This window comes from Paroedura picta, chromosome 7 (assembly GCF_049243985.1).
Source record: "Paroedura picta isolate Pp20150507F chromosome 7, Ppicta_v3.0, whole genome shotgun sequence".
Lineage (NCBI taxonomy): Eukaryota > Metazoa > Chordata > Lepidosauria > Squamata > Gekkonidae > Paroedura > Paroedura picta.
This window is the reverse complement of record NC_135375.1, coordinates 43,467,199-43,611,377: the sequence shown is the minus strand read 5'-3', so window position 1 is coordinate 43,611,377 and position 144,179 is coordinate 43,467,199. Positions and strand designations below refer to the sequence as shown.

General features: G+C 42.9%; 3 protein-coding genes across 11 annotated transcripts in view; 2 read left to right on the top strand and 1 right to left on the bottom strand.

The window, feature by feature from the left end:
• The first annotated feature begins 42,376 nt into the window (after nucleotides 1-42,376).
• Nucleotides 42,377-79,488, top strand: ELL2 (elongation factor for RNA polymerase II 2). Of its 2 annotated transcripts, none has more exons than XM_077347664.1 (12): nucleotides 42,377-42,650; nucleotides 49,908-49,955; nucleotides 54,656-54,777; nucleotides 56,848-57,011; nucleotides 58,513-58,772; nucleotides 64,271-64,395; nucleotides 64,522-64,609; nucleotides 65,525-66,101; nucleotides 71,926-71,992; nucleotides 74,431-74,602; nucleotides 74,996-75,040; nucleotides 78,101-79,488. In XM_077347664.1, exons 1-12 carry the CDS (start codon nucleotides 42,519-42,521, stop codon nucleotides 78,113-78,115), a joined length of 1,815 nt encoding a protein of 604 aa, XP_077203779.1. In that variant the 5' UTR covers nucleotides 42,377-42,518; the 3' UTR covers nucleotides 78,116-79,488. The 2 variants fall into 2 exon arrangements, with proteins under 2 accessions (XP_077203779.1, XP_077203778.1); XM_077347663.1 differs by having other exon boundaries at nucleotides 42,380-42,650; nucleotides 78,096-79,488.
• A 44,926-nt stretch (nucleotides 79,489-124,414) lies between these two features.
• GLRX (glutaredoxin) lies at nucleotides 124,415-131,255 on the top strand. The gene is made up of 3 exons (XM_077347662.1): nucleotides 124,415-124,717; nucleotides 127,079-127,199; nucleotides 130,490-131,255. Exons 1-2 carry the CDS (start codon nucleotides 124,517-124,519, stop codon nucleotides 127,187-127,189), a joined length of 312 nt encoding a protein of 103 aa, XP_077203777.1. The 5' UTR covers nucleotides 124,415-124,516; the 3' UTR covers nucleotides 127,190-127,199; nucleotides 130,490-131,255.
• A 2,502-nt stretch (nucleotides 131,256-133,757) lies between these two features.
• RHOBTB3 (Rho related BTB domain containing 3) overlaps nucleotides 133,758-144,179 on the bottom strand; it is a 50,109-nt gene continuing 39,687 nt past the window's right edge. For all 8 annotated transcript variants that reach the window (XM_077347656.1, XM_077347661.1, XM_077347653.1 and 5 more), the window contains 2 exons: nucleotides 141,325-141,421; nucleotides 133,758-137,808 (listed from right to left, as the gene is read on the bottom strand). In XM_077347656.1, coding sequence (XP_077203771.1) covers nucleotides 137,693-137,808; nucleotides 141,325-141,421 — 213 coding nt within the window. In that variant the 3' untranslated portion in view covers nucleotides 133,758-137,692. The remainder of the gene's footprint in view (nucleotides 137,809-141,324; nucleotides 141,422-144,179) is intronic.

The window sequence follows — 144,179 nt, the reverse complement described above, 5'->3', positions numbered from 1 at the left end:
TTATACTTTTATATTTAGGAAAAACAACCATTGATGAAAATGTCACTTTGAAAACGGTTTAAATTTGGAGGCCGTTTTGGTTGTTTTATGACGATTAAAAGAAGAGATAAGACATTTCTATTTGTATTTATTGTTAAATTGTTTAAATGTTAATTATAGCCTAGGGTAGATTCTTTCTTCTGTTATCATATTCATTTACAACGGTCCTCTTTTCGTGGTGTACCACCTACAGGTTGGCAACCCTCGGTGAATTATGTGGCTCTGATCCAGTTGGGGTGGCAGGGGTGTGGAGCCAAATGCAGACCAGTTGAAAACCATGGGGTAAGGGCCTGTCATTTAAAGTTATTTTATAATACTATAACTGAAAGGAAATAAATTATCACTTTTTAAAATTGTGTCATATGCCAGCTTGGTCCCAGGGTTAGGGTATCAAACTAGGATCTGGGAGAGCAAGTTGCACATCCCCACACTGCATGACCTTGAGCCAGTTACGTACTTATAGCCTAGCCTACTTCACAGGGTTGTCATGAGTACAAAATGGAAAAGGGGAGAATGTTGTAAGCCACTTTGGGCATAAAAATAAGTCCTTACCAGTCATTCCAGTGTCTTTCTACTGACCAGAACACTGGAAGGTAGGACCAGGTTTTCTTCATGTTGGGCAAATGGGTGTATTGAAACATGCCCTTTTCATTTTTACCTTAGATGTAGAAGAAGGCTTATTTCTAAGAGGGGGAGGGGATAATCCTTGAAAATTTAGGGGGAAAGAGTAGAATATACTTGAGGACAAAAATCCACAGCTTTTTAGACCTTTGTCATTTTTTAAATGTAGAAACAGAACTATTTGCTAACCTGAGCCCAGGACGTTAGACTGCACATAGAAGAGCTTGGTTTGAGTTCCTCCTTCAGCCATTACATTCTTCAGGTGGCTTTCTCAGTTCAGCCTACTTTGCAGCATTTTTGTGGTGATAAACAGTGATATAAATTCACATTCACCCTATCAAGCTTTTTTAGGGTTGGGAAATTCCTGGAGATTTGGGGGTGAGTCTGAGGAGGGTGGAGTTAGGGAGTGGAGATATCTCAGCATGATACAATGCCATCCAGACCACCCTTCAAAGCAGCCATTTTTCCCAATTAATATCTGCAACTTGGACATCAGTTGTAATTTCAGGAAATTTCCAGGCCCTACCTGGCAACTCTAATCTCCCTGGAGAATTGTCAAACAGAAGGTGGAATAAATAAACCTGGGGAGAGAATTAAAGAACAATCTTCATGGTATTTAATCTCAGCCACAAAACTGAATTTTTAAAGTACATTTTACAAAATGTATACCTGCCTTTCTAGCCAGTCACCTTTATAATGGTTAACAATAAAAAATGGAGAAAAAAACATATAACCTGTTAAAATCTAAATTATTGTAGGATTCTACTATGATGATAAGTATGCAGTTAATAAAATGTTTTCTATCTGTGGAATTTGTGTTTCTACATACTCACACAATTGCCATGCACAAGATACGTTTTTTTTAAAACTCAGGAATCAATTGTCACATTTAGAATAATGACACATAATGAGAGTTATAAAGGGAATCCGATTGCATAAACTAGATTTTTTTAAAAATGCAAAGACAACATCTGAGGGAGGCTTGGATGGTTAGGGAAGGAAACAACTAGGAAACCGGCAAGATCATTCTTCTGTCACTACACCAGTGACTACTGAGTAGATAATGGCAAAAATCATTGGTAACACTTGTTCATCAGACACAGAACTTTATTTGAAACATTTTAATGCTGCTTTTCCACTCAGTTTTGGGTCCCCAAGGTGGCATACAACTTTTGTTGGTATATAATGGAATGCCTCCTGGCAGAAGCATCGACTAAAGATAAAAAGCAATAAACACATATATGGTGTCCTCAGTCTCCAGTTCATGCAGGTAGTTTTCAAAACCCGTTTTAATGTTGATAACACTATTCTGTGGGGATATGGCACTTTCCCCCACAATTAATACATGTTGGATATTTAAAACAACTGCATTGCTGAGTGTTTCTCAGTGTACTACCTCATTTGGTGAAAGTCTGACGTATACATCCAAATATAACTGAGGATAAATCTTGGCACTTGCTTTGCCGGCAACTACTATGGCTGAAGGCCAGTGTCCCAAAGGTGGGTAGCAGCAGAAGCTTCGGACAGCTATATATAGCAAGTACGATAGCCTACAGCCTTTCATGACAAATTCTCCCAGTGACATAGAAGTGAGACGGAAACAGAAGAGGCCATCCCTGAATTGACAAGATAATTTAAACAGCTGTTGTGTGTAGTCAGCTTTCACTGTTTAGCTGACTCATATCTGTGCCAAGAAATAGAGCTTGAAAGCTCTCGATTACATTGGCTGTTAAGTCAGAAATAATTCAAGCAGAATCAGCTAAATGACTTGAATGAAAAAGAATCAGTGTAGAAGAATGTACCTGCACAAGACAACCCATATGCCTGGCTGCAAATCTGGACACAGTATGAACATAAGAACATAGTTGGGGAAATTGCCAGGTTATGTATCCCTAACTCAACAAATCATATTTACCTGTCGCTTTCATCTAAATATTGTCCTGCAGTACTGGAATTTTTAAAGTATTTTGTTCTAGCTGGGGAGTTATATTCAGACTGAAATAATTCAAGTTATCTTGAGGAATTGCTGAGGGATTCCACTGTGTAATTTCTGTCTTCAGGATGCAGGGTGGCCATGAGTGTTTTCTACCTTCTATCTAGAGAAGGTCACATTTTTTTTACACAAATACAACAATCATCATTCAAAACATCAGTGCATCACTACTGTCACATACTTCATATGGAGATCCACTGAAAAATTGTACGGGCTCTGAAACTGGCATAGAATACGATCACTCACTATGGACACATTTTACAGTAATGCCAGAAACACTTTCTATTTGTGATATGTCATGCTTGATTTTTGCTATCCCAAGCACAGCACTGGTTTTGCCATAAAGAACCCAAAATTAATAGAGGTCTACATACCATAGCTTGTATGTTCTCTTAATCTTTACAGTCTGTCAGAATTGTCATGCTGATAGCTCTGATAACGTCTTCCATACCACATCAGAATATTGATTTACGTAGGTCAAGACTGCAAAATGTGGCTTTCCAATGTTTTGGACAAAGAAAGATCTTTCCTAACATTAGCTACCTGAAAAGATTTAAGGTGGCAGGAATTACTGGATATTTGGCATACATCTACCATTAAAGTTTGGTCCCACAGCATTGTATGTGCTAAGAATTGTATACAAATGTAAATAAATCTAGAACTTTGCAAGCAAAACCTTAAAACAATTGTTCACTACCTACATTTTTTAAAAGCTGGGGAACCATATGACATTGAAAAGACTCCCTGCTTGCCATAGAGCCAACTGATTTATAGAGAAGCAAGAAAATCTGGAAGCTTTTGCCACCTTCTCCTTGGCTTCTTGGATATAATTATATCACACAATGAGGAACAGGCTAGTTTTAGTTATTGCTATGAACACCTGAATTTTCATTGGGAAAATTAATTCCTTTGCCTCTGCCTTTGAAAGCTAATGTCTGGCCTCTGCCTAGCTCAAGTTAGTATTGCTTTTGTTATGATTTTCTGCAGAACTATTGTCCACTAAGCTTGCTTCACAGCAGCAGTGCACAACACAGCTTTCCTATAGCCACCATAATCATTGCATCTTATTTGCATTTTAATTATTAACTTTACTAACTGCAAGAACTCAGGTTGTGCAGATGTACTTTGCAAGATTTGAAATTTGAGCTATTTAGAGACTGTGGGTTAAAAGAACTTTTACTTAGCACTTTCCGTAGCATCTTTGACAGTGTACAAAGCCTGAGATGCTTAGCTCAAAATATGCGAGATATAGAATGGTTTAATCTACTGTTCATCTTTAATTCATGGAAACTTAAAACATCCTTTGGATATTATTGTTATTAGCATACATTTAGGAACATAGTCATATGCAGATATTAAAATACCTCTAATTCTCCAAAACGTAATGTTATTGGGTTGGAGCTAGCAGAAGATATCAGTTGATGGGGAAATTATTCTTGTCAATCCTCTCTCCCACTGCAGATCTCTGACCCCCCTGTTCTCAGAAGCAACAGTGGGGAGCATGTGGGGCTGCAATGAGAGGTGGAGGGGAGAAAGACCCACAGCTTACAGAAATGCATTTCATTAATACTGATGATTTTCTACAGGATCCAAGCTAACACGAGTAAAATTGCATATAAGGATTGAAAGAAAGACTTAGAAAATACTCTAAACTCTAAAGACTTCCTTTTGGATTGTCAAATTGGAATCCTATAATATTTATAGTAGTAGTAAAATGACTGCAGTAATAGGATGTCTCCATACTAAGGATTTAGACTGACACCATTCATTTAATCTGTTTTAATGAAGAAACCAGATGGTGTCATTAGAAATCCATTCCAATCCAGTGATTTCCCTGTTGCCCTTCTTTTATTTTTCATTATTTTAACTTAAAACAAAGTTGTAGCACTCAGTTGCCAGTTATGGTGGGCAATCAAAGTACTATGGAGGTTTCTCAAATACTGCATAGTTCACTGCTGCTTCCAGTTTAAATAAGTACTTAATTTTATCTGAGGGAGGCATTAACATTTGCTATATCAATAATGAATTACAAGATTGTGTTCAAAGGGTAAAATGTCTTTACTCATAACCATCTTTTTGTTTTATTTTACTGTAATTTTGTAATTGAGATCATGATCTTTACAAATAGCAAATAATGAGAAATCACTTTGATAGCAAAGAGAAAAGCAGGGCAATTTCTGCACATCAGTAAAAGTAGTGTTACGCCAGCTGAATGGCATAGTGCTAAATCATATCACGCCTCCCAGCCCCTCCTCACCTTTTTGCTGTCTAACCTTTGTTTGCCTTCTTTTCACGCATCTTACCCTCCACATCTGCTGCTGGAAATGGTGGAAGAGAACAATGAGCCTTATACGCAACTTATGAGCTCCTGGAACACATCTGGTATCTGACAGAACTCACACAGAACTTTTCCGCCAGGCTTTTGCTTGGAACTTGTGAAATAATAACATTGACTGGGCCCTCCTTACTTGGAAGAAAACCCCTGATTATACTCCACATGACATCGCCTACTACCAGAGGTTGCCCAGCAGCTGGCTCGTGATTTCACCATTTTTAACTTACGATGCGGTAAATCCAGAAAACTGTGAGCCAGTGGTGAGCAATCAGCGAGCAACCAGGATGAAGACTGTATGGAAGGGGAAAGGTACAATGATCTCAGCAGCTTTGTCCTGCCCTTGCTCCCACCCTTCACCCTCCATTTCCTGCCCAGCGAGGGAGGCAGATTCCCACCACCATGTCAGTTCAACCTCCATTAAGTCTCTCTGTAGTGGTTTTTTAGTAAGTGCCTCCTTCCCTTCCTCCTCTCAGGTGTCAGACCCCTGTCCCTTCTTCTCCTTCCTTCCCCCACCCCCACTGGCCCACCTGCCTGCTGCTCAGCCATTCCTTTCTACAGTCGCCTAGGACTCCTGCCCTTCCTCTCCCTCCCCGAGCACTTCTTAAGTGGGGTGCTGTCTCCATACCACCCGTGCCACCTCCACACCCCCTGTGCTGCCTCCGCACTGCCAGAGCTGCTGCCTTGGGTGGCTGCAGCAGCGCAGAAGCAGCGGTTTGTGTGGCATGGAGGCGGCACGGGCAGTGTGGAGGTGACACTGGTGGCATGGAGGTGGCCTGTGTGGAATGGGGGCATTTAAGAAGTGCTCAGGGAGGGAGGGAGGGAGGGCAGAATTTGACCCTCTGTGAGGAAATGACCTTTGTGTTCACTTGAGGCTGAATCGCATGAGAAACATCTTGAGTCTCCATTAAGAGAATAATGGGCAACTAGATAATCAATTGCTGACAGCAGTTAGCTGAGATCTTGCCCTTCCTGCTCTGGCTACCAGAGTCCTGACATGTAGGCAGGCCGTGGCAAACCACCTCCAAATGTCTCCTGCCTTGAAAACTTTACAGGGCTTGCCAGAAGTCAGTTGTAACATAAGGCACTTTCCACTGCCCTCCCCCCCCCCCCCCACACACACACACATTAGAAGAAAGGGAACAGAGAGAGGGTACTTGAGTATTTGAGTAAAATTAAACAGCATTGTATTCACATCTGACATACCTAATTGTGTCCCAGTACAAGCAACTGCTGTGATTTACCCATAAAACAGTAGATTCTATGCAACTGTTGTCACCTTTATGTGCTGTGAGGGATTTCTTTTCTTTCTTTCTGTTTTTTTTTAAGAGTTCACCAGTCAGGGCACCATTCCTAGCTCAGAGGCAGAAAGTTCTAGAACTGCTTGTCCCATACAAAGCTGTACAAAGCAGGATGGCATCCCATAACAGTAGAAATGCACGGCACATGCTCTAAAAGGGTGATTTAACTGCTGCTAAAGTGTTTTATTGCAGCACTGTTTCTGTCTTTTTGCCTAATGCAATGAAAATTGTCACTTTTTTTCTCACTTTTTTTAGTAGCCACATGACAGGCAGAAATCCAGTGCATTTAGCCACGCTCCCCAGTATATGTACATGCAAGAAAAGACTGTATCCTGTTAAAGCAACAATGCAAATACTTTGCTATAAAAATAATGCTGCCTGTTAGAAATGAGCACAACACAGGTCTGAAAGCACAACACTAAATGTTTACATTACACATATGGAGTTCAGCCCTACAACACAGTATATGGTTCTCTGTACTTTGCAACTGTTGTTTACACTCTAGGGCTCATTTACAGCAGAGATAGTCAACCTGTGGTCCCCCAGGTGTTCATGGACTACAATTCCCATGAGCCCCTGCCAGCAAACGCTGGCATGGGCTCATGGGAATTGTAGTCGATGAACACCTGGGGACCACAGGTTGACTACCCCTGATTTACAGCATTATGATCATAGCTATCTTTTTGCAGAGTTCAGGGGTGTTCACAGCGGCAGAACTGATTCTTACCCAATTCCATATCTACATCTCAGAAGAGAGTGTGCCTCTAAAGCAACAAAACTGATAAAGAAAACTTGGGACACAGCCCAGTTTACCACAGCTTCACATATCTGAGTATCTGAAAGGCCTCCAGGAAGCTTCTCAAACTGGCGGCAGCTTTACCGTAGATAAGGAGAGTCAGCTGTGGCCCTGAATAAGTAGAGAAAGTACTAAAGGTAAAGGCAGAATTTCTACTGAGTCAATTGTGACAAGTCTCCTTTGCAACCAGGGATGTTTATTAAAAAAAATTTCACTATTAGTTGTTAAGAAAATGTTTAAGATTCTTGCAATTATTTAGTGAGCCTAAAGTTGATCAGCTGTGTTTTACTGTGTTTCTGTCCTTCCTCTCACCCTTATCCAAATATCGGTTCTTTGACCTGTTGATCACTAAGCAACTTTATCTCAGTAAAGGATCTATTCCATCCTTATCTTCTATGAAAAATGCGTAGAGGGCTTATGTTTCTTTTCTCCCTAGAAGGAATGCAGGGTGTACCCTGAAAGGGGGGAGGGGATAGAATTGGTAAATTTTCTTTTGGAATTCTAGATCCTGAGCTTTTGCCTGTCTTATCCAATAAAGGAAAAAAACTGAATCTTGTTCAGTATGCTAGCATGATCTGATCTTACTTGCATCAGAATTATCACCTTAATAAAACTGTCTGATTTGTTAGCAAAAGCTTTGAGCGAATCTTTTTCTCTCTCAGATAGTCTTGGGGGGGGGGGTGCTGTACTAGAACAAGAAAAGCTCCCCTCACACATTAGTTTCCTTCTAATATGTCATTTTCCCCAGTGCAGCAAACAGGTTCCCTGCAGCTGCTTCAGGTGAGAAAACTAGCAGAGGGCAGGAGGTCTAAGTGCCTTCTCCTTGTGCACCACAGTCATGATTTGGATTGAAAAGTATGGAGCTCCCAGAACACATCTGTGACCTAACCCAGGGACACCCCTAAATAAACCATCGCAAGTTTATGTTTAACAGTCTTTAACTATTAACCCCAACAGTTAGATTTTTCCATCAATGACTGAACATAATCTTCATCAATGAATCCAAAGCATTAATAAATTGTATCAGAAAATTATAGTTTGTACCCCCAATATTATTAGTAATATGATTATTATAGTTATTATACCATTTAATCTATTATTTAAACAGAAAGAAGGGAAAGATACGCAAAGGGTAAATGATTCCCCCCCCCCAAAAAAAAAACATATCATATGGTACTTGGACTAGCTTGAGGCGTTTAGATTGGATTAAGCAATGTACAAATGGAGAGTAGGGGAGGAATGTAGTTTCTCTTTCAAAAGGGATAGGGCAAAATCTGGCTTAATATTTTCTGCTCCCATATGGGCTTACTCATAAGCACAACATTTTGCAGCCGCGAGTAAGTGCGGCCGCCATTGATGCAGCAGTAGGCGCCCAGAGAGCCACGATGCCACAGGTGTGCGCACACTGCCGCAGCCGGGCAGCGTGACGCAGGGTGGGGCACCAGCCTATTTAAAGGCCGGGCACATGCTTGCCGCCCTCTTCGCATTGTTTGCCACCCAAACAGCCACCCTCCCACCTACCCATTACTGTTGTGTTCGTGTCAAGTTGTGTTGAATTATGTCACAGCTGCGGATTGTGTCCGGTAGGGAGCCTTTTGGCAGGGAGTCCTGTCTGCGTAGGACTCCCTGAGGACAGGGATCTCCATAATAAGGCCGACTGCTAAGCAGGTATGGCCTACCTGGCTGGGAGGCCAGGGGACCATGGTCAGGTGGCTGTGGATACCAATGGAGGCGGATGCCTGTTGGCCCCCATCAAGTCACCTCCCAAAATGATGCTGTAGCAGATGGTGAACTGCCCTCCCGGCTGGGAGCGAGGCAGGGACCCGGAGCACCATGGTTCTGTCATCGGGGTCAGGCTCCCATATCGTCATTGGGCCAACTTTTCGTTGGGGTTGTGTTAATAAATGACTGGGGCCATTTTGTTTGCCAAAACTGGAGTTACGTCCTCAATGGGTTAGTCGCCACTTGCTAGTCAATAAAAGGTAAAGGTAAAGGTATCCCCTGTGCAAGCACCGAGTCATGTCTGACCCTTGGGGTGACGCCCTCTAGCGTTTTCATGGCAGACTCAATACGGGGTGGTTTGCCAGTGCCTTCCCCAGTCATCACCGTGCTAGTCAATACGTACATATAAAATTTAGCACAGTGATTTCCTCCCTTTCTCATTTTGTCCCTTGGAGAGCCATATTAAGAATGAAGACGCTGCTGGGTTCACTTCTTGACACCCTGGGACTGGTTGCACAATATGTTGTGCAAGCAGAAATGCAAGTTTCTGGGATACATTAAGTCTAACATATCACAGGCATTTCCTGCCCTTGTTTCTTGTGTTTCCATGTGTGCAAAAGCTCTGGCACAAAGAAATTGTGTGCCAGTCCAACTTTTGCATTAAAAGATTTTGCCTACCAGACAGCGACAAGATAATATGACTGTGTATCGAAGTGAGCGAATAATTTTGCTAGGTGTATCATTTAAAAGGATCAGGTGTGTGTGGGGGGGGAACAAGATTATTTTCACCTTTAGTGGGCAAACTTTAATAACTGCCAAACGCAGTATTAATTCACTTCCAAGTTTTATATAATTATAGAATGATGTTATAGAGTTGGAAGATGCCATACAGGTCATCTAGTCAAAGCAGGATCCAAGGTAAATAATCTGTTCAACCACTACTTGAAGATTGTCAGTGAGGGAGAGTTCACCAGCTCCTTGGCCAGCCAATTCCACTGCTGAAATTCTCTGTGACAAAAATTTATATTTAGTTGATGCCATTCTACCTATTAAGTGCCTCTTGTGGTGCAGAGTGGTAAGGCAGCAGTCATGCAGTCTGAAAGCTCTGCCCATGAGGCTGGGAGTTCGATCCCAGCAGCCGGCTCAAGGTTGACTCAGCCTTCCATCCTTCCGAGGTTGGTAAAATGAGTACCCAGCTTGCTGGGGGGTAAAATGGTAATGACTGGGGAAGGCACTGGCAAACCACCCCGTATTGAGTCTGCCATGAAAACGCTAGAGGGCATCACCCCAAGGGTCAGACATGACCCGGTGCTTGCACAGGGGATACCTTTACCTTTACCTATTCTACCCATTACTGCAGATCCTAACCTCTACTGCCAACAGGAACCACTCCCTGCCCTCCTCTAAGTAACAACATTTCAGATACTCAATGAGAGCAATGCTTTAGGATGCTTTAGGATGTTTAGGGCTGATCCTGCGTAGAGCAGGGTGTTGGTCTAGATGGCCTGTATGGCCCCTTCCAACTCTATGATTCTATGATTCTATGATTCAATCTTGTCCCTTCTCAACCTCTTCTTCTCCAGGTTGAACATTCCCCAAGTCCCTCAGCCTTTCCCCATAGGCCCCAGTTCATCCTCGTTGCTCTCCTCTGCACCTTCTCCATTTTGTCCACGCCCTTTGTGGTGAGATCTCCAGAACTGCACACAGTACTCCAGGTATGGCCTGACCAATGCAATATACAGCAGGACTATGACATGTTATGATTTTGATGTGATGCCTCTGTTGATACCCAATGCCCAAGATTGTATTCATTCACCCCATGTTATCTTGGAGGGTAGGAAAACCTGAGCAACCTGTGTCAGTGATAAAAGCAGCATCAGCAGAAGCAGGAGCAGGAGCAGGAGCAGGAGCAGGAGCAGTAGTAGTACTTCCTGCTGAATGACACAATTGTTTGATTAAAACTTTGCAACCCTATAATCCATTATTTCCTTCTATCCTTCAGTAGCATTGCAAAAGTTGTCTTCCTCTGTGACAGTCCTCACTGCCTCCCTTTCTCCATCACAAAGCTGACAGAAAAAGAACTTTCTGAATTATTGCTACTTTCCATGACATTGTCTCCCCAGGCACAGTAAAGGGGGAAACTGCCACAGAATCTTAAGCTTTCCAGCTTTACAGACAAAAGACTTAAAGTATAATTCACAAATTGGGGGCAATACAGCACCATTAAAAAGCAGGAGCCACATGGCCCATGAGTCACACAAAAAGAATTATTTGCCCTTTGACCACTGGGTCATCCCACTATGAGGGAGCAGGAGAATTGTGATTGAAATTTATATGCAGAAGTACCCAACAAACTGAGAATCCAAAACATTTGTTTTAAAAAATGTGAATAAATTTGGGAGTGGTTTTACAGAACATCCTTAAACTTTTCCTTTCCTGTTGAATTTAAACAGGTATTTGCTGTTGCTGACATTTAACAGAAGCAGAAGCCAGATAATAGTATTTGAATACAGGGATGATTAAACTGGAAAATCAAGATTGCTGTGTCATTCTTTCCCAGTGCTCAGAACTGTCATTTCAGTTTGACTTGTCAGAGTGTCAGGCAAACACATGCTCCTTTGAACCTATTTAAAATTGAAATGGCTGAACTTCCCGTTCGTCTAGCTCTGCTAATCCCCAGGGAGAAATGACACAAAGCCCAAAGCAAGCAGCAATCACAGAAAGCACTGACATCACTTCCCTACTGGAGGCAACTGGGCCTCTTGCAACCAAAGCTGATCAACTGCAATTAGTCACCCAAGGTAAATAATTAGATGGAATCCTGGGGGGGGGGGGGGGAGACTCAAAGTGGCTTTAAAGAGACTGCACCAGAATGCCTGAATGTTGAGTGGCAGGGGTTTAAAGGGACTTGAAGTCCCTGGTTTCTGCTCCGGCCCACAAACCATCAGAAACCCCATGTAACTGTCACACACTTCAGTTCATGAACTACACCACATTTAGCTGCTTTGAACCAATTTGAATCTATCCTCATGAACAGGGGGGAAAATTGTCATTAATTTTGTTTCATGGTTTGGTTCATGTCCATCCTTACTTAGGTTTGCACTGGGATTCAACTCCATTTTAGCACAGGTTGTTGGAATGTGTAAAGGCTGGGCACATTTTAAAAGTGAATTGACATTCCTTCATCTTAAGTTCTCCAGGATTCAGACAGTTTTATTGTTTTATATTAACTTTTCCTCCTCTCTCAACCCCCACCCCCTGCAACGTGGAACAACATCGTTCCTCCTAACACATATTTTAATTGTTTGATCACACAGCTGAATGCCATTCTGATTAGGGGTGTGTGAATATTCCTGTTTTCATTTCTTTTGTTTTTTATCAGATGTCATTGGGAGCTTTTTCACTCCACCAGTTTTTTTACTGGTGATCCCAAGACATTTGTTTCTTTGGTGCCATATTGTGCCTTTTCTATACAATTGATGCAAAGATCATTTTTCAGAAAACTTTGGATTTAATGAACAGAAAAAATATGCAGAGAGACAGAAAATGGTGCACATGCAAGAGTCACTGTTTTTATTCATATGGGAAGGGATACAAACAAAAGGAGATCTTTAAGTCTAACCTATCACCTATTTGCCTCTTTCATCCTTTGGTTTTGAGATTGTATTTGTAACCTGATAGCGGTAAGTAAGTGACCTAGATAAAAACGGAGGCCCTCAAAGATTTGAGAATGAAGGAAGACTTTGACCTTTGAAATTATTCTTTATCCTTTTTCTGTTATACACAGGTTTTCCTCACTTCAGGTTCACTGTGCTTTCCATCCCCTATTTCCCTGCAATTTCTGAGAGCACTTTTCTGGTGAACCCCCCCCCCCCCGTCCAAGTTGAAGCAATTTCAAAAGCATAATGATTTCTTCAGTTGTTTTTCCCCAGTCCCTTTCCTGGCCCTGAGATCTATTCTTCCACCCTCTGAATTTATCCTGCTCACCCAGCTACTATCCACTGGGTCACCCCTTCATCATTATAAAGGACCCTTTCTCTGTTGCTTTTTTAAAATAAGCAGTATGAAATTAGCGACAAAATGACATTTTCTACTAGAGGTGCAGGATTCCCTGCCCCCAACTGCTGCTTCCCACTGCCACTCCTGTTCCCCGTAAGACAAAATAATGTAAAAAAAAGAAAACTTGCCATCAGTTTTCCATTGTTTCCACTCATTCCTAGAGATGTGTGACATCACTTCTGGGTTTTTCCTGGAACTGACATAATGCTGGTGCTGCCATTGTGCCCCCATATGTCCCCATCTCCCCAGATTCTTGCTGATTACCATGTTGTTCCTAGTAACTCTCAGTTAAGCCATTTTCACACATTTCAAAGTGAATAAAATATTTTTGATTTTGTGTGTATTTTTATTCCACCCTTCCCTTAAGGTCTTGTGGTTAGGAGCAGCAGCTTCTAATCTGGTGAGCCAGGTTTGATTCTCTGCTCCTCCACATGCAGCCAGTTGGGTGACCTTGGGCTTGTCACAGCCCTGATAATGCTGTTCTGATCAAGCAATCCTGTCAGAGCTCACCAACCACACAGGGCAGAAGAATTTAAGCCACCTTGAGAATCCTTCTGGGGAAAAAAGTGGAGCATTTTAAAAAATCCCTTCTTCTTAAAGAGTTCAAGGCAGTGTCCATTGTTTTCCCTTCATTTTTTATTGTCACAACATTCATGTGCACTATAGAACAGTGGACTTCATCATTTCCAGACCCAGAACTCACTGAGTATGGGCCCCACTGAGCTACAAGCTCATGACAGGAAGTCATGTGACATCATAGTCATATGACAGAAAAGGAGAGAACCAAAATTATTGGCAACCAGTGTCAAATCAAGTAATTTACTATACAATTCAAGACCATCAGAAAATACCATCCAAAAATGCAAAATATAATACAGTATGTCATATAAAAGGCACTTACCTAAAACCTCATACATACTTGCAGATACACTTGGCTGCCCAGAATCTATACATCTACATTTTAACCATTCCTTCCAGTGTTTTATTATCAGGATAACATATTTAGCCACTTTAAATATGTCTTTATTTTTATTTTCTAATACTCTGCAAAGATAAATGTCTATCTTTTCTGGGGTTTTCTGCACATAAGGGTTCTATGAGAGTATCTCAAATGTGCTTACACAGTATGCACTCAAATATAAAGTGTTCTAAGGACTCAATCTTCCCACACACACATGAACAGTCTTGATATGGAATCCTCTTAAATTTATAATCCAGTACAGCAGTAGGTAAAGCATCCTGTCAAGAGAGTAAAAACTCTCTGAAGGTCCAAATGGTCCAAGTTTTTTAAATAGGTCATTGTAGTAACCCTAGTAAGATTATTCCAGCCAAATAACTGCCTAATCAACCTGATTTAGATTGTGCTGCTTTTTGATATCCAAGAAAGTGAATAGTGCCCTTGTTCTCTGCATATGTGGAGCAGACCACCCAAAAAGCAAGTTTAAAAAGAAGAACTCTATAGGAGACTCATGACCCAATTGCTGGGTCTTATGATCCACCCAGTGATTCTGATACTGATTGAAAACCACTAAAGTGGGTAGTCATGTTGGTCTGAAGCAGCACAACAAAATTTGAGTCCAAAAGCACCTTTAAGACCAACACCTTGAATATATCTTTGTTGGTCTTAAAGGTGCTATTGGACTCAAGTTTTGTTGAAGACCACTGTTAGAGTGAAAATAAGTGGCCAGAGTTCCCCTAATCAGTCTCATGGCTGAGCGAGGAGCTGAATCCAGACCTTCCTTGTTCTATGCCAATGATAAATCTTGCCAATAAATATGGACAATTTTATTACATCCTTGTTATTAGGTTCATTGCGTCTCCTTTCATTTTCCTCTCTGTAAAAACTGTCATGATTGTTATTGGATTAATTGTTTTATGTTACTAGTAGGGTTAACTTAGTAGGGAGGCAGGGAAGCTGGCCAGAATGGCAGATGGCTGTGGCAGAGAGTAGCCAAAATGGAGGTGAGGAGTGGGGGGAGGGCCAAGCAGAGGCCCCTGGTGTTTCCAGACAGCATGCAAGCTCCTCTGAATGGTCCTTGGGAGGGAGGGCCCTACCCTGAGAGCCAGTCAGAGGGCCTGCATGTCATTGGAAGAACCCATCACATGTTATTATATATGATTACTCAGAAGGCATGTGCTGTTTCCTTACTATACTTATAGTTGTTGATTTTTGTTATTGTGTGACTTTTTGTGTTTTGATCTACTATTTTAAAATTAAGATTAAATTGATTTTTGACTGCACTTCTGTGTTTTCTCAATACATAGACAGTTTATGGTTTAACTGCTCCAATGGGTACTTTCCCTAGGAATTCTGATATATGGCTGATCAGGATAGAACTGAATTCTAGATTAATTGAAAAGACCCAGCACCCAAACAAGTCAAAGGCGAGAGATAAGGTTGCCAGGTCTCCTAGCCCAGACAGGGTCTCCCACTTTCTGAATGTAACTCCCCCCCCCAAAAAAAAAAAAGAAACGGAAGAATGCTGTTACATACTGACATCACCCAGAAGTGGCACATCAGAATATCAGGGAAGTTATACTCTGGTTTGGGGGCGAAACCCTATGGCTGGAAACTAATTCTGCCATAGAGATTTGTCCAAAAGCCAGAGTGGCACCCCCTGATGTCCCCAACATACCAACATCACTTCTGGGAGATATCAGCACATCGCAGCACTCCTTCCCACTTCCAAAAATTGTCCTCCATTCCCCACCAGCAGACTTGGCAACCCTAGTCAGAGAGCTACCCTATTGAGCTACTGCCCTCTTCCAACATCACCCCCATGTCAGCACCCTCAGCCTAGGGAGATCAATTCATAGCAATTTATTTCTGAGACAAGGCCCAAAGGAGTTCTTTTTTTAGTCAAAACCTGTCTTAGAAGAGCTTGTGTAAAAGTGGATGCCTGGATTCCCTCGGGTAAATGATGTGAAAAGCATAGCATAATCTGGAGCAAGCTTTCTAGAGAGATTTAAAATAAGTTATGTTTCCCCTTTGGGGACTGACTTCACTACAAAATTACCTCAGCATAAAACTGCAATGAATCATGTTGATGAAGACAAAGCTGACCACAATCGTGGAGTCATCTCCAAGCAGTTTTATCTGATAAAAACACTACTGAACAAGACTGATCTTGTCCCTAAATATGCCATAATTCATCTTATGAAGCTTTATCTGTCTTGCTTGTAAATTGTAGATGGGTAAATAAACCTTTTCCCAAACTGGCTTGGAACATCAGAGCTTCAAAGGTTGTTATTATTAAAATGCTAATACTATGGTACAGTAAGCAATGACATAGTAGGCAACACTAGGGTGGAAAATGAGATACTAGAGCTATTATATTTATGGTTCTTGACTGGATCTATTACTCGTACATTAAGCTTCATGACCAACATAAGAGTAACGCCTGCATTTATTAAAACCTACTGTGAATAGACAAATATTAATTAATTTTATTCCTGTGAATTCCAGAAGGACAACTTTGTTATTCTGTTGCAGTAAAAATAAAAAGGAATCCCCTGGCACTGTAAAAACTAACCTGATTTTTATGGTAGCTACAAGAATCCTATTTATTTTTCCTGTAAACATTTCTACTCCTAGGATCTTTCAAATTGAGGCTGCTGGTTAGTAAAAGTTGTACAGTGGAATCAGGAGCAGTATAGTTTCCCAAGGTTATCCTAATATAACAAAAAAAGACAACTCCAGAACCTCAGTGTACTAGCCAGGTATAAATTTCAGCACCTGTTCTATATAGATGTGTGCTCAATGCCCTCAAGGTAACAAACACACCTCTGAACAGTCAACAATTCAATATATTTATTATTTGCTTTATTTATACCCTATTTTTCTTGCTGAGACTCAAGACAGTTTACAAAGCGTAAGCCAATGCAGGGGTCCAATAAATAATGCACTAGGACTAGGATAAACAAAAATAAGGTAAGCAAGAAGTATCAGACATGATATGTCATAAACAGTGGAGGGATTACAAAAAGGAGAAAATATGCAGTGGAATAAATCACAATTCTTTTCCATTCATTAAAGTGCCCTCAATTCCATTCTACAACAGCCTTATTCCCTTTCTAGAAAGGCTCTTCTGATAAGTTGTTTTACAGATGCATGGGGGCTTTCCTGACCTCCTCAGGGTACCACAACTGGGCTTTAATTAAATAGTGAATTTAGTGTCCTGTGGATGCTAACTCTTAAGGTTCCTGTAGCATTCGCTTGGTTTCGAAATCCACAAGCATAAATAGAGACAAAGAACAAGTTTGAGTCTACTCTACTGGCACCTTTAAGACCAACAAAGTTTTATTCTGGATATAAGTTTTTATGTGTATGCACACAGAGAAGAGAACATGCACATGAAAGCCTGTACTCAGAATAAAACTTTGTTGGTCTTAAAGGTGCTACTGGATTCAGACTTTGTTCTGCTGCTTCAGACCAATACAGCTACCCACCTGGAGACAAAGAGGCAATTCTACATGGTAACAGCCCCACTACTCCACATCAGATACTACCTGTGCTCAGGTAGTTACTGTTACCTTCAGTAGATTCATCTCCATGGAATCCTAAAAAGAGTTACACCCTTCAAGATTGCCATGGATTTTAAAAGGGTGTGACTCTGTGTGGAGTTGCAACATCTGTCCCTTCAGCCTCCTGCTTCTCACATTAAATCTACCATTCCCTCTTCTCTGAGCCCAGCCCTGCAAGCAAATTGCCCATTCAGGGGCCATCTAAACTAAAGCACTTAAGAACCATCAAGATACTTCTGTCAACTCCCAGACTCTTATCAGGGATCACTTGAAGGCAAAATCATTGTGATAATACTATTCACCATAAATTCACAACACTTGTTAAAATGTGCCCTCATCCTATTGTGGCACAAAGTCACTAATACAAACATTTTTGCCTTGGTGAGCTCATCTACTCTCACAAAAGCTGAATCACAATAAACCCAATACTAATAACTGGGAAGAGAGGAGCAATTGACACATCAGCTAGCCAATATTCTGTCTGCACCTGAGAATAACTCTGAAAAGAAGTGAAAGGAAAGACACAGAAACAAGCAGAAAACAACTGGCTGTGTTGGATTATACATTTTCACAGTAAGGTTATTATCTTGGACGTTTCCGGTTTTCCCATCCAATAAACAAAGCGGAAAGCAAATCAGTAAGCTATGGTTGCTTGAAAAGAGACTGTTTAACCTACAATGACCCTTTGAATTAACTCATTATAAAACTGCGGAATAATTTCTGGTTATTAAAAAAAAATTATTTGCATAGCAGACGGGTGGGTTTGGGCCGAAGGAGCACTCAGACGCAGTCACTGGAGTAAAACAAGGCCACAGCTTTGTTTATTTACAGGAGCAGGGTGCAGTATGGGTGAAGCTGTCATCTTGCAATCAGCTTGGGCTGGATGCTCACAGAGGCCTTTCTTGCAGCCAAGGCACATACTCAGTAAGCAAGCAGAGCCATCTGGGAGCCACTCTGGTGGGGGGGGGGGAGCAGCAGCTGTTGGGGCCAATGGGCATGAGCCTCAGAGCAGCAACCCTTTCTCATTGGGCACTAAGCCGGCCAGCCGGCCCCACTAGGGCAGGCCATGTTTGGTGTGTATCCCCCCTCCCCGTTCTAGACAGACAGTGGATTGTCAGCACTCTGCTCCCAGAGGCCTTTCCTGCTGCTGAGGTACACACTCAGTCAGCAGTTAATGCCCAATGCTTTGGCCATCTGTGAACCCCCTGGGAGGCAGCAATTGTTAGTTGCCAGTGGATGCGAGCCTATAGGTGGCAACTCTCTGCTACCCGGCCCCATGTGCTGTCAGGTGACCCCTGCCAGGGCAGATCTTGCTCAGCATGTGACCAGTCGCTTAAGGAGAGTCCCACTCCAGGCAGTCTGGTGTGCCCATACCCAAACCGCCAGCTGTGACAAACGCACAAACCCGTAGCATGTAAGAAATTAATATGGGGAGGGTGAGTGGGAAGCATCACTACTGGCCTGCAGGACGAAGGGGCCTGGCTCATGGGCATTCCCTTAAATAGAGGGGGGCTTGCCTGACCCACTCTTCCCTGCACCCATACTGGCACAAGGGCAGGTCAAGCACACCTGGCACCTTCAGCCACCCGCTCCTCACTGGGCTTCCAGCAGCCAAGCTCATGCTCACTCTCTTTCTGCCCCGTCCACCGCATCCGCAGTGGCACAGCCTCAGGTGAGTCGGGGCCATCCTTGTTCATCTTTGTCTTTCATTTCTTTTCATTTTTCATAAAAGCCCATTTCTGAAATTCTTTGATAACACTACCCTTCAGCTACATTTTCTGGGACCTGTATAGAGGAAGCATAAATTAGCCACTGTTCTCATCATCCTAGGAAGACTGAGGTGAAGAATAATGCCTGCTTTCTCACTTATAACCATATTGCAATTGCCATCAGTAGGAGTCATCCTTCTTCCTTCAACCAACTCAGTTTCTGGGAGATCACTATAGGGGTAATGGCTATCTATGTGCAGAGTCTCATCTCAATCTGCAGAGTGTTTTGATTTACATGCTACAGAAAATCATTTTCTAGTATTAACATACCATAGTTATATCTAACAGCATGTTCTCTTTAATATATAAAAAATCAGTATGACTTGGATGAGCTTCAGAGACTAAATTCTGCAACAACTGGGTTCTGTGTTTCGGGAATATTATTTCTTCATTCAGCCCAAGTGTACCAGGAGTTTGGAAATCAAAGGAAATAAATAAGTAGCGCATTAACACATCATTTGGAAGTCTCTACCAACACAGGAAACATCTGTTCCTATAAGTCTATGGCAGCCAAGCACTTATGAAAATATAGTTTTAAATTAAATCCAGCTATATAATATGCAAGAAGCAATTAATACACTTGATGGCAAATGTTTAATCATCTGAACCTGGGCTACAAAAATATAAAAATAGACATTCAGTGCAGAGCCAGCCAGAACCTAAGACGCATTAGTACTCATTTATTGGAAAATGTATTGATCCGTTTCCTACAGAAATGCCTGGCAGAAAGTAAAGCAATATCACCACAAAACCAGCATAGTAGAAACATACTATACATCTAAAAAGATCTAAAACAAAAAAGGCCTAAACTAAGGTGACCACAATTTGAGGGAGGTAAAGCGGGATGGGGGTGGTGGTGGTGGCCCCCCTCCCTCTCGGTGGCAGTGGTGGCGAGTCCTCCCTCGGAAGCAGAAAATGGGTTTGAGAATGTTATTTCTGTCTCCCCCCACCCCACCATAAGCAGGGAAGAGCACTCCCCTCCTCAAGGACCCTTCAATGGGGGGAGGCACCCTGTGGTCAAGTGCCCCTCCCCCCAGTGGCACATGGGTGGGCTCCCACCGTGCTCATGTGGGCCGAGGCTCAGCAACATCTCAGCAATGCCTCCAGGTCTATCCTCTCCCCTCCCGCCACAGGGTTGCTACTGCATTGCTAACACCACATGCATGCGCACCGCTAAAGAGGGGAGGGGGTGGCCACAACTCCTCGATCACAAAGCTCAGTGGGGTTCCCTCTCTCTCGCTCTCTTCCTTTCGTGCTCGCCCGGCAACCTCTCCCCTCGGGCTCGGCCTCTCTGACTGTTACAGCAGCGGCAGCGAATTTCAGCTCCTGACCCTGACATGGCAAGCAAGCTCTCGCTCCAGTGGTCGAGCTGGCCAGCAGGGGCTGCACAAGCAAGCCCGTCTCCAGCGCAGCCTCAGAGGGGGTGGAGAAAGCACCGGGGGTGGAGGACCGCCTAGCCAGCAACAATGGCACTCGGATCACCAGGAGCGGGACTTCTAAAACATCTGCCGGGACACGAGACATTTGGCTTAGAGGCATGATCATCCCGCCAGATTCAGGATGTCTGGTCACCTTACCTAAACAGCCATGGCGGTTATGACTGCCACCTAAGACTCTATTGCCTTGACCTTGATGCTAAACCCAGAAGGTAAACTGGGCGAGCCCTGGTCAGTACTTGGATGGGAAACCACCAAGAAATTCTAGATTTGCTAAGCAGAGGTAGGAAGTGTCCAAGTGTACTTCCTTGGGGCCAGGGACTGCTGGCTGGTATTAACAGAGCGGAGAACTCTTCAGGGGGTATAGACATAGATGTGGTAAGTGATACTGAACTGCATATTCAGAATAAACACACATAGCTCAGGCTGATAGGGACCAACTACTGGGTTATACTTTGTTTCTTTTGACATTGGAATAATGCTTTAATTTCAGTGTTGGATCAATATCACATTACTACTAACGTGCAAGATTGATATGAGAGATATGAGTGAACCAGAACCAGTCTCAAAACTACTCTTACAGTTAATTTATAGTTACGTTTTCCCTGTTAAAATCTCCCAAGACTTTGAATCTCTTAATCTGGACTTGAGATAATGTATAGTGAAGCAATATTGTCTTTTGATCTAGCATTAGCAGGGATGTAGAATATGTAAACTTCTCCCATTCATGAGAGTTAACTTTGAAGCCTCCTCAGCCCATATTTACATAACAACAATATAATTTACTTAGAGATGCCAGGCACACCTGTTAAATAAATCCTATTAGTACATTTATTTAAAGGGAAATACAGAGTTCCCACATTTTCCTTTGGGTTTTGTTGCAACCTGAATTTTCTTACTGCTGAATTGTCTTGCCAAATTGTCTTATTACTCAATTAACTTTGCATTTCAAATTGGTAAATTGAACTTCCATGTGTTTAACTTATTGAATATTCTACAAATTGTTAACGACTGGGGGGGTGTGAGGGGTGGAGATTTATTTGGTTTGTTTTCCAGATGGATTGTCATTATATCAGATCATCCAGAGGTACACAGCTGGAATTTTTCCAGCCAAACAGGAACAAGCTAGCAGCAGTGCTACTGTTGTTACAAAACAGGATAAAAGTAGTGTTTATCAAGTCATCTTTAAGAAATAGTATGGATGAAAAATGCTTTCTCAAGTTGTCTGATTAGCCTCCATACCTAATTATTCTGAAACATTTATTAATTTATTTGATTTTCATATCGCCCTCCCACACAGCTCAGGGTGATTTACAGAAAACATTGCAGAAAACATAGAACAGCCTAAACGCATAACACGTCATAAATAACGTATAAACAATAAACTAACAGTGGCTTCAATAGAATGACAAGTCAAATAGAATGACAACCCCCAGGGAGGGGGTGTCTGAGGGGGGACCAGCAGATGTTGTTGGGTCAGTCAGACTCAAGTAAATGCCTGGTGGAGGAGTTTCCTTTTGCAGGCCCTGTGAAATCGTGGGAGTTCAGGCAGGGCCCTGATCTCTTCAGGGAGCTCATTCCACCAGGTGGGGGCCAGGACAGAGAAAGCTCTGGCCCTTGTTGAAGACTGATGTACTTCTTTGGGGCTAGGAATCACTAGCTGGTTGGTGTTGGTAGAGCATACTGCTCTTTTGGGGATGTTGGCAGAGAGAGTCTCTCAGGTACACTGGGCCCAGACCGCATGTGGCCTTGAATGTGAGAACCAAAACTTTAAGCCTGATCTGGAATTCAATTGGGAGCCAGCTGAGTTGTTGGAGTACAGGCCAGATATGAGATCTCCATAATGTATTAGTAATGATCCTGGCTGCAACATTCTGCACCAGTTGTAGTCCCTGGATCAAGGATAAGGGTAGGCCTGTGTACAGCGAGCTGCAGAAGTCCAGTCTAGAGGAGACCTCTGCATGGATCACTGTGGCTAGGTGTTCTGATGCCAAGTATGGCACTAGTAGCTTGGCTTAGCATAGGTGGTAGAAAGCCTGCTGCGCTACTCTCGTGACCTGTGCCTCCGTGAAGAGGGAGGTGTCGGGATCACCCAGATTTCTGGTGGACTGCGATACTGCTTGGCGCACTCCGTCCAGATTGGGCAAGTGCACTTCCTCACTTGGTCCCTTCCTACCCAGCCACAAGACCTCCGTCTTTGAAGGGTTGAGCTTCAGAAGACTCTGCTTGAGCCACCTCGTCACTGCTTCCAGGCATCTGGCTAAGGGTTCGGGGGGGGGGAGGGAATCAGGGTGGTCATTCGTCAGGAGAAAGAGCTGGGTGTCATCTGCGTATTGGTGGCAACCCAGCTCAAGCCTCCATACCAGATGAACGAGAGGGCGCATGAAGAAGTTAAATAAAATAGGAGAGAGGAATACTCCTTGTGAGACTCCACCTGTGAGTTGATGGGGATTGGATATTCTCTCTCCTAGTACTACCCTCTGTCCATGACCCCGAAGGAAGGAAATCAGCCATTTGAGGGCTGTCCCCTATATTCCAGCATCAGTGAGGCGGTGAGCTAGGAACTTGTGATCTATTGTGTCAAATGCTGTGGACAGTACTGACCCACCTCAGTCTTCCTGGTGGCAGGGCGACTAGCACTGTTTCCACCCCATGGCCAGGCCAGAAACCTGAATGAAATGGGTCAAAGGCTGAAGTTTCCACCAGAAATGTTGATATCTGGTCTGCAGCAGCCCTTTCCCAGAAACTCTAGATGCAAGACGGGGCAGTAGATGTCAGGCTCCAGCAGGTCCAGGGAGTTAGGCTCCCAAAATTATACTACTCATATTTTTATTTATTCAAGGATAACATTGAAACTCTGCAGCTGCTGCTCTGCTAAAAATTCTGTAAGATGTCTGCAGAAAGCAGTTATTTATCAAAGAAATGAAAAATTGCAGATGAGCACCGTGTCTTTAATGACTAGTGGACTACTGAGTACTGAAGGTCAGCTTGGTGTAGGGGTTAGGATTACGGACTTCTAATCTGACGAGCCTGGTTCGATTGTGCACTCCAACACATGGAGCCAGCTGGGTGACCTTGGGCTCACCACAGCACTGATAAAGGTGTTCTGACCGAGCAGTAATATCAGGGCTCTCTCAGCCTCACCTACCTCACAGGGTATCTGTTGTGGAGAGAGGACTGGGAAGGTGACTGTAAGCTGCTTTGAGACTCCTTTGTGTAGAGAAAAGTATCATATAAGAATCAACTCTCCTTCTTTGTTTTAAATAAGAATAGAGCAGTTTTCCTGATATGTCTTGAAACTGTCAATTAAAGGAGTACAATATTAAAAGCCACTTTGGATCTTGTCAAAAGAGCTACTCAATATATCAAGGAGAGGTGCAAGTGAACAATATACTCTCTTTAAAAAATCAATGTTTTTGCAGAAAATAGTTTTACAAAGCATGTTGAAGAGAACCTGTCTACTGTGAGGGCCAGCTATCATGTTGCTAAATGTATTGCGGAAAGTGGTAGACCATTTTTGATAGTGAATTTGTTAAAAAGTGCATGGTTAAAGTAACAGAGGAAATGAGCTCTGAGAAGGTATCTTGTGTTAGTTGTATCAGTTTATCTGCATCTACAATCACCAGGTGTGCTGAAGAACTAGAAGAACTGCATATGTCATTGGTTGTCAACGCAAAAAGTTTTGATTTTTTTTCTTTGGCATTAGATGAGAAGAATGATATTATAGACACTGCTCAGCTTCTAATTTTTATCAGGGGGATAGATTCCAACGTCAGAATTACAGAAGAGTTGTGTGCACTGAAAAGTTTGAAAGCTACCACAACTGCAGAAAACATTCTTGAAGGTGTATAAATCAGTAGAAAATCTTGGTCTGAGTTGGGATAAATTGAAAAGCATCACAACTGATGGTGCAAGAAATATGGTAGGAAGTAAAACTGGTGTCGTTGCAATTAAGAGATCTTGAAATTAAACAGTACACTTCCCATGCAATTTCACTGCATCATCCATCAGCAAGCCTTGTGTAGTAAGATTCTTCAGTGGGAAAGTGTGATGCGTATTGTTGTATCCAGCATTGATTACATCAGGTTCCCTGGCCATGTTCAGCATCAGTTTCAAAATTTTCTCTCACAGATAGATGCAGAATATGGGGATGTATTGTACGATGCAGAAGTCAGGTAGCTTAGCAGAGACAAAGTCTTCAAACCATTTTTAGTCTTCATCATGAGACTGATGTCTTTCTTAAGGAGAAAGGAAAAGGTCAAGAAGCACATTCTGACCATGAATGGATTTTTGATTTGGCTTTCTTAACAGACATCACAGAGCATCTGAACACATTGAATCTAAGGTTGCAGGGGAAAGGAACGCTTGTATGTGGCATATATACTGAATTGAAAGCTTTTGAAACAAAGCTAAACATTTTTGTGAAGCAAGTTAGTGAAGGTATTTATAAATAAATATGGTAATTTTTCAAAGTTCTAATGCTGCAATGGACAAAAATTTGAGAAGGATGGGAATTTACAGTTCTATGTTAAAAGATACATCAAAGCACTGAACCTATTGGAGGTGGAATTTCAGAACAGATTCACTGATTGCCATAAGCTTGAAAAGGAAATAAGAATGTTTCAGAATCCATTTGAAGTAGCACCAGAAGATGCAATCATTTTTTTCAGATGGAACTAATTGATTTGCAAGCCAGTGATCATATCAGAAACATTTACAAATAAAATACTCTTAGATTTCTGTTCTGGTCTACCTGACATATTTATCAACCTAAAGAAATTCACTGTAGGCATGTTCACAGTCTTTGGTTTCACATACATCTGTGAACAAACCTTTTCCAAGATGAAAATTGTAAAATCATGAAATCAAAGTGTAGGTCAAGGCTCACAGATGAGCATTTACATGACATTTTAAGAAGGTCTCTCACAAACCTTGACTTGTACATCAATGCCTTGGCTAACAGAAAACAGCCACAACAATCACACTGACTGAGCAGTGGGGGTCATTTTGTAAAGGTAAGCATGTGTCGCTAAATAAAAGGATTCCACACTGAGATATCATTCTAAAATGGATTTCATTAAAGTTAGCATTCCTTCATTAACCTTTGAATGTTTACTTGTGATCTAAATAAATAGGTTAATAATTTTTTTACATTTTGGTTTAAGATGTAGCCCCCATGTGCTAAAAGGTTGGGGACCCCTGCCTTGACCTATATTTTTAAGGAAAAGGGGGAACAAAAGAAAGAACATCAGCACAGGAATGCATTATCATCCAGACAACTAGGGGTCCTCAACTTTTTTGAGCCTATGGACACTTTTCGAAATCTGACATTGTATCATGGGTGCACACACAAAATGGCTGTCATAAAATAATTGCTACAGGAGGTGGAACAAGCTACAAAATGGCCACCACAGCATACCTTCAGTCATCCAGGGAAGATCCTTATGCTATGGGTGCAGTTGCTGCCAAAGCAATATTTTTAAAAATCTGTGCAGCCAATCAAATCTCCAATGTTAAACACCCAACCTGGCCCCATCCACTTCCTAAGAACACTTCACAGTTACTAGGAAAGAAGTTAGTGGGCACCATGGTGCCACTAAGGACACCATCCTGGGGACCCTGCTTAGGCCACGACCATGTCTAAGGCTCTAATATTCGGTAGCAATTATGATGCTCTAACAGCACGGGGAGTGGACTGAGATTTTATTTGCGCTCAGCACCTTTAATCATTGGCCCAGACCACTTGAGCACAGACACTTGAGCACAAAGCAGTAGCGTGAGCCCAGGCAGGCCACCCCCTCCTCTTTCCCCCCTCTCCCAGTACATTTGGGTCAGGCATGGATGCTGGCAGGAGCTTCGCTCACTTTCGCCTTGATCTAGTAGAAGCAACAAAAATGTCCGTCTATGTTTATTTTATTTGTTTGTTTGTTTGTTTGTTTGTTTATTGCATGCATGGAGGTGCAGGCTGGTGTTATTTGTAAATCAGCAAAAACTCTGATCCTCTGGCACAAGACCACTCTCACTTATGGCTGCCAGAACAGCAATAGTTATGAGTTAGCACAAAACAATACCAAAGATTTAGTTGTAAAGTCCAGGAATTCAGAGTATGTCCAGGATGAGAATCTGAAGGTTTCCTGACTTTGGTTGACTTTGGAAGGGAGGCTTCCCAGAAAGGTAACAAAAGGTAATTGCAGCTAAGCTAAGTGGACAAAGGGACTGGCAGGGAGGAGGCTTTACCCATGCCTGAATCAGGTTGGGGGAGGCATTCAGACAAAGTGAGTAAAAGTAATCAAGCCCACCTGGTTGCTTGATAGTAATTAGATTAGGAAAATGTGTGCTTGCTGATGAAATTACTTCATAGGTCAAGGTGGGGGCCTGGTTTTGCAAGTCACAATGGCCATGGGTAAGCATGCAGATGTCCTATCAGTGAATCAGTGCCCCACCCAAGCTTTTGGCCACTTATTAGCGTAGCCTGAGGAAAGCCTTGGCCTTGGCCCTTCCAAAGCATAGCACTGCTAGCTCCTGAAATGGGTTCCAAAGTAAATTTAGCCAAGATAGAGTCAGAGCATACAGCACACATCTGGGAAGGAGCTCCTGGTAATTATGCCCAGTGGCACGTCAAAGATATTTATCTCAGCAAAAGCTAAATATGATTGAATAATCAAAAGAAATCAGGAGGGACTCCCATTTGAAAGTAATACCTTGGGTTATCCAGGCCTGGAGAGAAGCTGTTCCCTTTCCCCCAGAGGCTGTTGTGGCCCTGGCAAGGCAACAACTATCACAGTAACTCAGGCAAGTAGAAAACTTTGCACATCACTCTTCTCCCAGCACCTCCAAAACTCATCTTTGCCAAAATGCCAAGAGAAAATTGATGTCATCTGCACAGTGAGATCTACTAGACTCAAGGAGTGTCCTATCTGAGGAAGAGAAGTTTGGATGCCAGACTCTAGGTGAGACCTGGAGATCCCCCAGTATTATAGCTCCTCTGCAGACTACAGAGATCAGTGTCCCTGGAGAAAATGCTTGCTTTGGAGGATGGACTCTGTGGCATTCTACCCACTGAGGTGCCTGTCTTCCCCAGACTCCATCCTCAAATCTCTAGGAGTTTCCCAACCTGAATCTGGCCACCCTACCCCTCCCATTGGCCAGTGGAGACTGGGCAACGCCAAAGAAAGCTGAAGACAGCAAGGTCTTAATTGACATTCCCTTTGATGCTTAGAGAACATCTTATTGCAAGGTATTGCATAAATATTGTGAATAAATAGAGACAAAGTCAGACTCTGATTGTGAATAGACAAATCAAATGGTAGGATAAGTATTGCCAGGCACCATTTCTGAGATTTGTGTTTTTTCCTCTTCACAGGTGTTTCAAAGGGAGAGCCAGTTTGGTGTAGGGGTTAGGAGTGCGGACTTCTTGGGCCATTCTGCACGAGTTCAAAGTAGCAGAAGGCTTACAAATGGTAAACGCTACTAATTTGCCATTCCGCATGACGTCGCACACAATCTGCAACAGTCCTGCAACACTAGCACTAAAATCGTTTCGTTGTAGCGATTTCCAGTGAATCCAGAAAAGTGGATTCACCCTCAGAAAATCGCTACACTCCTGCCAACAACCTGCAACACTTGCAAAAAAGACCTGTGCATTCTCAATGTAACGGCTGCAACAAAGTCCCTCCCCCTGTCTCTCTCCTCCGAACTTCCGGTGAAACGATCGCCATTTTTTTTTCCCTCGGAGTGAGCAGGGAAAGCAACAAACCAGCGAGGCTTCATTCACCCAGGGAGGCTTCTCTGGCTACAGTCCCTCCACAGAAGTGCTTTAAAGCTCCTCTAAGTGCCCAAGCACAACACAGCCTCCTGTTTGCAAGTTCCCTTTATTTTCGGCTGAAAATCGTACCCGTGCTGGGGGGGAGTTCACTCGGGGGAGCGTGATAACGATGACTCACCAGCTCACATGCCAGCTAGATGGGTCTCTACGTTAGGAAGAATCAAGGCATATTCGTTGCAACGTATCTGTGTTTTTTTAACTTGTGCTTAAAGGGAAGGGGGCTTTTCGGGAGCATGATAACAAACGCCCATTGGCTGTTTGTTTGATTGACGGCCAGGAGTGGGAACAAGCACAGAAAAAATTGCTTCCTTTCTAGCAATTCCTGTGAGACCAGAAACCTGTGGGGAACGAATGAAACGCCACTGGATTCCACTACAAATGCAAGTATGCCGAACGCCGAGATTCCACTATTGAAAATACCATTTCCGCATTGTGAAACCAATTGGCAACATTGGTCTTTGTGCGGTAAGGCCCCTAATATGGCGAGCCGGGTTTGATTCTGCACTCCCCCATATGCAACCAGCTTGGGGACCTTGGGCTCACCACAGCACTGACAAAACTGTTCTGACTGAGCAGTGATATCAGTGCTCTCTCAGCCTCACCCACCCCACAGGGTGTCTGTTGTGGGGAGAGAAAAGGGAAGGCGACTGTAAGCCACTTTGAGCCTCCTTCGGGTAGAGAAAAGCGGCATATAAGAACCAACTCTTTTTCTTCTTCTAACTCAAAAACAGACATTCGCTGGAGAATAAATATTCGGGGTAAAAATAACCTTCTGCTCGTCACTCTCCCTTAAGTATGACATTGTTTTCTAAAGTATCTTGTGGAACAGAATGCAGCGCTCTGTTTTGTTTGAAGACCAGGTGTCCTTGAGCAGACAAGTCTTTTTATCTTGCAAGTAAACTCCCAGGTCAGGGCAGATCTAACAGTCCATGAAAAGCTAATTAGGATTATTCTTCAGCTAATAAAATCCTGAGCAAAATTACTGCTATAAAGTTTGCATTCAGTCACTTTAGCAAACAGTAAGATGAGTTTCAATTTTAACTTTCCAAAGGAGACTTCATTCCATAAATACCCTGCACTTATAATACATGCAATTGTGGCATAAGTGATTGGCTGCAACTATAGTGTTTCCATGAAAGTAAAGCCCATTCCAAAGCATATCACTTAGAGATATGATAAAGTCTAAGGGGCATCATATGCACAGAAGGCTCCACACACCAGTAGTGGCTACCAGTTCAGATTATGGCTGCAGAAAGGGGAAAACAGCCACTGCAGTGACCTTAACATCCCTCTAGTAAGAAACACTAAAGCTATCAGCATGGTGAATAGATGGTGACCTCTCTCTATCTTTGCTGGGAGCATGAAGCAATGGAAGGATCAGAAAGAAGCTTCAATAGTGCCTGTCAAAACCAGCAGCCGTATCCAGAAGCTACTATTCATGTAAACCCTCATTAAAATATAAAACATGCACAATCCTTCACCATATCCCTCTGTGAACTTGCCTTATATAGTTTTTTTTCTCTCATGTAACCTAGATGTTCCCATAATACAAATGTCTGAATTTCAAATTCAACAGTCATGTAATATACCCAGACCATACTGCTTCTCACTGGTGTTTGTGTGTGTAGATGGCATGATCTGAATTGTATCATCATCATCATCATCATCATTATTATTATTAGATTTATTTCCTGCCTCTCCCTATAGGCTCGAGGCGGGTCACAACAGTCTCAACCCCATCTAAGATGTGTGACTGATTCGTGGCTTTTTTATTACTACACTTGCATATTTTAGAAGTGTGGACCTTCCTATAAGTGGCCTAGTCAGAAATCTCTTGTTATCCATCTTCTTGGCCATTATGTCAAATCTCTTTCTTCATTATCCAAGTCTTTCTTATGCTGACTTGGGACTACTGCATTTACTTCATTCCCCCCCCTCGTGAAAATTTAATTGCATTTATTTTAGCAGAAGCTGCTCTTGGCTACCACAAACCATCTGATTTTTAAGACACTATGCAATCAATTTATTGGAGAATTCACAGAAACACAAAACTACATTTCCAGGTAGAAGAAACATATATTTGGCAAGACAAAATTAATTAGAGTGTGACAAGTGTGTTGCCTGGAAGCACCAAAATATTTTTATTTGATTTATAGAATCTACAAGACAGCTTACAGAAAATGATAAAATACAATTAAATGGGGTATTTCCGATTTTTCCAAAATAGCAACACTCAGGGGTGGCATCACATATGAATCCTAATTCTTTTAAGAAAAGTGTCCCCAGCCCCTTTCATCTAGTCACCCTCTTTGGTCTGCTGGGAATCTAGCTTGTTGTCAGGCTACAGGCTACATCTGCTGGCTTGTTGTCAGGCTACATGTTGACAGGGTACAGGCTACATCTGCTGGCTTGTTGTCAGGCTACATGTGCCTTACTCCCTTTCTACCCAGGACTGCAAGTCTTTTCATTGTCCCAAGGTAGAGAGGGAAGAGTCAGATAAAGGAGCTCTGCCTCAACTGAGCTGATGGCAGCTGATGACCCTACTCTGTTCCCCAGAGACAGTTGGTCTCTACACTGGAACAAGGTAGAGAAAGTGGAGCCACAAATCACTATTTTGCAAGCAGAATGTCCCAGGTTCAATTCCCAGTATCTCCAGTTAAAGGATCAGGTATTTGGTTATATGGTAGAGCTCAGTCTGAGTCCAAGCTGTCAATCAGAATAGACAGCAGAGTGGTAAGGCAGCAGACATGCAGTCTGAAAGCTCTGCCCATGAGGCTGGGAGTTCAATCCCAGCAGCCGGTTCAAGGTTGACTCAGCCTTCCATCCTTCCGAGGTCAGTAAAATGAGTACCCAGCTTGCTGGGGGGTAAACGGTAATGACTGGGGAAGGCACTGGCAAACCACCCCGTATTGAGTCTGCCATGAAAACGCTGGAGGGCGTCACCCCAAGGGTCAGACATGACCCAGTGCTTGCACAGGGGATACCTTTACACCTTGAAAGAACAGTGGTTTGACTCATTATAACATACCTTCATGTGTTCCTTTGAACCAGCTGGAGCAGCTTTGCCTCAACTAAGCTGATGAGTAATGACAGTTAATGATCAGTTGCCTGGCTGTGTGCTCTTTCCTCCCTTCTTCCTGGGATGGTTGGCCATTTTACAGTTGCAGGGTAAATGAAGAAACCAGGTAGAGCAGTTTTGTATGTTAATATTTGGAGGGCACTCAGTTTAGCTCCCAAACGGATTTTAATCCTGCTAGACATAACTCCATTTGTCTGTTGAACATAGGAAGATTTGTTTTATAATAAATGAAATAGTCATTAATCATAGAAGGGCAATGAGTAAGCCACTTCCATGGGGTTGTCCCATCCTTCTGCTATAGGAAGCAGGTGGCTGAAAGCCCTCCTCTTAGTGGTTAGACAGGTCCAGCAAGGCCCGAAGCTGAGTCATGGTGAGAGAACAGAGACGCTACCCTGAAATCAAGGAGCTGGTGCTAAGTAGCTAAGGATATAAAAATGGAACAAGGGCTGCTGAAAGGAAGAACATTACAGATATGAAATCCAGGCAGCTACTGAAGAGCTTTATAGCACATTGCGCAGCTTCAGTTCTTCTTGCACATTTGCTCAAAATTATATTGATGTTACTTAAGTTTGATGCCATTTCTTCTAGTTAGGACTAGCAGAGATCAGGCCATAAACATTCTGCATTCTGTTACATGCTTCAGCTGAGGCCCACTGATGCTTTCACTTCTTGGGATGGTTGTTGGAGGCTTGAATGGGGTGATGGGCGCCAGAAAATGTAGACCAAGTGTGAGATACTGCCTTATCCAATGGAGCTACCTTTGACAACTCTTTTAGCATTGAGATCACTCTAAAATATTCTTCAGACTTTGAAAAACCTCAGAAGTGGGGTGATCCTGCAGAATATGGTTGGGGAACCTCCCTCCAGACCCACTCCCTCCAGACCCATCATTGGCCATTTTGGGAATGGGGGGGTCAGTGTGACCATATGTGGTCATATTACTTGAATATTTAACAAATTTTAAAAACATATAAATTAATTAACTCCTACCCATTCGGGAAACCCTTCCAGGGCCAACAAGAAACCCCAGGGTTTCATAAATCCCTGGTTAGAAAACTTGCAGTGGAGGTATCTCTGTCCTAGCCACTTGTGCTGCCAGATTCCCTGGTGAATGAAGGGGGGCCCCAAACCCAGGCCCTACCTCCATGCTGTAATCAGCTGCCTGGCGGGGTGGAACTGACCCAGAAAAAGAGAGAGATTAAGCATCATTGCCCACTTGACCCAGAAGTGATTGTATGGGGGCGACACTCTGGGATTTGGGCAAAAACTCCATGGTTGAAGCCCCATTTACTATAGAATTTTTGCCTAAATATCAGAGTGCCTGCTGACATCCTGGAAATGAGGACATCACTTCCAGGTTATATGGGCAGTGATGTAAATACTTCACTCTATGAAAGTTGGGCCTTCCTGTTGCCCCTGGTAAGTTCTTCCCTGCACCTTTCTAGTTCCCAGGAGGGGTCTGGCAACCCTACTATCCACCCACCAGCCATACTTAAGCACAAGATTTCTGGCCCTCATCTGTCTGAAGTGTACAAATTTATGCCAGTTGCATTCAAACTGACCAGACTGTGCTCCGAAGCAGAAATGGATCTGTATACACCATGCTTCCAGGAGCTGCCTAGATTTCTTGGACTAGATTTTTCTGGTTATGCAGGGGCTAACTGCTGACTTCTCTCCCCACTCAAGAAATAGCCATTCATATCTGCAGGACAATAGAGTTTCTAAAGGGACTACTAACGCAATCAATCCTCAAACCTTTCCTTCCCCTCTGGACTCCAAAACTCAATCAGGTAATCACTAACATCCTACCCCACCTCATCAGTGTCCCATCATACAGTCTAGGGGTAGGCAATATACCACTTACACCTTTAGTTTCATTGAGGTAATACAATCATGTTTTTTTTTCTGGGATATTCATTAAGGATCCACCAAGGGCAATCACAGTTATAGTTCCTATTTTTGGAAAACCTCCCGAGTTTTCCCCAAGTCTGTATCTCAAACTGGACAAGACCACCACAAGCCTTCTAGTTATGCACACATAATCACTTCAAGTATATGGGTGTCAGGGTTCCCTTCCCTTAACTCATGCGGAGCCCTTAGACACAGAGCAACCCAGCCCCAAGCTCTCTCCATGGGAAAAGAGTGAAAACATTCCAACAGGATGGGGGGGGGGGAGTAAACAGATGACCAGGCTGCAGCTGTGGAAGGGAAATGGCCAGGTCACCCAGAGAGGAACAGGCTGGGTCCCAGACACTGAGTGAGCACCATGCCCTTTCCAGCTGAAAGAGGGAAGACTAATGATTACAACCTTTAAGCCCTGTGGGGGGGGGGGGTGCAGCAATGAAAGAAGAAAATAAAAGGAGAGGCCTTGAGAGATGAGAGGCTGCTGCTGCTAGGAAGCAGAGACAGCTAGAGAAATATAGAAAGTGAGACATCCAGGTATCTGAGCTAATTGTATGGGAGGCTAAAAAGGGCAGCCTGAGGTGTGACCCCTGTGGAAATATCCAACAGTAGGCTATTAACCCAAACCTAGCCAATGTGGGAATTCCCGGCATAGCCTTAAAATGGCTGCAGTTTTTCCTCCAAGCTCAGGGATAGAGGTAGGTGCTAGGGGAGAGAACCTCCAGTTGGCATGCCCTACTATGGGGGGGGGGAGCTAATCTTTCCCTGAGGTTTTTGGGCTGGGTTGCTTGCCACCAGTACACCAATGACACCCAACTATTTCTGTTGATAGGTGGCCATCGGTCCACAACCCCAGATTCTTTAGCCAACTGTCTGGAGGCTGTGGTGAACTGGCTTAAGCAGATTCATCAGATGTCACTCACTAGATGTTTTATCACATTCACCAGGCATGAAAAATTGCACTTTATTTTCCAACAGCAATCAAACCACTGTGATCTGTGCAACATTCACCTCCAGATTAGATTTTTCTGACTCACTTTATGCAGGACTGCCTTTGAAGTTGCTCCAGAAACTCCAGCTGGTCCAGAATGTGGCAGCTTGGGCCCACACAAGGCCCCCATAGAGAGCACATATTAAACCAATGCTCTCTCAGCCGCACTGGTTCCAGATTGAATACTGAATCAAGTGCAAAATTTAGATCCTCATGTTCAAAGCCCTAAATAGGCTGGGGCTCCTATAAATATGGGACTTCTTATCCTAAACCTCCCAGAAAGTATGTGGTGGTTAAAAGTAGCAGCAGCTTCTAATCTAGTGAGCTGGGTTTGATTTCCCGCTTCTCCATATGCAGCTAGCTGGGTGACCTTGGGCTTGTCGCAGCTGTGTTAGTGCTGTTCTCACAGAGCAGTAATATCAGGGCTCTCTCAGACCTACCACATAAGGTGCCCGCTGTGGGGAGAGGAAGGGAAGGCAGCTGTAAGCTACTTTGAGAGTCCTTCAGGTAGAGAAAAGCAGGGTATAAAAACTAACTCTTCTAAGATTTCATGATCAAAATTTGCTCAGAGTCCAGGGCCAGGGCCAGGGCTTACTCAGCCTTGGGCCCAGCCTGGTGGGATGCTCTGCCTAGTGAAAACACGGCCCTCCCGAATTTTAAACAATTCCAGAGGGCCTGCAAGACAAAGCTGTTCCATTGGGCTGGTGACTGGGGACCAGAAAATTAATACCATCAGAATACTGTTCTCCATATCTGGAAAGTTAAATGGAGAACCGTCTTAATATCTACCGAAGTGCTGACCAAGTGCCATCCCCTCAGAAGGATTTTAACTATAGGAAGAGATGGCTTTTAACCTATTTAACTAATTTTAAGCCCTAATTTAATTATTATTGTTTATACTGTGATACTTTGATTAAATATTTTGATTTAGTTTTGATTTTGTTGTTGCTTGCCCTGAGTCTATATGGAATGGCAGGTTTCAAGAATAAAGTTGTTATTGTTGTTCTAGAGGCTAAAACACCCAACCTAACCCAATTTTACAAATTTCCTATTTAAGCCGAACACCAGAACATGTGTTCTCTGGGATTCTCTACCCTCACTACATATGGGCATCCTACATCCTACATATGGGCAGCGTACATCCTACATGCTCTTCTTGGATCCACTATGCACAACCCTAAACACTTGTAGGCTACACCTTCTTTTCCAGAGATGCTGGTTGTTTCTTCTGCAGACTTCTCCACATTGTGATGGTAGCTATAATTCCCCTCTTTTCCCTCTCTTAAATCTGTTACACCCTGTTTTCTTTAGCTGAAGTTCTTGTATATGTGTTTCATTTTGCAAGATGGTTATTTGCCCTTAAATTGTTTTTAATAAAAACCACTTTCATTTATTCTGGTCTGATTCATTTTGAGATTTTTCTAAGGGAATATACACTTGTGGCGATCCCATTGTTACCCATCTTGCTAGCTGAATCCCCCAATCAAATATCTAATTTTGGGTAACACGCCAATGTTTTTTTTACTTTATTTCTCTCCCACTGGCTACCAGATTCCAGTGGATAAGTGGCACCCCTAAGTGAGAGGAGCAGAGTTCAACACTTTCAGAACACATTTCAGGGCATAAAATATTTGCATTTCAGAGCACACCTTGATACCATTCATTGTGTTTGAAAAAAAGAAAGTACTCTTTTTACAAGCTTTGTTTGCACAAAGAATGATAAAATTCAGTGTTGAATTTTCATAAAATATGAGTGGTTGCAGTACACTGAAAGAACTAGAAGAGGCATACATTGGCAACTACAACAGTTTCCAGCAACAGAAACAATAGTGCTTCAACAGCAACAGGGCTTTAAAAAACATTTTAAAATCTCTATCTAAACATTTCACACAATGATATATTTAACCATTATGTAAGGTACGAACAGAAAACCAAATGTCTTGTTACAGACTAAATTACCTACATAATGTAGGCTGGTAGATTTAGAGCAATTATAGGGTTTTGTTGTTTGTTTGTTTAACTCCTTTCCTCAAATTGGTTTAATGATTTTCTGGAAAAGAGTAGACTTATAAAGTAAGTATTTTACTAAGAAAAGGACAAAACTACATTAACATTTTACAGGCAAACAACCTAAAAATACCATAATTAAGAGGCATTTTTCAGTGCTTCCAAAACATTTTGTTATGTTGAAGGAGCTGTTTCAATTTAGGATGCAGCTAGAGAATCGTATCTGAATGATCTCTCACATTTCCTTACCCATAGAAAACAGCATGCAGTGTCTGGTGGGGGGGTTCCTCTGTTCTGCTGGGGATAGAAGGCAATTGGCTGGCCGCTGGACAGACAGGCAAGCTGGTTGGAGGAGTCATTCGGGGCGGGACAGCCACCCTGAGTGGGTATTAATCTCTGAGTGGCACTTAAGCCATGAGACCAGCTCCTCCTCCTAGCCCTTATCAGAAATATTAAGTGGAACAGGTGATTTTGAATAAGTAATACGGCTCTTGAATGTATAGTATTTAAAACAAGATTCCAAAGGGGTGAATTTATACATTTGCTGCTGATCTCTATATGCCTGTTTAAATCATGGTTTTTCTTTTCCATCAGAATTTCTGGATCACTGAACTAGCACTGCATTAATTTTGCTTTAAATGACAAAAAGAATAATGTAATGCTAAAATTAGTATCATTGTCAAATATGGATGAGAGCCAGAGAGTTCTCACTTTTTCCTTCCTGAACATCAATCCTGTAACACATTCCCTCCATTTTCTTCCCTCCTTGGTTTGGAAGGGCCCTATGATTCTTGTAGTGACATCAGGCCATGTAGAGAGTAGAGACTGGGATGGACTACTATACCTAGGAATATGTAAGGAATGGCAATCTACCTTTACTGTGGACAGGGCATTATAGGTGAAATGAGGAAGATGTAGGCCTCCAGGCTGTGCAAGAGCTAGGATTTTCAACTTCCAGTTGGAGCCAGGTATTGTCCCAGTGTCACAACTGATCTCTAGATTACAGAAATCAAGTCCCTTGGAGAAAATAGCAACTTTGGGCGGTGGACTGGATGGCACCAGATCCCTGTTGAATTTCCTCCTCTCCCCAAATTCCACCTCCCCAAGCTTCATCCGTAGGTCTCCAAGTATTTCTCATTCCAGAGCTGCCAGTCCTAGCAGGAGCACCATTCCAGTTCAGCATTATCGGGGATGGGAAACTTTCCACTTACTTTCAGCCATACTATGTGATGAATTAATCACATACTTTTGTACTAAGAATCATACTGACTTGCTAAACAGGTTGAGAATTGGAGGATTCTATTTCAGTGTACATGGCTCAATTAAACCCTCGTCCCATTCCAACTATTCCATGAACCTACCCCCAAAAAAGAGTAAATGCTGTGCGGACCTTGAAAAACTAGACTAGTAAAAATTTTTGCTGTTGAAATGTACATTTTTTATGGTTTTATGGTTTACAGAAGCAAACCTTCTGTAATAGTGCTTTCCCTTTTATATGAACCTGCCCTATGTATGTAGGTTGCATTTTCTTTTGCAAGTGGAAGATTCAATTATGTTTAACTCTAACAAATCTGTATCTAGGACTTACATCACCTACTAGTGAAACTCATGGTCATTTGGTTACTGACCTGACAAGGGAAGACTTCCATCAAATGGTTTCCATTGTGAAAGTGTTTTTATACTGATTGTATGACTTTGGAAAGCCCCACTGATTTCTTTGCAGTCCTACCGCACTCTCATACAATGCTTGCATCCAGATGGCAATTCTCAGAATCAGAAGCTCAAGTACTTTAGGAAATCCCTTTCTACAGACAAAACATGTTTCCAAAGCAGGATTGTCAGCCTTTTGTCCAGTTCCAAACAAAGTATTCCAACTTTGTAAGGGCATCTCCGTAACAACAGTCTGTTTCAGAAAAGTAAATCAAGTAGTCTAACAGCAGAAGAAAAACCAAGGTTGCAAAAGTGCACTGTGATGGATGCTACTACATATTCATTACACTTTTAATCTTTCGAAGTCAGCTACAAGCAGTTGATGTTCCAGAAGAATACTCTCTTCAAAACCAATAGGAGCTAAAGAGAATGTCAAGAAGAGTAAAGCGTGATGGCTGAAATCCTACATGTAGGTACACATGCTTCAGTCCCTTTCGTTTCATTTGCTGCATTGATTCCAATAAGACTTGAGCAAGCACAAACAGGTGCAATCTGGCTTTCATTCAATTTCGGGTTAAATAATAAATTTTAAGAACTCATCTGCCTTTGTATATGCACTCATTTCATGGGCACGTAACAGAATTTCTTGGCAGCCTGAAAGAAGGCAACTATTTAATGATAAATGGATATTTTTCATCAGATCCATTGATTTTGTCACCCTAAAAAATAAGCTCTATTTATTTATTTAACTGGCTGCTTTATGTATTAGATATTTTATCATTGTATGAGGGAAAACCCAGTGAAGGTCAAAATACGTCAAGTCTGAGAAGGTCTAGGACCCAAGATTGTAAAGGACATAGGATAACTTTTCAACAATGGCCTATGGGCTTTGTATGTGTTTTTAACTTCAGAGGGTTTTTTTTAATGGCACAAAATAAATGTTCACATATTTTTGTAACTTGTTGTCTTGTTCACACAGATTTTCATCTAGATCCTAACTATTCCAGTTAAGTTTTTTTTCTGTTCTCTTTAATATTTATCCCCTCCTTGTTCTTTGTAAACCACTCAGAGCCTGGCAACAAAGAGGGGTGGTTAAAATTCACCAATGCTATCCTCAGATATCAAAACAGCAGGATAACAAAACATAGCAGTGTATCTGACATGTAGTGCATTGATTAAATGTCTCATAGTCATAAGCCCATCTCATGATTTTTCAGGCCTGGCTGCACCACACTAAATATAGAGGGGCAGAACTGAGTCTAGTGGCACCTTTAAGACCAACAAAGTCTTATTCAAGATATATAAGCTTTTGTGTGCAAACACACTTCTTCAGATAGAGGAGGTCATTCTAATCACCTAGGTTATTGTTCAAGGATTGCTCAGCCATTATTCTGCAACTATGGAAAATCCAAGCACCTTCCCCCAGCTAGTGCATTAGCTGGGAAAAGATTCTAGTATTCTGGTTGTAAAGAAATCAGTTTCTCAGCACTCAAACGGCACTTTTGTTGCTGGGAACATTTGGTTTTCAGCTAGTGCAGAGGAGACAGACAATTCACACTTATCATGACTATTATGTCCAATATGTATGAGTAAAGCATGTATAACTAAGTATAAATTTTAGAACCGTTTGTGAAAGGGTTTTTAAAATAAAAACCTTCTTTTTTTGGTATGGCTTGTAGTTGAACCATCCCATTCCTACCACCTTACTCCATTGGTGGTGCTCATTTAGACTTCAAAAAGAATTTAAAATGGCAATGCACACAGACAACATTTTTTCTACACACAGACATTTTTATTATTTAAAATTCCATTTCAAGCACATGTCATCTTTTTCAACAAGGTCAACAAATAATGACCCGGCTGTTCCCCCATTGACAAAGCTGGACTTCTGTGTTTGCTACAATCCTGTTACAACAAAGAATGTTACATAGGGCACAATCAGACATTAACTTCCTGGAAATTTGACTGAATAAAATCCAAGTTTCTAGGTAACAAAAAAAGTTTGAAAACATCCATGAAATATCAGAAGGCAAAGGACTGAGCTTCAGAGCCCTGTATAGTTCCTTGTCTTTCCTCATAATTAGCAGAAGCATTGCATAAAATAAATTACATACAATAGGAAATGCAGTAATCATGCAAATATACTTATTTGGCATCATGTTTGGAATGCAGTTCTTCTTGTAACAGAACTTGCATGCAACCTTTTGATAGTTTTTTAACCACAGAGTACGTTCAGTTCTACAGACAGATTTAGCCATCTTTTTGTACTAACAATTCTTTACTTTTTTTTGCTCAACATTTTTATTGAAAGTTTTACTGCAACTCTTTACTTTTAACCACCTTCCATACCTTAAGCCATCCTCACAAAATATAAACAGTCTTTCATCCTAAAAAGAAGTTAGTGGAGCACACTTTATCCAACTATCAGGGACTGTTTAAGTCCACATTAAAAACCAGCAAGGAGAAACTGTACCTGACCCTGGGAGAACGGAGACAAACAGGATTATGCAACCATCTGTTCCAGCCTGCCACCAGATCATATCCTCTCTTTCTCAGTATGTGTATCAAATGCTGCTATGTACTGAATTTGTACCTAATAGAGTGGCTGATCCTCCAACCATACTTATTGGTAGCTGAATATCTGCTTTCTTGCTCTAACATCGGTCCTTTGGCCAGTGTGCTCTGGTTCTTAAAATGCAAATACTTAAAAATTGGAATAATTTTTGGAAGTTGGAATAATATTAACACAATGAGAAATCATAATAGTTTCTGGAAGCCAAGTGTACAAATGCCCAAGTAACGTTAATATACATTTTAAGGTTAAAAAAAACATTTAAAAAACTTCCATAGGAATGTTAACCACCAGAAATAATAGAAGCAGCTTATTCACGCTACTGGTTTCCAGTTCTAAGGAATAAGCTCATTTTTTAAACACAGAGCACACAATTCTGCAAGTTACCAGATATTTTTATTAACAACTTCACTTTGCATTTTGATCATCATCCATGTCATTACAGAACAAATGCCAGAACATTTGTTTTATTCTAGTGAATTCTAGAGACTATGCCATATGGAGGGAAGATTTTAAAGCCTACATGAAATTTGGGATTTGGTCCATAACACTCCTTCTGGCTTTATCCCAGATCTGAGAAGGGAGATGGAGTATTTCTTTTGCTCTGATAACAAAAAGGTTCAGCTGTTAAAAGTAGACCTGCTAATAAAAACTCTGAATTTCAACTTGCAGAGGAGAAGGAAACAGTGAATAGCAGGGGAAAGTGAGTATAAAAGAGTTGGGCAGGAAGGAGATAGACAGATCTGGAAATTTTCACAAGTGATTCCAGCAACATTTGTGAACAGTCACTGTTAACACAGGACAGAAACTGCAAGCACACAAATTGATTTAATTAATACTTGTGTATTAAATTTACATTAATACATATTAATATGTAGTCATTCATATTGAACATAATCATCCTGATAAGTATTAGCGTATGTAGGAGTCAGGGTAAGGGAGATGTACACATATAAAGGAACTTAAAAATTTTAACACTATGTAACCACCCTATCACACACCAAGCAAATAATTACATACTAGTGAAACAGTTAATTAAAAATAAAAAAACTGAAGAACTCAAAGCAGCTTCAAGACCATAAAACAAATGAGCAATTAAAAAAAACTGTAAAGCAGTTTACATGAAAATTATGGTGATAATAATAAATAGTAAAATACATTATTGATTACAGACGTTCCAAGGCACAGTCTTGAATGGGGACTTCAAGCGAGCATACGAACAAAGAAGGAAACAGCTTCATGGAGCCACTTGGGGAAGGGGGGGAGGCGTGCACAAAGGGATTTATTTAATGATGACGACGACAGGGAGATGCTGAGCGACAGCCCCGGAGAATGACTCTCCGAGGGTCATCAAGAACGGGATAGGGGAAAACAGGTTTCACTGAGCGGACAAGGGAGGCGGCGGCGGCAGAGGCGACGCTACCCAGGAAGCCGTTAACGGCCAAGGGTACACAATGACCCCACAGGTGACTCAACCCCGAGCGTCAATAATGATACAAACACGATTAAAAACCATCTGCGCTGACGTCAGGCGATAACTCCGCCCCTCCTCTCTCGCTGACCTCGAGGAAGTTTCCTTCGCAGCGACCCCGGCCGGAAGGCCGGCCAATGAGGGAGACCGGTAGGCGTGCCGCCTTCGCGTGGGGCGGAGCGCGCGTGGCGCGGCTTGGCCGCGCGCCTGTCGCGTGGGGAAGGGGGCGTGGCCAGGGGTGCGAAGCGGGGCCGGGAAGGACGTGGTGCCCAGTGGGCGGGGTGTCGCGGCGGCTGCGCGGTGACGAAGCCAGCGGGTACGTCAGCGCCAGGATGGCTGTAGCTGCTGGAGCGGCGCTAGCAGCAGGAGCAGCCTCCGGTGGCGGCTTGGCGGCCCCGGCGGTGGCAGTGGGGTGGAGGGCGGTGTAAGATGGCGGCGCTGCAGGAAGGGGGGCGGTATGGAGTGTCCTGCGGCAAAATCAGCCAGGACAACATCACGGTGCTGCACGTCAAGCTGACCGAGACTGCCTTCCGAGCGCTGGAGAACTACCAGGGCAGCAAGGTGAGCGGCGACCCCCGGAGCCCGGCTCTCCCGCGCCGATCGAGGGCCAGGGGCTCTCCCGAGGGGGCCTTCTCCGGAGGACGGTGGCCACCCTCCGCGCCCCGCCAGGCGGCCAGCCACTGCCGCCCCCCCCCCTCCTCCGCCGCGCCGGGACTTGCCCCGGCGGCAGTGGCTGGGCTCGCGTCGGTCCCCCCTCGGGAGTGGCCCTCTGCCCTTCTGCTTGCTCACAGGACGCGCTTGAATTCATCGAGAACCCTTCCTCCACTTCTTCTCTTCCCCCCCCCCCGCTCCCCCCGCCGTCGTTTTCTCTCTCCGCCGCCCCCTTTTCGGTTCTCTTGGAAAGTTTTTAGCTTTGACAAACGCCTGGCTCCAGCTGGCTCCGCTTCCCCACGGACAGGGAGGCGAGTGGCCGGCGCCGATCCCTTTAAAATGGCATTCACAAAAGCAAGTTGTTTCTCTCGGTGGCCGTGCCAGCTCGTACTCCGGAACTGGTGGTGACCGGAGCCAGCGGCTCCCAGAGGAGGCAGATTCTGCTGAGCTGTCATTTATTTATGAGCGTCGTTCTTCTCTTGGCTGATCTCGCTCGCTCTCCTTCCTGCACGGGCTGGCTTATTAGGCCTCGTTTCTCCAGCTCTCTCCTCAAACTTTGACTTGACCGTCGAGATTTTAAGCGACAATGGCAACTGTGACAGACGTATGGCACATCTTTATAATATGGCTAAAAACAAATGGTTTCCCTCTGTCCTGGCCAAGTGCCCTGTGAAAAAGTTAGGTGGGACGGTTTTCGCCCGTGTTCTGTGGTGGCGGAGCTGCTCTATCGGCGTTAATTAAACATTAACATTGGGGGGAGGGGGGAGAGGAAGGCTTGTTGCTTTTGGTTAAGAGGAAAGTTCGTGTGGGTTTTATTCCTTTTTAACGTAGTTTTCGTAGCATATGAGTTTCCCCACTAAGTTTAGTAGTGTTAAGGGAGGGGGGGGGGTCACATCATTTATTTATTTAGATTTATCATAGTTGAGTGGGACAGCAAAGAGTTCTCTGTTACAGAGTTCTATATGTTGGGGAATGGAGGAATTGTAGTCCTAGTTTGATTATCTCTCCCCCCCCCCCATACTTTAGCTTTCCAGTAACTTGAACCTTCATTTATGTCTGTTCAGCGTACACTAGAAGTGGCTGTGTACTGCTCTGGCCCAGCGAAGATGATTAAGCACTAATTAGCTAATTCTTAACAAGAAATTTCAAATTAAATATCTAGGTTTTTAAAAACGTCAAAATACTCCTTTTGTTTCTGTTACTGAGAAACCTAGAATAACTGTTGCATTAGACTGCAGAAATCCTGGGAAGGTTAAAATGGTGCTGATGAAGCTTTTTAAAAAAAGTAATATTGTATGCCTTGTGCCAGCAGGCGTTCTTCCAAAAGGCTCCCTTTGACACAGTTTAAGCAGTAGTTCAGAAGATAAGCTAGGAATATACTAAAACCAGACAGAATTTAAATAACAGGTTCTTGACAGAAAGCAGACTCTTTTCTGAGCCTCAACACTTCTCTCTTTTGCAAAATTTCATGCAGAAAGATGACTCAGACATGGTTTTCCCAGAATTGACCTCCAAATTGTGCCTTTTCCTATGACTAATGGTTGTTTCGCTTTTCTTCATAATAAGCGGTTGAATCTAAAATAGAGTATGTGAATAAGTCTCCTTCAGTGATCTTGCTTTTTCTGTGTGTTAACATGTCTGGCCCAGCATTCCCCTTGCCTCCATAGCTATTCAACAGTGTAGCCTCTATGGATTTTGTGCTGCATAATTATATGTTTAGGAGCTCTTTTCCTTGTTAAATCTGGATGAAAATCATTACTTCTGCCAGATGATCCACAAAAGCCAACTTTATTTTCAGCTGTATATTCAGAAAGAGGCTGAAACGCAAAGCTATAGTAGTTACCTACTTTGAGGGAGCCAACTTTCAGGCTTTATCAGTGCTGCCTTACATTTTAACCATGCTTTGTTCTCTTCTCCTCCTCCTTATAATTAACAGAGGTCAGAACTCAGACAGAACAATGCACGGTTGGATGTGCAAGTGTTTCTCATGCTTCTTTGTTTTTGGAAGGTCATTCATTTCTGGACCAAATAGAAAAATTAAACCCTGAAGTTTTAGAGTAAATCTTTTCAAGAGTGGTTTTACATCACATATCACCTATGTTAAATGAAATGTAGCCATTTTACTTTTTCTGTATAACATTTGATTTGTATGATTTACTTGCAGTACAGTTCTAAAATTTTTCTTTCCTGTCTTGAAACTGACTATGTATTATGTTGGGAAAAGGGTTTCTTAAAAAGAAAATCTAGTATTCCATATACATGCTTTAAAAAGATTGAAGATTTTGGAGAGGTTGAAAATGTATAAACTTCCATAATGCATTTCAAGTTTAAGTAAGGCAAGACGTCTTGCTTTCTGAACCAGAAGATTTTAGATACTGTTGAACTTGCAATATTTCAAAAATAAATTAAATATGAAATGCAAAATCCACACAATTAGAACATTATGCTTAATTTAAAATGTTATTCCAAAGTTTCTTTTTCATTATTAATCCAGACACAGTAGCACTGTTGCATGTGAATAAATAAATGTTACTGCACATCATTATTTAAAGTTTCTGCTGACTTCTACTAAACTGCTTTTGCAGGTAAATGAAGCTAGGAGAAAGAGTTTAACATTTTAAAATCAGATGTGACTAATTTACAACTTTATTTTAACTCCAAGGTTAGTTTTGTAATCTCAAATGTTTCATAATACTGTAAATATTTTATTAGAGCTAAATAATCACATTATATAAACTACTAAAATATAGTCAAATTTCAAAAGACCAAGTCTTTTATTCTGTGCTGTATACTCCTGCAACATGTAACACAGCAGGAATTTTTGAAGGAACAAAAATTGATAACTGTTTGGTCAGCTGGTTACAGAGCCATGAAATAAATAATAAAGTTGGCAGTATTATCTGATAAACATTATTAGAAACATTATTAGAAACAGTATTATTTCAAAGTCTAAACTTTTAGATTTGTATTTTTACATCTACGTTCTCATTGCTCACATTACCCACCTGCCAAGTACATTAAGAGTAACGCAAACTCAAAAGTACTAGAGACAGAGGGGATTTAAATACCCATGGCTAATGTCTGTTGTCTTATTCAAATTCTGGGCATAGCAATATGGTAGGACAAGAAGGAAATATATGCCAGTAAAGGTACTCTGATTCTGACAAGAAGGAATTAACTTCATAATTTTTAACTGACATTATTTTATATTCAGTGGAAATGCAGCATAAAATATTTTAAATAAAATCAAATCTTTGATTTATTTAATTAGTGGTAGTTGGTTTTATTATGTGAGCCTTTTGCCAGAATATGGTATAGGATATAGTTACCTCAAGGTGAAATGCTGAGAATACAGCTGAGAACACGGATAGCCTTAAAACTATCTCCTTAGTGCTACAGTAGGTAGTGAGCAAATGCAAACATCACAAACAGTAATTCTTTTATGATGTAAACAACCCCCAAATCCTCAGGCTCATTCACCCTTTCCCTCCAGTTCCCTTGATTTGGTACAAGACTTCTTCTAAATTAATATTTTCTGAGTACATGAGGGAAGTAGGTAGGGAGTGAATGAACTGAGGATTTCCAATTCATATCACAAACTGTGGTTTGTTCATAACATCTGAATGCAGCTGCTGTGATTACTAATCCAAACATCTTTATCCTTCAAAATACTTATGGTGTTAAGATAAATGGAAGTACAAATTTCTCACTTTGCATTTCCATATTACTTTAATTTGTAGATGTTGCCAAAATATTAAGCTAATGTGAAATAGTTTTTTAAATAAAATTGATCCTAATATAATCTCCCTATGTACCTTTACAGTTGATCAAACTTGCAACCTGCTCTTTTCTTGCATGTAAACTTCTCTTAAAGGGAAGAATGTTATTTTTCTTCTATTTGATTAGCAATTTCAAGATAATTTAATTGAAGAAAAAAATGGAAAAGGGATGTCCATAGTACACCAGGCTGCTTCCTACTACAGAACTGTAATCAAATTTGCCTGCTTCCAAAATGGCATTGGTACTGTTCTAAATACGATCACACTCTTGAAGGTTGGCTTCATAAGTAATACTGCTGGAATCTGGTGTTTGTGTGTGTGTATGTGTGTGTGTATTAGAAGTGCCCATAACTTGTGAGGGAGGGAGATGCCCATAAATAGCCAGTAAGAATTTTAGGGTCAGGGCAGGTATTCATATTTCTACTACTGATATATCAATAGATTGATTTTCCCCCTTTCTCCTCCTAATGTTTAAGAAGTTTAAGAATTGCTTAGGAATCTGAGCGCTGGTGGTAATATCAGTCCATCCTTGTTTGGGGTTCAGATGTGGACAACCTGTGAAGTTAAGCTGCACCAAGCATATTAATGCGTAACTTCACATGCCATATTAAGTAAGGCTCAGCTTAAATCTAGGATATTCATGGGCACCCTATATGCAATACTGGGATTTGCTTTTCAAGTTTGGTTATATAGCATCTAATTTCAGTTTTACAAAAGAAAAAAACAAATCTCTGCCCAAAATCTAAAAATAAATAGAAACAGAAAATAGAAACAGAGAAATAGAAAACAGAAGAGAGAATAGTTAGCTGATTAAGAGGAGACTTAGTCTGAATTGTTCTTTTCATCTTTTTGACATCTTTTGTACTGTTAATGGCTCTGCCCATATCTGTGTAGTTTAAACTGCACTTTGTGTTCCAGTATGTGAAATAGCTAACTGTGTCCAATAGCATCTTAGGAGACCAACAAGATTTTTTATAGCACGAGCTTTCAAGATTCAAAGCTCCCTTTGTCAGATACTTTCTGACAAAGTTCATGACCTGAAAATCTTGTTGGTCTCTAAAGTGCTGCAGACCTACATAGCTATCCTCTGAAAATATGTAAATCATCTATCTTAAATTCATCCCTTATAAATATATGAAGTTATTTCTCTTGCAGTTTGTTCTTTTCGGTTCTGGAAAAAAACAATTCTAAAAAGTTACTAGAGATTTCATGCAACTATAGATATGTATCTTGAAAGTTCATTATATAATGTCTAGCATTAGCACTTTCTAATATTTAGAATGCTTCACGTTATTTATATACAAGATATTTCATTTTTAGCTTATATTTGAAGAGGCATAATGCATTGGGAAAGTTCAAGTTTTATTATTGCAAACATTTTATGCTACTGAGCATTACTTTGATTCGCAAATATCAATATGATTTTTGGTTACCTCATTATATAATACATCTGTATTATTACTGTTTTATTTATTATTTATATGAGATACAAGCAATATTGTTTTTAACCTTTCTTTGTGTTGAGGGATGAGTGGGGGCATGGAAAGAAAAAAAAAGATGGAAGCAAGTAGCTGCTTTGGTGCATACAGTGGTTTGAATCAGCAAGCTTAGCATGATCTACATTTCTGAAGACTGCATTGTTTCAAATCACTATGAGACTAATGCAGAAATTTAGTAATGAATGAGAAGCAAGCATACTGAATGGGGGACAGACTTCTAGGTAGCTGTGTGAACAAGATTTTGGAGACTTCAAGCTAAATATGAGAATTTTGGGGTCTTCAAGCTAAATATGATGCATCAGCAAAAAAGGCTAATGCAGTCTTAGGGTATATCAACAGAGGCATAATATCCAAATCACAAGATGTCATAGCCCTGCTGTACACCACGTTGGTTAATGGTTGGACAAACACTTGTCAGGGTTGCAATAGGCTGATCCCGCACTGAATAGGGACTTGGACTAGATGGCGTAAATGGCCTCTTCCAACTCCTGCGTTTCTAAAGTTTGTTCAGCAGTATCAGTCATGTTGAAGTTCACTATTCACATCTGACAATTAAAATTTTACCTAAAAAATGAAGAACCAAGAGGGGAAAAGATCCAGATATGCACAAACAATATATATTAAGTGTCTGTTAAGTGCCTGACTTCTGCTGCAGAGTAAATCATAAATGTGATGTATTCATTTCTACAGCTTAAATGTATTTGTTGACCATTAAGGTGCTGTAGATGAAGTACTGTACAATAGCGATCCCCAACCTGTGGGCCATGGACCACATGTGGTCCGCCGACTAATTGGAGGTGGGCCGCAAAGGACGTCTTCTCCTCCCCCCCCCCCGGCCCTTTACAACACACTTCGGGTGTCATTGTCTCCCATCACTCCCAGATGGGACTATCTCGTTGCAGAGAAACAGGCTCAGGGTTCCCATTGATTTGTCATTGTCATGAGTTAAAATTTCCATGAAAATAAAATGTTCCTTATGTTAATTGTTGTGGCGTGTCTGTATCTTATTTTGAAGGGATGTTTAAACATTACCATAGCGATCAGAGAGCGTTAGGGCAGTGGTTGAGAGTAGAGGAGTAAACTAACCCCCCCCCCCACCGGGCCTCAGTAAAATTGTCAAGCGTTGAGTGGTCCCCGGTGATAAAAAGGTTGGGGAATACTGCTGTAGAAGACTCCATAAAAAATATACCAGAGCTGATAGATTAACTTCACATGCAAAATCAAGTACATATTTGAAACATTTGATATGGTGTGCCGGCCGTAGAATATATTCTTTGGTTAGTTGCATCCTGTTTTAGTGTGACCTGAAACTATAATTTTGCAGTTTTTGAAAAAAAACTGAATTTATCTTGTGCGAGGTACCAAATAAGATTTTTTTTAACAATGAATGGAATATAAATATTTTGTCACTTACTTTGTTTAGTGTAAAGCATAGATCACTTACAATTAAGCTATTCATTCAATTTTATTTTATTTGGATCATTTCCAAGAGTTCCATTTACATTCATAAGTTTTACTTGTACCCAAACCAATTTAGCTAGCAGCCTTCTTTTTGTATTTGTGCATGTTAAATGAGCCTGTTAAAAGGTAACAAACTATTTACCGTAAAATATTTTAAATATTGCTTACAATTTAGAGTTTCTAAATTAGAATTAATGGCTTTGTGTCCAATAACTACTCCAGCAGGGGCTATGACAGTTAAATTGGGCAGTTTCTAGTGGAAACTAATTCTTCCTTCCATATTCCAATTGAATAAAGTTTCATAAAGTTTACTTCAGTTTAGCAAAAGATAAATTTATTTCAGAGCTCAGGTCCAATATGTATTGAAGATCTTATATATGGATTCTGAATTCTATTCTAATGGGAGACCACCCCTTCTTTTCCTTCAGAATCTGATTCCTTCTCGACCTTCCATTAAATTTCAAGGACTCCAAGGGGTGAGTACTTCGTTTTAAAACATGTTGCTGTTTAGGTGTGGATAAAAATATAACATAACGGTTTTCTGCCACTTACTGCTACATAAGAAGCGTTTATCAAATGAAGAGCCATGTGCACTATGCATTTGAATCCTTTCTTCCTGTTCATCTTCTCTTGGTGAGATCAGTAGATCATGCTTTGTCTCCTGTTGTAGATCAGGTCTGCAACTGTATTGGGGAGGCTTTTCTCTACAGTGGTAATTGCATAGATAGCCAAATAAAGCAATAGAGTTGGGGGAATATTTAATTTAAATGCATATCAAAGTTCCAGATTTAATAGTTTAATGTAGGATCTGAGCTGACTTTACCTGTCTCCATTGGTAGTTATGTGGTAGCTAAATAGTTATATCCTTGTTGACTGACTGTTAGCTTTTAGAGCAGACTTTCTCAACTTCTTTACTATTGAGAAACCCCCGAAACATGATTCAGGCTTCAAAAAAAAACCCAGAAGTGACTCAATAATGCAGAATATAGTTGGGAAGCATAGCTGTGTACATATCTACCTGCAGCCCGTCCCCTTCCTAGCCCCTTCAGGCCTATAACTGACCATTTTAGGAGAGGGCAGGTTGACATGATGGTATATGGTCATATCACCTGACAAATTTTTTAAAATATAGAAAAAAATAACTCCCATCCATTCGGGAAAGCCTTCCAGAGCCATCAAGAAACCCTGGGGTTTCATGAAACCCTAGTTGAAAAAGCCTGTTTTAGAGTAGCATAGATAATAATCTAAGGCCCTGTTATGTAGCATTAAGATGTTGTTGCAACAGCTGCTTCATATGGTTACTTTTATAATTGTCATTGAATAAATAAGGTATTGTATGATCTGATATTGTTGGTCTCTAGAAATTCTGCATAAAAGGCTGTGAGATATATGATCACACATCTCTAATTGTTACAGTGATGTAAACATCAGCTTGTACTTTAGTTAACATCTACATCATCACTGTTGGAAAGCAAGACTGTAGAATGGTTAGGACTAGCAAACTATTTAATTTACTTTGCCAGACCGTAACCGCAGCCAAACAGATTAGTAGAAAAATCAGGGAAGATGCCTTCTTAGCACCTGACAATTTCTTGATGTACCTGAAACTCATTAGTGTTCACATCTTAAGCAGCCTGTTTTGCGTCCTTTTTGCATATTAAGAGCTGAGGTAGCAGTGATATAACTCCAAATCATAACAGCTTATTTCTGCCACCCACCTACAAACCAACGAGATAAAAAAAAAAAACTTCCAAAAGATTTCTGAGTTTGAGCCCACAAAGCGTAAGAGATTGCATCCTTGTTATATAGAAATGTTCATTGTAATAAGGATGTTTGGCACAGTAATAAAATAACAATCTTATCCAAATTATGGCTGTTTTGATGGGGGGGGGTTGATATGGTCAGCAAAAAATAATCCCATTTGCAATAATTTCTACCATTCAGTAATGATTGAGACTTTTCAGTCTGGATATTCTAGCACATTGCCATCAGCTTTCAGTACCTGTGCAGTGAGGAATAATTCAACAACTAATTTGTTTGACAGAAAATATTCAGCCAGAGGAGCATGCTGATGATCCTTCAAATGTTTTGACATTTTTGTGTAAAGCATTGCCAGTTTCTACTGATGGTTTTAGTGGCTTTAAGAAGGCTGTCTTCTGTATAAGCATTGATCCAATTCATAGTCTAGGGTCTACTTGATAGGGCAGGGCTTTGTTTGTACCCACTGGCAAGCACACAGACAAGGAGAAATAGAGTCATAACAGCTTTAAAAGATAAACTCCTCAGTTAAAAGTCTGGTTAAAAAGAAATGTGTTGGCTTAGTACTTCAAAGGCAGTGAAGTAGGTTACTAGGTGAGATTCAACAGGGAGAACATTCCAAAGCCATGTTCCTACCACTGTAAAAGCCTTCTCTCTAATAATCACCTGCCTTACTTCTGCATGTGAAGCACAGAAACCAGTTAAAACAGATTTTAACTAACTGGCTGGACAGTACAGGAAGAAGTGTTCTTCAAGAACACCCAAGCTGTTTATGATGTTAAAGCACTTTGAATTGTGCTCAGACCAGACAGGCAGCCCCTACAGCTCTTTTAGTACAGGGATGATGATAATCTTGTAACCATTCCACTGTAATAACCTAGTCACTGCATTTTGGGCCAACTGTAATTTCCAGAAAGTTTTGAAAGGCATCCCTGTAAGAGTACATTACAGTAATCTTGTATGTTATCAGAGCATAGATCACTGTGGTCAGATCATACTTCATGACAAACTGCTGCAGCTGATAAAGGGCACTTAATAGAAGATGATACCTGCATTTTCAGCTGTAGGCTAGGATTCAGCAGAACCTTCCATTCTGCATTAAAAACAGGATTAAATTTCTGGAGGAAAATCCCTTTGCATTATGAGCTACCATGTAAAGACCTCAAAGAAGAGAACCCCACGAAGGCAGCCTGTACTACTGTGTTTGATTTCTTACTGGATAGCTTGAAGCTGGAGTGTCAAAGCCTCTCAAGCTCTGTTCAGCCTATTCCCAAAATATTAGCTCTTCGCTATATAGGTACTTCTGAGGGAAACCTTTCATAGCACTAACTGCAGGTGAAACAAAACTGCAGGGACACACCTAAATTAAGCAAGAGATCCTTTCTCACAAATTCTGCTTTGCCTGACAGCTGGGCTTGAATGCACACAACTGGCTGGTGGGTATGGGTTTTTCCTAGCCTGGTTTCCATGTATAGTTTGCTTTGTTGGACAAGATAATTTTAATAATGTTGCCCAAGGGAGCAATATAACATCCAGTGTTATTTACTGTGCCTCAAATGTTTTCCCACACAATATATTTGTATACAATAAATCATGTGGCAGAGCTTGTTTTCCTCTCCAGTATACATTCATCTGTATTTTGCACAGTACAGAATTTACTGTGTTCTAGCAGAGATTATAAAGTGCTAACTGTCAACACAGGAACAGCATAGCTGCATTATGCTGATGCTTTTATGCATTTGCACAAAAGCTATTCATAGAAGCTGCTGAGTTTTAAGTATGATATTTTGCAGCTCACTTTAGCAATACAATTAAGTTTTACTTCCTTACCAAATAGCTTAAATAGTGTGAAACTTTTGCACATCTTGAAGAGTATGATTCTTATAGAGTAATAACAGGCAATTATGGCTAAAACTTCTGGTCGCCTTTTCCTTTAGTATCATAGAAATAAATACACTGCTATGAAGCAGTAGAGAAAAAAATTAATGAAGGAATTTGCTAAGTTACACCAATCAGGATTTGGATCTTGGACTTATTCCATGCAATGCTCATTCTCCCTATAGCTCTCTTTCATTCTCTGCAATGAAAAGGGCTAGATGCTTTTGTTTCCTAATGGAAGCTGGAATTCAGAGAACCTTTTTATTTTACGCTGTCTCTTAAGGTGGCTTAAAAATGAAATAATGAAACATAATAAATTATAAATCCAGTATTAAAAACCTTCAGCCAGAGAATTTTTTTAAGTAGTAGGTTGTTGCAACAGATAATTACAACATTGCAGTCTAGCGATGGCTAGTTTTAACAAAAGGAAAATTGTGGCTGCAATTCACTAGGGGAAGGAAAATGGTGCTGATCAGGGCAGACCCTTTGGCAATGCACCTCTTCCAGAACACCTAATGACACTTGTGGGCAGTATTGAGAGCAAAGCAGTTTTGAAAAAGAACCAGGGAAAGAACAACTGGAGCACAATTAGACCACAGTGTCATGTGGATGCTCCCAAAGTGCTGAAGTGTGGTAGTGGAAGCAGAGGCGTAGCCTTTGTGGGGAAGTGGCCTTAGTCATCTGTTATTTAGCCTGTGATTTAGTAATTAACAGTGCAATGCTATGCAGAGGTACTTCAGTCTAAGCCTGTGGGATTGTACTGTAAATTGCCTAATTATATTTTCAAGCTTTATAAGCAAGAGGTTATAGCCTTAGAAGGCCAATACATTCATGTTTACAATTTTATTTTGAGGCTTGAAAGGATATGCAGTGTATCACCCTGACAGAGTTCCTGGGCATAAATGAAGGAGTCAGGGTTTAGAGGTATGCTGTGTGTCCAGTTGCCTAGTACCAGTGCCACTCGTGTATATATATTCTTGCTATTCCAGGGAGGGCACAAAGAAAACTGACAAAATTCTGCTTTTGTTCCTTATACATCTTCTTGGATTAATAAACCAGCTAAAGGTAGGCTAGCAGTGTCCCTCCATGTGAAAGCAGCATAGCTAGTGCCATGATGTCCCACTAAGGCAGTGTTTTGTATCTGAATATGAAGAACAAGGACTCATTTGGACTCAAAGGACCTTTTGTAAAGACTTCCCTCTCTTTCAGCTCTGCCTGTTTCATAAATAATACAGTTAACAAGCTATATTCAGAGGTAACAAAATCTAGTTTGTGGGAAGAAAGCAATTCCAATTTCCTGATGCACCTGAATTGTAATATCACAGCAACTTGGAGCTTAAGAGAAAATGTCTAAAACCAAGAAGACCTTGAGTGTGCCCTCCACACAAGAAAGAAGAGAGTAGGCAAGTAAGGCAAGAGTCCAAGTTTGTTGGATCTCAGTGCAACCATAGTGTCCTCCACTGAAAAAGATCCACTGCAATTTATTATGAACAAAAATAGTAACTGTGTATAAATCTCTGCATCTTATTCTGTTTTTCAGCTTGTTAAGATTCCTAAAAGTGATATCCCAAATGAAGTACATACCTTTAATTTCTATTTGTCAAATGTTGGTAAAGATAATCCTCAGGGAAGCTTTGACTGTGTCCAGCAAACTGTTTCAAGGTAAGCAATAATGAAGTATGTTCTGATGGAGAACTAAAAAACGATTGCAATAAGACAATAGCGTTGCTCAGACATCTTATGCATTGCCTTAAGATATGCCATATCCTCTTGTAGAATAGAAGTATCTCTTTATGTAAATCATTTTGCTTAGGGTTCATTGTGTTAGTATAAGCTCTTCCACCAGGCTTTTGTTTAGGGCCGGTGAGCCTAATACTGGGCTCTCCCTATCAAAGGCCCCCTTAGACAGTAGTCTGGTTCTGGATGAACTACAGGCACTTGAAACCTTGTAATTTTGATGTGGATATTATTATTTTTGATTGTTAAATTAAATTTATAAATTTTATTACATTTATATACTGCCCTCCCTTGCAGCTCAGGGTGGCTTACAATGAAGATTCGTAGTACCAATACAGAGAAAACATCACAATTATGAACTTATAACATTTCTAACAGTAAAAAAAGGTAAAGGTATCCCCTGTACAAGCACTGGGTCATGTCTGACCCTTGGGGTGACGCTCCCTAGCGTTTTCATGGCAGACTCAATATGGGGTGGTTTGCCAGTGCCTTCCCCAGTCATTACCGTTTACCCCCCAGCAAGCTGGGTACTCATTTTACCGACCTCGGAAGGATGGAAGGCTGAGTCAACCTTGAACTCCCAGCCTCATGGGCAGAGCTTCAGACAGCATGTCTGGTGCCTTACCACTCTGAGCCACAAGAGGCTCTTTTCTAACAGTAGAGGAACTTATATGAATTTATAACATTTCTAACAGTAGAACATTATAACTTTGTAACTGTTAATTACACAACTGCAATTCAGTTTAGCTTTAACAGTGTTTTAATCATATTATTTGATGTATTTATAAAATTATGTACACTGCCCGGAGCCAGATCACTGGGAGGGCAGTATAAAAATCAAATAACTCCAGCTGTCCTATACTTACTGACTGATAGGGGATTCCAGTTGCTCTAGTACAGTGTACCTATGCCAAATTATTATTTCCAGTTATATTATAAAACAGCACCTGCTTTTGCAGCAGGAGAGAAAATGTGGTTTTCAGACTTATTCTACTATAAACATTACACATTAATAAAGAATAGGCATGAGGAACTGTTTACCTTTATTACTCAGTATTTGTGAAAAAGCAGGGTTATACCCAGGAAACCATTTCTAAATCATGTTTCTGCTACAGAATGCAATAAATGTTAATACATATTCTTGGAAGAAGTACATTGAAGGATTTATAAGAATTATAGGAAGTTCTGAAGCCTCTTGAAAGTAAATGAGTTTATTGTAGCTTCAACTTGTAGGCATGAGAGTACTTCTGATACACAGAAGGGGTTGAGAAGGTACATAACACTTGTGGAAAAAAAGTTAAACAGAAAGGAGCCAAAATTTCCTTTTAATTCTCAGGAAGAGATATGGCTGTTCTATGGTGCCTTAAGAGACTTTCAGATGCTCCTTCTGAGGGTTTTTTTTGGGGGGGGGGATTCCAGGAACAGACTGCATTTGGCAGTCTTCTGAGCAAAATTAAATGTCAAATCTAAATTATTTTTTAATTTAAAAGAATAATCTAGCATTTTTTTCTTTTACGAATTGGTCATTGTTAAGTTCATTCCCTTTCCTGTTTCCTAACACGGAGCACAACTCATGTCTTCCTGGTTTTTGAAGCATTAGTCAGACTTCAACTTGGGACATCTCAGTGCAGGCACCTGTGCACTTTGGTATTTGTTTCTTCCCCTCAAAACAGGATTAAACATTGAATCTCAACATGTTGGAAGCATTTTGCATATGCTGAAGTTTGATGGCTTCCTGCAGGTGTGGGGAGTGCATGAACATGGCAACAAGCCACATCATGCCCAGTGCAAACAAAGCTTTGTTTGTCTGAAAGCAGTCTTATGTTCTACTTTCAGACAAATTAATGGGATCTTTTAAAATTCGTATAGTTCACAGTTTAGATATAAATGGCCAGAAGTAAATGTAATTGTATCTCTTAAAATGAGTATTGATTGTGCTATCCAGTGCTGAGTCTGCATTCAGTAAATGTAAATATGGTTTTTCCCATTGCTTAGTACTGGATCCTCGCAGCTCAGTTGTCTGGGATTTATACAGGACAAAATTACAGTGTGTGCAACAAATGATTCTTATCAAATGACCAGAGAACGTATGACCCAGGCAGAAGAGGAGTCTCGCAATAGAAGTACAAAGGTCATAAAACCTGGTGGACCATATGTAGGTATGGTTGTGTTTTTTCTTTCTTTCAGTAACTGTTGAAAGCCAGCAGCTGTAATACTAATCATTAAATCTTCTGTTGATGCTACCTTACTTTAGAGAATTCTAAAGTTTTAAAAGTACCTATTGTGTGAGGGTTGTTCAGGATCCATAGTTTGCCCATCCCATCTGTGTATCTCTGTGACATGGTTGTTTGTCACCATTTCATTTATGCATTCAAATAGATCACGGAATGGCAGAATATAAATGTTTGGCCACCCTGGGAGCAATCAGAGGGGAAGGATTTCCCCCTTGGCTCTTCAGTAATTGCCTGGAGTCATGGCAACAGGCTTGTGGGGAATCTGGTTAGATGCAAATTTGAGGGAGGCTGAGCCTGCATGCATGTCTCCCATGGTTTGGGGACCCTCATAAGGGGTCTTGAGTGTGAGGTTGTTTGACTTTATGCCCAGCTCGGCTCTAACCCATCAGGTGGCAAGGGAACCATACAGTGGTTTATGCCCTCATGGAACCTCTGGACATGCCATCCCACAGTTGCTCACCCAGCAAGCAGCCTAGACAAAGGGCAACTATCATCTGTCACTTAAATCTGTATCTATCCTATGCTGCAGTGATGCACCTATGATTACACTCAATAAAAGCTGAGTCATCATGGTCTGATTGTTATTCTCCTTGACTTTGCTTCTTCCCTTCCCTCTCCCCTCAGCCGACAACTTGTTTTGGGTGATAGTGGGCGACTTTATTTTTGACATGCTACTATCTAAAACTTTGCCACCTTTTTTGCCATCATAATTGGCAAATGCAGCCATCTCCCTACTCCAGTGAATGCGGAGATTGTACAAACCCATGTGTTATCCACATTAATGTTAATGCCCCTTTAAGTTTAAGTGTGTACAATAGCCCATGATTTCAGAAGTATCCTTAGTAATAGTTTGCACTCTGAGCATTGTGATCTAATGTCTAGATGTAGCTCTGCATAAGTGCTATAAAAGCAAGTCACAGTACACTGCAAATGATGCTGCTGTCAGTAAAAGCTTCACTGCTAGAACTTTCAAATGCAGTGCTTTTGCTTATTTTGAAAGATTATTTCCAGTAAACTAAATTTATATCACCATTCTCCTCAATGCAATAAAGTTGCTGTCGGGCTGCTAAAATATTGCTTAGTACTTGAAAGGCATAAGACAAGAAAATAGGTTATTTTTTGTCTGTAGAGCATTTCTTGAAGCATTGTCTCAAGATGGCTAAAATAGGGTCATGGAGGGTGAAGGTCATCTCTAGCTTGAACTGAAGCCATCATATTTCCTTCACATGAATAATATACTCCACATTTTAGCTTGGACTTGGAATGTAAGGGTAATAAAATATATAAGAATTAATATAAACATCTAAAATGGTAATGCATCTGTAGTGTGAATATTACTTGCATTTTTTTAAAATGTTCAGTCTGGAAGAAACTTTTTTTTGTCTGAGATGGGAATGGATTATAATCCTCTTTTGTGTTATGGAAGGTAAACGAGTACAAATTCGAAAAGCACCACAAAGTATTCCAGATGCAGTGCCTGAGAGGAAAAGATCAACTCCCATCAATCCTGCAAGTACAATACGCAAGACCCATGTAAACAACAGTATTTCTCAACGGCCATACAGAGATAGAGTGATTCACTTACTGGCACTGAAACCCTACAAGAAACCAGAGCTTCTTGCTCGGTTATTAAAAGATGGAGTTAGTCAGAAAGACAAGAATTCCCTTGCAGCTATTCTTCAGCAGGTAAGTACATCTGTTTTGTTCTTCTGCATCTTATATTTTTGTTGTATGAAATAATTAAGTTATTTTTATTGCCATATTAAATAAGAGACAGTACTTGCTTTTCTTTCCCAGTGACCATTTTTGTTTACTTTTTGCCTTCCTTGAAAATGTTTCCTGTTTTGTAAACATCTGTATCAAAATTTGTTGCACATTTAGACCTAGATCTTAAGAATTATGTATCTAGGAGAATAGTTGGTTTTTATATCCTGCTTTTCACGGCCCAAAAGATTCTCAAAGTGGCTTACAATCGCCTTCTCTTCCTCTACCCCCAGTAGGCACCCTGTGAGGTAGGTGGGGCTGAGAGAGCTCTGACAGGACTGCATGATCAGTACAGCACTATCATGGCTGTGACGAGCGCAAGGTTACCCAGCTGGCTGCACATGGAGGAACAAGGAATCAAACCTGTCTCACCAGATTAGAAGCTGCTGCTCTTAACCACTACACAACCCTAGTTCCACAAAGCAGATTGTGGTGTGCATTAGAGCAGTAGTCCCCAACCTTTTATCACCGGGGACTGGTCAGCGCTTGACAATTTTACTGAGGCCCGTGGGGGGGTAGTCTTTTGTCAAGGGACATCACCACCACCTGAGCCCCTGCTCCACTTGTTTTCCCGCCGGCGCCCCTGACTCCCCACTGCCCGCTGGGGGCACTGCCAGCAGCAGTTGTGCAGTGCCACGCCGAGGGAAAGCCCCAGCCGTGGCGGCCACTGGAGAGCACCAAAGGTGCGCCAGCAGCAGAGTGGCAGGGCAGCCCCCAAGGCAGCAGCCGGGGAGGAAGACAAGGAGGAGCCGCGACCCGATACAAACTGATCCACGAACCAGTACCAGTCTCCGGCTTGGGGGTTGGGGACCACTGCATTAGGGGATTTGTTGTTGAAAGTAAAGGTTTAAAAAAACAAAACACCTCACTAGATTTGCAAGTGCTGTAGCTAGAAGAAGAAGAAGAGTTGGTTCTTATATGCCACTTTTCCCTACCCGAAGGAGGCTCAAAGCGGCTTACAGTCGCCTTCCCATTCCTCTCCCCACAACAGACACCCTGTGGGGTGGATGAGGCTGAGAGAGCCCTGATATTACTGCTCAGTCAGAACAGTTTTATCAGTGCCGTGGCGAGCCCAAGGTCACCCAGCTGGTTGCATGTCGGGGAGCACAGAATTGAACATGGCATGCCAGATTAGAAGTCCGCACTCCTAACCACTACACCAAACTGGCTCTCAACACCAAAATTTAAGCTATCTCCTTAAAGCTCAGCCTTTGGGTAGAGTCTTCCATATCCATTCACACAAAGGAGAGTGCACAAGTTCTAACATGGATCAGTAGAGTGGATGCCATCCAGAGCCAAAATATGTGTACCTGGTAGTGGTCAGTAGCCTCACTGTTGCATAAAGAGGCTTGTCTTCTATTTATTTATTTTTGAATTTATATTCTGCCTCTCCTGACTATGTCAACTCGAGGTGGTTTGCAGAGTAAAATCAATAAGCAATCTCCCATAAAAACTATACAGCATAAAACAGACATCTTCCCAACCCTTCAATTAAAAAACTAACAACATCTAGCATCCGTATAGGACCCGGCCGTGGAGACACGGCCGGCGCCCTGGGTGTGCTCGATCCCCTTCTAACCTCCGTTCCATCCCCAGGAATGTGAGGGTGGAGGCTAGGGTAAAGGGTCCAACATTGGTCTTGTGCAACGCAAGGTCGATTAAGAACAAGGCCTCGACTCTGCAACACTTCATCGCGGAGTCGAAGGCGGACCTTGCTTGCGTGACCGAGACCTGGGTGAGGGAAGGCGAGTCAGCAGCCCTGAATGAACTAGCCCCACCAGGATACTTGGTCCTTCACCAATCTCGGACCCACAAGAGGGGAGGGGGGTGGCAATTGTGGTCCGGGAGGTCCTCACCTGCAGGGCTCTCCCGGCGCTGGAAATCAGTGGAGTGGAGTGTGTCGGTATCGGATGGGACTTGGTCGAGAGTGTGGCTATCTGGTTGGTATACCGTCCGCCCAACGCGCCGCCAGATGTCCTGCCCCGCCTGCTGGAGGCGGCGGCCACCTGGGCGTTGCAGTACCCCAGGCTTCTGATCCTGGGCGACTTCAACGTCCATGCGGACGCGCCCCCTTCAGTCTATGGCGGAGACCTGGTGTCATCCATGGCGACACTGGGGCTTTCGCAATTTGTTGCCAGGGCCACCTATCACGCCGGCCACACACTCGACTTGATTTTCGGCAATGTTGTTATTGTTTTTATAGGGTTTTGATGGGGATTTGTGATATTGTTACCCGCCACGAGCCGCAAGGGAGTGGGGGGCTATAAATCTAATAATAATAATAATAATAATAATGGCAGTACACATTCAGAAATCCCCCCCTCCACACACACACACAGCTGTTTCAACCTCAAGCCACTAACATAGCTCTTGATGGTATCTAAACATGATGAGATCTTCCTTAACATAGGACAATATCTAGTGTTGTCTTCCAGCACAGCCAGCTAAGGAACTCTGCTGTTATAGAGTCTAAGAGGCAGTTGTTTTGCTGAACCATATCAACTGTGAAAGAAAAATGTGGGGAACACTCTGGGACCAGATATCTTAAGACGTTGCCAAACAGCTAACAAATGAATAATTAGCAGAACCATTAATTAGAACGATTACCACTGTGTTAAAGAAGTGGCTCTAGAAGTCCAGAGAGAAACACAGATTATTGGTTTGAGGGTCTATTTTAAATCTCAGTGTCTATGTTTTATCTTAACTACTGGAAAACCGTAGTTAGCACTTGAGTTGATAATTCTATTTTGTACTTCATAGTCTTTCTTCCAAGAAATCAAATACTGTCATTCTTCTGCCTTTCTGAAATTGAGTATTCTTGCTGAGATAGAGTGCAAGAGGGGTTTTATATTACTATCTGACATAAAATCATAGGTCCAATAATTTAGAGAATTAGTGTTGCATTCTTTACACAGTCCTAAGTTAGTGCCACATAGTCAGTGTTAAAACATTCTGGAAAATCTTGTGTTGTGATCTGTAATTTTAGTGATTTTATTGCAAATAGCCTAAAAAGCTTATGCCCTGGATCTTCTTGGACTCTGAGGTGCTACTTGTCTCAGTCTAACTGGTCTCCTGTAGACCAACATGTCTATCCCCTGAAGGTCTGCACTGCATAATGCAAGGATTGGTTTATGAATCACTCGGTGTTTTAGAGCAGTGGTCCCCAACCCGCGGGCCGTGGGCCGACACCGGGCTGCGACGGCCTATGCGCTGGGCCGCGGCTCCTTCTTCCCTCCCCCCTGAAGCGAGAAGCTCGCCAGGCCGCGAGCAAATCGGCTGCCAAAGCGGCCGATTAGCTCGCGGCCCGGCGAGCTTCTCGCTTCGGGAGGGGAGGGAAGAGAAGCTTGCCGAGCCGCAAGCTAATCGGCCGCTTTAGCGGCGAATTTGCTCGTGGCCGGGAGGGGAAGCTGCGGCCGCCGGCATGGCGGCGGCGCAAACGCGCATGCGTGGACTGCCGCGCACGCGCGTTTGCGCCCCTACCGGGCACAAACGCACGTGCGCAGCAGTCCGCACATACGCGTGTGCGCTGGGGCTGCCGCGCGTGCGCGGGCCCCCAGGCTGCTCTCTCCGCCCACTACTCCGCAGCGGTCCGTGGCAAGCGGAAGCTTGCGGACTGCTGTTTTGGAGGACAGAGTTAAGAGAAACTAGAATAGCATGTGGAGAAGGCTTACTTGTTATTTTTTTGCTGTTTCTGTGAGGAAGAGGGATGAAGAAGTTCTAACTACAAATCTGTAAATTAAGATAATAAAGAAGTTCTGCTTTATTCAAAATCCAGGCTCAGTATTTTACAGGACTAATATTCAGATAACTTACGGTGGAACTTATGGAGCAATTTTCACTTTTCTATCTCTTATTGCAGCATGCTTTTAAACTGAACAGCAATTTGTTTCTTCAGTAACTGTTGTGCCAAGAATAATAAGCAAAACTCCAGTTTCATGTGCAGCTCTACCAAACATATACAGATCCTGTCTATAGTTTAGAAAATAGGGATAGAGAAATTTACCTCTATTTGGATGGTGTTGCTGATATAATTGAAAACATTAAGGCATGAAAAATTGTTCTGATCATCATGTAAATATAAGTGATTGTGCATACATATTTACAACTCCAAACTATTTTAGCATAATTTGCCTGTTCATTTTAAGAGTGGTTCATGAGAATAAATCTGTGGTTTTTGTGTTATTTTTTTTACATCATGTGTAAGTTGATATTTTTACACAAATCTCCATGGTTCATTGATATGTATTCCATTTAAAACACTAGAGTACATATTCATGATCTCTAACCATTAAGGCAGATTCTACTTTGATGCAGGCTAAATCATACCTGTGATAAGAGTATATGAATTGCCAATAAGCTCCAAGTTTCTCTCTCATACTCACTCACTCACACTCTCTCTCACACACACACACACACACACACACACACACACACACACACACACACACACACACACACTACAAGTCTTGTGAAGATTGTAGTTTGGGGTGTTGCACCAGGTGCATGCTTTGGTCAAAAAGGGACAGGTTCTTTTCAGTGATGGAGGCATCATAGTTGTGGAATCCTGTCCTAGGAGATGCTCTCAAAATCAGGGTCCTTACAGCTTGTAAGAAGACTTCTAATCCTGTTGTTTTGCCAGCTCTTTGGTTTTGATTGTCATTTTTTTATCTTTACCTTTACATTTATATTTATATCCCGCCACTCCCCGCAGACTTGTGGCAGGTAAAAATAGTCTTAAAAATCCCATTAAAACTCCCCATTAAAAACTAAAAACTCATAACATGGCGTACACACAACCTACTCCCCCCCTTCTCTCTCCCATCCTACAAACAAGGCATTGAGGAAAGGAGCGAGGATAATGTCCACTGTGGGCCCATATAGGCCCCTTGGCCTCTCGAGGGGGGGGGGCAGTAGATCTATTCCACCGACCCCAGCCTCAACTATAGACCCAGTGGAAGAGCTCCATTTTACAGGGCCTGTGGAACATTGACAAATCCCGCAGGGCCCGCAGCTCCCCGGGAGCTCATTCCACCAGGTAGGGGCCAGGACAGAGAAGGTCCTGGCTCTGGTTGAGGCTAGGCATGCTTCCTTGGGGCCGAGAACGACCAATAGGTTTTCCCTCGCAGAGCGTAAGGTCCTGCGGTGGACATAGGGCAGTGGTATTTATGCTGTTGCTTTCCCAATATTCTTTTAAATATTATTTGTTAGCACTTGTATTTGTATGTTAATTATGTTGTATCATAAGCCACCCCAAGTGCCCTTGATGATTAGAAAGATGAAGTGTAAGCTTTAACTATTGCCTGTTACTGTTTATAGCTCAGCACTGAGAAAGACTATTAGATTTTAGATTTCTATTTCTCATCAGATTTGACTTGTGGCATGTAAGCTATAATATTTGTATTTTTAATTTTGGCCTGTAGGTAGCCAACTTGAATCCAAAAGACAATTCTTATACATTGAAAGAATATGTTTATAAAGAAGTTCAGAAGGACTGGCCTGGATACAATGAGATAGACAGACAGTCACTGGAGTTAGTACTCTCTAGGTAAGTTCAGTCCTTTCTATATAAGACAGGCTAGAAACAATCCATTTATTTCTATGAAATAAGATCTACTGTATCTTTAGTGTGACTTTCCTTGTAAACTGGAATGTATATGATTTTTTTTAACAGAAAGCTAAATTCATCTCAGAATGCTACCAGCAATAGTCACTTGGAATCTTCTCTTACTATTAAAGATGGTGCATCTTCATCTCCTCAGGTATTTAATTTGTTGTGCTTTGTGCTCTTTATGGTGCAACAAGGCAGCATGTGACAAATATGCATCAGTTGACTAATAGGAGTAGAGCTTATGAATAGCAATTAGGGGTGTGCATTTGGTTAATCTGAGCCAGAAAAATACCCAAAAAATACTTTCGGATATTAAATCAGCAGGGTATATTTTTCCCCATTTTTTCAGCTATCCAAAATGACACCTTTGTGGGAACCCATAGAATTGAACCCCCTAGTCCAATCTTTTTCAGACTTGGGAGTTTATTTTAAGTGAGGCACCAGCAGCTATGCAGCAAATTTGGTGCCTGTGACTCAAAATAACACCACCACCCCAGTCCAAGATACAATTGAATTCTTACAGTCTTTGGAGATCATAACAGCCATTAACTATAAAGGTCTCCTTAGGCTATAATACAGCCCCCAAAAATCAGCATTCCTGAATATTTACCAAATATAAATAGCAAAGTGAATGGCCTGGGACCCAAAGCAATATTAGAATCTATCCCTCATTCTCTTTGCACATGAGAAATGCATTTTCCCCCCAACCTCGAAATGGGTCAAGGTTTATGTTTAAGCGCAGTAAACCTTTATCTTATTACATGGACAGCATCATAAATACTACCAGTTGATAAAATAAAGTTCTAGTTGTCCACGAACCTCATGGAGCAAAACTTCCTTGCAACATATTTCCACTATAGTGAGCCCTCTGAAGTTTTGTTCCTGGGAGTCAATGTATCCCTTGGAATACCATAATGGCAAAGTGAAATCTGAAGAGGGGAATCAACAGAAGTCAACACCTCTCTCTCTCCTGAAGAATTGTGCCCTTAAATCTTCAGAACTCCATTCTTGGATACATGCTGATGTATATATGATGTATTCAAAATATATCTCAATTTTTTTGCAGAAACGGCTTTTAGATTCTGATTTTATTGATCCTTTAATGAATAAAAAGCCAAGGATTTCTCATCTTACGAACAGAGTTCAACCAACGTTAAATGATCACTTAACTAATTCTGGTGAAAAACATACTGAAGCTTCGCCACCACCTCCACCACCACCTGCAGCTGCTGCGACGCCAGCTGCTCTACCACTTCCTCCAACTTGCCTTTCTGTTTCAAATCCTCCTCGGACTGTAAATTCTAACTCCAATTCCCCTAGCACTCCTGAAGGCCGGGGAACTCAAGACCTGCCTGTTGACACTTTGAGTCAGAATGGCAGCATTTATGAGGACCAGAATCAAAAATACATTACTAGGACTCCACTGGAAATCCCAGCACCCACTGAAGATCTGTCTGTGTGCCCAAAATCTACAGATGAGAAACGTTCAGTGTTGCACAAAAAATCCAAGAAGAAGTCCAAGAAGCATAAGGAGAAGGACCAAATCAGAGAACATAGCATTGAGAACGTTGCAGAGAAGGCAAAAGACTGTGAAAACAAAGAGATTGCCAAGTTGAAGAACTCCAGTGTGAATTTTAGTGAAGGTATTGTCATTTTTCTGTGTTTGGTCAAAGCAACTAGGGTACATTCTTACACTCTGAATGCATTGTGAAAGCCATTTCCCCATGGTAGAGTCCCACACCTCACTAGTAAAACAAGCATATTAGATCCATGTGGGACAGGCATTTAGTGAGGATACTTTTCATACCAACCTAATCTTCCATTCCCACTTAACTCGTGTATTTCTGCTAATGATACATCAGATGCATGAAATCAAATCATATGCAAGTGACTTTCATGTTACAGTACTAATGGGACACTCTGCCCTGGGTTTGTTCTTTCTGAATTTAAGTGAATGCCAATTTAATGAATGTGCAAGTTTACAAGAACAAAAGGCATATATAGACAGTCTTGCATACAATTAATGTCTGTGGTCCATTGTAATAATGTAAAGTGGTTCTTGTAAGACTTTATTTTGAATTTGCATAAACAATAACTAGTGGATGGGTCATGTGGTGAAGCAACCATTGCAAGAGATGTTAATATGCCATAGTATCCATAATCTCTTATTCTGACATGTCACATTGTTTAGGCATCCTGTGTTAGGAAGAGGGTGCATTCTACAGTACTAGAAATGGAAAGTGTAGAGAGCCAGCTTGGTGTAGTGGTTAGGAGACTGGACTTCTAATCTGGTGAGCAGGGTTTGATTCCCTCTCCCCCATATGCAGCCAGCTGGGTGACCTTGGGCTCATCACAGCACTGATAAAGCTGTTCTGACCGAGCAGTAATATTAGGGCTCTCTCACCTACCTCATAGGGTGTCTGTTGTGTGGAGAGGAAAAGGGAGGTGAATGTAAGCCACTTTGAGAGTCCTTTGGGTAGAGAAAAGCAGCATATAAGGACCAACTCTTCTAGTAAAGTGTATAGAAAAAGCTGGAAGATGGTATTAGTGCAGTTTTTGGCATGCTATGTCACTGTTAACAGTGTTGGGCAGTATATGTGCACTGTAGCCTTTGACTCATTTAACTCTATATTCAATGTGTTTCCAGACAGCCCTGCCAAAATGCTCAGTCTCTTGTTCATAGTGAATAAGGAACCAAAGCTTAGTCTGATATATGCTATGCAATAAAAATGTGCCTTAACTGCTGAATGCCTCATATTTGAACACATAATATGTTTTTGGATATAGTCCTAGAAGTATAATTACAATAGGTAATGTGTTTGCAATCATTATGCTGCGTACTATATTGTGCTACGTCTGCAGTACTGTTACAGCAGAGCTTGCGGAATTGATTTTTCTAGCTTCCTCCCCTTGTCTCTGGTTTCCAGCCACTGAGCTCCCTGAAATTCTTTTCCTGGTGACTGTCATGAATAGCATGGGAGGAGCAAAGAGGGGAATGAAGGGGAAATTTTCTGTTCCTTATCAGCTAAAAGTTTATATTCCTACATTATTATCATTATGTTAGTTTCTAGTGTGTGTGTTATGTGCCTTCAATTTACTTCTGGCCCATAACAATCCTGTGAATTAATTACCAAAATGTTCTGATAAAGTATTTAACACTTAATGTGTTTCATTTGCATAGGGAAGTATTTCTGTGTCTAAATATTTGTCCTTAGGGTGGGTTTTGAAAGGAGAAGGTACTTGGTGTCTTCCTCTTCCCGAAAATGTTGTACTTCATGTTTGAGGAAATGTGTAAATACAACATTAATAACATCATACAAAGTTCAGAAACTTTGAACTTTTCTTCACTGTCTGATGCACTTTTCACACACACACACACACACACACACGAGCCTTCTAAAAATCTGGGCAGAACAGATATTCTTGCCTTCTTCTCTTTAATCAAGACTTTCAGGTCTTAAAGCCTTCAAGTTAGGATATAAAAACTAGTATACTAAATTAGGGCAGTGGAATTTGTCAGTGGATATAGTGACCATATTGTAAATCTGCACCTGGTGAAAACCTGATTTTTATAAATAGCTAATATGTCAGCAAAAGCGCTAGATCTGATGATACAACTCAGTATGTTTTTTTGTTAGTGTCTTGCTGCTGCATACGAATTATATAGGAGAATGGCTACATAAAGACTTAACTAGGAGACACAATTGTGTGAGCTCTAGTGCTCAGTTTTAAAGAAATACATAAATTAACAGTGTTGGAAGAAGAAAAGTAGTAATATCACCCCCTAGTAAGATTTAAAGGTACCTTTTGAATTTTGTAGATGAGAAAGTGACAGTAGTCTCCGAATGTGTAATTGCTGTAGCTGTGACTGTATCTCAGGATTGTCATTGGTTTTTCAGCATTATCTAGCACTCAGTTACCGATTCTCTTTTGTAATCAGGAGGGTTATAAAGTTAATTCTGGGATGTGTAAACCATGGAGGAACAAATCACAGGTAACATACCTTACCAATACACAGCTGCTTACAAGTAAGTTGCAGCTGAACTAGCAGAGGTGATAAAATGTGAGAGTATTTTACTCCAAATATGACTTCTTAAAACTTCAGTATGGGAAAAGTAATACTTGGTTCTATAATGGCATGAGGTTTTCATTTAAAACAGACATTGAGCACTCTCCTGAATAAAGCTCTGTTTTCTTCACCTTGCCAGACTGTGAAGAAATTATGCAAATGAATCCCCAAACTCTTTAAGAATTTGATCTGCAACAGCACACAGGCATTGTTGCCCTTACTTTGGGCAAGGTATTCTAAACAGTAGAATCAAACATTCCATAACATCACAGCTTTTCTGTCTGCGGTTGAAGACAACGGGGCTAATTTTCATTAAATTGGAGCTAGAACACAATGTTTGAGGTATCAGCTAGAGCTGGAGAGGTTTTACAAATAATCAGGAAATAGCCTGTGTTTTCCTTTTGTTTTTTTATGTACTTTAGAGAGGTTTTAAGTTTTCTTTAGCCAATCTAATTTTCTTGTTTTACTGTATAAATCATTCATGTATTAAGCCAAAAATGGCATCTGCAGTGGGAGAGCGGTCAGACTCAGGTCATAGAATATCTCAGAACCCTAGAGCTATGTAAAAATTATCTAATTGCTTTTCCTCTTGATTTAGCCACTATGGCACTAGTTTGCTCCATTGATTTATAGGGGATAGATCAGTGCTTTGGCTATACCTCCAGCACATTTTAGTAAACTAGCTAAAATTGACTGGCAGTTATGACTGACGACTAGTGACAGGCACAGACCAATTCGTGAGCCAAAATTTGGCATGAATTTAGGCCAGTTTGGAGATCAGGACCTCATGTTAGAGGAAGGCATCTTCTTCCAACATTTACATAAGTTTTGGCTGGTTTGGCTGTTTGGGCCAGCCATTTAAAAATACTAGCAGCATGGTGTGAGATCCTTGGCTCTACTATTAGGTTTAAATGGCTGCCAGCCAATTCTCTTCCTGAACAATCCCTGCCCCCTTTCTTCCGGCTGCGGCTTGCTGCAGCCAGAAGAAAGAGGGAACCAAACTTGCCAGACCAGTTCAGGTCAGGAGGTGCCCATTTGGGTCTGTTCAGCTTGGGCTTCAGTTTGTGGATTGCCTCAAACACAGCTGACTTTATTGTCACCAGTAGGGGATGGTAATGAAGCTTAAAAAGTCAGTGGGTAAACTAAGGTGCCAGAATAAGTTAATTCATATTGTACATCTGAAAACAATTCTGCATAATTACTTATTCACTCTAATGATAAATCTGGGATTTCTTTTTACATCACTGTATTAGTGTATTAGCTGGCATTCTGTTAAGGCATGCAGTTTGAGTAGGAGCTTGGGGTATGTATTCAGGCCCCCCTTCTCCCTTACCCCCCGGCTCCAGGGTGCTGTGTTAGACTTACGCCATTCTTATCTGCCAGCCATAACTCCATTGACATCAAGACCAATGCTCCGGAATGGGGGGAGGGTTTTTTCTTAGGTCATATGAGATACCCCCAGTTTATGGGTTATTAAGGACTGTTTTTAAGGGGTTATTAATTATATTTTTATTGGATGTTACAATGTCTTTGTGAACTGCCATGAGCCAGCTTGCTGGGAATGGTGGTTTAAAAATGTAAACATAAATAAAAAATAAATACGCTGTTCTGAGCTCCTGCCATTGGTTGTAATGACAACTTCTGCATAGCCATGAAGTTGCAGGTTATGGTCAGTTTTTTAAATGACACAGGGACCATTAATGCATCTCGGGGAAAACTCTGACTAGCTTTTGAGATAACCCAAAGTCACTGAATTTTAGCAAAAGTGTTTTAATAATTTATCACTTTAGTTTAAAAACAACAACAATAATGAAATGCCTTCCAAGCCAGAATAAGTCATGATCTATTTTAAAAGTTTTTGGAGTTAAAGTTGATTGATGACCTTGTAAATAAATCCATGCTTAAGTATATTGCTGGCTAGATACAATACTGTAGGTCTTCAGAGGCTCTGATATGAGTCTCTGGTAGGAGCTAAGTTGGGACAGCTTGGATTTTCTTTTTTTTGTAATACAGGGTAACTTTATGGACCCCTGATCTTTTAGAAGCTAGTTAAAGAAGTACAGTTGTGTTTGTTTAATTTATATTAGATTCTTAGTAATATTGTTTTCCCAAAATTTTGATTTAGTTACCATAATCTTAATCAGCATACCTCAATAGATTGTTTTGTTTGTAAGAATTCAGCAAAGCCATAACGTAGTATAATGCAAATTACATAACTTTAATTATAGCCACAAAATATCAAGGATAACTTCCTTATCCATATAAAATATTGTGATTATAATATGAGGTTTAATGTGTTTGAAACTTGCTGACTGCCAATGATGTAAACACTTCAGCATTACTCAAGTGTATTAATGCTATTGTGTTCATGCTAGAGAGACGATATTATCCTATTAATAAATTTAAAGCAAGCTGTCTGGCTTATTCATACTACCTTGGAAACTGAGTGTTTCACGCAGTTGTCTGCTCATTCAACATGGCTCTCCTACCCCCTTTGGTGCTGCAGTCAATCATGCCCTGTCTAAAAGTCATTTTTGAAGCCCCAGAAACATCTGGAATGGTGCACAAAGTGGCTTGGGCGGCTGCTATGAGATGCCACATGGGAATCAGCAATGTACACAGAGTCTCTTTCTCAAGCAGAAGTGCCTTCAAGAGGCATTTCACACCAAGGCCGTATTTTAACCTGTTATTGAGAAGAGCACTGGGTGCAACTCAATAATTTCATACCATGAGTGATTATTTATTTATTTATCTATCATACTTATATACCGCCCTCCCCGGAGGCTCAGGGCGGTTTACATAAGAATACATAAACATAAAACGGAACAATACATAAAATGGTCTATTCTTACTGTTCACTTTATTATATTATGGATTCCCTCTCTTCTTTGTGATTTCTTTGCTGCTAAAGTCTGTGAGCTTTACATGTTCCTAACTTTGTGTGGCTAGTGAAGGGAAGGAGTTGGGAAGAAAAAAAGGACTTGGTGTTCTACTCCATTGTCCTTTATTTCACTCTGGTAAAAACTGGAGGTTGATGTAACTCTCCCGTCTCCTATTGTGTGCTGACATCTGCCACAGAAATTCTTGAATTGCTGCGCAGATGCCACAACTTGTCTTGAAATAATAGGAGACTGACCTTGGGTTAAGACTAGACTGCTTTTATTGTATGAGGTCTGAAGTTGCTTTTGCATTTTAAATTCCTGCCATTGGCTGTTAAGAATTTGTCAGACAACCTCTATTATGAACTTTCAATAGTGTGCTTTGCTCTTAATTGTCTCTTGAGACTATGAAAACTAATCCTTAGGAAGGAGTACTCTGTGTTAGCACTTCAAAGTCAGAACAGGCTTGCCTTTAGTACAATCTGTTATCAAAATATCAAAACTTTTATTTCTTTATAGGTGTTAAAAAGACTTGCACTGCTTCTACAGATCCTTTGTCAACAACTGAGCTACCAGACTACTTTGAGTAAGTAGAATAATGCTGGAGCAGCAGGGTGGGGCAGAGAGAAACCTTTTTGTGGCACTTTTATTAGACGATAAAGCACTTAACCCATTAAAGTCGTTATCAGGCTGCAAAATGAAAAAGCTTCATGAAAACTTCCCCTCCTTGTCATCTACATGGAAGAGAAAAGCCCTCTTAAAAGTCATCCCAGACCAGAGGCTGATCTTGCTTCTGCCTTATTCTTATGAAAGGAACAAAGCAAATTAATGGACTGCCTAGGAGAGATACCGCCTTAGAAAATCTTGATCCTGGTAGAGATATTCTCTACCACCTCTTCCTAACAAGTAGCGTTCTGTACAAAAGTCTTGTTGAAAAATAGCCTTAGTTCAGTTTGTTTCCAAAAACTTGAAGATCAATTATTATTGGCAATTGCATAAGGAAGTATTCAGAAGCAAATCAGGCATGCTGAAGAGTTCCCGAGACTGTGGACTGCTCAGATGAGACAGGCTCCTTGATTCCTTATGGTCACAGTTTCTAGCCCTCTTTTTTTCTTTTCTTTTTTGCAAATCTCATATGGCTGCTACATATGCCATGATAGTGGCTAGCAGCAAAGAGTCAGCTTGTTGTTTATTCTAAGGCATTCAATGGCTGCTTTTCCGATGCTTTAGGCAGTTTACAAACCAAAATAAAAGATACTTTCATAGCTAGAAGTTGTTGAAAAGTACCTCTCTTTTATCTGTAACGTCTAACATTAGATGCAAATGTGTTTTTCTGTTTTAGTAATGTTCAGTCCCTTTGTTCTCTTGGCGGCGGCGGCGGCTGCTTAGCACCTTTTCCCCCTTTGTCCTCCCTGCCATTTAATCTGTCTCTGGTGACCTATGTGATTTGTTGCATATCAGTGCGATTGCTGTGTCAGAGATATCATTGTGACACCATCTACAAAACTACCCGGGTCCCTGTAAGATTAAGTGGTAGCACTAGCCATATAGAGGATAGTGCAGCCAGAAGAAACACATGTAAAAAGAACACAAAAAAATGAATGTTCAGTGAGGTTAAGTATTCTGTTACAATGCAAGTTAGTCCTGACTTTGAAAATCCATTTCTATGCTGAACATTAAGTAAGATATTCATTATATACATTCTAAAAAATCTCGAACTCTTCATGTAAAGAGTTGAACATGCAAAACAATTTAAAATTCTTCATGTAAACCTTTCTTCTGGCTCTCAGAACTACTGTCTGTTACTGTAAGACCAATGACATTTCTTGCTAGTTGCTTCAATAGATTTTAAGAATGCACTTCATAAAAGGAATGGTGACTACTCGTGGAGGAGTGCTATTTCAAAAATGTTAATGGCTTTTTGTTGTTCAGCTAACCATGCTTAGAATATATTTTTCAAGTATCACAACTGGGCATTATTTGTATGTAGTGTGCATATCTTCTATTGCTCATACCATCTAACAGTTTTTAGAAATCTTTCTAATAATTACCAGAGCAAGTTGTTGGAGCCATTGTAGGTAACCCTACAGAAAAAATAGCTTATCTCGGTGCCTTTTTTCAGTGTGTTCTGTTGAGTGTTTTCCCTCCCAAGAGGAAAGCAAAGGACATTTTTCGTGAGGTGTTTGGAAGGCCATTCCACATTGTCTGTGTTCCGCAGCAGCAGAATGCCCTGCACCCTATCCTGCTGTAGTGTAAACCTAACAATTAAGAGTAGTCTGGCCATTGTGAACTGAAATGCTGACGCAACCTTGCATAGTAGTCAGATGTGCTACTATAAAATACAGCAGTGTTAATGTGACTCTTAACCGCATCCACGTGATCCTTGTCCCTGGAATCATACTGCCTGCACATACCTGTGTCATTTCAGCTGCAGCTGGCTCTAGCCGTTTGTCCTACTTGAGCAGTGCACTCTCCCCGTCCTGCACAGAAGAATCCAAGATACTGCAATCTTGCATTTCTCTGTAAACCCATTTGAGAGTTTGATTAGCAGTTTCTCACCTAAAGACACTTTTAACTGGCCCATAATAAGGACAAGAAAAGGTCTCAAGGATCAGTGGACATAGCCTCTTCTTTCAGGCTCAAATACTTTCCCCAACAAAATTATATATAACCATATAACCTTACTCCTTTTAGTAGTGATAATGCAACAGCGAAGAACAAGTAATAAGATTGGTGGAGAGGCAGTGTAGTGGTGTTGCGCATTTACTTGTAATGCCCTTTATTTGGATACAAATCCTCAAGGTTGTCTTTTTAAGGCGTACTTATTGAATAAAATGAAAATAACCAAAATAAAAAATTGTCTGGTAGCATCTGTATGATAACCCTAGGGAGTGGGACAGGAATAAAAAACATAAATTGGACACTGTTTTAAAGGAGAAGTAGATCAATAAAGGCTTTGAAAATACCTTGCAAACCAAAAACACTGGGAGTGTTTTCTAAACCATCTTTTTTTTTCTTTAAAAGAAAATATATAGCAATTGTCTCATATGAACAAAGGCAAAGTTACAAGGATGATTTCAATGCAGAATACGATGAATACCGAACATTGCATGCAAGGATGGAAAGCGTTACCAGGAGGTTTATGGAATTAGATACTCATCGTAAGATGCTTACTCCAGGAACTCTAGATTATCAGGTAAAACTTACTTTCCCCTCTCTAGTTTGTTTGCTGGTATAATGCTGTTTTTAAGGATAATTTGAATAGCATTGCTGGTGTAGTAGTATATCATTACCCCAATCTCTGGTCACAAAGTTCTGACTGCTTACTAGAGAATCAAATAATTTTTGCCTGGATCATATGTGTGTCAAATCAGTGCTGTGAAGGCTTATAGACAGAATTTTTAGTTAGAGCAGGGGTAGTCAACCTGTGGTCCTCCAGATATTCGTGGACTACAATTCCCATGAGCCCCTTTGATGTTCTTACTGTACTGGGTGCAGTGTGGTTCTATTCTTCAGCAGAGTAATTGTTAATAATTAGCTGTTTTCTGTAACCTTCAAGTTATGCCTGTTCCAATTCTCAAATTTGTAGATACTGCATGAGGAAGTCTTAAAAGAATATCGGAAGATCAAACAGGTTAGTATGGTTTATTTTACTGTATTGTCTCTTCCCCCTCCCCAATAGAATAAAAGAACTCAGCACAGGCTGTCCCTGCTTTCTTAGTGAAGTCGGCTTCATGGTAAGCCCCTGAAGCTTGTTCAGCTTGCATGCTTTAAAAACCTGAATTAACAGAGATTCAAGAACATGTTTAGGCAATGGAAGCCAAAACATGCTTTACAGTTAATATGGATGTATAGTTTCTAAATTAGTCATATTGAATCATTGCCTTGTCTTGGCAATGGTAACACTAAATCCACATTGCACTAGGCTGTTCTTTCAATCTACACTAAATCATAACTTGACCTGATTTTAACAAGATTTTTTTCTTTGCCCTCTGGGTATGCTGTGTATATGAATGGTCCTTGAGCATTCATTGTCAGTCCAAATCACCAGCATATCTCAGCTGAGCTTTTTCTGCTGCAGCACAGCAATATATTTACAAGGTGGCCTGAAATGGAGAAGCTTAAAAATTGTCTTTTGAGACCATAATTGACCTTATAATTATAAATGTGTTCTTTCTCTTAGTATAGGGCTTAAAATGAAAAGTCATGTCTAGTGGACACCTGGGGCTGCATGATGCTGACTTTCTAATCCTGAAACCATTTATAAATATTTTCTAAGATGAGTGTTTGGGGGTGTTATTCTGGATGACTCTGGTCAGACTCGATTCAGATACAGTTGTGCACTTTATTTAACTTTCCTGTATCACAACATTAAAGCCCTGGCAAGAGCTACACCTGGATAACTTTTTTGGCTTGTTTTAGGGTACAGAACGCATTACAATAAAATTATTGCTTTCATTTTTTCAGTTAAAACATGACTGTATATATTAACATTAAAGCAGTCAATCTAATAACGTCCATTGATTTTACATGGATAATTTAAAACGATTATTTATGTATTTATAATTAGGTTTGTAAACAGGCTTGGGGCAAGTTACAATATAAAACAGGAACATCAATAAAAACAAAATGATGACTAGTAAATATCCCTCCTCCCACCCCTGCCTTCTCCACTCACCATCAGACTGTTCATCTTGCTAGTGAAGTTATCTAGTTTGGGCGGGAGGGAACACAGAATGGAAGGGAAAGAGAGGGAAAGAAGAGCAATAGAAAGAAAAGGGGGAAGTCCATCTGATAATATACCACCAGGGCCTCAACCATAGGCCTGATGGAAAAGCTGGCAACTTATTTTACCGGGCAGGAGTCAGGGCTGAAAAAGTCCTGGCTGTGATTGCAACTAGGCAGACATTTCTAGGGCCAGGGATCACCACATGAGTCTCAAGCATTTCATTTTTCTTACCCAAATGAAAACAGGGCACAAGAAAGGAGTATCTCTAAAGAAGACAGTCCAGATCAGTTCAGTTTCTCATATTTGCAGCTTTCAAAGTCATCTTCCTACAGTAGATAGTTGTCCCACCCAATAAGGATGGGACCAAGAACCCAATATGTTCTTGGCTGGCTAATCATCTTACGAATTCAAACTTATGAATTCAAACTAACACAGATTTCAGATACTTGAATACAGCTAACTTTATGAAATTAGCTTTATTCATGTATCTGCAGTCTGTTGATGCCCTCTTGCTACTTCTAAGAATATAACAAATGATTAAAGTGACTGACTGTTAGACTCCCAACTAGTATATCCTATCTTTGAACTATACCTTCATTTCTGTCTTTAGTTAGACATTGTTGTTATTCTCTGATGGTTGTAGCTGGACATTACTTCTTTTGATGTAAACTATATTCCATTCTAATCTACTAAAGGCAATATTAGTCTATCGCTCCTTCATCTTCCTCCAAGGCTATTCTGTTCTGGGTGTTTGGACTTCCTGTTTGGCATGTTTAACCAAGAGACCAGGTCAGCCATAACTGATCTGCAAAAGCATCTTCCATCTTTTTAGTCAAGACCAGCAATTGTTCCCATGTTTTTCTGGCTATAGCCATAACAGTATGGCAGGCACAGGGGCCCTGGAGGAATGAGATTATGCAGAGCTAAGCCAGCTATTAAGGATTGGACTGGAAAAGACAGAAAGAGCTTAAAGAGGTCTGGCGGGAGAAGCAAGGGCTCTGAGAGGTTAACATGCCCCTCCCCCATCTTCAGAGTAGAAATTGAAAGAGGCAGATGAGCCAGGCCACAATAGCTGGCCAACACTACGCCAGGTGACTGGTAAATAGAATGCCCTGTACAAATCCCACCAAAGTTATAGGAACATCAGTTTAGACATTTAATCCTTGCTTTCAGTGGGATTTGAATGTACTTAATATATGCTGTATTGTGTCTCAGTACAGTATGCAGTAACTTTCAGTCAGTTTATGTGCTTATAAACTTCTTCATGCAAGCAATCACAAAGGCATAACCATTTGAAGGAAGTAATATCTGACCTGGATTAGGCAGGAATTCAGTCACTGTTTATAGCACCAGTGTGCATGACCACCATGGGACACTCGTTTTATTTGCCGCAGTGGCTGTGTTTGTAGACAAAATGAATCAGACGTTGTTCATTGAATCATAGATTTGGAAGGGCCCATGCAGGCCATCTGGTCCAACCGCCTGTTCAATGCAGGATCAGCCTAAAACTCTTCAAGTTGCATTTCCAAGGTCTTCCCATATAACAAAACTTGTTCAACTGGTCCCATGATGCACCAAAAAAGGAGTGCTTCCTATCATAAACTCAGGTAGCACTGTACTTCATATAGCCAGTGCTTGTCATTAGATACAACATTAAGCTTTGGTTATTTTTCTCTATATAGAATTATTTTAAAGTTTCTTAATTTTGTGTGCATCAGTGCTTCTATTTTTTTAAGAGAAAGAAATGCTAGTTTTGTTATCTGTAAAGTTAATGATGTGGGATTAGATCCAGACTAAATTGTCTACAGTGGCAATTGGAAATCAGTGGAAATTGCCAACTTCGTCTGGATGCAACCCATAATGTGCACATATATTGGTTGTACAACTTTGCAAAGTCATGATGTCTTTTTGAACTATAAAATGCAATACATTTGGTAAGCTTATTTTATTGTTGTTGTAGTCTAGCCCCAACTACCATGAAGAAAAGTACAGATGTGAATATCTTCACAACAAGCTGGCGCACATTAAGAGACTTATAGGTGAATTTGACCAACGGCAAGCGGAGTCATGGCACTAGAGCTCTGGACCAGAAGATGTGAATAAACTAAAGATTATTTATTTAAAATTCCATGTGACTTGCTCCAAGGTTTAAAAAAAGCGAAGATTTCTCTAATGCAGAAGTTTCAGCATTTGCAGAGTTGCTATTTTTTGTTGATGGTGAGGATGTTGCTTTCCTGCGTAGCTGAAGCTGCTTTTTTTCTGGTCCCCTTTTCCTTTCATGTTTATCAGTGGAAATCACTTTACCATTGGGGATTGGAGATTCAATCTCGCTAGTTCTGAGGTTGTGCACATTTTTTAAAAAGAGAACTTGTAGCAAAAGGAGGAGCTTTTTGGATGACTATAAGCCTGTTTTCTGACTTTCTTTTAATGCAAAACTATTTGCCTTAAATGGTAGAAAGTGTAAAACTTTGCACAAAACTTTAAAAACATTGTTTTGGGAGGGTTAAGAGGTGTATATATAAAAGTTATATACACCCTGTCACCAACAGTAACTCTTGTGATTTCAACCCCCATTGCAATGGTTGCCTTATGGTGTTTATGTATATTGATTGTACTTAATTCAGTGCTCCATAAAGTCACTGCTTCCCACTTCCTCAAAGCAATGGGAGCATTTCATGGCCTATTAGTGTCTGAAGCGTGTGTGTGCGTGCATGAGAGAGCGAGAGAGTGTGTGTTGTGTGCATGTGAGCATATACAATAGGGGGGAAATCTGCTTTACAGGCCAAATGTTCAGGTTAAAACAGCTGACAAGTTTTAGTGCAGGTTTTTCCCTATAAAGATAAATATTTCCATTTCAACTATTTGTCAGCTTTGTTTATTGGGTAAAAAGTTGATACCTTACAGAAGTTAATTCTATAGTTTTGGGGCAAAATTATAAAATGAAACATGTAGGTGACCTATTTATATTACTGCTATAAAAGTATTTTTTGAAGAGAAAATATGCAAAGAAGCTATTGCCTACGTGAAATGTATATTTAAAGATTTTTTCCCTGGGTGCCAGGAATATAACAAAGATGTATTTAACTATAAAATACTGTGATCATCAAACAGCACAAACTTTCATTTCATGCAGTTAATTGGTTTAATTTAAACCATCACTTTATCATGTGGGAACATAAGTTATTGGTCACAAAATTGAGTTTTTGAATTTTACTTGTCTTTTCTTTTTGTCTTAATATATTTTTCAAAGTGCTGCCAATTGAAAAGGGAAGCATTATGTTTACAAGTCTGATTTTTGGAATGTTTGCCAAAATTTTGGTAGTATCTTTAATAAACTTGGTCTCCAGCATCAACCCAGTTGTCATGTCATAGTGTGAAACACAACATGTACATTGGACAGAATTGTCATAGGTTTTACCCTTGAATTCTGATTTAAATTGTTGTTTTTCATTATGTAAGAGGAAGAATTCCTTGTAATCTATGGCTGCATCCAAGAATTGCAAATCTTTATTTCAGTATTAAAAATGTATTGATATAATACACAATGGGTTGAATCCAAAAGTGCCACTCTACTGGCATAAAAGTGGTTATGACAGCAGGAAAGAAATATGTTGGCAAGGAAAAGATGATTTTTGCCCAGTTCCCCATCCTACTGCAAATCACCACTCCCTACCCTCACCCTGTCTTTCTTTGGTTTAGCACAGTCTTTCTCAACTTTTTTACCATTGAGAAACCCAGAAACATTCTTCAGGCTTCAAGAAACCCCAGAAGTCATCTTCCCTGTCATCCTCCCTTCCCCCTTGCTTTTTCTATGAGATGGTTTTTCAGGGTGGGGAAGTAGCCTGCATATTGTTTGAATCATTCCTTAAAAGCAGTAGTTTGTCCATTTGAGAACTACTGTGGTACTCATTTAAGGGACTGGGTTGTGGCCCACAAAGTCATTGCATCCTGAACTTATTGTGTGGCTTTAGACATGCTACCATATCTTACTCTTTTGTCTCTTCATTTGCAATACAAAAATCTTACAACTGACCTACTTTACATGGTGTAAAGAAGGATTAAGGAGAGTATGTTCATGAAGATCTTTGAACACTCCCCAAACACTGTGTACATGTTTATTTGAAACTCAGAGGGAAGCCCATTTTAAAAATGGGCCATAGAAAGGCAGAGGGAGGGTGGAGTGGCCCCCACAGATGAGAGTGGGCCTGGTTGTGAGGTGAGTCGGCATGGCAGAGTGCGGGCAAGTTTGGCCCTTTCAGCTATTCCAATGGCCAGGATATATGAGAATGTGGTATGGCAGCACAGACAGACAATGTTCCCCGGCCTCTCAGCAGCAAGGAGGGTTGGGAGCATGGGGTGGCCACAGCGGAGCATGCCTGGATGACCCTCCCCACCTTCCTGTCAGCCAGAAAAGCAAGGAGTATGATGTAGGTGTCATGAAGCACAGCAGAGCATGCCTAGATGGCCATCCCCAGCTTACCTCCTGCTGGCTCTTCCTCCTCGCTCCAAGTGCCAGGAAGCAGCACAGAGGAGGAGGAAGGGGGCAGGGAGGACCCTCTGGCTATCAGTGGGGGAGTGCTGTCAGCCTATTGGGGACATGATCACCAGTGCTGGCCAATTAAAGGCTTAGTAAATTGTCAGAAGGACCATGCGCTTTTTGTGTGCTATGATGTCCCAAAGTTAACAAAAGTGACTTGGTGTATTTTAGGATCCAGGATTGCAAAAGCTTGGTGTTCAGAGAAGAGTTAAGCCACTCTCAAATTATTCTGTATTTCAGTAATCATAGAAGGTATAAATTGAGCCAAAGATTTTTGTTTACATGGGAGAGAAGCTAAAAATCTCCTGTACTGTATGTCCTTACGAAGTTAGACTGTATGCACCCACAATTTGGCTAGTTGGTTTTTTATTTTATTTTACATTTTATTTATTTTGATGTGGAACATATCTTCTGACACACCCCAAGGGACAAAAATGGGTATGGATGTGACTTCAGTAGTCCCACCTCAGGGAGTGCACTAGAAGAGGCAGGGAGGCGGCAGTGGCTGCACTGCAGGGGGGGGCGGGCATGGCAGCAGCCACAGCAGTGCCAGAGGCCCAGGTGGTGCCAGAGGCCCAGGTGGCAGCAGTGCCTGCAGAGGCCCAAAGGACTCCACAGAAGAAGGCAGCCCTCCTGCCTCAAGAGGGAAGGAGGAGGAGTGAGGGGAAGTGTGTATGAGAGAGAGGGAAGGAGTAGGGACCAGGGAGCAGGTCAGGGAGGCAAGAGAGAAGGAAGGATGGGGGGGAAGGAGTCTGCATGTGTGTGTGTCAGAGAGAGGGAAGGGGAGGGTTCAGGAAGGTAGGGAAGCAAGAGGAAAGGAGGAAGTGGGGGAAAAGAAGTGTGTGAGTGTGTGTCTCAGAGGGAGGGAGGGAGGGGCTGGGACGAAGGAGCCCCAGAGCAGTCATGTGTTCCAGACTGTCAAACTTTTATTCAGCTCACCATTAGACTCACATATGAACACATGATGCTGCCTTACACGGAATCAGACCATTGCTCTATCAAAATATGGATTGTGTATTCTGCCTAGCAGCAGCTTTCTGTAGTCCCAGGTAGAGGCCTTTTGCATAACCTACCCGGAGATTTTTTTTCCTCTGGATGTCAGGGATTTAACTGGATGCCTGCCTGCACAGCAGATGCTCTGCCAGTGAGCTACAGCCCTTCCCCTCAGAGAGGAGGAGTATGAGAAAATCAATGGGTGTAGCTTTAGAACCTCCTCTAAAACTTCATTTGCTATAATATAATTTCGTATTTTAAGGGTAATAAGAAAAATATGAATTCAAAGGCTATGCAATATATGTGGAAATAGGCTTGCTATAAACAAACTGGAGCAAAAAGAGAACATTGCTGATCTAGGTTTGGTTGAATTAAAGATAGAGGTGCATCAAAAACCCTTAGGACTTGACCTGCAAAGACCTACTCTTGGATCAGAATACACTGTAAACAATCACACTATGTACTGACTTGCTTGGGTAGTTCTTCTGCCATATCTGTTTTCTTCATTCTTCTGTGAGATTGGTGACTCAGAATATGTTGTCCCCTTCTCAATACATACTTGCATTAAAATACCACAATATAATTTGACAAGGTAAGGTGCTCTGGGAAGTGCTGTATTTCAGCTGGAACTTGGAAAGGCAAAAAACCCACCTGCTACAATTGGTCTTTTCTTTAACTACAGTCTGATCTAATAGCAACTCAGGGAGGATATAAACAGAGATTAAAGTGTAGCTCCTGTGGAAGTGGCAGTCAACTAAATTAGTAGAGAAGAAGTTGGATTCAGTGCTTCACTTATCAGAATAGAAGACTAGTGCAAGTTAACAAATGCCAAGGGAGACATGGACTGTCCTAGACAAATGCACAAGGCTGGGCTGTTGCTAAATCATCACAAGCATTCTTCATCCCTGGTTCACCTTTCTATTATGAAAACGAGTGATGTTTTTAACCCTTCTGTCTTCTGTTGTTCTCAAGTTAAGCATACATTGTGAGTGAACATATTTTTAGTTGTCCAGATTGCAACGTACTTCAGAGTACACTAAATATGAAGGGATTAAATGTGCTCTATCAACATTTCATTAATCATGCTTCAAAAAATCTTTCATCCCTCTGAGTGCCTTTCTTCCTTATAGCTTCCTCTCAGTATGGCACTAGGCAAATAGAAGGTCTGTTTGTGCCACCATCTCTTTATCCAAATGTCATGCATGTTCCAGTCCATGACGTTGCATTGTGATTATAACGGAAACAATAGATTGTTAGGTAACGTGTTGGTGTCTTTTTACATTAATAAAAGGCACCTTGTAAGTGCTTGTTCTAAGATAATGTCTCACTGAAACCTACGACATAAGTCAGTGTATTACCTCGGAATAATTTGATAGGTATTTGATAACAGTGTCTTAGTTCTTGGTGAAGGGCCTTAAGTGGAATTTAAGCTAAGTTGACTTTTGGAGCTCTTAATTCTTTTGAGCTGGGCATGTGAAAGAGCTGGCACTAGAGCAAGTACTGTTTCATACAACTCTTAGGGTTGGATCGAGCAGAGTATTTCTGTAAGAGGAAAGGGAGTGATTACTGCCCATTTTATCTCAGCAAATCTTTGCCCCCTCATGCTATTCCTGGATGGAGAAAGTAAGAAAATTGTGTTTTGCTGACAGAAACCCCTCCCTCAGCAGAAATGTTTGGTGAATCTCAGCCATAAGTTAATTTTCGAACTTGCTGCCATACAATGTAATGGCAACTAGTTTAGATGACTTTATAAAGTGATTAGACAAATTCTCAGAGGAAAGATGAATCTATCACTAATAGCAATGATGGTTTAATGAGTCCTCCGTGTTCAAAGGCAATATATGTTTGAATACCAGTTGTGGGGGACAATATAAAAATGGAAGTGTTGGCCTCTGTACATGGACCTCTCAACTTTGTCACAGGGCCACTTAGAGGAAGGGAGGATTTGAGATAAGATTGCAGTCTCTTCATCACTTGTGAACTGCAGCCTGAAGAGATGACATAAACATTTAAAGTAACCAATGCAAACGACTGTTAAAACTTGACACCATTGTGCTTTTAATGGAAGCAGGCCATGTTCATCCAAGAATCTGCATGATGTCATTAATGGTTATATACGTCCATGTGTGTATGAGTCAATCTTCAGAAGTCCTCTTATGGACTTATATTTAGCCCTCTGGATAGCAGTCTTTGAGATAGCAGTGCTTTTGTTGTTAGATGCGAGGTTGTGTCCGACCCATCGCGACCCTATGGACAATGATCCTCCAGGCCTTCCTGTCCTCTACCATTCCCCGGAATCCATTTAAGTTTTCACCTACTGCTTCAGTGACTCCATCCAGCCACCTCATTCTCTGTCATCCCCTTCTTCTTTTGCCCTCGATGGCTCCCAGCATTAGGCTCTTCTCCAGGGAGTCCTTCCTTCTCATGAGGTAGCCAAAGTATCTGAGTTTCATCTTCAGGATCTGGCCTTCTAAGGAGCAGTCAGGACTGATCTCCTCTAGGACTGACCGGTTTGTTCGCCTTGCAGTCCAAGGGACTCGCGAGAGTCTTCTCCAGCACCAGAGTTCAAAAACCTCAATTCTTTGATGCTCGGCCTTCCTTATGGTCCAACTTTCGCAGCCATACATTGCAACTGGGAATACCATAGCCTTGACTAAACGCACTTTTGTTGGCAGGGTGATGTCTCTGCTTTTTAGGATGCTGTCTAGATTTGCCATAGCTTTCCTCCCCAGGAGCAAGCGTCTTTTAATTTCTTTGCTGCAGTCCCCATCTGCAGTGATCTTGGAGCCCAGGAAAATAAAATCTGTCACTATCTCAATTTCTTCCCCATCTATTTGCCAGGAATTGAGAGGGCCGGATGCCATGATGATGTGCTTATCATTTGATAATTACCAGACAGACTTTTAGGAAATATTTAATCTTTTGACCTATCTAGGTGAAGCCTTTAGATAGTCGGCATACCTAGACAACATTGAAAGTAACAGAACTGGGGTTCATAATTTTAGCCATAAATTTATTTATATTTTAATGTATATACTGCCGCTCTCAAAGACTTGCGGCAGTTTACAATAAAAGAATAAAACAACCCAGCCCATAAAAGATGGCAATTCATTGGAGTTAACTCCCCATCTCCCCTCCCCTGTACAGCTGTAGTCAGGAGCTCCTTCATCAGGAGCGAGGATCCTGGTCTCACTAATTTACTCTAGCAGAATATGACCAAGTCACTACTTCTGTCTTCAGTCCTGCACATGTAATGGGAAAGAGAAAGGTGATGATGTAGTACGAAATGTGATAGTTGTACAGCAGCATGAAAGACATAAGGAGCTTTAGAGAGGTAACCTGGGGCAAAGCAAAGCCTTCTGGCTGCACACATTTTCTAAATAGCATCAGTATGAGTTCAAGTACATGAAATATTGTTATAATAATGTATAGTTTAATGTGTACTAGTTCATGATTAATCATAAATAACCATGAATTGTAGTTATACTTGTGAATTTCCTGCATTCTGCAGGGGCTTGAACTAGAATTCAGTGTTCCCCAACCCCCGGGCCATGAACTGGTACCGTGCTGTGGAGCCCTCGGTACCAGCCGGGGGGAGAGAGCTGCAGGCGCCGGCGCACCGGCGGGTGCACCTCTTTCCGCAGCCCGGCGCTCAATGCGCTGGGAGCAGTGAGCACTGCACTGCGGGGGAAAGGCACCTGTGCCAGCAGGTACAAATTCACAGGCGCGGAGCTGCCGTGCCTGTGCGTTTGCACCCGATGGTGCACCGGCACCTGTGCCTCCTGCAGGGGGGAAGCACACTGGCAGGCGCAAAAGCACAGGCGCGGCAGCTCCGCACCTGCATGTTCGCACGCGGTGGCACCCGCACCTCCCTCTCCCCCCGGTCCCCGGGCCTCCCTCTCCCCCCCTGGTTCCCGGCCCGAAAAAAGGTTGGGGGCCACTGAACTAGATGACTTGAAGGTCCCTTCCAACTCTTTGATTCTATGAATGTTAGTTCATTAGACAGGCAAATAGGCTTCCTATTTGATTCTGTAAACCACTTCCCTGCATGTCAGAGGTCAGGTGGGTGCAACTTTTTATCTGGGCAGGAAGCCTCCTTTTCTCCTTAGAAGACTTCTCCTTTGGCCTGAATTGGGAGTATCTCCTCATTATCCAAATTCCCACTGCCAAATATGACCCAATTCTCCAGACACGGTGTAGAAATCTGTTTTCAGCTTTTAGTCAAGACTCTTGGACTAAAATTCTTCTCAGAGCAGATGTTCAGCTTGGAACCTTACTGCTATAAAATCAGAGTCCAGTAGCACCATTAAGACCAACAAAGATTTATTGTGCTACTTCAGACCAACACAGCTACTCATTTGAATCTATTTTAGTGCTGTATGTCACAAGCTTCCATATTAAAAATCCAATCAGACCTCCAGAGGGAAATGAGAAACAATCAATCAGGTGAAATTGCTAATCCAAATCAGTAAATTCCTCCAAGAATATGCATATTCCCAGGTTGTGTTTAGTCTTTGTTTTGTCCAAGTGTAAATAAGTTATCCTCTGTAACCAGGCTGTGGTGATTTTACAGGGCTGTTCCTTTATGTAATTAGTTCAGTATCCCTGTTTCTTCAGGCTTAGGACCTCAGCAGTGCAAACTCCTAGAATTAAGCACCAAATCACTTCCATTCAGTCCAGCCTGAAGGAAGTATGTTCTTCTCCAAAAGTCTCTAACTAGCACCATCTGATTCTCTCTCCGCCACCACAGACACGCACACCATTTTCTAAGACATCCTGATAGCATTTGAAGAAAGAACATTTCAAAACTAGCCACTTTTCCAGTTAAACAGGAAATGCCGAAGGTCAGGCAAATGTCACCATCACAAACATTTGTCAGTGGCTGAAGAAGTGAATCTGGATGCCACATAAGCGTGAAATATCACAAATCTTATCCATTTCCATTTCTGTAAATGTTTACCGAATAATGTACCACTTCCGAAAAGGCTAATATTGTGTGTGGAAGCAATCCACTGAGAATTTCAACTGTGGAAATGAAATCAACGAAGGCAGTATGAGGACTGCTTGTTCAATGGAGCTTGTGCAGCAAAAATTCCACATAGATGGTGCCCTTGGTTAAGGTTAATGCTGTTATGCTCTTGTGTTTTGTAAAGGTTTCAAAAAGGCCTTCCTGGATGTGTGTTTCTTTGGTTTTCCGGTAGGCAATGCAAGTTAGAGGTGGTGTGTTTATGTTTGATAGGTCAACCCTGTTCATTCCTATTTACTAGGTTCATTTTCTTTTCCTAAAATATTGTTATCCAAATCAGTCTAAGCATGGCAGGGCCATAATGCTAGCATGGAACAAATGCATTTATTTGGGGTACTTTGATATACTAGGGTCCTAGCCTGTCTTTAACCAGCTTCAGATCAACATTCAGAAAAATGTGGGTAGAAATACTTTTGAACAAATGGGGTTATTTTATAAAGAGAAATCAAAAAGCCAAATGAATCTATGCATTGTAGAGCAAGCAGCAATGAAAATTACAGTAAGGAAAAAAACAATGTGGTAAATGATATGCACTCCAAAATAGAACCTTTCGCTAGAAAACTACCTAAAACATAAAATGAGAAAGCAAGACATATGAACCTACTTCTGGAAGGAAGGGAGGTATTCTCAGCTGGGATAAAGAGGCAGCAAGGGATGAAACTGACCAGGCAAGGTAGGGAGACCTGGAGACAGGTCCATGACATAGATAAGCGTGAGGCCAACTGAGAGGCTACAGTAACAGGATGTGTTCCAAACCAGCCCACGTGGCCAAGGATCTCCAACCTATTAGCCATTGCAGAATGCATTGACCTACATGGGGCATAAGGAGTTAGACAGTCCCTCAGGTACGCAGTGCCATGACCATGTATGGCCTTAATGATCAAAACTTGTACCTTGAACCTGATCTGGTACTCAACCGACAACCAATGCAGCTGTCTCAGCACAGGCTGGATGTGAGCCCTCCAAGAGGACCCTAGCAGCTGCATTTTGTACCAAATTTAATTTCCAGAGTAGACACAAGGGCAGGCCCACATAGAACGAGTTACAGAAATCTTACCTGGAGATGACTGTTGTATGGAACACTGTGGCAAGGTGATACTGGGACAGGTAGGAGCTAGTAGCCTCATGTGGCAAAGATGGAAGAACGCCAGCTGGGCTACTTTAGTGATCTTGGCCTCCATAGAAAGGAAGTACTCCAGGATCACACCCAAATTTCTGGTGGTGTGCGAGATCTCAAATGCACACCATCCAGGTGCTTCCTGGTCGTTTCCTACCAAACCACAGTACTTCCATCTTGTTGGGGTTGAGTTTCAGCTGGCATTGCTTTGAGCCAGACCATCAATTCTTTCAGACATCTGGAAAATAAGTCGGGGGGAGGGGAGGCGGGGAGTCAGGGCAGCTGTCCATCAAGAGATACAGCTGGATGTCATCAGCATACTTGTGACAACCCAGTCCAAAACTCCGCATCAGCTGGGCCATAGGGCAGGTAAAGATGTTAAATAACATAGGGGGGAGGACTGCACCCTGCAGAACCCCACAGGTGAGTTGGTAACAATGCAGTCGTTCCTGCCCCACTTCCACCCTGTGTTCGGTTCCAAAGAAAGGAGTGCAGCCACTGAAGGCTGTCCTCTGAATACCAGCCCTAGCAAGGCAATGGGCAATGGGCTAGCAGCTCGTGGTCAACAATGCTGAACTCTGCTGACAGACTGAGCATCACAAGCAAGGCTGGCCCACCTCGATCCAGCTAGAAACAGAGGTCATTTATTTATTTGTTTGTTTGGTTGTTTGTTTGTTTATTTGTACTGCCCACCCTTGCAGCTCAGGGCAGTTTACAGAAAACATTGAATGAGTAACAGTATGAGGTAAGTTTGATAACTGTACCAACAATCATAACATAATATAACCTAACATGTTCAGGTGGCGACCCCAACGCAATCCCATAGAGAAGGTTTATTTCGATAAGAGGTGGGTTCTGGAGGCCCAGGAGATTATATCACTGACCTCGACCAAATGCCTGGTGGAAGAGCTTTTTTGCAGGCCCCGCAGAACTGTGATAGCTCAGACAGGGCCCCGATCTCTTCTGGGAGCTCATTCCACCAGGTTGGGGGCCAGGACAGAGAATGACTTGGCCCTGGCTGAGTCCAAACATGCTTCCTTGGGGCCAGGGATCACTAGCTGGTTGGTATTAGCTGATCGTAGTGCTCTTTGGGGGGGCATAGGCACAGAGACGGTCTCTCAGGTACTCTGAGCCCAGATCACATATGGCCTTAAAGGTAATTATCAGAACCTTAAGCTTGACCTGGGATTCAACTGGTAACCTCCATCTTTGAAGAGTTGCGCTTCTGATGACTCTGCTTGAACCATCCCGTCACTGCTTACAGGCATCTGGCTAAAGATTCTGGGGTGAATTCAGGTGGTCATCCATGAGAAGAAAAAGCTGGGTGTCATCTGCATATTGGCACCCAAACCCAAACTTCTGCACCAGTTGGGCAAGAGGACACATAAAGATGTTAAATAGGATTGGAGAGAGGACCACTCCTTGCAGAACTCCACAAGTGATTGTCTCTCTCCAATTGCAACCCTCTGGGCCATTCCGCACTCCTTCAAAATTGCACAATGGTTGCAAATTGAAATCGCTATTGATTTGCTGTTATGCACAACGTCATTGACAATCTGCAACACTCCTGAAACCGATCCGCAAAAAGCGCTTTGTTGTAGCGCTTTCAGGGAAATCCCAAAAAGTGGATTCACCCTCCGGAAAGCGCTACACTCCTGCAACCAATCTGCAACACTAGCAGGAAAGTTCTGTGCGTTACCATTGTTGCAGTTTCTGCAAAGTCCCTCCCCCTGGCTCTCTCCTCTGATCTTCCGGCAAAGAGATCGCCATTTTTTTTCTCCGAGCGAGCGGAGATCAACGCACCGGCGAGCCTTCATTTACCCAGCAAGGCTTCCCTGGCTGCAGTCCCTCCACAGAGCTGTTTTAAGTCACCAAGCACCACACAGCCCCGTTTGCTGGTTTATTTTCCCTTTATTTTTCCCTTTATTTTCGGCCGAAAATCACACCCGTGGGGGGGGGTATTTTTTTTCACTCGGGGGGAGCGTGGCAACGATGAAACGGCAGCTCAAACACCACCAGCTAGGTAGATGGGTCTCTACGTTGCAACGAATCACCGCAGATTCATTGCAACGTGTGTGTGTTGTTTTTAAGCCTTCCTTAAAGGGAAAGGGGCTTTTTGGGAGCATGATAACGGCCGCCCATTTGCTGCTCGTTTGATTGACGGCCAGGGGCGGGACAAAGCTCGGCAATATCGCTTCCTGGCTAGCGATTTTTGCCGAGACCGGAAACCTGTGGGAAACGATAGAAACGCAACTGGATTCCACTACAAAGGCAGGCATGCATAACGACGAATTCTACTATTTAAAATGGCGTTTTTTCGTTCAGCAAACAATTTGCTATATAGATCCTGGTGCGGAATGGCCCTCTGTCTGCAACCCCGGAAGAAAAGATCAGCCATTGCAGGGTTGTCCCCCATATCCCGGTGCCAGAAGGCAGCAAGCAAAGAGATCATGGTCGACTAGGTCAAATGCTGCTGTAAGGTCAAATAGTATGAGCAGCAAATAGTAGTGACATGCCCAGGTCCAGCTGGCAGCAGAAGTAGTCTGTCAGAGCGACCAGCATTCCTTCAACCCCATGGCCAGGCTGGAAACGTGAAAAAGAGTTGGTTCTTATATGCTGCTTTTCACTGCCTGAAGGAGTCTTAAAGCGGCTTACAGTCGCCTTCCCTTTCCTCTCCCCACAACAGACACCCTGTGAGGTGGGTGAGGCTGAGAGAGCCCTGATATCACTGCTCGGTCAGAACAGTTTTATCAGTGCCGTGGCAAGCCCAAGGTCACCCAACTGGCTGCATGTGGGGGAGTGCAGAATCGAACCAACCACTACACCAAACTTGATTGGGATGGAACTAGAACTTAAGCTTCATCCAGGAATGCGGATATTTGGTCTGCAGCAGCCCATTCTACCATTTTCCGCAGAAATGCTAGATGCGAGATGGGTCAGTTGATGCCAGGTTCCCACAGATCCATCAATCTTGGTGTGACTTATTTCCTTTTGATTAATAGTTTAATTCAGGCTCTTTGTGTCAGTTCTAGGCTCACACTCAGGCGTATGAATGTACAAGAAAAGAGGGAATAAGCCATGCCAAACATGAGGGTCCCTGGGGGTGAGGCCCTTGGAGTCATCAATATGATATTTCATCCCAAAAAGGAGAAACAAATTGTTTATTGGTTGAGAATAATGAAAACCCCATGTGCCCATGCATGGAAAGCACATGTATTGTGCAAGCTGCTTATTTCACTTTCCAAAATTGATTTGCCAGTTTTTCAGTGAAGCCCAAGTGCTAACTGGTATCTCTGTGATCAAAACTGTTCCCTGTCACAAAAAGCTATTTTCATGGAAAGTTTTCCCTGCAACTGCTGTTTTATTCCATGACTCATTGCTTTCTTGAAATGGCTGCCAAACTTTTCACAAAGGTGCAATAGTATGAAATAGGTCAACAGCTCTTGGAGATGTACAGTGCGGTTTGTTGATTTGAGGTCAAAACCAAATGCAGACAGTTTTCTGGGCTTCACCTATTTGCATTTCAAAGTTGCAGTGACTGCTTATGGATCGGAGACACAGATATTTCCAATATAAAAAGAATATTTGAGAACTTCTGGTGGCGGTAGTGTTGACAATGCAAATGAAGGTGTACACAGAACATTTTGTAAACTTTATACTGGGAGGATGGCAGGTGTCTTCGTTTTATAGAGAGACTGATCTTGGATAAGTGTTCCTTCTTCATTCCAATTGCAATTTCAAGACAACTAAACACAGTTTGAGATGCTGCAAGATCAAAGGATGCAGCCAAACTCACAGGCTATATTCCAGAGAAAATTACTAGCATGTAGCGCAGTCCTAAGCAAGTTTACTCAGAAGCAAGTCCTGATGAGCTCAATAGGATTTACGCCCTAATAAGTATGTTTAGGTTTCTCATCTAAGGGCCTAACTACGTGTTACAATTTCTTCAGGGGGACCTCCCTGGGTCAGGTGGAGCAGCCTGTTCTAAAGTTTCATGCTTCTCAAAGGCGCACAGACCTGATTAGAACTGGGACCGTAGAATGCAGGAAGAGGGGGCCGGCACTCCTTGCCTTGGGGAAGGGGGAGGGATACTGTCACTTTAAGGAAACACTGGTGCATATGCAGCCTCCAATAGGGAAAATAGTTCCCCCGGGGCCAATTCAGGGTAAGATCCAGTTCCTTTTCTCGTAGAATTGTTCTGGTTCAAATCAGGCCCACCAATTCTTGAGAAGCACAGAACTTCAGAATATGCCTTTCCATCCCACACTGGAACATCCTCAGGGAAATTGAAACGTGTATAAGTCCTATCCAAGCCACTGGAACACAGCAAAGGTGTGCACAAAAAGCCGGATCTTCTGTTCTATTTTTCAGTCTTGACCAATGAAAACAGTCGCCAAAGTGTTTTTGGTACAATGTGTTATATTTATTGCTTGCTTAGGATCTAAGTGTTATCTAAGTCTGCCTGGAGTCACAGCAGGACTCAAATCCCTGGATTCTCCCACAGGTCTATCGCCTAGTGTCAGAAGTGCTAGGTTTTAGAGTCCTTTTTTTTTAAATGATATTGAATTATCTTTAAAAACAAAAAATGTTTATCTGGATGCTTGGACAACTGTTACTAAAAAGGTAAAGAATGTGTCTCCTAAATGGCTCCCCAAAGCAACTGTGGAGCAACCCAGTATTCCACGGCCTCATAATTTCTACAGGTATTTAGAACCTTGAAGCTCAATCTTATTTCCCAGCCTTGATTTCCCTCTCCAAAGAAGGAGGAGGCATTGTTGCATGCTGATTCATCAACCATGTCACTTCCTGCATTCATTTGGAAGCTCTCGTGCCAAGTGAGTTTGATCATGACTTTGCTGATTGGAAGCATCACAATTACAGCAAGAAGTTGGAGGCCACAGGTGCACGTGTAGGAAATAGTGAAATAGAAGAACAAGAGGTTTTTTTTATACCCTACTTTTCACTACCCAAAAGAGTCTCAAAGCAGCTCACAATAACTTTCCCTTCCTCTCCCCACAACACACCCTGTGATGCAGGTGGGCCTGAGAGCTCTGAGAGAAACTGCTCTGTCAGAGCAGCTCTAACAGGATTGTGACTAGCCCAAGATCACCCAGCTGGCTGCATGTGGAGGAGTGGGGAATCAAACCCAGCTCGCCAAATTAGAAGCCACCACTCTTAACCACTGTACCAAGCTGGCACGATGATGATTAGCATAGATATTAGCATGAGAATGTTTATAAGAAATAAAAAGGAATGTGGCTTCTCAAAATAGTATCAGCTTAACTACAGAACATGTATTATATAGCTAGTTCCCATCAACATACCACACTTTACATACATTGCAAGACAGGATATTGTCAAACGTACAGAAAACTCACAACAGGCTTCTTAATAAAAGAAAGCTTTATTGGAAAGTACTATACGCTAAGGACTGAAAAGTCAAATCTGACCAGAGTTCAGATTTGCCTCTGCTTATCAATACAATTCTCCCGCCCAGAACTTGACAGTTCCCAAGGGAGGGGAGACAAGAGAAAAGACATATGTGTAAGAAAAACAGGAATACATTCTCACAACAATTGAGGAGGTGACAACAATCCCGAGAGCCCACAACATGTGATAAGGTTAACATAACAAACTATTCACTTTTATGGCTAGCAAGGATACAGGGCCTGGAGCAAGCAGGCGCCAAGCAATATAAAACAATATAACTGACATGGAGGAACTCGAGCTAATTTATGACAGAGATTCTACAATCCTGACATCCCTCCACACTAAGAGGACCTCCCCCACCCTAGCCTGCATCAACAGGGCGAGGACAATCAGGGAATGCTCGGTGGAAAGCCCGGAGAAGGCGAGGTGCTTTCACATTCTCTGCCTCTACCCACTCCTTGTCCCCTGAGGGGAAATCCTTCCAATCAACCAAATATTGGAGGCGACCCTTGTGCACACGAGAGTCTAAAATCTGGTTGACTTCGTAGTGGGTGTCTTTATCGATGTAGATTGGCACCGGCGTAGATAGTGGGGGGTGCCACACATCCGGAACAGGGGCTCTCCGCAGCAGGCTGGAATGAAAAACCGGATGTACATTCCTGTAAGTTTTTGGCAAAGATAGTTCTACAGTTACAGCATTGATAAGTTTCACAATAGGGAAGGGCCCCACATATTTGGGACCAAGTTTCTTGGACTTTTGCTGGCAACGCAGGTTCTTTGTGGACAAATAAGCCAAGTCCCCTACTTTCCACGCGGGCGCTGGTGCCCGTTTCTTGTCCGCCTGGGTTTTATAAGCCTGTTTTGCGTCTTTGAGGCTTGAAACGATTACAGGCCACCCGGCACTAATAGTCTCTGCCCATTTGGTGACTTCTGGGGCCTCGGACGAACTTAGCTCCCATGTGGGGGCAGCCACCAAATCAGTCCCATACACCACCTTAAAAGGTGACACACCCGTGGATGCATGGGCCCCGTTGTTATAGGCAAACTCAGCTAGTGGCAACAGGGCAACCCAGTCATTTTGCTGATGGTTGATAAAACAGCGCAAGTATTGTTCAAGAATTTGGTTCACCCTTTCGGTCTGGCCATTTGATTCCAGATGGTAGCCCGATGTTAAAGCTTGCTCCACCCCCAACAGTCTCAGGAGCTCCCGCCAGAACTTGGCAACGAACTGGGGGCCCCGATCCGTGAGCAGGCGCCTCGGGATCCCATGTAGGCGTATTATGTGGGTCACAAACATCGAGGCCAATTTGGCCGCTGAAGGCAGGCCAGCACAAGGGATAGTGGGCTTGCTTGGAAAATGCATCCACTACCACCCAGATGACAGTTTTTCCTTGGCTGGGGGGTAAGTCCGTGATAAAATCCATGGTGACATTGGCCCACGGGCGGGAGGGAGTGGGCAGGGGCTGCAGCAACCCCTTTTTCTTCCCACCAGCAGGTTTGGAGACAATGCATGTGGGGCAACCCTGCACGTACTTTTCCACATCAGAGCGTAAAGTCGGCCACCAATAATGTCTCCTGACCAGGTGCAGAGTTTTTATGTCCAGCGGTTTTTGCATCGTGGCAAAGTTTCAAAACGTCTCCGCGCGCCGCCGCCGGGACATAGAGGCGCTCCCCCTTAAAGAACAGGCCCCCCTTCTCAGTTAGGTCGGGGCGGAGGGAACCAAATTCAGAGTCCTGTGACACCTCCTTCTGGACCCACCCTCCCGGGATTGAATTTCCCTGCTTGGTTTGGCTGCGCGTCACTGCGGTCATTCCCAGTTGGGCGGGGGTAAAAACTGTGTCCACCAATGGGTCGCGTTTGCTATTATACTGGGGCAAGCGAGAAAGAGCGTCCGCCAAAAAGTTCATTTTGTCCAGCAAATGCTTGAGAGAGAAGTTGAAGCGAGAGAAAAACTCCGCCCACCGCATTTGTTTCGCTGAGAGCGAGCGGGGCTGCTTGAGCGCCTGAAGATTTTTATGGTCTGTCCAAACTACAAAGGGGACGGCGGACCCTTCCAACCAATGTCTCCAGGTGGCTAAGGCCAATTTTACTGCAGCCGCCTCCTTTTCCCAAATCGCCCAGTTTCTTTCTGCCCCAGAGAATTTTTTAGACAAATAGGCCAACGGGTGCAATTTCCCATCCTCCCCCTCTTGTAGGATCACAGCCCCCATTGCCACATCCGAAGAATCTACTTGCACGGTGAATTGCTTAGCGGGGTCGGCATGGGCCAGCACCGGCTCAGAGGTAAACAACAGCTTCAGATTCTCAAAAGCTTCCTGACACTGGGGAGTCCACTGGAGTGGGGCGCCGGGGCGGCTCGCTGTCTTTCCCCCCTTTTTTGTTTTTAACAAGTCAGTGAGAGGCAGTGCCACTTTGGCGAAACTGGGGATGAACGTTCTGTAAAAGTTTGCAAATCCTAAGAAACTTTGCAGCTGTCTCCGCATGCGGGGTGGTTCCCAGGACAGCAAGTCCCGCACCTTGCCTGGGTCCATCTCAATCCCCGCTTGGGAGACCCGGAAACCCAGAAATTCCACCGCATCTCGGTGAAACTCGCACTTTGAAAGTTGAGCAAACAACTGATGCTTCCGCAGGCGGCGGAGCACCTCGCGGACCAATTCAGTGTGCTTGCCCACATCCTCAGAATACACCAAAATATCATCAATGTACACCAACACCCCCTGATACAATAAATCATGCATAATTTCATTTATCATGTTCATGAACACGCCCGGAGCGCCGGCGAGGCCAAACGGCATGACGGTATACTCAAATTGGCCCAAGGGGGTGTTAAAAGCAGTCAAATATTCATGCCCCTTTTTTATCCGGACCCGGTAATAGGCTTCCCTCAAGTCCAATTTTGTAAAAATCCGTGCCTTCCCCAAGTGACCCAGCAAGTCTTTAATCAAAGGCAGCGGGTAGGCATTGCAAGTGGAAACAGCATTCAGCCCTCGGTAATCCGTGCAGAGGCGCAAAGACCCGTCTTTCTTTTTCACGAAAAGAACCGGGGCCGCCAGGGGCGAAGTGGCGGGTCTGATGAACCCCCGGGCTAGGTTTTTGTCCAAAAACTCCCTGAGTTCAGCCATCTCCCTCGGGCTCATCGAATAAAGTTTGGCTTTAGGGAGGGGCTCCCCTTTCTTTAACTCGATGGCACAGTCAGTTTTACAGTGGGGGGGAAGCTGGTTACACTCAGCCTCAGCGAACACATCTGCAAAGTCTCAATACTCCTGTGGGAGAGCCGCTTCCCCTGTGGACCCCACCGCGGCCACGACTCGGTCGGTTAGGGGGGGCTGGGACCGAACGTGCCGCTTACAACTGGGCGAGGAAAACTTTACTGTTCCCTTTTTCCACTTCACCGTGGGATCATGCTCCCTCAACCAATCCAGCCCCAGGACACACGGGAATGCTGAGTGGGGTGCTACAAGGGGTTGAATCTGCTCCCAATGTTTCTCTACATCCAAATCCATCGGGCGCGTCTTTACAGTAGCTTCCCCCCCAGGAGCGCATTTCCCATCCAACTGGGTGATAGGTAGGGGCTCACCCAATGGCACTCTGCCCACCCCCAAAGTCTCGGCTAGTGCTGGGTTTACTAGAGTCTGAGTATACCCTGAGTCCACAATGCGGCGAACCCCCACTGTCTTCCCGGACTTGGGGTTGGTGAGAGTTGCAGGCAAGAGTATCAGAGGGGAATCACTCACCACTCGTTTGCCCCTGTCGGAGGCCTGCTGGCGGGGCGCCTTTACAGCAGACCGTCTTCGTTTCCCGACTGCTCCTCCGCTTGATCTTCTCCGTCCTGGCCACTGCTCTCCTCCGATTCCTCCACAATCGCTGCGGCACCAGCTGGGACCAGCAGAGATTTGGCACTTTTCTTCGGGACCGTCTTCTTGGCAGGTGAAGCTTTCGGGGGGGTACCTCCCGTTGCTTTAGCACTGGTCACTGTCTTCGATGGGCATTGCGCGAGGAAGTGGCCAGCTTGACCACAACCCAAGCACAATCCCTTCTCCATGCGCCGAGTGCGCTCGTTCGGCTCCAACTTCGCCTTCGGCTTGGCTTTCACGGGCGTAGAGGTTTTAGCCCCTGCCTTCCCTGCAATTCCTTGATACTCCGCAGCCCTTTCCAGGCGACTCTCCATTTCCCCAGCCAGCTGGACCCACCCGGCCACTGTGAGGGGGTCTTCCAGAAGGAGGCACTTGCTGGACAAGTCCCCAGAGAGGCCCCCCACGAACGCGTGCACACGTTGGGGCTCGGTCCAGTCCGACACCGCTGAGGAAAGCTCCTTGAATTCTCTGGCATATTCAGCCACCGTCAGTTTCCCTTGCTTCAGGGCCTTGAGTTTCTTCTCCGCCGTCTCCTTTTCGAACGGCTCCACGTACATCTGGCGCATGGTTCTCAGGAAGTGGTTGTAATTGCGGATGGCTCTTGGGTTGTAACGGTACAAGTCCATGAACCATTTTGCTGCCTTCCCTTCCAGGGACTCTCCCACGAAGCGCACGCGCTCGGCATCATCATGGAAGGTGAACCCCATGTCCATCATGTAGGCTTGGAGGTGCACCAGGAACGAAGGAAAGGTCGATAGGTCCCCCGAGAATTTAGCTTTGAATTTGTAGGTGCTTCGCATTTCCACTTCCCGGAGGTGGGGAGGCAGGCGTCCCTGGCCCCAATCCACCGGGGCCCTCGCTCCCCGGCCCATGCCTCGACCGACTCCTGCCGCCGCCTGCGCCGCCGCCGCGGCTCATGCCGCATCTGCGGCTCGCGCTGCCGCTGCCGCCGCCTCTTGCGCCGCCACTGCCGCCGCCGCCTCCGCTCCGGCCACGTCCGCTGCTGCCGCCGCCGCAGCCGCTCCTGCCGCTGCTCCAGCGCCTTTGGCCGCCCCGGCGCCTTCAGCCGCACCCGCACCACCTGCGCCCTCGAGTCCGCCTTCTTCTTCCTCCCGTCGTGCTCTCGCCAAGGCAGCGGCCTCGGCCTCGGCTGCCGCCTGCATTGCTGCTTCCTCGCGCTCCCGCAGGGTAGGCAGATCTCCTGATCTCCGGCCACTGGGTTCGCGGGCGCCTCCGTGCACCTCCCGCAGCAGGCGTCGCGTCTCGTGCTGCTCCTCTGGATCCAGCCGACCCGAGAGGTCCTGTAGCCAATTGGTCACCTTGTCCAACTTGTGCTGCAGGTCACGCGTCTCATCGGCGGGCTCCAACCCGTAGCTAGGCATTCCCAGCTGATCCAGCCACTGCTCATCCCCCGTCAGGCGGTCATACTTCGACAAACGCCTGCGCTCGGTGATGTGCCTTTCCAGGAATTCGGCAGGCCCAGGAGTCGCTCCCTCAACGGCTCTGAGCATGCCTGAGCTGTACGGACCCACACCGGCTCCATCGCTCTGGGAGAGGTCCCAATCCAGGCCCTCTCCCTGTTCCGTATAGGTGTTTCCTTTGTCCTGCATGTTGGCAGGCGAAAGGAGTTGTGAGATTTGACTTAATGTCAAACGTACAGAAAACTCACAACAGGCTTCTTAATAAAAGAAAGCTTTATTGGAAAGTACTATACGCTAAGGACTGAAAAGTCAAATCTGACCAGAGTTCAGATTTGCCTCTGCTTATCAATACAATTCTCCCGCCCAGAACTTGACAGTTCCCAAGGGAGGGGAGACAAGAGAAAAGACATATGTGTAAGAAAAACAGGAATACATTCTCACAACCTTGAGGAGGTGACAACAATCCCGAGAGCCCACAACATGTGATAAGGTTAACATAACAAACTATTCACTTTTATGGCTAGCAAGGATACAGGGCCTGGAGCAAGCAGGCGCCAAGCAATATAAAACAATATAACTGACATGGAGGAACTCGAGCTAATTTATGACAGAGATTCTATAATCCTGACAGATATGGCCTTCCACATGGAGGTTTCAGCCTGCTGCTATCTCAGCATCCCTAATAACCTTTGTATACAAAGATGTTATACAAAATATAAAAGGTCTACCAGCCCTACCCAGAGGATATATAGTCTACATTAGAGCTGGTCTGTATTTTACCTTTCTCTCATGGGAAACCACTTAATTGTTCCTCTGTAACATCTAGACTGGCTTGTCACATGGAGCCTTCAGAGGGTGTGGGGAATTTCTGTGCCTGTGTGGAATAGTCACAGAGGTGTCCATTTCTGGAAGAGGTCTCGGCTAGACATAGCAACAGTGCAAGATGCCTTGTAGCACAGAAACAATTTGCCACATGAACAGAATCTATAAATGGCCCCTTACAGGGGTTTGACCAGGGACAGCAGGGCTAGGGCAACAGGTGGGAGAGGACAAGGCAGTAAATTCATTGTATGCTGTCTAGTGGTTGATATAATGGTTGTCTAGTGTTGGACTGGGTTGTTGTTACAAAGGATTCATCACTGCTGAGGCTCCACATTGCTCTGGAATATCTAGTGAAAGAATTATGCAGTGTGACGTGACATCATGCATTGAGCTCTTCCTCAGCTTGCTCTAATTCTTTGTTTGCAAGAGGCAGAGAGGCTATAAATCGAATGGCATCCTCTAATGTGTTTCTTTAAGTAGACCTTATGGAGGTGTGTGGGCAGCAGCCTTGTGTCCCCCGTAAGGCCTATATTCTCTTGTGTGTGACACTTAGTAGTAGAGACAAACAAGCATAAAGAATCTAGAGACATCTTAATACTAAGACATTTATTGCAGCATAAGCTTTTGTGAAGGTCGAACATTGAAAGTGAAAAATCTATCACACTTGTTAGTGTCTGACTATATTCAGTGTGATGTAGTAGTTAAACTAGAACAAGTGTAGGGCCACAATACTTGTGTAGGGGGAAATACCTTCCCGACCCACTTTGTCACTGAGATTAGCACAACTTCTGGGCTGTGTGGCCACCACTGCTAGACTCAGTATGTCTCCCCAGTGAGAACCACCAGAGCTAAGTGCATTTGCCATTTGACTTTTGAGGGAATTTAAAAGCCACCCCTTTTCTTTTTTGAAGATCTCAGATTTTTTTGCAAACTTGGGGGGGGGGGGGTTATCCAAGTTTGCAGAAAAATCTGTTTAGTGCAAGTATGCCCCCAATCCATGGATTTAGGCATCCACAGATAAAGGCCACAAGTGGAGAAGTAGTATATAGATTTAGGAGATCCTGGTCCAAATCTCTGCACTGCTATGAAGCTCAATGGGTAACCATGGTACAGTCACTGTTTCCCAGCTTAACTTACCTGACAGAGTTGTTCTTAAAATATAATAGAAAACAGAAGAGCAACCTATGGCAACCTGAGCTTCTTGGAGGAAAAGCAGAAAGAAAATGCATTAGAATTAATAAATTGAACAGTTCTGTATATAAAACATTTTTTTAATTGGGATGAACAGGATGAATTCTGTGGGGTGCTAAATGATTTTCTTTTACTTTTTTGAAATCCAGAAAAGTATCCCTCAAAGGTCATATGAGTAACTTGGGTGGGTGGGGTTCTTTCCTCAGTGAGCACTCCTTTGTGTCTGACTCTGTGCTGCTGGTCACCTCCTAGGGAGGAGGCCAGTCGCCATCAGCTAAATTAGACCTACAGCTCATTAAAAACAAGGAATAACAACAGAAGCAAGGGAAGCTGATGATAAATACTTGTGCAAAATAGCTTATTAAAACCCTGCCTCTCTGAGGTATTCAATCTTGGTAGGTCAGGAAATTTCACTGACTGGCTGGGTGGAGATGGGGAAGCCTGTTTGTAATTAGCAAGCTGATTGCATATAGCCGAAACTCTCCTTCCTGTGCCATCCTGAAGGCTGCTGCAATTATGATTCCTTTGTATAGTGTCATTATTCCAGATTATGCTGGACTCATAGAGCTAAATGTACTATCCCTTTAAAAAATGCTACCAAACTGTAAGAATTCTGCCATTCCATGCCTTTTGGAGTTTGGGTGTAGGTTTCTCATAAGTAGCAACTTTCCCCTATCTTGGATTGTTGGGACTGGAGGAGCTACTTAATGTCAACTAAAGCTAGGAAACATGCAAAACTTTGAGGGAGCAAAATGTTCCTTGGGAAAATGAGAAAAAATACAGCTGCAGAGTCACTGTATGTCAATTTAAGTAGTTGGTAAGCTATACTGATGAGTCTCTTGTGGCGCAGAGTGGTAAGGCAGCAGAAATGTTGTCTGGAAGCTCTGCCCATGAGGCTGGGAGTTCAATCCCAGCAGCCGGCTCAAGGTTGACTCAGCCTTCCATCCTTCCGAGGTCGGTAAAATGAGTACCCAGCTTGCTTGCTGGGGGGTAAACGGTAACGACTGGGGAAGGCACTGGCAAACCACCCCGTATTGAGTCTGCCATGAAAAAGCTAGAGGGCGTCACCCCAAGGGTCAGACATGACCCGGTGCTTGCACAGGGGATACCTTTACCTTTACCTTTAAGCTATACTGTGAGCATCATCTGTCTGTGACCAGCCCAGGTGCTCCATTGGGAAGGCAAACCTGATATAGAACCTGCCTTTCTAAAGTAATCAATGATGAACTAGGGCAGGGGTGGGGGAATTTCTGAAGGAAATGTTCGGCATCAGCACCCAAGCATGGATATGCCTCTCATTTTGCAAAGTCTTGCAAGCTGGTCTGACCTCTTGGAAATGACTGAACCTCTGAGAGCATCTTATTGCATCAGTATGAAGGCTTTCTTCAACAAAAATTCTAACTTTCAAAATCAGTTACTGCACTTGCAGAGAAAAGCAGAAATTCAGCTGGCGTGGGCAATGTCTTTTTTATTATTGTTCAGGGTTAAAGGGGAGACAACTTTTCTGTCTTAAGCTACAGTGGCAGCTAAAGATTACTGGTGTCAAACTCTGGATTTACACGCCGCTGTAGAATGAAGGCAATAATGATCCCTTTAGCTCAGAACTGAAATGTAATTGTGAATGGAGATACCAAGCCTACTGGGACTTTTACTTATTGCCTGCATTAAAGCAGATAGTGAAGCCTGCATTAAAAGCAGATGGGGAGTGGCAGCCCCCCCTGCTCTCACAGGCTGGGAGTGGGCACCTCCACCTCTCACCGCAGGGATCTGGTAGGTGCTCCCCATTTTGCCAGCTGTTGCCATTTGGGGCAGGGAGCCAGCAGCAGGCCACCTGTAGTGGGCACCTGTGGTAGAGGCTGGCAGCTCTCCTCACCCCATGCAGAGGCTGGCCAGAACTTTGGGCAACTGCATCAGAAGCGCTGGCACTCTCCATCTCATAGGGAAGCTAATGAGAAAGGTGGGCCCCGTGGCGGAGGCTGCCAGCACTCCCTGCCACATGAGGAGGTGGGGAGGGTGCCAAGAATGGCCGTCCTCTGTGGTGGAGGCTGCCACCTTCACTGATTTGAATGCAGTGAGGTGGCATGTGGGCTGTGGCAGAGGCAAGCAGGGAAGATACTCTGCTTGACCATCAGTGATAGAGGGCCCTCCCATTGATAGCCTCTGCCAGTGAAGGCCAATCAGAATGCTAGCATGTTGTTGGAAGTACCCCTCACATTTTATTATATGATGATAAATGATAAACAAGTATTTTCTCCACCCAAAAGAATATTGTTCTGTGCTTGTTGTTATGTGCGAAGTCGTGTCTGACCCATCGCGACCCCATGGACCATGATCCTCCAGGCCTTCCTGTCCTCTACCATTCCCCGGAGTCCATTCAAGTTTGCACCTACTGCTTCAGTGACTCCATCCAGCCACCTCATTCTCTGTCGTCCCCTTCTTCTTTTGCCCTCGATCGCTCCCAGCATTTGTTCTGTGCTAAAGAAACCCAGATTCTTGCCCCAGATACAATTAGGCACACCATGTGAATGAATATGGATATTTTGGATAACTTATTCTGTTATAAAGATTCCTGTTTCCTAAGTTAGGCTTTGAGGGGAATTGTTTTGAAAGAAGAGGCTGTAAAGCATAAAGAGAGGTGGAAGGTCATGAATGATGTGAGTGAGGAGGGTCAGAGAACAGAAGCCTTGGAAGTAGGACAGGAAGTTGTATGATGAAATAACTCCTTCTACTGACAACTGAAGCCACAACTCAGCCCTGCCCTGCCTTGACAAGATTAACACTTAATGGTTAAGAACCTGCTTCTAAATTCCACAGCATTTTTGACTGATACACCTTTAGTATTTTCTACTATCCACTGTTTCAGTGCTAGGACCCTCTTTATTTTATGCAAGTGATGAGAGCTCTCTCTAATTCCAGCCAGAAAATGCAAACTGCAGCCTTTGATTTGCCTTGGGGCGGTGCAAGATAGAGGGAGGAGGTTTAAATCCTTCATCTCCACTCAGTTATTTCGCTTGAAACTGTTTCCCGGCCTTGTTGTTAAAACTGAGAATGCATATCTCAAAGGGTGTGTATTTTCTACTTTAAATTCTCAAACTGAGGGGAGGTTGAGGGTTAAATCACTTCTCACTTCTCTTCATGACCCCAGGGCAAACAGGCAGGAGAAGCCTGTTCTTTACACTTTATGGATGGAACAAGCTGGGTGATTTTTATCTTGTTTGTTGAAAAGTCTCCGAATATCCTAATATCATGTTTTTTCTTTAAAGAAAGTGTATATATACTTTTACTGTCCCCAATATATATTGAGGAAGCTGAGTTGCAAAGATCAGACTGAATATCTATTATAGTAGCTACTACTAGAACCAGAGTGATGTGGAGGTACAGTGGCAGATCCTATGCTGGAGAACTGGGTTTAAGCCCTCATCCTTCCACATGAAACCTGTTGGATGACCTTGCACTAATCACAGTTCTCTCGGGACTCTTTCAACTGCCCCGCTTCCAAATGACCGCCTTCTTGACCTTTTCCTCCCATGCAGAATCGGCCTTTGAGACTCCTTAAGGTAGAGAAAAGTGGGGTATTAAAAATCTACTTTTCTTCTGAATACTGATCCATTTTTCAGTATGTCTAAGATGTTTTTAGAGCCTCTTGTGGCACAGAGTGGTAAGGCAGCTGTCTGAAAGCTTTGCCCATGAGGCTGGGAGTTCAATCCCAGCAGCCGGCTCAAGGTTGATTCAGCCTTCCATCCTTCCGAGGTCGGTAAAATGAGTACCCAGCTTGCTGGGGGGTAAACGGTAATGACTGGGGAAGGCACTGGCAAACCACCCCGTATTGAGTCTGCCATGAAAACGCTAGAGGGCGTCACCCCAAGGGTCATACATGACTCGGTGCTTGCACAGGGGATACCTTTACCTTTACTTAAGATGTTTTTAAGTGTTCTCCATTTAGACACACTCATTTTCTGAAAAAGTTAATAGTCTAGCAACTATCAGTAAACAGCAAAATTAATTAATGATCCATGGCTCCCTCCCTGTTGTTTTTCTTCATTTATATTCATTTTCTTACAATATATTGCATATATACAAATATATATAATGTGAGGGAGTTCTTTCTCATTCTCTTTAGATGCTGGTACCAGCAAAATGGCTGTCTGAGGAAGCTTTACAAATAGCTGAGGAGAGAAGTGAAGTGAAAGGCAAGGGAGAAAGAGAAAGATACACCCAACTGAACGCTGAATTCCAGAGAATAGCTAGAAGAGATGCCTTCTTAAATGAACAGTGCAAACAAATAGAAGAAAACAATAGAATGGGGAGGACCAACTGAACGCTGAATTCCAGAGAATAGCTAGAAGAGATGCCTTCTTAAATGAACAGTGCAAACAAATAGAAGAAAACAATAGAATGGGGAGGACCAGAGATCTTTTCAAGAACATTGGAGATATGAAGAGAATGTTTCATGCAAAGATGGGTATGATAAAGGACCAAAATGGTAGGGACCTCACAGACGCAGATTTTAAAAAGGTGGCAAAATTATACAGAGGAACTATACAAGAGCGAGCTTAACATCCCTGATAATCACAATGGGGTAGTTACTGACCTGGAGCCAGACATCCTGGAATGTGAAATCAAATGGGCCTTAGGAAGTCTGAGCAACAATAAAGCTAGAGGTGGTGACAGCATTCCAGTAGAACTATTCAAAATCTTAAAAGACGACGCAGTAAAAGTGCTACACTCAATATGCCAGCAAATTTGGAAAACTCAACAATGGCCACGGGATTGGAAAAGGTCAGTTTACATTCCAATCCCAAAGAAGGGCAATGCCAAAGAATGTTCAAACTACCGCGCCATTGCACTCATTTCTCATGCTAGCAAAGTTATGCTCAAAATCCTACAAGCTAGGCTCCAGCAATATGTGGACCGAAAACTTCCAGAAGTACAGGCAGGAGGGAGTTCCAGAAAAACATCTACTTCTGCTTCATTGACAATACTAAAGCCTTTGATTGTGTTGAGCACAACAAATTGTGGCAAGTTCTTAAAGAGATGGGAATACCAGAGCATCTTATTTGTCTCTTGAAAAACCTATATGCAGGTCAAGAAGCAACAGTGAGATCTGAACATGGAATCACTGATTGGTTCAAAATTGAGAAAGGAATTCGGCAAGGCTGTATACTGTTGCCTTGCCTATTTAACTTGTATGCAGAGTACATCATGAGAAAGGCGGGGTTAGAGGAGTCACAAATTGGGATCAAGATTGCAGGGAGAAATATCAAGAACCTCAGATATGCAGATGATACCACTCTAATGGCAGAAAGTGAAGATGAACTAAACAGCCTGTGGATGCGGGTGAAGTAGGAGAGTGCACAAGTTGGCTTGAAACTCAACATCTAGAAAACGAAGATGATAGCATCCGGCCCTCTCAATTCCTGGCAAATAGATGGGGAAGAAATGGAGGTAGTGACAGATTTCATTTTCCTGGGCTCCAAAATCACTGCAGACAGGGACTGCAGCAAAGAAAGACGCTTGCTCCTGGGGAGGAAAGCTATGGCAAATCTAGACAGCATCCTAAAAAGCAGAGACATCACCCTGCCAACAAAAGTGCATTTAGTCAAGGCTATGGTATTCCCAGTTGCAATGTATGGCTGTGAAAGTTGGACCATAAGGAAAGCCGAGTGTCAAAGAATTGAGGCTTTTGAACTCTGGTGCTGGAGAAGACTCTCGCGAGTCCCTTGGACTGCAAGGCGAACAAACCGGTCAGTCCTAGAGGAGATCAACCTTGACTGCTCCTTAGAAGGCCAGATCCTGAAGATGAAACTCAAATACTTTGGCCACCTCATGAGAAGAAAGGACTCCCTGGAGAAGAGCCTAATGCTGGGAGCGATCGAAAGCAAAAGTAGAAGGGGACGACAGAGAATGAGGTGGCTGGATGGAGTCACTGAAGCAGTAGGTGCAAACTTAAATGGACACCGGGGAATGGTAGAGGACAGGAAGGCCTGGAGGATCATTGTCCATGGGGTCGCAATGGGTCGGACACGACTTCGCACCTAACAACAACAACAACCAGCTTGGTGATTAAGAGCATGGACTTCTAATCTGGCGAGCCGGCTTTGATTCTGTGCCCCCCAACATGCAGCCGGCTGGGTGGCCTTGGGCTCGCCATAGCACTGATAGAGCTGTTCTGACCAATATCAAGGCTCTCTCAGCCTCACCCACCTCACCAGGAGTCTGTTGTGGGGAGACTCCTTTGGGTAGAGAAAATCGGCATAGAAGATGGGGTCCTTCCCTGCAGGAGCCCCATGTGTTGGTCATATGGGCAAGGACTACCTCCACTGAGGGTGGTGGTGTGTTGTTGTTACCAGGCATGGAGGGGGTGGGAGGAGGTTATAGAATTGGATTGTGTCACCATTATTATTGTTGTATTGCTATTATTGTGGTTTTATTTGTTTTATGGATTTTATTGTAAACTGCCACAAGCCAGCAGGATCTGGGAGTGGTGGTTAATAAATGCTAATATAAATAAATAAATAAAATATAAGAACCAACCCTTCTTCTTCTTCTAGTGATTCATTGACCACATTGATGTTTTCTTCTTTCTTTATATGTCTGGAATAATGGCAAGAGGAAAACTCTGGCCAAATAGCATCTCAGTAACTGGTTTCCAGACTCAGTAAGAGAAGAACGGCATTCAGAACTATCTGTGTTTCCAAAGCAACAAATTATTTTCAAAAACATAGGTAACATTTTGAAATAGGCCTATGTGGCTTCTGGCTTATCAAATCAGTCTTGCCTGGTTGTCTCAGCCCATCTCTTTTTTGTTACCTGGCTGGGATTGCAAAACCACGGGCCCAACAAGCCTCTGATATTGAGGTTAGTAGAGCACCAATTGTGCAAGTCCTGTTAAAAATACACTCTGACACAGATCTATCCTCAGAGTTTATGGCCTGCAGTCCTGCCCCTTTCTTTGAGAATGTGTATGCCATAGATTACGGGGTTTTATGCTCACTGGCGGGGTGGCCAGGTAGATTGCCTGCCCTTAACAGGCTTTGTCTGCCAGCACTGCAGCAGCAGACAGGAGAAAGAAAGAAATCAAATGGCTGTCAGCAGTGGTATGCTGCCTCTGCCAAGAAAACCAGAGAGTGACCTCACGCCGCTCTAGGAATTCCCAAAGGGGACTGATGTCACTCTCAGGTTTCCCCTGGGAGTGAAGTTACAGTGTCACTGATGTCCCCCCCCCCCATGCCCTTCCCCACCCCCATCTCCTGCTGGAAGATTAGAGAGAGGTAAGGAGGAGAGAGCTGTCTCCATGTATGGTTCGTTCCTGGCTATTGGTCACTGTTGGAGATTAACAACTGGACTAGATGAACTATTAATCTGATCCGGCAGGGACATTGTTACATTTGTACTTCTAGCTAATGATTATACCTTGCTTCATGTAGTATTTCTATTAAAAACTTGGTCACGGGGATCAGAGAATTCTCTCATCCTCCCCAAGAAGCTTTTACAGCGAAACACAGAGGGGCCCTACATAGCAGTAAAGCTGTCAGCTCTCAGCCCCTTATTTTCCTCCCTAGTGTTGCCTTTCCCTAAAGCCAAAGAACTGAAAAGTATTCAATCTAATACCAGGTCTTCAACAAATCATGAAGAATACTGAGCAATCCTAAACTAGACTAGTAAGGCTGATAGAATTTGATGGGGCTGGTTCTGAAAACTGGTCATGGAGGCAAAGTGGCAGCAACTGAAATATGATAGAGGCGGCATGGCAATTCATGTAGACAGGCCCATTGCCAGCAGCCTGTCTCAATGCCAGAGTGACTGGTTCAAATCCCCACACTGCCACAAAATGTGTTGGGTAACCTTAGGCCAGTCACTTTCTTACCGCCTCGCCTACCTCACAGGACTGTTGTGAAGACAAAGTAGGGACTGCAATGCACCATGCCCTGATTAGTTCCATGGAGAAAAGACAAGAGAGAAATATGCTGGATAGATAAATTAGGTTCAGAACATCACATCAAGGAGATGACTTTTTGACATGAGAATTTTTTTTTTAATTATCTTTTGCCACCCAATCAGATACTAGTGGAGGGAAGTGGAGGGAGGAAACAAAAGTCAAATAAACCCTCATTCATGTCTGACCTGAAGTCAGCGTCCTTGTTCATACTTCAGAAAGTGACGCAGTGTGTCATGGTAGCTGAGTGAAAGAGTTCTGACTCAGCTGTATAACCAGAAATTTCAGAAACCAAAATTGCACCACAGAGTCACGCACGCACTGTGTTGTAACACACCCAAAGTCTGTGCTGCAGTAAAGGGGTGGCTGGTGATAATCTTCGTGTGCACATGCATGTGGAGGAGGGAGAAAAAGAACTTCACTGTGATCTTTAATGGAATTCCTGTCAACATTTTAGAAACACCTGCAAATTGCTGGTGCAGTAATATGGTTTTGTCCTTTTGAAATCCAGATCCAAAAATTCTAGAAGCCATTTCAAAATCCAGTTGCATTTAGACAAATCAGCTTCAGTAATGTGTGAATGAGCACTGTGGCAAAAACAAAACAAAACCCCAAACCTTAGGCATGTGTTCCAGTGGTTCCTTTGAAAGGAAGCTTAGCAGCCAGAAACTCCTCTCTGGGGGTGGGGGTGGGGAGGTGGTTGGGTGAAGGTCTTCTGTCTACTGTTTTCTCCCATAGAAGAGATTATATTCCCAGAAGAAGAAGCTGGGATATAATGCAAAAATGGGAAATCAGCCTGCAATTGGGTCAACAAGAACGGGATTGTGTACATTCTTAGACAATTCAGATACTATGGCCATTGCATGAATTAGCAATATGTTAGGGAGGAGCTAACAGAGCATCTTCCTGGCAGGCAGAAGAACCTGGGTAAATCCGGTTGAAATGATCAGCAGATGATATGAAAGACCTCTTCCTGAGGCCCGGGAGAGCAGCTGCTAGTCAGAGTGGACCACTGACCTTGGTGGACCAAGGCTCTGATTCAGTGTAAGGCAGCATCATATATTTGTTTGGCGTATTACATCTTCCATTAATATTCACATTTTTTATTTTTTTGTTTTTAACAGTAAGAAATTATGGCGGGAGAACTCTGCTGTGTTTTCAAATGTCCCATGTGGTCTGAGGGCAGAGGCTAAGGGGTACTGTTGGTAAAGGTGTAACTCAGCAGGGCTCAGGGAAAGAAGAGGAGAATCCCACAGGTGAGAGTCTGGCCATGCACTGGGCGACTACCCTGGGGGTTACCACCAGAAATGATAGATTAGGCCCTTGGCTGCAAAACGACCATGTGGAGAGCAGCAAGGTAGCTACATGTGGGGAGACCACATACATTTGGGAGAGAACTTAAACGAGTGGCCCACTGGGAGATGTGGCTGGAGCTTGGAGGAGGGGGGGTGAATCAACTTTCGCTGGACAGAGGCTGGAGTAGCTCTCCTGGAAGGCACGAGGGCAATACCCGGGGTGGGGGGGTGGAGATGGTGGTGCTTGTTCCATCTTCCAGACTCCATTTCCACCTGTTCAGAGTCCCCTCCTCAATTCAGAATGAAGTTGAAACCTTTGCATAGTCTCCTGTGATCAGCTCAATTAACCCCCCTCCCCCAATTGACCTTAATATTGAACCATAACATGTTACAGATTTGACAGATATGCAGATAACAACTAATCAAAACTCAGCTGAAAAATAAATAGTAATATTCAAAAATCTTTGGATGTGGCTATTGTTCTGGCACCTGGCTGTTGGGCCGCATATAGAATATTTGTGTGCTGCTGGATTGTGTTTGTTGATGGGGATCTAGGCGGGCCTTTTCCACCTCCTCAGTCCTACCCGTTGACTGCTGGTGCCCTTAAAAGGAACTGCAATGTGGAGATGCTGCCCTTTGCCAGAGGAGACTTTGTTACTTAATAGTTATTACAAGTGGGGTCCTGCGAGAATGTGCGGGAAGCGTCTTCCTTCTCTGTCCCCCACTATTTCCTCCTTCCCTTCCCTGAAAGCTCCTATAGCCTCTCACAGTTTCCTGCCTCCTTCCCACCTTCCCTTTATCTGCCCCCAGTGATCCGTTTTCCGTCCTTCCCTACGACTTTGCAGCCTCTGCCCAGGAAAACTATAGCCCAACTGCATGGTGCCCACGGAGCAGAGCCCATTTATACGGAGGAGTGGGGCTGAATGGGCTTGTGAGGAGCACCCCACTCTGTTCTGCACCCCCTCTCCACACTGTTCCTGATTTCCTTCCTGCTAGCAGCTTCCATATTTCTCTGCTTCCTTCTCTCCTTGCCACCCACCCACCTTTTATGTACTCCATTTTAATAATCTTAAGGCAAAGCTCATCTGTGAAAATACCCATAGCTCAGGAAAGAACTTGGAATTCCCTCTCTTTAAATAGGGAAGTGATCAGTAGATGGCATGACTCATGGCAAACATATGGCCTTCACCAGAAACGCAGTTATAGCTTCTCTGGAAGCAAAGATCTTATTTATAATCATAAGATTGGGAAGCAGGAGATGCAAATGCTATTTACACGTACATATGCAAAACATCTGTGACCTTAGCGAACTTTAATCCATTGGCGATACAAGTATCCTACTTTGTGACAGAGCTTCTATGACATGCTCAAATGCCTTGAGGTTATAAAAATCAAATACGTTTATATTCCCTGAGGGAAGGAATAGTCATAGAGCCATTTTGGTAAGGATAAAGCCAGAGAATACAGATACCTATCCATCAGAGTCCAGCTAACTGAAAGAGATACTATGTGAGCAATTGTTCCTGCTTAGTATTGTATAGGTGGCCAAAGACTTTCTGTCTTTGGCCACCTCATAAGAAGGAAGGACTCCCTGGAGAAGAGCCTAATGCTGGGAGCGATTGAGGGCAAAAGAAGAAGGGGACGACAGAGAATGAGGTGGCTGGATGGAGTAACTGAAGCTGTAGGTGCAAAGTTAAATGGACTTCGAGGAATGGTAGAGGACAGGAAGGCCTGGAGGATCATTGTCCATGGGGTTGCAATGGGTCGGACATGACTTCGCACCTAACAACAATATTGTAGAGAATTTTGTCCTAGGCAAGCTCTCTGGGAGAAAGCTTTGCTGAGCTCAAGGTAAGTTATTTCTGGCATAATCTTCTAGCCTAGTCTTAATATCCACTCCTAGGTAGCCAGGCAGAGAGATCCACTGAAGGAGCTGATATGAATATACCTCCAGATACAAGCATATATCTGAAATTATTATTTTTAATGTGCAACTAAAATGAATCACTTGTTCTAGTTCTAGTAAGACTACCACGTGTAGTCATGTTCTGACAACTATCCCCCCACCTCTTCTTTATACTGAATGTTTAGCCTGATTAAAAGATCTGGAAGTTGAAAGCTTGCTCGCTCTTCCATATTATTTGGGTTAGTCCCAACAGAAAGGTGTTATGCACCTCTTTTCAAGGAGGAGAGTGCACTGTGATCATCACTCATCATCCTCCGCTGAAGGTGGCTATGGACAGGGGTGCATATCTTTGTTTAGGGCCATGCATTGCATGCAACTGACCCTATACCCCAGCTACTGATTCCAACAGATCACATAAAGTCCTAACACTAACTGTCAGTGCTTAGAAAAGGAGTCATTTTCTCCAGATAAAGGCTGGAAATTTATTTTGCTTAATTGCTCAATTCTTATAATAGAATGAGCACAAAGCATGAAGGTTTCCATAGGAATGGGCCTTGTGCACTTGAACATACCAGGAGCATAATACATGAAATCCAAACAGAGATATAAATACCATATAAAGTGGGGAGTGTCTCAGTGTTTGAAAAGAACCATCCACTGAGTGAAGCTGTGAACAAAATATGAACCATGCCTAGATTAAAATGTTTGAAGAGCTGATAGGGGTAGATACAATTGTTTTTCGGCTGCATTAGACCAGGGAGTCAACAGGAAGATAAACCTTTTAAAATAATTGTCAGTTTTATTCATGTAGGAAGATATTTCTATCTGGACTCATCTGAAAGACAGCCTTGAGATTCCCATAATTCCTTAGTATAAAAAACTATCAGCATCTCCTTAATGAAACCTGGATCTGAAAGCAGGCTATTCCCAGCCAATCACAGGTCTCAAGTTTTTACAAAATGGAAATGTTTATCAGTGCTACAATGCTGCCGCCTACTGGACAATATGTACAGTCTTAGCACTCCTTATATAATACAAATGATTCAGAATACACAGTTCAATAATGATTAACTTTCAAGGCTCAACTGTGTGAGAGAGATACAAAAGTTCTGTAATCCACATGAGAGTAAAGACAGTGGGACCATTCTAAACCAGTTTGGAGCCCTCTGTGCCAGCTTATAAACAAAACATGAGGAGATCTAATCAGCAATCTCTGCCTTAGGATTTCTTTGACACAGGCGAAGCAGCCCAATTATTAGTTATTCCTACACAGAGAGGTTATCTTCAAATGTTCTAGCAGTACTGAGGGAGCCACATTTCAGTGGGTTTATTGCATGGCAGTAACATGCACATTGGGTGGAGTCAAGCAAACAAGTTTGCATTTGCTCTATGAGAAGAACTTCAAAGATTGCCTCCCCATCTAGGCTTTTAAATGCCACACCAGAGTGTGGTGGATAACTTCATGGAAAAGTAGCCCTTCTGGCACAGCTGAAACATATACAAGATATCAGAGCAAACTGATATATTACAAATAGAACAATTAACACAATATTGCATTGTGTCCCAAGACTCTTACATGATTGAGAGCCAGCTCGGGGTAGCGATTAAGAGGCCTCTAAACTGGAGAACCAGATTTGATTCCCACTCTTTCACATGTAGCTAGCTGGGTGGCTTTGGGGCATTCACAGTTCTCTCAGAGCTCTCTCAGCTTTGCCTACCTCACAGTGTTATGGAGAGAGGAAGCAGCTTTGATACTCCTTCAGGTAGTGAAAAGAGCAGTACAAAAAACCCAGCTCTCTCTTTTCAGGATGCGTTTTGATAAATGGGGCTGTTTTAGGAGTGGAAAACATAGGGGAATACATCTGGTGTCATTTCTTAGATTCCAAAAATGCCCCCACAAGCCCTCAGTGTTCTATGAGCCTTTGAGGATTGGTGCAAGCCCAAAACATGAGTATTTCTGTATAACAGAGATGGTGGTGGAGGATTCTGGAAAATGTTTTCTGAAATAGATCATTATTCTTTCCCCCCCCCCCACCACCACCACCCCTTTTGAAACTTCCACAGACATTTATCACTCAGGTCCATCATGAAGATGGAGATTACCCTTTTTTTTTGCAGTCGTGAGAAAGCAGAGAGAAGCTCTCTGATTTGTGTTCAGGGTGAGGACTATTAATATTCTTCCAGTTTTGGAGGAGGGTGGGAGGCCTCAATTTCCTTCCCTTCATGAGTCTGAAAGCAAGCAAGCCCTGAGCCTGCCTTCCTTGCGCATTAAGCTTCATGTGATATGACAAATATTATGTGACATAATCTTTTTAGAAAATATCTCAGCAACATCTCTCCCAATGATCCTAGCAATTCCCATACAGCACCACTACATAATCAGCTTGCTCCTGCTTTGGGGCTTGATAAAGGTACAGGGACAAGGGAGAAATGAAATAGATTTCTTGCTGATTTGCTTGATTAAGGTTCACTGTGATGCAAAGTATCCACTTCATCAGATGTAAAGGTTTGTCCTGTGCTGTACATATAAAATTACATCATTAGACACATGGTTTGGAGCAGAATCTTTGCCAACGGAGACCCTGGTGGCTCTCAGCAGCCCTGGTAACAACCTTCAAGCCTCAGTGAAATTGTCTTTGAGGAAAACCAGTCCCACTTAAATGGTTTGAAACTAGCTGACAGTGTATCACCATTGGGACAAAAATATGAATTCAGTTGCAACCTGCTGTGAAGTCATACATTTGCTACTGTTTTATTTACAAAAGATTTTAATTCATTATTAAAAGTCTAATACACAGACTCTCAATGATGCTCAAAATGCTATATTGCTACAAATCTCTAAGCTATATTCATTGTTCACTATAACGATATATAATATGTGTGCTTAGGCATACTATCTAAAGGAAACAAAGTACCTGACTGAGACCATCACACCCCATAACAGCCATCATCAGGGTCTGCCTTTTTTTCTTTTCTTTTTTTAAATCTTTCCCATTCTACATCCCGCTCCTTCATCCTGGGCCTGCTGTTTATTGCCCCAGCATCTATATTTCCCCCAGGCCTTTCAGACACACCCAGTTTGGATTGAGAGAGGGTGTTTATTCATCCCCCTGTGCCACTTCCTCAACCTGATACAGCCACAGGAGAAACTATGTGGCTGTGCTGATAGTGCTTTTGGACTCAGAGCCGTGGGTTCTAAAAGTAAAATTGGCCATTTCTCCTGATATTTTGAGGCTCTGGAGACTGCATGAGTAAGTTTTACCTGTATTCAAAATTTGCTATATAAAATGTCGCCAAATACATATAATTCAAAGACCTGCAGATTTTTTTTATTCCCTGGCTTTAGAAATCTTTTGGGTTAAGAGTGAAAGTCCCAAAGGGTACAACATTGGATTCCCAGGCCTTATGCTATAGCAGGAGATCACACAGCAACAGTCTCTGGCACCCAACACCTAGTAGGGAAGCAGGGGGAAATATGCTCAAAAAACTGCCTTCAGAAAATGGTGTGATGTCAGTTCTTTGGTGAACATGGAAGGGATATTATTGCAACAAAAATGCTCGAGGATTCAAAAGAAAAATCTATGATGAAACTATGGAGATTCAAATAAACCAGAAAGCAGGTTTTACCATAGAATTGATATCATGCACTTACTTCAGTGGCACTCCCCCATGTCCACCAAGCATAATGTGTCCAAGATATGCTTTCCTGAAGAATTGCAAAGAAGCTTCTCTCATTGCTTTTCTAGGATGCAGAAAACAAGATTTAAATATTACATAGATTATTTGTGTTGAATAATTTTTGAAGCATGTAAATACAATTCAAGACTGAAGTGTCTGACATTTTTACTCAAGGTAACTGACAATTTTTGTTTAACTGTAAGGCAACTCCATGCTATAGCTGATCAAGTTGCATTATGGCCTTGAATGCTACCCAATGGATTAACATAGTTTCTCTGTTTTAAAAAAGCTTTTATCTTATTTACATTACAAAAAAATGCCATCAGCATTTTATACTGTCATAATTGGAGCACTTCAGAATGCATTCAAATGCTGGACTGGCATCTTGATTTGAACAGATCAGGCAGTAGGTGCTGTGAAAGACATAGGGTGCCCTATCCAGGTTGGGAAACTCCTGGGGATTTGTGGGTGGAGCCTAGGGAAGACAGGAACCTCAGTGGGTAGAATGCAATAAAGTCCACCCTCCAAAGCAGACATTTTCTCCAGAGGAATTGATCTCTGAAGATTGGAGATGAGCTATAATTCCAGGGGGTCTCCAGGACCCACCTGGCGTCTTGCATCTGTACAAAGAACTCTGCCTGAGTACCTGGACAGCCATAACCAGTTTGAGTAGACAATACTAACCTTGATGGATGAAGGGTCTTTTCCTGTATGCAGCAGCTTCATCTGTGCATGTGATTTATAGAGTGGGTAGATATAGTTCACTGCCCCACTTAGAAAGCATGTAGTAGACAATTCTAATTTTTGGAGCATCAGGCCAATGTGTCAGATCTAGGGCAACCTGTCATAAGGCATTTATTCTGAAAGTAACTCATTTTGCTCTAGTAGCTGAAAAATATATTTATTAAATGTATTAATTTATAGATAGATGTTCTGCTGGTACATTGTTCTACATATTCACACTGATACATTTGATTAAGTTGTTACTTGTACTTCAGTATTATTACTAGTGACTCATGGCTAAAACAAATACAATGAAACTATCCATAGTGTGAGGATATATATGTGTTCGTTGATCAAACAGACGGTCTGTCCTGTCAGCGAAGCTAACTATGCCAACCACCTTTTTGGTAAATATATGTGCAGACTGAATCACTCAGGTACTGGGTGAGATATTGTTGAGAACCAGCTTAGAAGGAACTGTAGCTTAGAGAGGCTGCAGATTTACTGGAGAACTGGCTCAGTAGATAAACATGCCATTTTTGGCTGCCACAACCACTTGCAAGCCACTCCTCAGGCCTCCCTGCCCTGCTCCCATCCAGCTAGAGCAGCAGCCAAACAGCTCTGAGGCAGCACAGTTACCGTGGTGATGCGAAGTCTGTTATCTTCAGCCAAATGGCCCCTTTTGCATCTGCACAGTAGTTGAAGATCGATTCTTGCCCAGGATCATGAATGATCAGGTCAATTAATAATACAAGGCGGGGGGGGGGTCCCTCTCTCATAAAGCTGTGTAAAACACACACACACACACACAAAATAACTTCAATAACATGGATGGGGAAAATGGAGGAAGTTTGGCAGGTTTTGACATCAATGGAGGCACCAGCCAATGTACTAATAAATATGATTTTAAAAATTCAACAATTAAATCTATTAATAGCTATTAACTCCGAAAGCTAAATGAAACCTCCAAATACAGAGGAAGTATACCTCTCAATACTAGCTGCTGGGGTAGAGGAAAAACACTGTCTGTGAATCTCAAGGGATTCTGGCTGATTTCTACTGGAAAAAGAAGTAAATAAAATAGACCTTGCTCTGATGCAGCCAACAATTCCTGTCCTTAAATGTCTATCAGCATAAACTGCCGAAGTCAAGTATTTATAAGACAGATTCCTCTGTGCTGTATGTTTTGTTGTCCACGAAGGTCCCTCACCCTCAGCTTTTCAGATGTCACCTTCTTAGGAAAGGTGAAGACCCACCATTGGAAATACCTTGTATTGGCAGCTGAAAAATTCATACTTGCTTCTTTGTATCAATTAACCAAATAATTGGTTAAAAGAAGTGCAATCCTAAGAGCACTTTTTGGAGAACAGACCCAAGTAGGAGTCTTGGTAGACTGGTTTAGGATTGCTCTCTTAATCTATTAAAGATATCCTATCCTCATAGAAATTGAACACAACCTTGTGAGCCTTCTAAACATAAATAAGATAATGAAAGAAAATAGTTGGTTAAATCTTTATACATCCCCCACTCCCTAAGTAATGATGCATGATAGGTAGGGGAACAAGGAACGAACGTGCTAACAGTGCCAACAGAACAAGAAAACAAATATAAGAATTTGAGTGAATGTAAATAAGGCAGCAGGAAATGTTTCAAAATTTTTCAAATACAGAGCATAGCCTTCAGTATCACACTAGAAACCAGAAGTCCTACAAAAATATCTTTTATTCATTATTTCCCTTCCAAAATTAAATCTGGGCTACAGCTCTTTTTGTTTTCACAATACATACATTATGCATTTTGGTTTCTGCCACAAGAGGTTGCTATAGCTGCAACATGGCTGTTTACATCTAGTCACACCCACAAATAACTCACACAGCAATGAACTATTTATAGCTGCATGGATTTGTCGCCAGCCTTTAATTACAGAAAGTGCTGCAAGTTAAAAATCACACCATTGGTAGAAGGGTATCTTAATCTGCTTTTCATGCTTCCTGAGATATTCCACATACCTTATGCTCTGTTTCCATATTCATCTACCCCAAATTAAACTAGGCAACATGAATGAGTGTGCAGGAAGAAAGGAGTTGTTTTACCATGCTCCAGATGACCTACAATAAAGCCTCATGTATATGATGATTTAACTTTTATATTAACTTGGAAATTCTTCACTGGATTAGCCATGAGTGAAAGAATATATCTGGGATATCCTTCAGTACCCTGCGAGGATCTTCGGTTACTCAGAAAAGAAAACCCTTGACTTGATGCAAAAAACTTCTTTCAGGGCAAGCACTGAGGCACAGGCAAAGAAGCATAGCATATAATTCCTCACCCAGTTGCAACGGCCTATGCTTAACTGAATCAAAATCACATGGAAACCAATTTCAGAGGGACTGGCAATAGGGATGTGCAATTGGAACTGTACTAATGGAGCACAGTCAGAAGCCATCTAATGTGCCAGTCACTCTGGCAACTTGATATCTGCTTTCATTTTCCCAAAAAGCAAGAGATGGAAATGTCAGTAGGGGAAGAGTGAGAAAGACTCAGCAGACGGGAATATTGTCCAACTAGCATCTTATTTTCCTTCCGAATAGAATAATCCCAATTAATGTTTCTGTTTATGGTTTTCTCGCTTGCTTAGTTGGAGTAGGTGCCTTCTGTTTCTGTATAAGTCTGGGCCTGTTTGCTTAAGCTGTCAATGCTAGACAGAGAAGGCAAAGGTTTTGCTTGTACCTGGGAAGGGAAGGCAGAAGCTTTAGCTTGCTTCTCCCCTTCTACAGATAGGCAGTGCCAGCCTGCAGTGGCAGATAGACAATTTTAGAGGCACAAGGCTATGCCTTCCCCTCTGGAACACATGAGCAGTATCAACAGTCCACATGCACTGCAATGCAATAACCAGAGCAAAGTCATTTGCTTATCTTAGCTGGCCAAAAAGGCAGAGCTGTACAAAAAAACAGAAGTCCGGGTTTTGCTGATCTTTTTTATAAACATGTCACCTGTTCAGCAGATAGACCAGAGAGAGGTAAAGGCAGAGGCTAGGCTTCTGCCTCAGTAGCAAATACACACACATATACCCCAAACCAGAAACCAGATGAAATGTAAAACATCAGAGTCAGGAAGGATGTAAGGCAGGACTTTGGATTCAGGATCTGAGATCGCACAATGTGTACTCATGTAAAAACACAAGGCAGCCACCCCTTTTCCAATGACAAAAATCACTCTTGACATGGCTGCTATTAAGTCTGAGAGGGAAAACAACATGGGTGTATGGGTTAAGGCAGAAAAATCCTGCAGCGCCCTAGTTCCAACTCTCGTGGTTTTCAGCATTTTTCCCAGTCAGATGACTTAAGAGCCAGAAAGCATTGTAGTGTCATCCGTTTTTGTTTATAGTCCTCCCACCCCTACTTGAGGATCTCAGGAAAGGAGAGAGGTGCTTACACACACTCAAATTCATGTCTGTCCACAATTCATCTGTGAGCAATAATTTTAATTGCATATAGGGTTGGGATACTCTCAGTTACCTAGCCAAACATTCATTTCAGTTAAGAGAGGGAAGAAAAACTATACCTGGAAACATATGTCCCATAGAAACAAAGTGATCAGCAATCTAAATGATACCTCCAACTGATACCACCAACTCAAGTTTTGAAATAACATTTTTTTTTCCAAATCCAGCTTTTTAGAAAATGAAGTGAAAGTTATTCCAGGTCACAAAAAGAGTAGTCCATCAAAATCTTTAAAAGATTGTGCCAACAAACATGAAAAACAAAACAGTAGCTCACTGACTGGAAACACAGCTTGTATTTCACAGGCTACAGCAAAGCTTTCAACTATGTGGGTCTTGAAAACCTATGGCTGGCTTTAAATGAAATGAGCGTTCTACAAGATCTAATTGTTTTGACATACAACCTGTACTTTGTACAAGAAGAAACTGTTGGGACAGAAACAGAATGACTTCCCATTGACAAAGGTGTCAGACTCGTTGATCTATATACAGAATATATTATAAGGAAAATCAATAGATTTAGAGGAAGGTGCAGTGAAAATCAGGAGAAGAAACTTTAACAATTTGAGATATGTAGATGACACCACATTACTGCCAGTAAATAGTGAAAATATGAAAACAACTCCTTATGAAGATTAAAGCAGAAAATGTTATAGCAGGATTACAGCGGAACATCAAGAAGACAAAATGAATGCCTACTGGGGAATTACTCAACTTTAAATTTGAACATGAAAAAATTGATATTGTTCAAGATTTTTTGATCTTTGGTTCCAGCATCGACCCAAAGGAAGACTGCAACCAAAAAATCAGAAGGCAACAGAGGCTGGGAAGGGTAGCCATTGAAGGAGCTGGAAGAGATTCTTAAATGTAAAGATGTGTTGCTGGTGACCAAGATCCAGATAATTGACACTGTAGTATTCCCCATTACCAAGCATGGTTGTGAAAGTTGGACAATAATGAAAACTGATAGGAAGAAAGTTGATTAATTTGAAATGTGATGTTGGAGGAGAGTTTTACAGGGACCATGTAGTGCCAAAAAGACAAGTAAGTGGGTTATAGAACAAACCAAGCCCTCTGTGATCAGGAAGCAAACTGGCAATCAATGCAGCTGTCTCAGCAACAGCTGGACATGGGCCCTCCAAGATTACCCAGTGAGGACTCATGCAGCCGCATTCTGTACCAGTTACAGTTTCTGAGACAAGGACAAGGATAGGTCTGCATACAGTGAGTTACAGAAGTCTAATCTGGAAGTGACTGTTGCATGGATCACTGTAGTCAAGTGTTCTGGGGACAGGTAGGCACTAGTAGCCATGCTTGGCGCAGATGGAAAAATGCTACCCGGGCTATCTTTGAGACCTGAGCCTCCATGGATAGAGAGGCATGAAAGATCACCCCCAGATTCCTGGCCATTGGTGCAGAAGTTAGCTGCACGCCATCCAGGCAAGGGAGACACACTTCTTGATCATGCTTCTTCCCAGGCACAGGGCCTCCATCTTGGAGGGGTTGAGTTTCAGACAACTCTGCCTGATCCACCCAGCCACTGCTTCCAAACATCTGGCAAATGTAGCTGGGAGGATATTCGGCCATCCATCCATTGGGAGATAGAACTGGGTGACACCCCAGGCCATAACTCCAGACCAGCTAGGCCAGAGGGTGCATATAGATGTTGAAAAGTGTGGGGGAGAGTATTGCCCCTTGTGGCCCCCTACAAAGAAGTACAAAGGGGTCCAACAACTCCTCCCCATAGCAGTCCTCTGTGACCAGTTCTTGAGAAAGGAGATCAGCCATTTCAAGGTCATACCCCCAATCTCTGTGTCAGCAAGGTGGTGAGCCAAAAGCTTGTGATTGACCACATCAAATTTGGCCAAAAGGCAGAATAAAACAAGAGCGACCAGATCAATCTCCACCCTATGGCCAGGATGGAAGCCAGACTGCTATGGGCCCAGGACCAAAGTTTCAAAACAAACTAGTCAACATTAAGAAAGCTAAAATTACTATGTATATGTAGTCCAAGTTTCTCTGATTATTAAATAAATCTCAGTTTTTGTATGTCTCTTGGAAAAATCGCTTGTTAAGCATATACCAAAATGGCAAAGCAGCTCCTATGCAGTTAAAGCCAAAACTGCATAGATGCATAGTTCAAGCTACCCTCATTACTATAATAGTTATATAGAATCATAGAATCATAGAGTTGGAAGGGGACATACAGGCCATCTAGTCTAACCCCCTGCTCAATGCAGGATCAGCCCTAAGCATCCTAAAGTATTGTAGACCTCTCTTGGACATTAATTACATGCCAATTAATTTCATTCATATCAAGTTAAGGATACCCTGATTACTGGGAAAGGAATTTGTATTTCTAATAATAAAAATGCATAGAGGTAATGGAACATTCTCGAGCACAGAATGCTGAGTCACACACAGCCCTGGAAAAGGGACAATGAGTGACGCATTGCTCCTTCTCCCAGCTGAGTCGCTCTGGAGGGAATTTCCAGTAACAGTGAGGGGTGCGTAAGTTGAATTTACCAGGGTGTGTGTATGTGTGTGTGTATACACACACCTGAATAATATCAGTAGATAATATTGGGGCAGCACCTTTACAGTAATCACAGTCATACAGCATCATAACTGCACAATCATGTTGTGCTTTGTGTATACATGACTAAGCACAAGGCCAAAGCAGAGATTGCTGTGTGGTTACAAGGGACCTGAACCCAGCTCTTTAAAACTAAACACTTCTAGCATGGCCTAGAGAAACTTGTATCTCCGTGTGTGTCAACATTCATTTAAATGGCAGGGTCCAGCTACAACTGTTTAGAGCAGGGGTAGTCAAATTGCAGCCCTCCAGATGTGCCAGCGTTCGCTGGCAGGGGGCTCCTGGGACCTGTAGTCCATGGACATCTGGAGGGCCGCAGTTTGACTACCCCTGGTTTAGAGGGATGCAGCTGCAGAATCTGTTGCTCAGCTGTTAACACTCACCTTCACTGCCTTCAGTTGAATTTTTCCTGCAAGCAAGAGGCTGAAGTTGATTACCTGTTCCCTTGGCCTCCTCTGGAGGGCCAAGTCAAGAAGAGACCGTAAAAAACGAAGGAGACAAGAAGAGACATCTGCCTAACTCTCAGGACTTTGCTACCACAGTGACATCCGTTCTGCTGCATTGTCACAACAACAAGGCAGTGGTTAGAAGAGACTGGCTAGCAGCTAAAAATCACTCGGTAAACCTCATGGCTGCATGGAGATTTCTGCCCAAGTTTTCCTATGTAGGTCCCAGTCTATCTACTACATTTCTCTAGATATTTCTAGGTGCATCCCATTTGCAATTTCTGCCTCCCAAGAAGAACAATGTAAATGACAAATGTAAACTTCCTTGCAGGTGCATTGTCAACTAAGTCTATGCTAAGGTGATAATAAGGACCTTGCCTAGCCTTGTGACACTGTTGTAAGTTACCACTGTGCAAAACCTCATGACACTGCATTGCAAAAGCTGTTTTGCAACATGCTCACAAGGGTTGTAGTTCCCATTTGGGATGTATGTATGTGCTAAGAATATTAGAATAAGATTTAACCGTATGTGCTCATGGAACAATCCTTTTCCTTGTATCCACTTCCAGTCTCTGGTAGTTTAACATATAGTAATGCAGTGTTTTGCTCCATGAGAATTCCATCTACTTCCTATTGACAGTCCTGTTGGTAAAGGTTAGTTTGTTTTTGCTTAGTCCACATATCAAGTGAAAGATCTTTCCATTCACATTCTACACTTTCCCCACAGATGGCCACTTGGGGGGAGGGGGAAATTGGTTCATCAGGACTTCAGTACATGGTGAGCTGCTCAAATGCCCTGGTACAAATGGATCTACAGTCTCTCAACTACTCCTTACATTTGTGCAATTGTTCACACTGATTTTCCCTGTTGTCACAGTCACTCAGCAGCTGCAGGGGACCACTTCTGAAAACAAAAGGAAAGCCCCAAAGGACTTGGGATGGGGGAAGGGGGGACTCCTGCCTCCTCACAGCAGTTTTCTCAGGAAAAAAACTATGCTGGGTGGGAAGTTATTTTACCACGAAGACGGGTCTTTTTTTTTCTCCTGGCATGTTAGCAACCCCCACCATCAAAAATGACATAAAGGTTTGTTTAGATTTTATTCGTATGCAAGGTTCAATTTCTTGTGCTGCATCCAAGATATAATGATGAACAGAAGCCTTTTAAATAGGGCACATGGGTGCACCCACTCACCCACTTGTCAGAAAAATGAACTGCTGGACTGACAGGCACTACTAGAGTTACCAAATGTAGCGTAGGAAATTTCTGAAAATTGGGGCGAGGGAGACGGGGGAAGACTATTTAGGGAGAGGGAGAAGAGCTCAACAGAAGATGCCACAGACCAAGGATCCCCAAGTGCCTGAGAAAATCTTCCCCGGTTTCCACCAAGTGTGCTTCTGAACACTATAAGAATAGCGATCCTATCCGGGTAAACGGTAGTTGTTCCATGGTTGGGATGGCAGCTGGGCCAGCCGGGATAAGCGGCGAGGCTTGACGGAGCCCGTTCCCAGCTCTGCAAGTCTGCAACGCTCCCAGCTAAGCGTGTTTACTCCTAAGCAAGTCCGAGTGGTTTCCCGGGTCGCCGACTTCTTAGCGGGCGCCTCTCCCACAGAACGATTCCGCGACCACCCGGCGATTAAGTCGCGCTGCAGCACTCTTCCCTCCCGAGGGACTCCCGGGCAAACAGCCTTCTTGGGCTCGCTGGGTGGGCCAGGCAGGCGCGCACTCCTCGCTTTGTAAAAAGCAAGACGCCGCGGGGAAGAGGGCAGACTCCGCCTACAGGGTGTGGGCCCCCAAACGGGCGCAGCTTCTGGCCGATAAAAGCCGGCTGCGCGGCCCACGAGGGCTGTCTCCGCGAGGAAGCTTCGGAGCGAGCCGCGTCGCCAGCGGGGGAGAAAAGTCCGGCAGGATGGCTCAGGAGTTTGTGGAGAGCAAAATACGGCGCGATAAAGTGACAGTGTTTGGGAAGCCGTCCTGTCCTTACTGTCACATGGCAATGGAGCTGCTGGAGGAACTTGGAGTCAAGAATTTGGAGTACGTTGACCTCACAACGCGAGCGGATATGGCCAACATTCAGGACTATATGCTGCGCACCACAGGCGCCAGATCCGTGAGTTCTGCCCTCCTTCTTTGACTTCTCTGCTGTTGAAATGGCTGCTCGGTGTGCCTGGCCTTCCAGGGTGCGGAACTTTAAAACACCCCCTTTGAAGCAGGCCTGTGGGATAAGGAATGCTTCGCCATAGCTTAGATGAAAGCAGGCACATCGTTGCGTTTTAATTAGAAATGCTGCTGCTTCCTTTCAGCCCGGTACACTCCAGGCCTAAGCCTCAGGAAGCTGCTCAAGGCAATAAAAAGGCATGCATAATCCAGAAACCTTATGTAGGGCATGAAGGCCTTTGCTGGATAAAACTGACATGTAAAATATCCCAAGAATGGGCTGTCTTGCAAGTATGACCCTGCAGCATTAACTCCCCCCCCCCCCCGCTCATTCCCATAGAAGTGGAAAGGATATGATAACTGGGGAGGTTGTGCCTTTGTCTTTTTCAAGACATGTCTGAGGGTGGAAAAGTTGTTGCACAATTGTTAATAATGTGTACTTTTTGGGACACTGTTGGTACTTCCTGTAAATGGGGCATGAGTGGCAAAGGAGGAAGCTTGGCTGTTCTGACTTCACAAACTGATGCATGTGCTTGGGAAGGCTTTCAGATTCTGGTGCCCACTGCTGGAGGTGGACATGACAGTCCAGCACAGTATCCCACTGAGGTGTGGGTGCAGCCTTTCTGCAAGGTGGAAGCAACTGCCTCTTAGAATCACAGAGTACATTTTTGTAGGGGCATTTCATTAAGAACATGTAGCAACTGTGTGGGGAAGAGTTACTGTGTATCAGGCTTGTCTGTTAAAATACAGAATGCTGAGGAATTGCTGTGTATTCCAGTCTTTTACTTGTACCTTGAACAATGGCAGTCTTTCACAGTGCAGCAGCCACATACCTATTGCTAAATGCTTTGGGGAGTTCAAAGTACTATGTAACCAAAACAGCAATGTTTGCTGTATGTTTTCATGTTGTGTTAACAGGGAACACTCCTACAGGATAAAAGCATTTTAAAAAAAGATTTGGGTCGAGATTCTCTAGACCCAACTTGGAGGCAAGCAGCTTTGGGGGAGGCTGAAAGACCCCTGCCCTTCCCCAGTTTCCCCAGCAGGGGAGGTGGGGGAAGGTATGTCTACCTGTTTTTGCTGCTCCGAATACACAGAACGCTCCAGGTGCAGTTGTGGGGTATCTGGGCCCAATTATTTTTGTAAGCAGCCATATAGTTTTGTTCTGAGTGGAGCCTTTCCTGGACAAAAAAGGAAACTACCGGTACAAAACCCAAGGCAATTAAAACTTGAGCAGTGCTGTTAACCAGGAATTATTCTGTGCAAACCTATTGAAATGAATGGGAAAAGCTGTCCTGTATCTCCTTTCTTAACTTTCTATGTGATTTGCCCAAGATAACTTCATGGTGAATGGTTTCCATTCCAGGGATCTAGGTCTCCTTAAACCTTGCCTCACTAGAAGCTACTTGTTCTATAAAGCAGTATGGTATAAAATAGCAGTGACTAACCCATTAGCACATGGGTAAAACATTAAAAGAAATCATTGACTAAAAATATCCTGGCACATTATTTGCATGCCAAAGGTGACTGTCTGTCCAAATGTTGGAAACCTGAGGCCCAGAATCCTTTCTTCCTGTGTGGCTGGTTTTGGACAGTTTTGTAGGCATGTATTTCACAGCTGCCTATTAATTTGAGCAACTAAATGAAGAAAACTGGCTGGCCTCTAAACACTCTAGATTTAATGGTACCTTTTCAAGTCTTCTTGTTCTTCAGTGGCAGGTCTTCTTAATGGGATTCTGCTTAGCCCTGACCTTTGTAGTAATTGACAGACTAGCTTTAGGGAAAGTAAAGTTGCTATTTTCTTCCTAGTCCTAGTGAGGCTGCCTGTTGGTTTCATTCTCTGTGTATATAATAGCTCAAATGTGAAAATGCAAGTAAAAGTGTCCCTCTGTGCTTTGTAGGACTTTAGTGTGAGGGATATGACTCATCTCTGCTTTCCAGTGACAGAGGTGGCATGCTAGGTTGTCAGTCATGGGCTGCACTTGGGGGCTCTTACTATGAGCTTGGGCCAGCATCTCCTGGCTTCTGGCTCCAGCAGCACATCCATTTACCCTTTTGCTGAATTCTCCATAGCAACCAGAGAGCATTTATTCTCCGTTAGCAGGTCAGATTCCACTGCTACATACATATTTTCATGGGCTTTAAAGGTCTTGGAGTAGAAAGAAGCCTCCAGTCTTATCGTCCTAATCATATCGCTATCCTCTCTGGGATCAGATTTCCTTCCTTCTCTCTTGCTTGGGGTGCCCTCTTTTGAGCTTCAGGAGACAGGATTTCCTGCTGCTTTTTTATTTTATTTTAACTTTTGCCTTTCTAGGTCCCTCGAGTCTACATTGGAGAAACTTGTATTGGTGGTTATGACAACTTGAAAGCTCTAAAAGACAGTGGTGAACTCATTCCAAAGTTGAAGCAAATCGGTGCTTTGTAGTGACTCTGAGGTAAGTAACTGGGTAGACCAGGGGTAGGTAAACTGTGGCCCTCCAGAATGACCATGGACTACAATTCCCATGAGCCCCTGCCAGCAAATGTCCTTCTGACTTGTAAAAAAGAGTGGAATCTAAATATTGTTATGATGACATAGTCTGTTTCCTCTAAGTACCATATAATAAACCTTGCTTAGAATGATACAATCAAAATAAATCAATAAAAGTAAGAGAAAAGCAGCACAGAAAGAATTAGACCAGCAATAATGCCTCAAGTGCAAGACATTGGGAGAAACAGGCATATGACACAACTCATCCTAAGAGCCCCAGGAAGCCCATTTTTAAAAGGAGCTAATTAAAAAACCATGAATAAATATTTTTCCGTATTTTATTTAAATTATATTCCATCTTTTCTGCCCAATGGGAACCTGGCCTGGTGTAGTGGCTAATAGCAGCAGCCTCTACTCTGGAGAACTGGACTTGACTCCCCCACTCCTCCACGTGCAGCCAACTTGTGGCAGTTCTCTCAGCCCCAGCTACCTCATGGGGTGTCTCTTGTGGGGAGAAGAAAGGAAGGCGATTGTAAGCTGATTTGAGGCTCCTTTGGGTAGTGAAAAGCAAGGTGCAAAAACCAATTCCTACTCCTCCAAAGCAGCTTACATCGTTCTCCATCTTTTGCCCTCACAACAACTTTGTGAGGTAGGTTAGGTTGAGTGTACCTGCCTGACCCAAGTTCACCCAGTGAGCTTCCATGGCAGAGTGGGGAGTTGAACTTGGGTTTACCAGATCCTAGTCTTGACACTTTAACCACTATGTCACACTGGCTCTCCTTCAGGCATCAGTATGCTACCAGTTTGGTTATAAGGTGAGTTGTGGTTGCAGGTGACCAGTGGATTTTTTAGGGAAACTTTGGTTTACGGGAATTTCCCAGCAAGGAAACACACAATTTTTCCCTTCCTAAAGGAGGTCTGATTAAGTGCTACACAACGCATTCCCCAATACATGCACTGCTACTTGGAGAAGCTGTGTCTGGAAGCCAGCCATTACCTTTCCAAGGAAAGCAGAAAGAGGCTAATGAGGAATCTTAATTAGGGTTGAGTGCTTTGGTGTCCCAAGCGGCCCTTCATGCCCAAAGCGGCCAGCGACACAGCACGGGGGGGGGGGGAAGGTGTCGGTGTGCCAGCGGGCGCAAAGCTCTGCACCTGCATGTGTGTGCCCACCAATGTGCCGGTGTCCGCGCCTCCCTCCCCCTCCCCCGCACTATGGCACTGGCTGCTTAGGGCACAAATGGTTGCTTCAGACGCCGAAGCACCCAATCCTAATCTTAATTTTGGCTGGCAGGCTGGTAAGAGACCCACCAGTATCTGTGAAGGGTCCTTCTCCCCCCTGGAAAAAAGTGTTATCCACCCCTGGCTTCAGGGAAGCAGAAAAGGCTTTTTTCCTTCTCTGCTATTATTATTATTATATTTATATTTCTTACCTGCCACATCCGGCATGCCAGCTCATGGCGGGTTACAACATAACATTTCCACAACAATAGGTAAAGGTAAAGGTATCCCCATGTGGTCAAAGGGTGGCATACTTCTTGGGGGGGGGGGTACCAGATCTTTTTCCTAGCAGCTACATCCTGCACCAGTTGCAATTTCTGGGACAAGGGTAGGCCCATATAGAGCAAGTTACAGAAGTCTATTCTGGAGGTGAATGTCACATGGATCACCGTAGCCAGGGAATTTAGCCTTACTTGGGGCTTCCTTGGGATCCTCAGCAGTAGGAAGCTTAAGATCTAAGGCTGCCAAAGTTTTTTCTAGCAACAGGTTATATTCCTTTATTTTAAAAAAATACCTTTTGGATGGTTCAGGTAATTCCATGACAACCTCCAGCTCTTCATCAGTTAAAAATACAGTATCAACTTTAGAATGAGAATCACTATCAGACAATCTATTTTCCCCCAATTCAGGGCTATATATTCTTTTTTTTCTTAGCTGCTTTGGTAAGGCAGGATCTCCTGGGCTACATATTGTCAGAGTTGTACAATCTAGAAGAGGGAGGGAGAGATGGAGAGGAGTCTGACCTTCCCCAACTCTTTGTCTGCTCCCCAAAGCTTGCTAAATAAGCTGCAGCTGTTTCTCAATGACTGTATTAATAGCCAAAATTAAATCAATGGAAACAGATGCTTGCCCTACTGTCTATTGTTGTTCCGTGCCCCCGAGCCCAGGATAAGTAGTCGGATCTTCCAGGCTCTGCTTGTCCCTTGTGCCTGACTCAAAATGGCTGTCTGAGGTATATGCCTCGGTCTCAAGATGGCGCTTTGCTGCGGCCATGGCTGTTGACTGTGCGCATTTTTCCTTATGGTTGGTCCATTGGACTCCAACCAGACATGGGGTGGCCATGGCTGGTGTGCTGCCAGCTTAGGAAATCTGACATTTCCTTCCACTACGGCATTTGAGGCATCATCCTCTGACAGAAAATGGCTGCTCCTCGTGCTTGCTTTGGCAGCACATATACTAAAATTGGAACGGTACACAGAAGAATAGAAAATTGTTGCTCCTCTTAGCCTACTGTTGTGCACGTGCTCGGGGGTGAGGTCTGAGAATTGGCAAATATGCTCTCTTTTCATGAAGGGAAAAAAAACCCCACTCCCTTAGAGATAAAGGAAAAGGGGAAGGGAAAAGAGATGGAAAAGAATAAAGCGGAAAGAGGTAAGAAGTAAAGAATTTTTCAAATGTCTGTTTGCACTCCAAAAAGAGGTTGCTCTCCCTGTGCGAGGCAAAGAACTGGCGAGAACTCAACTCACTACAGATAGCAGAGAGGGGGAAAAAGTGTTTTCTGCCTCCTTGAAGCCAGGGGTGGATAACACCCAGGATGTCTTTCTCCTCTGGAGGAGAGCATAAGGTTCCAGTAGTTGACAAATGCAACCCCTTGTGTCACCACAAATCAACAGCAGATGCATAGACACAAACAAAGTTTAACAAGTGGAGCTCCACCCATGTTGTGGCATACACTTACATTGGATTACGGACTGTCATGGCATAAACAGTTCCTGATCTGGAATGCTTCTGGGCAGTCTTGAAACTTAGATTGGGGAAAGTAATTTGAATGATGTCTAGATGCAAGCATGAAGAAGCTACTAAACTGCAAGGCTCATTGATATCCCATGAACCCACCCTTGATAACAAAATGCATAATTTTCCAGTCGTTATTAGTTTTTCTAGAAACTTAGAGTTTCTCTGGAGTCCATAGTGGTTTTTCTGCTGCATTTGTGGGGAAACATTTGTTGATATCAACTTGATTTCTTTCTCTTTCAGAGAAGATGATGACTGGGATCACCTCCTGCTGCAGTGAAAGCCTTGGAACAGAACTGATCATACCTCTCCTACATCCACTGTAGTTCTTCATCTGTATTTGAATGCAGAAGATTGATGGAGCACTGCATGTTCCAGTTCCTGTTTGTCTTGCTAAATAATGCTGTAACTTATTCTTTCTTCAGCATGGAACCGACAGAAGTGATCCATGGTTTTTTTAAAAAATGCCTGTTACAAGCCTCTTGTTTTTACAGTTCAAAGATCTCTGGCTCAAATGCACTTCCAAATATTTCATTAATTCTTTCTACCCTATGAATCCCCTCATCCATGATTGCCTTTTCCCTCTCTGAAGGAGTCGAGTTGCTTAGAGTCATTCTTACCTCAAGAGAGAATTCCTCCTTTCTGTCTGGCCCCATTGTTTAGAAGGCTTTAATGCCAGTCTAAGACAGATTTCTTCTTTTCTCTTCCAATCAGGCTATATCTCTAACAGAACAGAAATTAATACTTATGCCCCACCTCTTGTGAGCTCTTTAGCTTCCAGTCTTTCAGGTGACACATGCCAATGAGCTGGAGACACTTGGCAGACTCGCTTGTGAAGTCATTGGGTGGTGCCTCATCCCTTGCAATGTTTCCTGTATGGATGGTATGTATCACTCGTGATCCCAGTGAAGTCATCTCTGCATGAGCCTGCTGGGCAGGCATCAGTTCCATGCTGCCTTTTGTGTTGTGCCTGACTGGTGAAAGGGTAGAAATAAACATGTAACATGAATGGTCTTGCTTTTCATAATTCTTGAAATAATGGGTTCCCTCCATCAAAAGCAATTATTCCCACAGCAAATAAAGCTGTTCCAGGAGAGGACCAGCGATGACGGATGCCTCATCCATCTGTTGTTGGGCTACGTGACTTCAGACTACGAAGTGCAAGGACTGAACACTTCATATTTTTAAGAGTAAATGTCTCTGCACAAATAAAACTACCTGGCCTACTGTCCAACTCTTTCATTAATGAGCATGATAAAAAGAATAGAAAGCCAATAGCATGAAACAATTTTTGCAGAATTTCAAACTCTGTTGGAGTTATTTTTGCCAAGAATTCCTGTTTGCATGCTGATTATTTTCAAGGCTTTCTCAGTTAAACTTGTTGGGTGCATTGTAAGCAGTGTTTCAAAGAAATAAGTTTGGCAAATAGGTTTTTGTACTAGAGGCTAAGCCCATTGCACCCAGAAATACAATGGGTGCTAGCACATGCATCTGCACTGTGACCTTCCTTGGTTCTGGCCCTACCCCTTCCCTGCTGTATCTTGAGATCCAGTGAGATAAAGTCGTCAAAGAGTAGCAGATTCCAGTCTCAAGAGCTGGGTTTGATTCCTGAGTCATCTTCCATATGCAGCCAGCTAACCTGCAGATGGAGGCCTGGAAACCTTCAAGAAGCGGAGAAAGACATGATGAAAGAGGGAGGAGGGTAGGAAGGCATCAGTTTTCCTAGAGGAGGTGCTTTGGAGGGGCACTGGGCCCTCCTACCCCCACCCCAATACAACGTCTGCACAGGTCACCAATATCCCCACCTTCCCATTCAACCACGCATCTTCCAAAGACCAGGCAAGGCAGGCCATGGAGGGTTGGGCAGCCACCTTCCCCCCCCCCCCACACACATACACGTCATCCAAAGGCTGGGCCAGGAAAACAATGGAGGAGGTGGGCTGCTACCTTCCTCCCCCCATTTCCTAAAGGCTGGGCCTGGCAGGGAAGGCCATAGGGAACATTCTTCTTCCCACCCCTCCTTTCATATCTCCAAAAGGCCAGGCTGGGTAGGGAAGCTTATGGAGGGGCTGCCTCCTTCCCACCCCCCACATATTCACAAGAACAGGCTGGATAGGTAAGGTTCCCCCACATCTCCCAAGGGCCAGGCTGGGTGGGGAAATGCTGCTGGATCCCTCCAATCTTTCTGAGGAGAGGGAGGGTGGGGGGAAACTGAGCACTCTGATGGCCAGTTCCATGGCCCTGGAGAGATGCTGTGAGTCCAGATCCTCTTAGGGAGGACTCCTAAGAAGAAAAGCCTTGCCAGATGCTCCCAGCTTCACCCAAGCCTCAGCTGCATGAGAGCTTAGCCCAGCCAGATGTTCAATAGGCAGAGAGCTCTGACAGCAATGGGGAATGGAGCTGCAGACAAACCAGGGCTTAGATTCCAAAGTTGTTGCAGGAGCTTCTCATTCACAGAGTGAAGACAGAGAGGCTGCTGACAGCCTATATTAACTTGAGGCTGAGAAGCTTGGGTTTGGAACTGCTCCGTCTGCTGATTCTCTTGGACTGCCTGATTTACTGGACAGGGTTATTATCTGTCACTTGGCATTCTGTTTTTGAAATATTGATAGACTCTGCCATCCTGGTAGCTCGTCTGTGCTCTCTTCCAGCAGAGAGCTGGAGCCTGAGACAAGTACAGGATGCAAAGGAAACAGCTGGCTTTCCTGCCTTGCATGGGGGAGATGAAGGGTGGGAAGAAGCTGCAGATTGGTCAAGTTACCAGCAACAGGGCCTTTCAGAGAGGCCAGCACTGCTTCCACCCTGCAAGCAGCAGAAAGAGGACAGATAAGCCCAACGATTAGCCCTCACTGTAAGAGTGCTGTCTCCCTATTGACAGCACAACCACAGGGAGGGCCAATCAGGTAGGGAGTAAGTTGTCTGCATGCAGTTTGAAGTGATTGGCCCTCATTGGCGAGTATTCTCTCCCTATTAGTTACACACCATTAAAAGGTAATGCAAGCTCTTACGACGCGCAGTACTACCATGTATGTGTTCGAGTAATATACTGTTCTGCTACTATGAAGGATTAACAAATTTCAAGGGACAATGATGAAAGTTTAAAATATATTTTCATACAGAATTAATATTTTCTCGGCAAAATCAAGGACCTAGGCTTCCTTTTTGCACACAAATATCACAGCAGCTTGTGCTTTGTTGTTGTGGCTACTAGAATTGGAATTCAATATTATCATTCATTGGTCAGCCCAGACAAGTCATTCCTGTGATGAAAATCATAAGGACAACAGTGGTCATGAGCAGATCTTGCAATTTTGCTTGCTGCAGGTATTCAAACTATATCAGACCTGTGTTAAAGGACAGTGACAGATACTATGCTTGTGAAATCGTTAGACCAAACTGTTTTACTGAGAAATCTGTGGTTGGAAAAGGGCTTCCAATAATTTGGGAGAACAGCAAAGTTAATTAAATTAAACCCAGGAATTAAGTACAAAGACAACAATGGATGCATGGATGTTGTTGAAATGAAATATTTATTATAAAACAAATAATATAAATTCTCTATGTGTTCACTTTAACAAGAAACAGTTGCTCTGATCTAAAAACATGAAATTAACATTAAATGAAAAGCATGTTAATGAAATGTTCTTAGAACAAACAATTTAAATTAATGTTTTAAGTACTTGGCATGAAATTGTTATACATTCAACATAAACTATAGTAAAACAACTATTTTTAAGCTAAAACTATTATCTGATGGGCAACGTTTATTACAGATCTTTATGATATACTCATGTCAACATAAAATGTCTAGCTGAGTGAGTGTTTATTTTCAGTTTTTTAGATTTTTCCTGTGAGAATCTAAAATCACTTTCTTATAAAAATGGACTTGAAACATATTTTCTCCAATGCTTATTGATACCTGCTCTTAAACTAAATATTGTTACTGCTCTTTTAAATGAGGATTGCCCATGAATCTTCTGAAAAATAATTTACAAATTCTTCCTGTACATTTACAGGTGGTCAAGGTCTAACTTGAGAGGGAAATATGCTACAACTTTGATGCATAACAGAAAAACAGAGGTGTACCATTATACCTTAGTTCAGTGTTCCACACTACTCAAGAGTTTCTCAACACAAATGAGTAATTTACACATGCTTGTCAATGTGAAAAAGCCCTTATCTGTTCTAGATACGCTGGGGGCTGCTGGTATTCCTACAGTGCAAGAACTTAGTGGTCATTATTTTTCTTCATTGAATTCATGCATTTGCTGTACCATGGCAGGTCATACAGTCAGGCTATAAGGTACAAATAATTTGCTCTCAAAATATACATTTACAGCAAACACGTGTATACAGCTACCCACTTCCAAGTAAAATAATCTTCATTTTAAAATTCCATTGTGCTTAGGAAGATTACTGAATTTTATATACATTATAAAATCACTCCAATGGTTTAGCAAATCCCTTAGAGATTGACTTCTATAGTTTACACAATTTGGGTCCAGTACAGGCAAGAAGAAGTGAGATCAAATGAATTATAAACTATTTTATGTGCTTGAATACTTAGCATATAATTACAGAATGGTTTATAAGGGAAGTATTCATGTCTATAACCACTTTAAGATCTTATTTTCTTTGTATATTTCTGTACATAAATAATGTTAAACAAGCAGAAATACTTGTTAAACTACCTTCAAAGAATAAAAATCCCATTACTGTAAGAGCTTTAGTTTCTAACAAGAACTCTACAACTGTTTTACACATTGAAAATATTAAGCCAATATATACAGAGGTCACTAAAATGTATACTTTTGTGAGACTGTCTTGACTGTGTGATCTTCTAATCAGGAAGTCCCAGACATAAATCAGATCTCAGTAAACATATGGTAGGTGCAATTTTATATTATGTTTGTGTAGACAGAAGATAAAAGTGCTGAGGCCTCTACTGGGAAGCCAGACTGTCACCACATAAATAAATGTTGTACCTATGCAAAAGAAAGCCAGGAGCTCAACAGATCTGTGCCATTGCATAACAAAACAGGGTGGCTCACATCCCCTGGAATGACATCCAGCTCCTTGAATCCTAAACAGTCCAGATGAGGCTGACTGTGAAAACTAACCATGTTCAGTACTCACCTAGTGTTGATCAGAGCTTGAATACATTTTAGTGACGGGGAGACTAGGATGATCATACAGGCCCTATGAAGAGATGTGTGTAGCTCCCTGTAGCATATGAGGTATAGATCCAGAACAGAGTTTAGCTGCCTTCTTACTTCACAGACTCTGGCTATCAAGTGTAAGCAATATACCTTAGCAGAGGCTCTTGGGACTGCTCTGATTCTTGCAAACTACTTTGCCCCATGAGTTCTGTTGACATGGTGGCTGATACGCAGGTACATACCAATGATACATAGTTCCTGCACCAGGAACAGGCCCATAGCTAAGATTGTACCACAAGTGATTTTTGTATGAATGTTTCCCTTCAACCTCCTTTAGGAATAATTTCAGTGAAGTAGTTAATGTGGAAAACCTTAAATCATAACTTGTGACATGTTGAGAGGAATTTAGAATATTTACAGAGCTCTGGCTAGTGTGTTCACTGTCATCATGCAGGCATGGTGCAGTGACTGGGCTTGGGCTAGAAATCCCCAATCAACTACAAAACTCACTCTGAGAACTTGTTTCAGTGCCTTACTCTCAGCCTAATCTGTCCAATAGATTTGTAAGAATCAAATGAACGATGAGACATCCCTGCTACTCTGAGCTCCTTAGAGAAGGTATGAAAAACATCCAGGTCTATGGATAAGGGCAGTTTTTCAGGGCACAGATCTGGTGCCCCCCACGTCCCCAAGGAAGACACTCGCTACCAGTTCTTTGCCATCTTTGGTGGTGACCAATTATTGCATCACTGTCACCCTCTAGGTGGGCATACCACCATAGGATGGGGTTATTTTTACCACCATGTAGCCATTATATTAATGTGTTTTTAGTTGCGTTTTAATGGGGCTTTTATCGGGGAGAGGGGAGATGGAACCTGCTTTTGTAACCCATCGCAACCCTGTTCACCAGGAGTGGCGGGCAATAAGTCCAATAAATAAATAAATAATAAATTATACACAATGTAGAAGGAAAAACAGTACTAAGATACCCTGGAAACAACAAAAGCCACCTACTGAAGTAATCTGTTGTACAGAAAAAGACCAGGAAAATAATGGGTGTCCTTAATTTTGTTATTAACTACTACACTGGTCATGTCAAGGAAGAGGGACTCCTGAGTAAGAGAGAACATGGGGCCCCACATGCTGTGATGCTGAAGTCTCCAAGAGTCTTTTTAAAGGTTGAACTGGGGCCACAGTGCAGGAAGAGATATTTCTGCTAAACCCCCCTCCCAACACTGATCAAAATCTAGGCCCCCACAGAGTTGCTATTCCATTTTATAAATGCTGAGGAGATTGGTTCTGAAGTTATTAACAGAAGTTAAATTTTTAATTCCCAATGCAGCTCCATGATACCAAGTTCTCAGTTTTTATAATCTTTAAACCGCCCGTGGCGCCGCAAGGTGGGATTTGTCCGTGATGAGGAAGGATTGGACCCTTCCTCAGGACAGACAATAGGAGGGACCAATCGGCCGATTGGTCCCTCTGATTCCCAGCCCCAGCAACTGCGAGCCGCGCGCAGCGTGGCTCGCAGTTGCTCCCTTTCCCGCCGGCCTGATGCGTCTGAGGCTCTTCGCGCCTCCGACGCATCAGTCCGGCCGCAAGGGAGGCCCCGGCAGTCGCGCGGAGCGCGGCTGCCGGGGGCTCCCTGCCCGCCGCCCTGACGGGTGAGAGGCGCGAAGCGCCTCTCGCCGCGTCAGGCCGCCGCCCGAGGGAGGCCCCGGCAGTCGCGCGAGCACGGCTGCCGGGGACTCCCTGCCCGCAAAATGACCGCCGCCCGGGGGAGGCCTTGCCGTCCAACGGACCCCCCACGATACGGTAAGTGCCTAGGGCTCGCTGTATTATTCATACAGCGGGCTTTACTAGTATTTCATAAATGGTTAACAAAGGAATCAGAGAGACAAAACAAGTTCGTTCCATACTTTTTAAAGGAGCAGAGTTTACAGAAACATAAACTTGGAATGTATATCTTTAAAGTCCCAAGGCAGACAAGATTTTGAAACTCTAAATAGATCTAACTCTATAAAATTGAAATAACAAGGCAGAAGTTGAAGTTGCTGCAACATGCATGCAAATCCAGCCCAGAAGCACACACCTTGTTAAATGTTTATGCTGTCCTATAAATTGTTTTTCATGCTTCTACAAAGTACAGTTTCATTAGCAAGTGCAATATTATAGATTATATCATCGCATTTAAATTCAGTACTTGCTTTCGGTCTTGTGCGGTTGTAAAATTCCAGAAGCAATTGCCTTTCTGTTTTTCCACAATAAAGAAGGATCAACTTTGAGTTTACATTACTACACAATGGCATTTCCGAGAATGAATGTAATTCCTGTATTCTGAAAGCTGTTTCAAATACATACTAGAAGGCCATCTATGCATCTCAATAAAATTGCGTTCTTCCACTAAAACAAAAATAGACATCAATGATTATTATAGACAAATTCAGGACAAAATCAATCATAATTCCAAAAACATAACAGAACTACAGAATAAGTGAATCAAAGAACAACCCACTGCACATGTCGGTATAACCTAATTGCCTATGTACCTTTGCCATAATGAAATGGAGACAAACTGAACATGGAGAAAAATCATCAAGTCTTTACACGGTGGTGCAGGAAACTTTCAATTGATGGCCTATCATAGACTCTTGTTAAAGGTGCTGGAGTTTGCCCACACCATGTGAAAAGCTAAGGAAGAAAGGTGCAGAAAAGCCCAACTGCTTAATGCTTTGATGGTGCTAGGTTGATTTGTTTAGTTTAAAGACAAGACACATCCTGAATATGAATGCACAGCTTTCTTATGCTTGTTACCATGATTGCCACATTCTTGTCATGGTTCTATTTTTCCTTCTCCAAGATATACACCAAATATGAGGGCCTGATGGTTCCAACAGCACATAAGAGTGCAGAAAAAAATGATTTATAAATAAAAATTGGTATTTTGCTATGCCTGGACTGGAAAGACATTGTCCTCTGAGGTACCTTCCAACCCCATGATTCTATGAATTAGTGACACATACCACCTCTTTTTCTTCCCATGAGTGGCACTAATGCTCCTTACATTACTTTATTACCTCAATAGTAGAGTTGATATATGGGTGAGCAATGCCAGAATGTAGGATATTTAGAAACCCAGTGACTGACGTTGTGTTATATGCCTGAATGGACAAGCAGAACAAGTTTGGAAAGGCCTGTCCTTGACCGTTTATGCACTGGAGGTTTCATGCCGGGTTGCAGGCTGGAGTATTAGTTGTAGCAGGTTGCCCCACTTCTTCCTGTACCCACACGGGGGAGCATTTGGCCCGGTGCTCCTCATCTGCCCCCGATTTTTGCTCCTGCATGGGAGCTGGGGCAATGAAGTTCCCAGTGCATAAATGGTCCTTGCTTCTGCCTCTCTTACTCTATCAGAAGCAGAGTTTAACAACTGATAAAGAAATACATATACTGCTTTCATCTAGGCTGCTGCCTTGAATTGTGTGATGGGAGAAAAGGGAATTTTGATTTTGTATTACCATGCAGGGAAAGTGAGGTACCCACAAATTCTTAGCGATTCCCCACCACATAACTGGGCTCACTTCAACCAGCACCATGCAAGTGGGCCTTGCTCAGCAACTGCCACTACACAACCTGGCCAGAGATTTCTCAGGAAGAGGCATTCAAGGGGCATCTGAAGACAAGGATAGGCAGATAAAAGTAATTTGGCTAATTTGTGGGAAGGAAAGAAGGAAGCTGGAAAGGAGATGGGGGCATACAGAAAAGGGGAAGTTAATTTCTAAGAACCATCCATATCTTTTTGTAGTATGCGTCATTTGCTTCCTCATAAGGCTTCCTCATTGTTTCATGAAACTGCCTATCAGGTTTGCCTAGCAAGTTTCAGCAATTCCTTAGTATAGGCAAAGGACAAATTTTGGCTGATTTATAGTTGGGTAGGCAGAGTATCCTGCCACTCTGCTAAAGCAAAAGATGTGAAAAGAAAAGCTGTGGTAGAGCCACACTTAAACTGTAAACAGCAACAGCACAAAGTACATGAGGAGCCGGCATCCCATTGTTGAATTGTTGGACTGGAATTTTGCAGTTCTTTGCCAATTGGATTTTATCTATCTATCTATCTATCTATCTATCTATCTATCTATCTATCTATCTATCTATCTATCTATCTATCTATCTATCTATCTATCTATCTATCTATCTATCTATCTATCTATCTATCTATCTATCTATCTATCTATCTATCTATCTATCTATCTATCTATCTATCTATCTATCTATGTATTAATTATACTTATAGGCCACCACTTTTGGCCTGCCGACTCATGGCAGCTAACAACAAATAAAATACAATAACAATAAAATATATAAAACCACATAAATTCCAAACCCCAATGCACTAGCCATAACTCAAAACCCACCCTATCTTCCCCAATTTACCAAGTCCCCAGGGATGTTACCAGAGGAGGGGCAAGATCTTTTGTCAGCCCAGCCTCATCCAAATGCTTAGTGGAAGAGCTCCACCATACAGGCCCTGCAGAACTGGTATTATTTTGATATTATTGACTGGGCTGGAGTTTCACATTCATTGGGCCTGAAGAGAGTTTTGTACCAGCTGAATTATAATAGGTTTTTTTTACTGGTTGAACTGTGATATTATTGACTGGTTTGAAGTTTCGCATTCATCATACCTGATTCTGTATCAGTTGAATAATTATAAGGCCCATGATTTATGAATCTGGAAAAGGCTGTGTTTGAATGTGAATAATGTTGAAAAGTTTTGGTTTTTAAAAAAATGTATATTGTAAGCATTAAATAGTTTTGTGAGGTGGCGGCTTACTTGTAAAAGCTCAGGATTTTAAGCACAATCCCTGTCAATACATTTATGACTGACCATACACAGTCTGGGGCCTGCATATCTAAAGGATCAGAGTGTCCCCCAGAGAACATTCTGGCCAACCGATTAGTATTCTCCAGCTCCAAAAAATGAGAATGGCTTCAACCTGGTGGAATGAGCTGCTGGAAAACATCAGGCCCGTGATGGAACTGACACAGTTCTGCAGGGTCTGCAAGAGAGTGCTCTTCTGCCAGGCATGTGGTTGAGGCCATCATGACCAGGGGAATGAGAGCAATACAGGGGCCTTCCCTGCCAACTTTGGGCTCTTCTCCTACTCTCCTAAAAGAGACTACTTAGTAAACTGTATTTAAATTGATTAAACAACTATTGTGCTTAACATCTACTGAAGTTTAATGTATTTACTATATTTATGATTTTATTATGTATGATTTTATTACATATTGATATAAGCCAGTGGTCCCCAACCTGCGGTCCGCAGCCCGGTGCCGGGCCGCGAAGGCCAGGGCGCCGGGCCGCGGTTCCCTCTCCCCGCCCCCCCCCCGCAGTAAAAAACTTCCCCAGGCCGGGAAGCTTCTTACTGCAGGAGGGGGGGAGGGAATCAGGGCCGCGCATCGCGCATGCGCGCTGCGTGGCCGAAATCACCCGTGTGCGCACTTTCGTGCATGTGCAATTTCGGTCGCGCAGCGCGCATGTGCGCATGCACTGCCCGGCCACGCATGCATGATGCGCGGGCGCGGGCGTGCATGCGCGCGGCGTGGGTGGGACAGTTGCTCTGCCGGTCCCCAGCCGAAGGTTGGGGACCACTGGTATAAGCCATCCCAAGATGACTGGTTCAATAGGGGTGACCTATAAATATAGAAAAAGATGTAGCAGCACTAATATGCATATCTGATAATACTGAGAACTGCATGAGTCTAAATATAAATGTCTGAGGAAGCAATCCTAAAGTATGTATACATGGAAGTATACATGGAAGTATGTCATGTTTTATTCAATGGGGCTTACTCCCAGTAAATTGTTCTTAGGAATGCAGCCTGTCTTGATTAAGAAACAAATTGGAAAAAAATTACCTGAAAGGTCTTCAAATTCAGGTTTCTGACTGAAGATCAAATAGTTAGAAGCCATAAAATGAAGCAGCCAATTTGAAAGGCAATCAGAGTTATGAAACTGCAAGAAAAAAGAAATAAAAATAAAATACAAAGAAAAATGGTATAGAAAAAATATATGTTGGATTAATACAAAGATAGCTGCTTAGTTCACAAGAAGATGGCCCACAAAATTCTTGCTTAGTTTTACATCTCAGTTTTGTAAACTGAAACTGTAAACATTATTTACTATTTTCTTTCACTAAAATTTTCCTGTTAAATTTATACAACATGGATCCTGTCGACAATTTCAAAGAACTGCGCAAACACAATTATGCTGACTCATTGAGAAGAATCGTATTCCAGCAAGTGTATAATGTTTAGAACTCACATTTTTATGTACTATTAAAATTAACTTTGAAATTACACTCAATTAGTTCACTACATTTTCATATGAAAAGTATTTTAAAATTTATTATTATTAAAATATTTTACCCCATCCTTACAGGTGGTTAAAGATGGCTTACAATAATAGTTTTAAAACATTTCCAATTAAAACCAAAATAACAACAAACTCCAACCCCCTCCCTTCTTTAAAAATTCCAGCTATCAAAATCTCATCAAAAATCCTCTATCACTTTACCAAAGCATCTTTATGAACTATTTCATGTTACCTGTGTAAAAAAGTTATCCTGGATAACTCTGAAAACACATCCGAAGCTGTCTTATGCTGAATCAAACTACTGGTCCATCAAGGTCAGTACACAGACTGATAATGGTTCTCCACTATGATATATTAACTGGAGAGGCCAAGGGTTGAACCTGAGACCTTTTGCATGCCAAGGAGATGAGCCATAGTCTGTCTCCAGACTGAGAAGACTGAGTTTCCATAATCTGCAGAAAACCAGGATACTGCAGCCTTCCTAACCTCATCAACAGTGGCATATCTAGCTAATTTTGCACCTGGGGCAACTGGGAAGAGTTTGGTGACGCAGGATGGCAGGGCGTGGTGATACAGGGATCGGGGCTGGAATACTATAGCTGCCCAAGAGAAATGCCTGGCCTGTCAACCAACACCCAGGGATAGTGGCAGAGGAGTCAACCACCTTGGGCCATGAATCCCCCCATCAGTTCAGAAGGAAGGCTGTGGGGAATCATGCTGGTGCAGGTAGCATGCAGTCACATGGAAGCATCATGTCCCCCCTTGGGTCCACAGTGTTGGGATGGGCCATGCTCCATTTTCCTCCGCCCACAGGGGCAGGCATCAGTGGTTTTGGTGGGCCTTCCTTGTACATGGAAGGCCTCCACCAGTGGCAGGGTCATAGCCTCTGTGGCTCCCTCCTGTGACCCCCTCCCCAGTATTCTGGCTGCCACCACCTAGATAATTCTCTGCTTATCAGGCAGACCATTCTGTAAGGATGTGGGGCACAACAGAGAATGCATATTATGGACAGTTGTTCATCTTACACCTACATAAGTCCCTGCTCAGATGAACAAAGCCATAGTGGGAGAACATAGGGAGAGAGGCAGACCTGCAGATATGAGGGATCAAAGCTACAAAGGGATTTGTATGTGATAACCAATGTGATACCTTGAATTGAGCCAGCAACTGATGGGCAGCCACGAAATGACTACAGAATGGAAGCATGGCTTATCCCAGGCAAGCTGGGGTACTGGAGTCTGTATCATGCTGGGCAATGATCTAGGTTTCATTGGCCCTGTTTTCCTCAAGTATACACTGGACTCTCAAAACAGGCCTGTTAGTTATTTATTCATCTTGTCATCTTTAAACCCCTCCCCCCGCTCCGGAGGAGCGGGAGGAATAAAAGAGTAAGGGCATGTGGGGAGGAGTTAGGGCGGGCCCTGTCCGGGATAAAAACTCGGGGGGGCCAATCAGGAGCCGCGAAGCGGCTCCTGATTGGGCCCCCTGAGTGCCCATCCAAGGCCAAGCAGCCAATGGGGAGCCGCGCGAAGCGCGGCTGCCCATTGGCCGCTTGCCAGAGCCTCGCTTGCCCTGGCTGGGGAGTCACCAGACAGACAGAAGACGCTGCCTGCCCGGTGAGTCCTCCAGCCGCCCTCCTGCCACTAGGGAAAGGAGCAGGGACGCCGCGTCGAAGACGCGGCGTCCCTGCTCCTTTCCCACCGCCGCCATTTTCTAGCTTCTGCCGGACCCGGGCGCTCCTCCGCTGCCGTGGAGGAGCGCCCAGGCCCGGCAGAAGCCTCCCCCGCCCACCGCCGCCATTTCCCGGCTTCTGCCGGACCCGGGCGCTCCTCCGCTGCCGTGGAGGAGCGCCCGGGTCCGGCAGAAGCCTCCCCCGCCCACCGCCGCCATTTCCCGGCTTCTGCCGGACCCGGGCGCTCCTCCGCTGCCGTGGAGGAGCGCCCGGGTCCGGCAGAAGCCTCCCCCGCCCACCGCCGCCATTTTCCGCCCCACCCCCCACCAGAGCTTTCCTTTGCTCCACGGCGGCCATTACTTGGCTGGCCGCCGAGAGCAAAGGTAGGGTCCCTGGCCCCCGGCCCTTAAAACACTCCCCAAGCACCAGGGAAGGCGTGGATCGCCTTCCCCGGGGCTCGGAGAGCTTCTTAAAACTGCCCTGCCGCCTTAAAAAGCTCTCCGCGCCCCGGGGAAGGCGTGGATTGCCTTCCCCGGAGCACGGAGAGCTTCTTAAAACTGCCCTGCCGCCTTAAAAAGCTCTCCGCGTCCCGGGGAAGGCGTGGATCGCCTTCTCCGGAGCACGGAGAGCTTCTTAAAACTGCCCTGCCGCCTTAAAAAGCTCTCCGCGCCCCGGGGAAGGCGTGGATCGCCTTCTCCGGAGCACGGAGAGCTTCTTAAAACTGCC

What these genes read in the sequence shown, in the direction of transcription:
- ELL2 (XM_077347663.1), top strand. Translation starts at nt 42,519, where the DNA reads ATGGCGGCGCTGCAGGAAGGGGGGCGGTATGGAGTGTCCTGCGGCAAA. An exon ending in GTCCAGCAAACTGTTTCAAG is followed by an intron (nt 54,778 to 56,847) that starts GTAAGCAATAAT and finishes CCCATTGCTTAG; the next exon opens with TACTGGATCCTCGCAGCTCA. An exon ending in TTGCAGCTATTCTTCAGCAG is followed by an intron (nt 58,773 to 64,270) that starts GTAAGTACATCT and finishes TTTGGCCTGTAG; the next exon opens with GTAGCCAACTTGAATCCAAA.
- GLRX (XM_077347662.1), top strand. Translation starts at nt 124,517, where the DNA reads ATGGCTCAGGAGTTTGTGGAGAGCAAAATACGGCGCGATAAAGTGACA. An exon ending in GCACCACAGGCGCCAGATCC is followed by an intron (nt 124,718 to 127,078) that starts GTGAGTTCTGCC and finishes TTGCCTTTCTAG; the next exon opens with GTCCCTCGAGTCTACATTGG.